Here is a 144,179-nt window from a genome sequence, read left to right on the forward strand (position 1 = left end):
TAGGCTTAGAAGAACCCACCTGCTTCACAAGTGGTGGTGGCGACACATTTGCCCACACGCGCCCCCCAGCATGCATGTTACCCAGGAGAACATCCACCCCAGCCATCGGTAACGCCGTGCGCAACGCCACTTTCACCTCGCCCTGAACCAGACCACACTCGAGATTGAGTTTGTGTATAGGAGAAGGGATTATGGACATGCCCATACCACGGCTCAACATGTCACCCCCAGTAGCAGACTGTGCAGAGAATGGCAGGACAGAGTCAAGCACGTATGTGCCCAGCGCAGCCGTGTCCCGCAGAATTGTCACAGGTATTTTTTCACTGGACCCCACAAGAGAGATAAACCCCCTCTCCACGAATGGTCGATACGCCTCATCTACATCGTCAAGACTCCTCTCGCTCCCATGTAGAGAACTTACCGACCCTGACACAGCTGACACCGGCGCAACAGCCGCTGCCGACTTTACCTCCATTTTCTCTCTCTGTTTCAGTGAATAACAGTCTGCTTTCATGTGACCTTTCTTGCCACAGTAGTGACATGTTCTGTCACCGTCACGGGCAGCCCAACTTTTCCCGTCCTCCATTTTAAAATTTCTATTGAAAGGTGCGCTGCGCCCGTCGTCACAATGGATGGACGCGGTGCTCTCCTCGTGCGTAATTTGGGCGCCCTGCTGTACCCAGTCTCGGTGCGTCAAAACATACTGGTCAGCCAAAGCGGCTGCTTCTGCCACAGTTTGAACCTGCTGTTCGGTAATGTACATTGCTATATGAGGCGGACTGGCATTTTTGAACTGCTCTAACAGCATCAAATCACACAAGCCTTCACAGGTGTTCCCACCTGCAGCCATACGCCACCGGTTAAAGTTAATCACTACTTCCCTTGAAAACTCTAAATATGACTGGCCATCTTCCTTCCATTCCTAAATCTCTGACGGTAACCTTCAGGCACCATCTCGTAAGCTTTAAGAACAGCTGATTTTACCGTGGCATAGCTTACACTGTCGGTCACCGACAAGGCTGAGTATGCCTCCTGCGCTCTCCCAGTCAGAACACATTGTAGCATTACCGTACGATCCTCCTCAGGCCAACCTCTAGACTCTGCCAGTCTCTCAAAAGAAAAAAATGTTTCTGGGTCTTTCTCATTAAATTTAGGCATTAAGCGCAAGCTGCTCACTAAATCAAAAGGGCGCTGTCCATACGCTAAACCTACCTCACCTACCAACAGCTTCTGATCCATCTTCCCTTCCCTTACCAGTTCCAACTTCTCCCTCTGTAAACTAAGTTTTGCCTGCTCGGTTGTATGTGGGTCATTCCAGAATTGGAGGACATTTGGGCTTTCAAATTTTTGAAAAATTAACCTTCTATTTGACACATTTCTGTTATATATTCATCAATAATAGGTACTAAACTATCAAAAGCTTGATTGGCTCAGCTCAGGCATCAAAGATATTTTTTTTATTACATGTTTTATTTATTGTTTGCTATACCTGGCGCAACCCTGTTACCAACACTCAGGAACCTGCAAAAAGTGCATTAATGTATTTTTTTAATATAATTCCTTTACCATTTGGTTAAAGAAGTAACATTCTCTCTGAATAAACATTTGATTTCAGATATGAATTTATTTCAATTAGTTTAAGCAACTTTTGAAATCTATCTTGCACAACTTTTCAATTGTGGCATGTTTCACTTTACTAATTTAAGTATTAATTTTCAAATATTTGCTCTAACCCATTATGCATATAATTACTTAAACTCTTAAAGGACAATAGGTCAAACCCTTATGCGTTGAGAAAGACATTTATGTTAATATTTGATTAAAATGTTAATGGTAACAGGGTTGAAATTACAGTAACAGGGTTGAATAGCTACATTAATTCTGATTATAGATTATTTTCAACGTGACAAATAAATGCTCAAGACCACATAATTAGTCTTTTAATAACTTTTAATAACAGAAAATGAAATATTATTTGAATAACTTTTAATATGTTTCACATGAGGATTGTTGGTAAGTAGTGTGGAAATGGAAAATGGACCAGGATGCAGCAGAGCTGTTCCAGAAAATCAGGGTTTTATTTTGCAAACAGGAGACCTTTTATACCTGATCACCAGCTAACTTGAGGGAAGACTCTAACTAAGTAGTTCCACTTAGACACAGGTGGCATTGATCACACCTCAATTAGACCTAACCTGTCAAGCCTATTAAGTTAAAGGACATAACCATTTACCATAACCATGTGTACAATGCAGACAATAACACATACTGTGTTAATGTTAATAAATTAACAAAGTATTTCCTTCTGTGAAATTAATAATACAACCAGAAAATCAATATAACCAGGAAATCACATGACAACTTAAGGGGGATGAACACTCCTTCTTAAATGGTTATGTCCAGGGATTTAAGTCTGTAGACAAAGAATAGTGAAAGTGAATAGTGAAAACATGAGCAAGAGGAATCCAAACCTTCCCCTTGCAAACATTACACAATCAATGACCTCATACCTGAATATGAATGCGATTACATGTTTGGAATTTTGGGACTGGAGAAATGAGCCTCCATGATGTTTTTCACCCCTTCTCCCTTTGGCTCACACATAACCTTGAAAAATAATAAGGTTTTTCTTGCCACAAAAATGCTTAATAGTGAACTGGTATGGTTGGAGGGCTATAGACTATGCCTGGAGGATGCAGGCATTCTGATGTTGCATCGAGCTAGTGCATCCACCTTAGGGCTCAGTGGTCAGTCAGCAGCTTGAACTCCCTCCCCAGCAAGTAGTAGCGTAGTAGTAGTAGAATGATGACCTCTCCAATCTCGTCCTTGGTACGACTGCCTGGACGCATCCATCACTTGTACAGCCCCTTCAGTCAGATCTCTCTGACAGTCTCCTCTGCTGGAACAATGGTGCTGCAGAACCTCTGTCGATAAGTCTCTTCAGTAGCATTGTATTTGTTTGGTACTGCTGTTTTGATAGCTTCATATGACTCTGACTGTTGTTGTTCATCCATGCCAGCATATGCTTCAAGGGCCCGTCTGGTCAATAAAGTGACAACTGGGGCAACCCATTTTCCCTGCCTCCACCCCCATGCACTCAAACCGCACAGAGAAGCTCTCAGCATCCTCACCTTCTCTGATGTCTGGGATTCTCAGTTCTGAAACATGAGAGGCTGAAGTTCGGTTAGGTGGATTATCAGGTCTCTGATCCAGTGGCATGGGCTGTCGTGATGTCTCTGTGTCCATTGCACCAGCAGCTGTTTGGACTTGGTTACGGCCAGAACAAAATTTATTCAGTCCGTTTAGAACGACACATAAAGTTCCTCATCTCTTCCATGAAGCTAGTATCAACAGGTGGTGCCATTGGTGTACTCACTGTAGCCTCTTTTGGTCGCACCACTGGTCCTTAATCACTTGGTTTGGCGGCTACCAGAGAACAGTCAGATGGATCGGGAACAGAGATGACAACCCCTTTAACTGGAGGCCCCAACTCCATGCTCCCCTCACGCCAAACACTTTCTTGACTCCCCAGTTCAACTGGGTTCAGCCTGGTAGCTCAGCCTCTTCCACGGCCACCTGGCATCATGGTCTACTTCACAGTTGTCAAATTCATAAAGGCATACCATCCCACCACTGCCACCAAACAACTATAACTCATTTGGACTACATGGTTAAAATAAATTGAAGCAATATAGTCTGTAAAATTCAATAATGTTTAAAATACGTAGATTAACCTAAATTATAGTTTAGATTATGTAATGTTTTTAATTTAACCATAAATAATAGTGTTTTAATTCTATTAATGCAACCCTGTTAATGTTGTACAAGCCTGTTACTCTAATCACAGTAACAGGGCTGCAAGTAACAGGATTGCAAATCTATGCTAATGTTAGCTTTTTCTCAGGAATAGAAGCTAGCTGTTTAGATAGCTGTTAGGATTTACCAAGAGGACAAACTCACATAAGTACATAAGTACAGATCTTTTTGTCAAGTATTTATCTTATTCTGGAAATATGCATAACAGGGTTGCGTGAGGTAGGTTGAGACATTCAAGCAAGGCTGACAATGTTATAAAAATATGAATAATAGAAGAGAGGAGATACCTTTGCTCTACCCATGCTGTTAGGAAAGTGTTTGATGATGTCACTTCTAGTGTGTCATGTGACTCACACTTTTCTTCTTCTTTTACCATGCTAAAAAGGTTAAGGTAACAGGGTTGCATGCAAGTTGTGGGACACAGGTTCCTTGCATAATAATACTTATTTAAAATATTATGTTAATTAAAAAATATGTTTGCACATCTACAAGCGACATCTATGAACAAAATAATGCAAAAGAAAGTAGATTTAGATGTCATTTTAACAGTTTTATCTGAGATTCAATTTGGTCACCAAGGGGGTGGGACAAGAGAAAAGTAGCATTTTAGGGGTACTACAGACTTATTTGGTATTTTTTTTAAATATGTTCAAACATTTTTTTCTCTATGTTGATTTAGATTTGGTCTCAGGACAAGTCAAAGTTACACGACAACTGCATTATTTAGTATTTTGTAAATGGATTATTTGACATTTCTTGGGTGGGACGTAAAATGTCCTCCAATTCTGGAATGACCCACGTCTTGCCAGCTCGGTTGTATGTCTTGCCTTTTCCACTTCAATCTGTTGCTTGTTTCTATCCATCTCTAACTGTATCAACATCAGCTCCTTCTGCTCCGCAAAAGAAAGCTGTGTTTGCATCCTTTGGATCGGCAACGGCACCGCAGCACCGCCTCCCTCCCCCGTTTCACCACCCGGTAAAACATCCAAATCCTTTAGGTTAACTATCAATATTGCCTTTAAAGTCTCTGGTTTGCGTCTCTTATCCCCAATGTCTATTTTATAGTATTCTGCAATCTCATAAATTTGTAGTATTCAGGAGCGTCCCCTAACTGCCTAAGTAAATCTTCTCTAACTCAACCCTATCTCTTCATGAGGTAAATTGCGGGGGTATTTATGCACCAAATATACGATGGGGACAACGCAACCCGTTAATAATCACGTTGTCAGCCACGTACCGTGCCCCTTACCGCGTTCACCCCAACACTAGCAAAACAATACAAGAAAAAAACAAATCCACGAAAGTTTAAACACTAACGTGGCTATGCCTCACATGGGACAAACAGCAGCAGCTCCTATATGAATACTAAATCCTAGTACCAGTGTGTCAAGTAACCCATATTCCATTTACATTCAACTATTTCCATGCTTCAACGAAAAAATAACGGGGAATCAAAAAAACATTTAACGGTAACGAAACATTAAACAACTCAAAACACGCACGTCCTGACAAAAAGTTTAATTTTCGCGTCATCATAGCCCAAAAAAGGGAATCCCGAGCCAAGCCCACCAAACCCACGCATCTGATTGGCCTAGCTCTACAGAGACGTCACGGGGAAAACCCCAATTACTTCCACCAGACCGGCTTTTAACACAAGCCTCAGTAGGTGCGCATAAACAATACTGTAACTTTAAATCAAATACTCACTTTTGGAACGAGCCCCCATTTGTCATGGCTGGCTCTTGCCACGACAAATAATAGGGGAGGGAGACCAACGGAAAGTATAACAAAGATATTTATTAACTAATAACCTAACACATAACTGAGAGAAAACATACAAGGAAAGCATAACAATAAAGGAATGAGGTGTGGAGTCAGTAAATCAGTGGTGTAAGTGTGGATGAGTGGAACATGGTGTAGTGCAGGGTGTGTGGATGAAAAGAATAATCAAATAGAACAGAACAAAAGCATGGGGAGCAGCTGAAGAGGACGGCAGTCCTCTCTCCTCTGGATCTCAACATGGACTGATCATGGGCTGGCTTTTATAGACTCCTGGAGGCACCGAGCCCAGGTGCTCTCCAATGAGCCATTAGTAGACACACCCTGTTCATCTAGAAGGGATAGGTTTAGCAGAGCACACTCCCATACTCCATATAAGGGAGTGGGGCATCACAATCCCCATTGGAGGGGAGATAAATTCAGGTGTTTTAATATTCAAGATGTTTATTTATTAAAACTCATACAGAGTAAGATAAAATAAAAACTAGAAAAAGTGCTCCTCGGAGCACAGGTCTCCGCCAGGTCAGGTAGGTTATTGTGGCCTCCCGGTGGCGCTGTAATAGGCCAATGTGAGAAGGGTGGTATTTCTTCCTCGGCCTAGTGGGAATGTGCGTGCAAATTTTCACGGAACGCGCACGCTGCGTTCATGATTTGAGACATTTTGTTCAAAACGGACCAATCCTGCAAACTTTGGAAGCCAACCTTAGCCAGTCAGGATGGAATATGAAATATCAGACAGATCCGCCTTGATCAAATGACTATAAAGATACTGTGTACCGATTTGTGTGGTGTTTGGATAAAATCTGTAGGAGTAATATCCAAAAATCGGTTTCACACAAATCGGCCTCCTGGTGGCACTATAACAGGCCCATGTGAAACATTTGGGGCAGAATTTGCACCAAGGGAGTGTATGTGCACAGTTTCGCAGCGACCGGGCCAGTGGTGCCGGAGATTAGCCGCTCGCAGACAGACGGACGGACGGACGGACAGACGGACAGGGGGTAAAACATACTCTCTCGCCATGCCTTTCGGCCTGGCAGAGACATAAGTAGTAAATAGTCTGTAGATTTATTATAATGGCAACATTATTAGTTAGAATGAAATGCAAGGTAGGCCTACATCTAAGTAATTTGTTCCAAACCAAGATGAAATAATAGATTAGATATATTTAGATAATAGATAGACTGGTCTGCATTTGAGGTGGATCTCTGAATAAGTGAAAATAATTATGTACAGTCTAACAATAAATATAAAATGTACAGTGAATATATACATTTATATATACTGTACAATATAATACGTTGTGAATGAAGTACAGTCTCTGAAGGGTTATGTTTAACAGAAATCTGTCAAAGTTTGCCAATGTAGGCATACATATTGTAATAATGCAATTAAATCATTGCAGGGTTTTTTTTCACGCCGTAGGTAGGGATCGAACCCACGACCATACCTGAACAAGCATACCTGAAATTGACAAAGTCCCAATTTTCATTAATCTATCGTGTATACTTTTGTGTCTGTGATGAGATTACGGCCGGCCTGTGCCCAAAACAAATGGAGAGTTAAGAACAGAACTGACTATGGCTTGAGGTGGTAAACGTGGCCAACGTGAAATCGCGCAAAGACACCAACTCAATATTTTTAGGGCAAAAATAAGAATTAAATATAGCTGCAAGCAGCAATAATACGGGGCCAGTGAATGCAGATAGAAAAAAGAAAGAAGCAATGATAAGTAATATGCACAATAAGCCATAGAAACATAGAAGACTGAACTTGAGAGAAAGGAGACCATGCAATTAACAAATGAGCATTTTAAACCCTCACTAACCCTAACCTCAGTAAAACAACGCCTAAGCCTATCCTCAAGAAACACTATGTGTAAACCTAAGAATGCCAAATTATGATCACCTCAATACATTTTCGGGAACAGGGATCGAACCAGCGACCTATGGACTCACAGGCTGCCTCTCTTCTCATTCCGCTAAAGCTGGGGAACAATAGCCTGGGTGAGGGGGGGAAGAAGAGGAAAAAAGGGGAAGGAGGGGGGAGGAGAAGCTGTGGGGGAGGAGGAAGGGGGAGCTGTGGATCGAAAGGTCACCAGTTCGATTCCCGACCGGAACATCTCTCTAACCCACCCAAAGTCTTACCAAGTGATATGAATCTTTCAAATATCATTTAATTAGTGACACAAAGAGGTCAGTGTCTTATGAGATTGCCATACAGCCAAGTAGTTATATTTTGTATTGTTAAATACTTTACTGTAGTGATATTTTAATTGTATGATGCACAGAGCTGAATTATTATGGACTGATCTTTATATGAAGTGTGTGACATAGATTATACAGTCTTGTGCTACTGTGTGTGTGTGTGTGTGTGTGTGTGTGTGTGTGTGTGTGTGTGTGTGTGTGTGTGTGTGTGTGTGTGTGTGTGTGTGTGTGTGTGTGTGTGTGTGTGTGTGTGTGTGTGTGTGTGTGTGTGTATAACTCAGTCCATAATTATAGTGTATGCATATATATATATATATATGTATATATATATATACACCATATTATAATTATGGACTGAGTTGTATGCAGCGTGTAGCTGACTATCCCTCTCCCGGCACCGCTACAGCTTCGTCCAGGCTGAAGTTGTCTGTTGAAGATCATACATTTTTGCCTTCTGTCATGAACCAAGCCCCTGGCTGAAACTGGTGAAAGTAGCTGATCTACAAGCTCAGAAACACGTTGCTATCTGAAAAGTTGTGAGATTGTAGATCGGCTATTTTCACAATTGTGTCATATATTGCAAAAAATACTCTCTCCAAGAAGCATTTCATGTTACCTTTAACAGTTGCGCATGCATTAATTGATACAGTCATGTTTTGTGCGATACAATTGAGAAGTAGCCAGCAAGAGTTGAGGCTTGAACTGGCGACCTTGGATCCAGAGGCTGATGCTGAAGCGAGACGCCATTGGACCAACAGATCAGAATCAGTGAAAAAAGAATTCACACTAACACTAACACTAAGATCACTCGTTCACAAACCATTTACCAATAGAGAAATTGTAAGTCTCCTCGAAACCGAAACCAGTGAAAGCAGCCGATCTACAAGCTCACAAAACGTTGCTATCTGAAAAGTTGTGAGATTGTAGATCGGCTATTTTCACAATGAAGTACGTCATACATTGAAAAAAGATACTCTCAAATAAGCATTTCATGTTATCTTTACCGTTCGCACATGTATTCATTGATACAGTCATGTTTTTTGCAATTCAACTTAAATGAGTCTGCATCAAGTGAGGCTTGAACCAGCAACCTTGCGGTCGTGAGGCACACGTTTAAGGGAGAAGCCATTGGAGCAACAGACAAGAACCTGTGAAAAAGGAGATCAAACAGATGATACAGTTTCACGCAAATAGCTGAAAAATCCTGGGTTTAAGTGTTTTTCAAACTGCTCAAAATTGCGGACAATCTAAGGGCGGAGCTTACTGGTCAACGTGATACATGTGTTCCTCATGAGTCAAGGCACATGTGTAAGCAGGTTTAATGGCTGTCGGCCAAACGAGGCATGACTTTTGCCTGTTTAAAGTTTGCACTTTCAAAAAATCGCTATAGCGCCCCCCTTTGACCAATTGGAGTAAGATTGGTTTCAGTGTTATTTGGAATGACCCTCAACATTAACGCAAAGTTTCAAAGAAATGTGAGTCTGCATGTATGTGTTAGGGGCAGATGAATAATTGTCATAAAACTGCAATATTCATTGGCTCATTAAAGCTTAATTTTTTCACTTATGGAAAATCTTTTGCACAGGTTTGTCGGCATAGGTCCAAAGTTCATGTGTAAAACGTTTCGTGCAGATTGCTCAAAAATCCCAGGAGGAGATAGATTTTAGCTGCTTTTCATATAATTCAAAATGGTGGGAGATCTAAAGGTCAGAGGTCAAAAGTCAGAGGGTTAAAGTTGTTCATCATGAGTAGACGCATGTGTGTATTGAAGTTTTATGGCTGTAGGTCAAACAGGGCATGAGTTGTACCTGTTCAAAGTTGGCATTTTCAATTGAGTGCTATAGCGCCACCTTTTGACGAAAGATTGTGAGATTTATTTCTTGATAGTTTTTCATGACCATCTACCATATGGCCGAGTTTCGTAAAAAGCGACAGCACGGTTCACCCAGAACTGCGAAAAGTGGCAGAAACAGAAGAATACAGGCAATATTAAAACAGGTCCAGAGCTGAGCTCTGGCCCCGTAATTAAATATAGCATACAGCAATAAGCGGGTTCGAGGGATAAGGCAGAGGCAGGCAGAGAGAGAGAGAGGGAGAGAGAGAGAGAGAGAGAGGCAGAGAGGGAGAGGCAGAGAGAGAGAGGCAGAGAGAGAGAGAGAAATAGAGGCAGAGAGAGAGAGAGAGAGAGAGAGAGAGAGGCAGATAGAGAGAGAGAGAGAGAGAGAGAGAGAGAGAGAGAGAGAGAGAGAGAGAGAGAGAGGAAGAGAGAGAGAGAGAGAGAGAGAGAAAGAGGCAGAGAGAGAGAGAGAGGCAGAGAGAGAGAGAGACAGAGAGAGAGAGAGAGAGAGAGAGAGAGAGAGAGAGAGAGAGAGAGAGAGAGAGAGAGAGAGAGAGACTAATGAGGAGTGAGTGAGGGCAGGTGTGATTATGGATTGAGAGGGAGTGACAGCAGATGAGGTGGGTGGATCCAATCCATGGGAATAGGCCAGGGGGAGTGTTGCACACTAGGATGACTGTTTTCTACAAACAAATACTGTCAATATGCCATTTCATCGTCTTTAAAAAGTGAACATGCATTAACTAACAAAGTCGTGATTTTTGTTGTCAGTAAATTATATTTGGACTAGTTAAATTGGGGTTTGAACAAGGGACCTACAGACTTGCAGGTAGACAGTGTACTGACTGAGCCATTGGATAGACAGAATTGGATTTCATGTGTGGTAAGTTATCATACAGCATGGATTGCTTATTCAATACATACAAGCTCATAACGCGTCACATTGTAGATCGGCTGTATGTGGTTACTGTAGGTGTTGTATTAATAATTACATCTGCAAAGTAACAAGTAACTAAAGCTGTCATATGCTGTAATTGTAGTAGAGTAGAAGTAACACAAATGGAAAGTAAAGTAAAAGTACCTCAAAATTGAACTGTGCATTGTAAGCACTTGTATTGGTACTTGAGTAAATGTACATGTACACTTTTCAGCACCATTGAGGAGCCAATGACTGACAGGCTAGGTATCACCAGGTGCACTGATTGCTAGAGTGCAGAGGGACATGGGTTGATATTAATGTTCTTAACTCGAAATGTATATATTACACAGCTTAGATTTTTTGATTAAATCGGAGAGTGATATAAAAAAAATCTTTAGTGTAAAAGTTGCATGTTCATCGAATGTCAATGTATATCATGTCTTGTGTCTGGGTAGCTCAGTTGGAAGAGCTCTTGACTTTGAACCGCAAGGTCATGGGACCGAATCCTGGCAAAAGCAACACAGCATATGAGTAATCTGGTTTCCTGGTGTATAGAGCATTGTTACAGGTATAGACTCATTTGTTTGTTAATGTTGCTACCCTTTAAATGGCCATGGCCAATGAAAAGTTGTGAGATTGTAGATTGGCTATTTTCACAAGAAAGTATGTCATACATAAATAAAAAAAACTACTCTCAAAAAAGCATTTCATGTTATTTTTAAAAAATTGCTGAATGTCTGAATTAACAGGGTCATGTTTTGTACAATGCAATTTAAATGTAAACTAATATGTGGGGTTTGAATTGGGGACCTTCAGAACATGAAGCTAACACTTTACTGATCGAGCTATTCAATCCACAGCCTTGGTCAGTGAAAAAGGAGAATCCAACAAAACAAAACAAAAGGGGGAATGAAGTACATCATACATTGAAAATAACTACTCTCAAATAAGCGTTTCATGTTACATTTAACAATTGCACATTTATTCATTGATACAGTCATTTTGTGTGCAATGCAATTGAGATGAAGTCTGCATAAGGTGGAACTCGAACCGGCGACCCTGAGGTTTCACAGATGATTAAGCAATCAAGCCATTGGACCAACAGACCTGAAATGGTGAAAAAGGATCTCACACATTTGACACAGTTTCAAGCAAATTGCTCAGAAATCCTGGGTTTCAATGTTTTTCAAACTGCTCAATATGGCGTAAAATCTAAGGGCGGAGCTTACTGGTCAAAGTGATAGATGTGTTCCTCATGAGTCAAGGGACATGTGTAAGCAAGTTTCACGGCTGTCGGCCAAACGAAGCATGACTTTTGCCTGTTTAAAGTTTGCATTTTCAAAAAATTGCTATAGCGCCCCCTTTGACCAATTGGAGTAAGATTGGTTTCAGTGTTATTTGGAATGACCCTCTACATTACTGCAAAGTTTCAAACAAATGTGAGTCTGCATGTATGTGTTAGGGGCAGATGAATAATTGTCATAAAACTGCAATATTCATTGGCTCATAAAAGCTTAACGTTTTCACTTAGAAAAAATCCACTCCCATAAATCTGTTGGTATAGGTCCAAAGTTCATGTGTAAAACGTTTCGTGCAGATTGCTCAAAAATCCCAGGAGGAGTTTGATTTTAACTGCTTTTCATATAATTCAAAATGGTGGGAGATCTAAAGGTCAGAGGTCAAAAGTCAGAGTGTGAAAGTTGTTAGGCATGAGGAGACGCATGTGTGTATCGAAGTTTCATGGCTGTAGGTTAAACAGGGCATGAGTTGTACCTGTTCAAAGTTGGCATTTTCAATTGAGTGCTACAGCGCCACCCTTTGGCCAATGGTTTTGAGTTTCGGTTTCGGGCCTTCGCCGTTTGGCATAGCCCTCTACCATATTGCAGAGTTTCGTAAAAAGTGACCACACGGTTAGGCCAGAACTGCAAAAACGGCGGAAGAAAGCCAAGGAATGCAATAAGGCTTCGAGCCTGATAGGCCTCGAACCCTTAAAAAGAGGAAAGCAAAATAAAATATTATATGATATATTATGATATATCAAATTAAATATACCATAATAATAATAATAATAATAATAATAATAATAATAATAATAATAATAATAATAATGCAAAAATAATACATCTACAGTCATTACTATTCGACATTTGAATAGAACACATTAATTAAAAAAAAACTAAATTAACGACTAAAGTCGTTCATTTATTGTCTTAAAAAGATACTTTGGATAAATAGCCTATATTCAGCCTATATAGCCTATTTAAAGGCAATTAACAGCAAGACAACTGGAACTGTGTTTTAATACCCTTATTAATACCTTCATTAATTCCCTTAATAATGATGACCCTGTGGTTTAGGTCAACAGTGATGCGTTCGTTGCACAAGCCTTGTCCAAAAAAAGAGAACAGATCTACAAGCTCACCATGCGTGGCGATGCCAAGCGTTGTGAGCTTGTGGATCTGTTATTTTTTTTGACCAGCTATCACTCGCGCGATGGGGCGGAGTTAGCCCTGAAACATGACTGTCATATCATGACCGTCATGGATGAACTGCAACCTGGTGTTTGCACTTTTCCCCTTTGTGGTCTGTACATCTACATTAACGTTCAAATTTCAAATATAAAGTGCTTAATTTATGGCCACAAATGTTACAATTGTGCACGGGTCCTTGAAAGTACCCTTATTTTCCGTATTGTTCATTAAAAAGCCTTTAATCCAATTGATGGCCATTTTAATCGTATTTTCACCATAGGCTTTCAACTACTTGACCCTATCGGTTGGGAGATGTATTGCATTCTGATACATATAACTCTATAAGAAAATGGCCAGTGATCGGATTAAAATGCTTTTTGTTGAACAATACGTAATTTTCAGGTACTTTTGAGGACCCTTACATGATTTTAATATCCGTGGCCATGAAGCAAGCACTTTATATTTGAAAATTGAACGTTTATGTAGATGTACGGATCAAAAAGGGGTAAATTGCAAACAGAAAGTTTAAGTTCATCCATGACCGTCGTGTATCGTGGCTAGGGCGGAGTTGACGTGCGCGCAAGTGCAATAGCAAATACGCTTGGCTTTCCCTATAATAATAATAATTCATAGTGGCGAGACCGACGCGGTTATTGGGGGCATTAATCATGATCATGCAGCCGACAACCGTTATAGTGGTGGCGGACAAAACGAGCCTGAAACGGCCGTTCATCTTTTTCAATGGCGTGAATATGGTGAGTATTAGACTATAAATAAATCCAGTACCAGCCTTTACCAGGAGGCCAGCTATCTGACGGGCATCTCTTTGATAACGGTGGAATAATAATGCCTTTTGGACACTTTTAATTTGTCATTTAACCTATTGAGCAGCTCAATTTGAGCATTTAATAATGCCTAGACTGCCTACACATGAAATACATTTATATTCATCGACATCAAGGTGTATCATTGTGATATTATATGTGTATACTACGTTTCCCTACTGCCGTCTACAAGGCAAATAAATAAATAAAAATAAGTATGTGCATCTATACTATGTATTTTCGATGAATTGAATACACAGGACGCCAATAGAAACAAGCCATAGTGCTTTCTTGGGTGTAATCCTTTAGCATCCTTTTGCATGATGATGATAATAATAATAATAATAATAATAATAATAATAATAATCATAATAATAATAATGGTAATAAACTGTATTTATATAGCACCTTTCATGACATAAATGCAGCTCAAAGTGCTTTACAATGCAAAATACATGAAAAATAAAACAATGGCATAAAAAAAAATGGCTAAGACAAAAGGCAGTGAGAGAGTGAGTCAAGCAAAACAGTAAAGACATGAATAACAACACAGAGATTTAGAAGGGGTGCTAAAATCAACTAAAAGCAAGAGTGAAGAAATAAGTCCTGAGCTGTGCTTTAAAACTGTCTACAGAGGCTGCCTGTCTTAGGTGTAATGGGAGTTTATTCCAAGCCGTCAGCCCGTAGAAGCAGAATGCTGCTTCACTGTGTCTTTTATATGGCATAACTGTACTTTCTGTGCTTTTTTTTCGCAAACTGTTAATAAAGTATTCAATCAGTCAATCAATCAATCAATCAATCAATCAATCAATCAATCAAAACCTTCCCATTTTATATGAAAATTAAATGACTTCAATGCACCAAATAGCCTTAGATAAAATGGTTGGTTTTAGTCTATTCAGCCAATGAAATTCAACTACAGGGATGATGGTTTAAAGTAAACCACTGTGTTATTCCCCATTCCATTGCCATGTTATTATCATTATGCCAGGAATAAAGACAGTGGTGGAAAGTAATTAAGTACATGTACTCAACTACTGTACTTAAAACATCGAGGAATTTTTACTTTACTGGAGTTATGGAATATTTTCATTTTTCAATACTTTTACTTCTACTCTACTACATCTCAGAGGCAAATAGTACTTTTACTCCACTATAATTATTTGAAAACTTTAGTTACAAGTTACTTTGTAGATTTTGATTATTATTACAAAACAAACCGCTTCAGCCCTATTAAAATTTTGGCTATTTGAAAATAGCCGATCTACAAGCTTGTAAATCATAACAGGGTATTTCTATATTTCAGTATTGATACTCTTACTTAAAGGGATATTCCACTTTCAAATAAAATAAACATTTAAAAAATATATTAAAAATAAATGAAAAAAGTAATGGAAAAATCACGGCCCCCTCACGCATTAGAGTGTCCTACTAATGTGTGAGGGGGCCGTGATTTTGCCATAACTTCTTTCATTTTTTTTAAATATTTTTTTTTTATGTTTATTTTATTTGAAAGTGAAATATCCCTTTAAGTAAAAAATTTGAGTACTTTTTCCACCACTGGCCAAGAATAAAGAATAGATTAATCAGTTTGATTGTTCCGTTTTAAATGTACTAAAACAGGTCTGCCAGTAGATGGCGATGCTGATCTACTTGCAATATTATATATAATATATTTCAACATAAAGACATGGCTACAGCATTTTAAATGATGGTCTTTGTTATAACATTCTTGTCTAAGAAAACAACAACAATTTACAGAGTAAACCATATATGTTTTAGATACATTGAATTATGATGAGTGAGTAACTAATCTTACAGTGGTGGAAAGTAACTATTTCCAAATTTCAGTACTTTTACTTCTACTTTTGTTACTAGTTACTTTGCAGATATAAATGATTACATTATAAAACATACATTAACCACTTTAGCCCTATTTTATACATTAGTAGAGGCCCTAGGAGGGGTCCACGCGTACCCTCTTATTTTTTTTTCTAGTTTAGATTTTTGGCATCCATAGAACCTCTAATATAGGGATTTTGATGATCCCAAGAAAAAAAGTGGTCCAAAGTGTGTTTTTTTCAATGTTTTATTACCCCTATAAGACCTGCAGGATTACTGGCTGAAATGCCAGCGAGACTGTCTTTCGGAGACTGTGGCACGCTCAAATTTAGACGTAGCCCAAAGATAGAGATACCATTTGATTCTAGACAACCTCAGGTTTCCAATGGGACCAACCTTGTCATGCTACCTTGTCGGGAAGGGGGCTAAATACCTAAGGATTCAAAGTTAGACAACATTTTGTCGAGGGAAAAACGGCCATCACTGTTTTCCAAATGGTCCCCTGAGCTGTCACCTTGATATAAGTGAATTGAAATGGGTTACATGTATACCTACAAGCCTCCCCTGTACATAAATGCCACATGTATGCCAATCTCATGCAGTTTTGGGCAAGAATCATGCAGTTTATTGTATGCAGTACAAATATGTAATTTCCACCTATTGTAAAAAGGAGACCACTTTACTGTATCTATAGCTGTATGAGACCACTGTACTGTATCTATAGCTGTATGAGACCACTGTACTGCATCTATAGCTGTATGAGACCACTGTACTGTATCTATAGCTGTATGAGACCACTGTACTGTATCTATAGCTGTATGAGACCACTGTACTGTATCTATAGCTGTATGAGACCACTGTACTGTATCTATAGCTGTATGAGACCACTGTACTGTATCTATAGCTGTATGAGACCACTGTACTGTATCTATAGCTGCATGCATGAGACCACTGTACTGTATCTAGACCACTGTACTGCATCTCTTTCTATATGAGACCACTGCATCTATAGCTGCATGAGATCATGTACTGCATCTTGACCACTGTACTGCATCTATAGATCACTGTACTGAATCTATAAACCACTGTACTGCGTCTATATACCACTGTACTGTATATATAGAATGCTGTTCTGTATCTATAGACCACTCTAGTGCATCTGTAGACCCCTGTCGTGGTATATAGACCATTGTGGTGCATTTGTAGACCACTCTATTGCATCTGTAGACCACTCTAGTGCATCTGTAGACCACGCCAGTGCCTCTCTAGCCCACTCTAGTGCACCTGTAGACCACTCTATTGCATCTGTAGACCACTGGCGTGATCTGTAGACCACTGCAGTGCATCTGTAGACCACTCTACTGCACCTGTAGACCACTCTAGTGCACCTGTAGACTACTCTAGTGCATCTGTAGACCACTCTAGTGCACCTGTAGACTACTCTAGTGCATCTGTAGACCACTCTAGTGCACCTGTAGACCACTCTATTGCACCTGTAGACCACTCTAGTGCACCTGTTGACCACTCTAGTGCCTCTCTAGCCCACTCTAGTGCATCTGTAGACCACTCTAGTGCCTCTCTAGCCCACTCTAGTGCACCTGTAGACCACTCTATTGCACCTGTAGACCACTCTAGTGCACCTGTAGACCACTCTAGTGCCTCTCTAGCCCACTCTAGTGCATCTGTAGACCACTCTAGTGCCTCTCTAGCCCGCTCTAGTGCCTCTCTAGCCCACTCTAGTGCCTCTCTAGCCCACTCTAGTGCACCTGTAGACCACTCTATTGCATCTGTAGACCACTCTAGTGCATCTGTAGACCACTCTAGTGCCTCCCTAGCCCACTCTAGTGCATCTGTAGACCACTCTAGTGCCTCCCTAGCCCACTCTAGTGCATCTGTAGACCACTCTAGTGCCTCCCTAGCCCACTCTAGTGCATCTGTAGACCACTGTATTGAACCTGTAGACCACTCTATTGCATCTGTAGACCACTCTAGTGCCTCCCTAGCCCACTCTAGTGCATCTGTAGACCACTCTAGTGCCTCTCTAGCCCGCTCTAGTGCCTCTCTAGCCCACTCTAGTGCCTCTCTAGCCCACTCTAGTGCACCTGTAGACCACTCTATTGCATCTGTAGACCACTCTAGTGCATCTGTAGCCCATTCTAGTGCATCTGTAGACCACTGGCGTGATCTGTAGACCACTATAGTGCATCTGTAGACCACTCTAGTGCACATGTAGACCACTCTAGTGCACATGTAGACCACTCTAGTGCATCTGTAGCCCACTCTAGTGCACCTGTAGACCACTCTAGTGCACCTGTAGACCACTCTAGTGCACCTGTAGACCACTCTAGTGCTTCTATAGACACATCTGTAGACCACTGTAGTGCATCTGTGGACCCCCCCCCACCCCCCATTGAGTTGTGTTGAGTTGAGATGCAGTATAGTGGTCTATAGATACAGTACAGTGGTCAATGTATGTGGTCTATAGATGGAGTACAGTAATCTATATATGCAGTACAGCGGTTTAGATTCAGTATAGTGGGATATAGATGCAGACAGTGGTCTCATGCAGCTATAGATACAGTACAGTGGTCTCATGCAGCTATAGATACAGTACAGTGGTCTCATGCAGCTATAGATACAGTACAGTGGTCTCATACAGCTATAGATACAGTACAGTGGTCTCATACAGCTATAGATACAGTACAGTGGTCTCATTCAGCTATAGATACAGTAAAGTGGTCTCATACAGCTATAGATGCAGTACAGTGGTCTCATACAGCTATAGATACAGTAAAGTGGTCTCCCTTTTACAATAGGTGGAAATTACATATTTGTACTGCATGCAATAAACTGCATGATTCTTGCCCAAAACTGCATGAGATTGGCATAAATGTGGCATTTATGTACAGGGGAGGCTTGTAGGTATACATGTAACCCATTTCAATTCACTTATATCAAGGTGACAGCTCAGGGGACCATTTGGAAAACAGTGATGGCCGTTTTTCCCTCGACAAAATGTTGTCTAACTTTGAATCCTTAGGTATTTAGCCCCCTTCCCGACAAGGTAGCATGACAAGGTTGGTCCCATTGGAAACCTGAGGTTGTCTAGAATCAAATGGTATCTCTATCTTTGGGCTACGTCTAAATTTGAGCGTGCCACAGTCTCCGAAAGACAGTCTCGCTGGCGTTTCAGCCAGCAATCCTGCAGGTCTCATAGGGGTAATAAAACATTGAAAAAAACACACTTTGGACCACTTTTTTTCTTGGGATCATCAAAATCCCTATATTAGAGATCCTATGGATACCAAAAATCTAAACTAGAAAAAAAAATAAGAGGGTACGCGTGGACCCCTCCTAGGGCCTCTACTACATAGGCTATTTGAAAATAGCAGATCTACAATTTGACAACATGTCGCATCACGACACGTTGTGAGCTTGTAGATCTGCTATTTTCAAACATTTTAGTACTTTTACTTTTGGTACTTTAAGTCTATTTTGAAACCAATAGTTTTGTACTTTTACTCAAGTAACATTTTGAACACCTTTTACTTGTACAGAGTAGGCCTATTACAGAGTATTTTTATATTGTGGTATTGCTACTTTTACTTTGTAAAATATCGGAGTAATTTTTCCAGCACTGTTTGTCTCCTCAAGGCCTTGAGCTTCATCCTGCTGGCGATAACAGTAGCAGCCCACCGACACCTCTCTGATAATAACAAGGTAAGACTGGATCGTTCCTATAGCTTTGTGTGTTTTTAGTGATTTTTTTTTGTTCTGTTCCCTTTTCATCTCTCTTAGCTCTCCTCTCTTCTCAAACCTGTACATAAAGGGGTCATTGAAGGGGTTCCAGGGGGTCCCCAGCTAAATTTGTAAACACAGTCATGAAAATCAGTTTAACTACTTTAACCCTATATACATCAGCTATTTGAATGCTGATGCTGTGGGTGCTGGGGGTGTGTCCTCTCCTCCACGTCATCAGTGCCCATACCCTAGGTGGGGTTGAAAGGGCCTTTCTGTGTGGAGTTTGCATGTTCTCCTCGTGTCCCCTAGGGTAGGTACCATCACAAAAAACATGCAGTAATCCTGGTCTCTATACTGCCTCCCCCTGGTCAGCCGGGGCGCCTGATGGAGGTGAAAGGAACTGGTTGGAATAACGTGTTCCTTTCATGCGCTACGTCTTGCCGGGGAAACTCCCCTCTGTCAGGTGATAAGAAGCGGCCTGCTCACTCCTCATGCATTGAAGGAAGCATGAGCTCAGTTCGGGGCTCTCCCCAGGCTGGCAGAGGGAGGGTAGCGCCCAGGATTACAGCTTAGGCAATTGGCATTGGGTGAAAAAATAGGTTGTAAAAATCGTGGGATAATAAAGAAAAGAGAACTTGAATATTTTCTTGAAACATTTTAACAACACAAATCTTGCATGGGGGACCATATGGCACAAAATATGTTCAGATGGGGGTCTGTGGCCAAATACAAATTAATTTGGGGGTCCTTGACATGAAAAGGTTTGATAACCACTGACATAAACAACCAACCAGACTTATACTTATTTTCCCCTCAGCTGGAGGAGTTTGGTCTGTCTGGTGTGGTGAAGCTATACGTCCTCGGCACAGCCTGCCTCATTCTCTCTTTCATCGGAGTGTGTGGAGCCCTGAAGGAGAATAGATGGTGTTTGATTGTGGTAAGATCTGTGCTGTGCGTGTGTGTGTGTGTGTGTGTGTGTGTGTGTGTGTGTGTGTGTGTGTGTGTGTGTGTGTGTGTGTGTGTGTGTGTGTGTGTGTGTGTGTGTGTGTGTGTGTGTGTGTGTGTGTGTGTGTGTGTGTGTGTGTGTGAGAGAGTGAGCGAGCGAGCGCGTGCATGCAAGGTTGGCCTTACAAAGTTATACTATGAATTAAATGTGTCTGTAACTGTATTGACTTTTTGATCTTTGCATGTGTGTGTGTGTGTGTGTGTGTGTGTGTGTGTGTGTGTGTGTGTGTGTGTGTGTGTGTGTGTGTGTGTGTGTGTGTGTGCGTGCGTGCGTGCGTGCGTGCGTGCGTGCGTGCGTGCGTGCGTGCGTGCGTGCGTGCGTGCGTGCGTGCGTGCGTGCGTGCGTGCGTGCGTGCGTGCGTGCGTGCGTTCTAGTTTGCATTTGGGATGGCCGCAGCCAGTCAAATGATGATTGTGAACACAGCGATAAAGTACCAACCTGTTTTTGAGGTACGTTGCAATGCTTCTAAGTTCTATACAAAAAACTGTGATCATTATATATATCACAATCCACTATATGTATTCCTATTACAATAAAACTCATTTAAAAGTGCGGTGTTCACTTATTCATGTGTAACTTGAGTGTGTCAAACATGTAAATAATATGTAACTCTGAGGGCTGAGGGCTGAGGGTGGTTAATGTATGTTTTGTAATAATAATCCAAATCTGCAAAGTAACTAGTAACTAAAGTTTTCAAATTATTGTAGTGGAGTAGAAGTACAATATTTGTCTCTGAGATGTAGTGGAGTAGAAGTAAAAGTATTGAAAATTGAAAACACTTGAGTAAAGTAAAAATTCCTCAAAAGTGTACTGAAGTACAGTACTTGAGTAAATGTACTTAGTTACTTTACACCACTGATAATGAGGCATGTGGTTGTGATGTTGGTCCACAGAAGGAGGTCCTGAACAGAGAAGCATCATTCTTGTCCATGATGCCCCTGAGTGGAGCCAGCAACAACAACCGCACCTTAATGGAGGGCATCCAGCTATATGTAAGCAACCGTCACTATACAGTACTTATGTATTTATTATGTATTTATTTTCATGAATAAAACATTATTTGAACCAATCTGTATGCTAGAGGATGTTAATACAATGTAACCATCTGTGGTGGTTGGAGGTCCTCTCCCCATACTCTTCCATTGAGAAATTTAGATCCTGGTGTCAGGTATAGGACACATACTTGTTGACAAGTACTGCCTGAAGCTCATAAGCTCAAATCCCCTGGCCAAGAGCGGATTACCTCTAAATTGTATTCGGTATCATTTCTGTACATGTTGCATTTATCCATTAAGACCGGTAACGCATCTGTGTCATGTTATTTGGCTATTTTTGGAAAAGAATCGTGAAAATGTGTGCGAAACTTTGAATATAATATATATGTTTTTAAAGCGAACATTTGTAACTCAAATCTTTGCTTTTTAAATGTTCGCTTTAAATATATATATGTATTCAAAGATTTGCACACATTTTCACGATAAAAAAAAAATAGCAGATCTACAAGCTCATATATGAGCTTGCTTATATGAGCTTAGATATCTTGCTATTTTTGATTAGCCAAAGAAATTTAAAATGACAGAGATGCGCTCCCGGTCTTAATGGGATAAATCATCTTATATGTCCTTTACTGATGCCATTCAATCAGTGTCACCATTATGTACCCGTCACTGTCCCCATTACCCACATACTAAAATGTCATGTATGTGTTGCCATCTGTTTTTAACTTGAGGGTACATTATCCTTCTATTTTTTTGTCTGCGTGTGTGTGTGTGCGTGTGCGTGCGCGCGTGTGTGTGTGTGCATGAATGCATGCGTGCGTGTTTACAGTACAAGTGCTGTGGTCTAGTGGAAGGCTACACAGACTGGGGCTCGTCCATTCCCGTCTCCTGTGTGTGTGAGCACCCAGGAAGGCATTGCGTGAGTATATTTCGTGCACATTTTTACGCAGCAAGAGCCTGAGTGATAATCTAACTCAAGAGTCTTTGAGTTAAACGACAGAAAGGAACGATAAAGCACGCACATCCACTCACTAAAAAACGAGGTGCTGGGCCGAGGTCAGAATCCATAAAGAAAAATAAGGTCCGCACACTGGATCATACTCCAAAGCTTAAACGTTTTATTTTGGTTTACACAGTGGTGGAAAAAGTACTCACATTTAATACTATAGTAATAATAAGTAAAAGTCCGGAATTCAAAATGCACTTGATTAAAAGTAGGCCTACAAAAGTATAGGCATCAAAATGTACTTAAAGTACCAAAAGTAAAAGTACTTATTATGTAGAATTTCAAGTTCTCAAATGTCCCATTTCGAGTTCTCAAATGTATAAAAACCTTTTGAAAATAACAGATCTACAAGCTCACAATGCGTCTCACCGCGATGCATTGTGAGCTTGTAGATCGGCTATTTTCAAAAGGCCGAAATATATATAGGGCTGAAGTGGGTAATTTGTTTTGTAATAATAATCTAAATCTACAAAGTAACTAACTAAAGTTTTCAAATAATTGTAAGTGTAAAAGTACCATATATTCCTCTGAGATGTAATGGAAATTGTAAATACTCCAGTAAAGTACAAATACCTCAAAATTGTACTTAAGTAAATGTACTTAGTTACTTTCCACCACTGCTTTTACACCATTATTGCACGTGAATTTCTAGCCACCGGCTCTTCATCATAAATGAACACAGGATTATACTTATAATCATTAGACCGCTGGTTCCATGCCATTAGAGCTTGTTTAACATTTATGATGGAAAAACCGGCTTACTTCTGTAGTCATTCATTGCCGTTACATCAGGAAAGACACTTTTGAATGGCATGTCACTTGTACATTTACCTTTATAAATATGAAATGAAACAGGTCATAGATGCTCTGCCATGTAATGTCTTGTCTTTCTTGTCATGTTTTGATTGTGTATTTCTCAAGTCATTTTAGATTTCTCTGGGCTATTAAAAAAAAAGCTCATAGCGCGGCACCGAGTGCCACACTATGAGCTTGTAGATCTGTTTTTTTTTTTTTAATCGTGGAAAGTTTTGCAAATCTTTGAATATATATATATTTTTAAAGCGATTTTTAACTCAAATCTTTGTTTCTGGGGATTCTACAAATGTCTTCTAAATCCTAACAGTTTTTTTGAAAAAACGTATGTCGCTATAATATCAGTGGTTCTCAAACCTTTTTCATGTCAAGGACCCCCAAAATTATATGTATTTGACCGCGGACCTCCATCTCAAAATATTTTGTTCCAGGGACCCCCCAGAAGCAAAGATTTGAGTTACAAATGTTCGCTTTAAAAAATATATATATATTCAAAGATTTGCACACATTTTCACGTTTAAAAAAAAATTAGCAGATCTACAAGCTCGTAGATCTGTACCTTGTAGATCTGCTATTTTTGACTAGCCAAAGAAATCTAAAAATGACATACAGATGCGTCCCCGGTCTTAATGGGTTAAATCTACAGTAGGCTACCACAGTGAATCCAGATAAGAGCAATTCTCTCTGTGTGAACAATAACATTTAAATTCTCCATCCTCAGGCGAGACTTCAGGGGAATTTCACTGTTGGCACATCAAGGAGGAAGAATGAGTTGGTTTATCAAGCGGTAAGACGACATATTGTAGATCAGTGTTTTTTAATGTGGGGGCCACCAGTGCAAAATGTTTGTGTTTGTTGTTGTTTTTCAATTCAAATCTAATTCATGAGATCATAGTGTCAGTTAACCACTTTCAATCAATTCAAGTTTCAGAGGTTTTCTAAAATGTTTGAAAATATCCGATCTACAAGCTCACAGCACATTGTGATGTAATGCCTTGTGAGCAGTGGTGGAAAAAGTACTCAAATGTTTTACTTAAGTAAAAGTATCGATACTGCAATGTAGAAGTACTCTGTCACAAGTAAAAGTCAGGAATTCAAAATTTACTTGAGTAAAAGTACAAAAGTATTGGTATCAAAATGTACTTAAAGTACCAAAAGTAAAAGTTCTAAAATGTTTGAAAATAGCCTAGGTATAAAATAAGGCTAAAGTGGTTAATGTATGGGTTATAATGCAATAATGTATAACTGCAAAGTAACTAGTAACTAAAGTTTTCAAATAATTGCAGTGGAGTAAAAGTACAATATTTGCCTCCGAGATGTAGTGGAGTAGAAGTATAGACAATTGGAAATGCTCCAGTAAAGTAAAAGTACCTCAAAATTGTACAGTACAGTACTTCAGTAAATTTACTTAACACCACTGCTTGTGAGCTTGTAGAATGGCTATTTTTGTCTGGTCAAAAGTCTATGACCATGACCAGCAAATATAAAGTATTATGATAGTTGAGCTAATATGTAATTATAAAATACTTATGTGCGCTTGAATCTGTCGGGAGCCGCGTTGAGAACCTATGCACATTGGCTACAAGTGGGCGTGCCTTCAGATCAGGAAGCAGGCCGCGCTTTACCCAATCAAATGTAGTGGGCGGGATTTACATGTGTGCGGCTCGATTCTCACTGGAAACAAACCGAAACTCATTTAACAATAGCGTCCTCGGAGCTGACAAAACCACGGAAAGTTAGTAACATTTTAACTTCTTCTTTCATCATAGAAACAAGTGGGCTTATAACCAAAACTATCCATGCTCTTTACTTTGGGAGAAATGGTGTTAGTGTTCCGTGGAGAAATATTGTTAGTGGGAATGAAAACATAGGCGCACCACCGGAAGTAGAGGGCTGAAGGCATGTCCAAACCCCGGTTTCCATTGAGCATAGGTCTAGTTAATCCCCCCCCCAAGAGCCAAATGCAAAAGTGAAAAACAGCAGAGGGCGCCGTTTTTCCTTTTTATTTGACGATGGGTTCCCAGATTGGGATGGTACTAGAAAAGAGGTGGGTGAGAAAGCAGGGACAGTTAACTTACTTTGTAACTTAATTATCTAATACCCACCAACTTAACACCCATCATTTTGCTTACAGCCTTGCCTGCCTATCTACATGTCTTCAGTAAAACGTGCGTTCTCAATCGTGACAGCGTTCAAATTTGGAAGTGCCATGTTTTGGGTATGTTTCTGCATTTCATTGTTGTACATACATACACACACACAGATCCTTACATCTGTAAGAAAAAAGTATAACATTATTATTGCGTGTGTGTGTGTGTGTGTGTGTGTGTGTGTGTGTGTGTGTGTGTGTGCGTGTGCGTGTGCGTGTGTGCGTGTGTGCGTGTGTGTGTGTGCAGGCGGTTCTACTCGTTCTGAGCATCAAACTCATGGTTCAGATACAGAAGAAAAAGGCGTTCCTGGAACTTCTGCAGGCTCACACATACTACCCTCCAAGCATGTCTTAAGTGAGCCGTCACACTCGCACTACTAATTGAATATTCCTTGGTTATGCTCAGGTGTTCGGCTTTTGTGTTGGCGCATGTAAAACTAACAGACAAAAACTAACCAAAACACACACGAAAAAAACACCCTGCTGTTTCCCCATAACAACCACCTGGATAAGTTGACGACCCAATTAAGACCCTCCATTAAGATCTTTATGCCAATATAAGCTACAAGGACATGTACAGAATGCAGTTCCTGCGGTATACTGCAGGGTTTGTCGTCTGTTTGTGTGAGCCCCATTAACATGGCAGCAGCGATATGTAACAGGAGCGGTTAGCACTGATTTGTTTATCAGAGAAGTGACTTCTATGCGGTTTCACAATGTAAGAATCTAAAAGGCTCTTGTCAAGTTCTCAGTCATTACCTGAGGATTACACTCATGTAAATGTGTTATGGGGAGGGTGCTTCAACTCCCAAGCAGTCATGATTGCTCCAACTCCCAAAAAGCAGTGGTGGAAAAAGTACACACAAGTAAAAGTATCAATACTGCAATGTAGAAATACTCTGTTACACGTGAAAGTTTGGAATTCAAAATGTACTCGAGTAAAAGTACGAAAGTATTGGCATCAAAATGTACTTGCAGTACCAAAAGTAAAAGTACTCATTATGCAGAATGTCCCATTTCAAGTTTTCAAATTAATAAAATCTTTTGAAAATAGCAGATCTACAAGCTCACAATGCGTCACACCGTGACGCATTGTGAGCTTGTAGATCGGCTATTTTCAAATGGCCAAAATGTATATAGGGCTGAAGTGGTTAATGTATATTTTGTAATATTATACAAAATCTACAAAGTAACTAGTAACTAAAGTTTTCAAATAAATGTAGTGGAGTAAAAGTACAATATTTGGATCTGAGATGTAGTTGAGTAGAAGTAAAAGTATTGTAAATTGTAAATACTCAAGTAAAGTACAAGTACCTAAAAAGTTTACTTAAGTAGAGTACTTAAGTAAATGTACTTAGTTACTTTCCACCACTGCCAAAAAAAACTATAATTATTCCTTCAAGGCCTTTTTAAAATGTGTTCTGAGTGTTGTGAGATCATCACAATTTGAGAGGTCTATGTGTTTTTTTTAATACATTTCTTCTGGCTATGCATTACGTAATCTGTGTCTGCCCGGAATTCCCAGCAATCATGACCTAACCTGTAACACTGTTGCCAACTTGGCCATTATGTGACATAGCAGCTGTTCAACATGAGCTATCTGCTATCGCATGAGCTGTCTCCATGTCCTGATTTCACTCAGGGGTATGTAGGCTACACTGTAAAATCCTCAGTGTTCATTTAACTCAGAGAATGTACAAATGCAGTGGTGGAAAAATTAATCAAATGTTTGACTTTACGACTGGAATTAAAAATTTACTTGAGTAAAAGTACAAAAGTATTGGTGCCAAAATGTACTTAAAGTACCAAAAGTGAAAGTACTAAAATGTTTGAAAATAGCAGATCTGCAAGCTCACAACGCGTCGTGATGCAACGCGTTGTGAGCTTGTAGATCGGCTATTTTCAAATTGCCTAGGTATAAAATAGGGCTAAAGTTGTTATGTATGTTTTATAATGTTATATATTTATATCTGCAAAGTAACTAGTAACTAAAGTTTTGAAATAATTGTAGTATAGTAAAAGTACAATATTTACCTCTGAGATGTAGTGGAGTAGAAGTAAAAGTATAGACAATTGGAAATACTCCGGTAAAGTAAAAGTACCTCAAAATTGTACTTAAGTACAGTAGTTGAGTAAATGTACTTAGTTACTTTACACCACTGTACAAATGTAACCAAATAGACCCATGGGTGACCGTTTGGTTACATTTGTGCACTCTCTTGAGTTACAAACAGTGACGATTTTGCTGTGCATGGTGAAAGCTTTATCCAAATGAATTCAGCCTGACGGAAATGATTTTGCACCCACATCTGCACTTTGATAATTAATTAGGAAGACATACTTGTAAAAAATTATTAACTCTTGTTTTGTGCGTTGCATAATCTCAGTATGTTTCGATTATTTATTTTTGAATTCATGGAATGAACACTTGTTTTTTGAACAAGTAAATAAAAGATAAAAGAAAAACCTTCTCAGCTCCCTCATTCTCTTTTCCTTCTTGGTTACCGGTGATGGACAATGTAAGTGAAAGTTGCACTGTTAAATTTGTACTTGAGTTAAAGTAGGCTACTGGAGTGCTTTTTTGACATTTTCCATATATTTTTTTAGGAATGTTCAAAAAATCTCACTCAAATATAACTAATGTCACTCAAAATAATTACTTAATTAGTAGAAGTAAATGTACTTTGTTACTGACGACCACCAGTTGTTGCCTTGTGCAATTTCCTAATAGCCCTAACAAAATGACACCTGGGCTGTCAAATATATTTCAGGAAAACTCATTTAGACCTTCTGCTTATAAATGTTTAACTTTCTGCCATGCTGTTTGCCTTCGGCTGTGGGTGTTATTGAAGATGACGGTCCATTCCTAATTTGGCCTGAGGATAGAACAGCAAGAGTGAAGTCATCATCACGGAGGACCATGTTGTTCACAAACTGTTTTCGTTCAAACATCAAGAACAGTGAATTCAGCTTGCATGAGTTTGTTAAAGCAGGGTCAGAGGAACCCCAGGGGGGAAGGGGGGTCACTGACAGGCTCCATGATATATTTTACTGTAAATTGATTATAAGTTGTTCCAAACAAGAACGATTATCTTAATAATAGTTTGTTTGTTACTCTCATCACTGTTTCCTCTGCATCTACGGCAAGGCACTGCATCACTAAACCATATCTAACAAATCTTGCCATATGGAGGTTCCTGGGAAAAGATCTTGGGGGCATGCCCAAATGTCTCTATTTGGGGGGCCATTGAGACCGGGAACGCATCTGTGTCATTTTTAGATTTCTTTGGCTATTCAAAAATAGCTCATGTACATACACAAGCTCATAGTGCCGCGCTATGAGCTTGTAGATCTGCTATATTTTTTTTATTGTGAAAATGTGTACAAATCTTTGAATATATATATGAACATTTGTAACTCAAATGTTTGCTTGGGGATTCTACAAATGTTTTAAAACTTATGTTGCTATAGTCAGTGGTTCTCAAACTTTTTCATGTCAAGGACCCCCAAAATGACATGTATTTGGCCGCAGACCCCCATCTGAAAATATGTTGTTCCAGGGACCACCAGAAGCAAAGATTTGAGTTAAAAATACAGCATAGGCCGTTCGAGTCTCACCCACCCTTTGATTAGTCATATTCTTCTCCTCCTGTGTCCTTAGTCCCCCAGCCTATCCCTGTGTTGATTGTCTGTTGAGTTCACCTGTGTCCTGTTATTTCCCTGTCTATTTAAGCCCTGTGTTTGCATTACCTATTTGTTGGTTCTTTGTCTGCTGTTGCGTGTGGCATGTCTTGAGTTTTGTCTTAGTGGAAAACTAAGACAAAAAGTGGAAAACAAACCACAAAATCAGCCTATAGGGTTTCATGCCTCTTTAAATTGCTTAGAAGAAGCAGGGTTATGTGCTGTGCTCTAAAATTAGATTTAGAAGTTGTAAAATAAAGTAAAATCAAAATAATGTAACTATCAAGTCTCCAAAACAAATTATGAAGAATATATTTATATAATAGAATATCACAAAAAAACAATAACAAGACATCACTCCTTTTATTACACACCCATCAGAGTGTGGTGAATTACAAAGTATGTTCACAAATCCAAACCGAAAAACAAGACTAAACAAATTAAAACAAAACAAGACAATATTTGGAAGTCACATATGCTGTAAGATTTGTTTCCCCTTGGTATTTCACCTGCAACGAACATAAAAAATACATTTGATCAAAGCTTCAGCTTGTTTGTAGTATCTACACATTCAAATCAATTGGCCATGGAACTTGGTCACAACATTTTTATCTCTCTGGGAGTATTTGGTTATTATTAATTAGAAACATTTTAATATTTCTGAGATTTGCATCCCATGTATACATAATTACAATATGTACATGCAATTAGGGTAATGGTGTAAAAAGCAGTATCAGATAATGTCATGGTATTTGGTAATTACATGAGTACTGTTGTCAGTGTGAAGGCAACACTGTAGGTAAATTTGTCACAGGATTTGGCTAAATATGTTGTCACCAGTGGTGGAAAGTAACTAAGTACATGTACTCAAGTACTGTACTTAAGTACAATTTTCCAATACTTTTACTTCTACTCCACTACATCTCAGAGGCAAATATAGTACTTTTACTCCACTACAATTATTTGAAAACTTTAGTTACTAGTTACTTTGTAGATTTTGATTATTATTACAAAACATACATTAACCACTTCAGCCCTATATACATTTCAGCCTTTTTGAAAACTTGAAATGGGACATTCTGCATAATGAGTACTTTTACTTTTGGTACTTTAAGTACATTTTGATGCCAATACTTTTGTACTTTCACTCAAGTATATTTTGAGTATTTCTACATTGCAGTATTGATACTTTTACTTTTTTTGAGTACTTTTCCCACCACTGGTAATTAGTGAGTACTGTTGTCACTGTAAAGGCAACACTAGGTACATTTGTCACAGGATTTGGCTAAATAATGTTGTGACAATGGCTTTTAGTCGGGAGCTAAAAAAACATAAATGTAACATTCGGACATTTGTGTGAATGTATGTAAACCTCTTTTTACAGTCATGTCTCCATCAGTGCTTTTTCTTAAAAATATATATCTTCAAAAACAGCTTATTAGAAAGAGAAGTCTAACTCCACAGTCACAATTATTTACTTCCCTCCGACAAGTCTTTATTCCTGCATTTTAACATTTCAATCACAGTGCTATTATTTATTATTAAGTCTTTATATGAATATTTGTCAGTGAGGGGTATATTAAAACCTGACAGCTTAATGAAAAAGACTTGATTTCACAGCTTGGATCCCACTATGGTCTCATATCTGCTGGTCAGGTTCTCAAAGTGGGGTCCTTGGAGGGGGCTCCAGAGGGCAGCAAAATAGCAAAATATCTTAATGTAGCATCACAATCATTTTTGGAGGCCCACTTGCAATACCCTCGCGGCACACCAGCGTGCTCCGGCCCCACCGTTTGGGAACCGCTGACCTGTACAATAATATATCAAACAAATTGTTCTCTGGGGAGTATATTAGGTTTCAAAAATGCCAGACCTTCAACATTAAGTGTGAGGCTCTGTATATATCATTTTCCTCCCATGTCCTTGTTCTGCCCTCCTGCTTCTTCCTCTCTTTGTTTTAGGGTTTTCATCCATAACCACAAAGCTACAAACAGCTGACCTCTACATGTGGCTGGTTGATGGTGCGCTAACCACTTTAAACCATAGAGATAGAAAATAATAGAGAGGTAACGAAAATCCCCGCCCATCCACTTGTATGGAGTTGCTCACCCAGCGAATATTCCCTTTTCACCCCTTCTTCCGGGTTGGGACGGGCGGGGCCTATTTGGGGCCTATGTGTGACCCGTCTTGCATCACTCTGCTCCTCGTCTCCAAGCCCCCAGAACCGAGAGGGAGCAGTGAAGCGCATTGGACATGCTGCAGCTCATTACGGCTGGGGCCTGACAAATGAACGAGCGAAAACGGTTTCGACCAATGGGCTCGACTCACAAGCTTGCACACGAGCTTGTGAGCCCATTGGTCGAAACCGTTTTCGCTCGTTCATGTGTCAGGCCGCAGCCGTAATAATCAGCTGTACCGCTTGGGTGGACATTCTGCCCTCGGACATTGGGTGGACATTTTGAAAAGCTATTCCGTACACAAGCAAATCTTATTCTCTTTCTGCCCATTGCTGTTCTGTACATTATTATTATTATGTTCATCACCATAGGCATTTTTCTAAAGTGAAAAAGAACTAGGCACTTAAAGGTTTGGTTAATTATGACTTTGAAATTAATAGAAGTTTTGAGAAGCTACTCTGTATACAAATTGCTTTTCTCCGACTATGACACCACACTGACCCTAGCCTTCTTCTAAATCTAAAATCACACACGAGCGCGCGCGCGCACAGACACACACACACACACACACACACACACACACAAACATACACATGCACGCAAATGCTCAGGCGTCTGCAGACGATGCGAGTGTGGTGTAATTTCCCGCCTTGGCCTCGATGCTGTAGACCACTGAAGGGACGTCTAGCTTTCTCCTCATCTGGCAGAGGATGGCGATGGCCAGCCCTGTGGACACCACCTAGGGAAGGGAGAGAGACAGTACATAGAGTATGTACAGTGGTGGAAAAAGTATACTCACATTTTTTACTTAAGTAAAAGTATCAATACTGCAATGTAGAAGAACTCTGTTACAAGTGAAAGTACAGAATTCAAAATGTACTTGAGTAAAAGTACGAAAGTATTGACATCAAAACTTAAAGTACCAAAAGTAAAAGCACTCATTATGCAGAATGTCCCATTTCAAGTTCTCAAATGTATGAAAGTTCTCAAATGTATAAAATTTCACAACACACGACACATTGTGAAAATTGGAAATACTCAAGTAAAGTAAAAAAAATCCTCAAAAGTGTACTTAAGTACAGAACTTGAGTAAATGTACTTAGTTACTTTCCACCACTGAGTAATGTATACAGTAGAGCCCATCCATTGTTCTTCACAGTGCTGCCATACATTGTTGTCGTTACATAACCTAGTCACGTCACCAATAAAACATGTTGAAATAAGCAGATTTTCTGAGCCATGGGTTTGAAGGATCATGGGCGTAAAATGACTACAAAGGGGACACAGACGGTTACAACGGGTATTCTGACAACGGGTATATAATAACGGGTATTGCATAACAGGGTGGCCAGGGCATGCATTCCCCAGACCCATAGAGAGAGAGAGTAACGTCACGCTTTGATCTCGCCGCAAAGCGGGCCGCTATGGGCTATAGTTCCAAACAATGGAACTTCCTCATCCATTCTTCTTACAATGGGAGTCAACGCTAGTGTCGTCACTCTCGCATTAGATCACGCTGGCATTCCCTATTTGCATTAGCCTGATTATCAGCCTGAAGCTGCGTGGAGCTTCAGTCTGAAATTGGCTGCGGTGTCGGCGATTACAAGGGGGAGGGGATTCAAATTTCCCTAAACCAATCACAAGAGATCCACGGATCCGCCTACATCTGACGTCATCGCACAGCTAGTTTTAGCAGATATTCGCTGATTGGCTTGTCGTTAGACCCACCCCCACCTCCGACTCTCATTGGACGGTACTTTTTGTACCGAATATATCCATAGGCTCACATTCAACACCAGACCAAGAGGGGCAGTCCACTCGGAGAGTGGGTGGGGTCTATGGTTTGGAACCAGGCTATATTTGCATTTGTATCCCAACTTGCATCCTTCCCGAGTAGGCCAGTGACCTGTCTAGTAATTAGAATAATGCCTAGTAATTAAAATAATAATTATCATAATTTGATTCATAGCATCATACACTAAGTATAGGTTTCTCTTGCAGTTTTTTAACCCATGAAGACCTGAAGGCGATTCTACAAATGTCTTCTAAATCCCAACAGTATTCTGAAAAAACATGTTTCTATATCAGTGGTGCTCAAACGTTTTCATGTCAAGGACCCCCAAAATTATATGTATTTGGCCGCCAACCCCCCCATCTCAAAATATGTTGTTCCAGTGACCCCCAGAAGCCAAGATTTGAGTTAAAAATGTTCGCTTTAAAAGAATAAATATATTCAAAGATTTGCACACATTTTCACGATTTAAAAAAAATAGCAGATCTACAAGCTCGTACGAGCAGCTACGAGCTTGTATATTTTTCAATAGCCAAAGTGTAAAATAATGCTTTTTAGCTCAAATAAAAAAAAATACACAGATGCGTTCCAGGTCTTAATGGGCTAAGCAAAATGTTGTTGTCGGGTAAAGGGAGTGCTTGGATTCCGAAATTAGGACAACAACGGTTTGAGAACGACGACAACATGAGCGTTTGCACAACCTAAACTCGCGACAAAACCGAGAGAGGTGCCAACTCGACAGGCTTTGCCAAACAACGTAATTTTTTTCTGCTGCGTGGTGCAAAGTGTTATATGTCATCATTGGCCTTCCTCCTGGCGAACACACACTCCCATTGTTGTCATTGATTGGCCACTTGACACTTCCCTTTCACATCTGGATGAAGGCTGTCCATTCAGCTGCCTACAGAAGAGCCTTATTCATCTCCCAAAGGGCCGGACAAAATGTATCACCGGCCGAAATAATGCTCAAAATGTCAGCATATGACACTAATAAAACAGAAGTGATACTGTAGACATAAGAGTAGGCCTTTACTATACTTAAAGGGCAAGACCACTTTGGTAGAGGTTTGGGTTGTGTAGTTACCTTGCCATGATGTAACTCCAAAGGTGGGCAAGAAATAAAAAATAATTTCTCCATTGTTTAGAAATTGATAATTCAAAATATGCTCCTCATTGACTTACATTGTACGGTAAAACAGCTCTCAAAGTCACTCTTTTAGCACATAAACAAACGCAAACAAAGTTGATTCAGACAATATAGAACATCACCAAACCCAGTACTGTTTTTTTTTATTATAAAAATGTCAACTTCCTGTTGATTTTGCCATTTTTAATAAGTAGAAAACCTGGACTGGATCCGCGGATCCGGATCCAGATCTTCAAATAGTAAAATCAACAGGAAGTTGACATTTTTATTAAAAAAACAAACAGTACTGGGTTTGGTGATGCTCTATATTGCCTGAATCAGCTATGTTTGGGTTCATTTATGTGCTAAAAGAGACTTTGAGAGCGGTCTGACCGCACAATGTAAGTCAATGAGGAGCATTTTTTGAATTATCAATTTCTAATCAATGGAGCAATTATTTTTGATTTCTTGCCCACCTTTGGGGTTACATCATGGCAAGGTAACTACACAACCCAAACCTCTACCAAAGTGGTCTTACCCTTTAAGTACTTTATATACAACAACGTAATGTTGACTCACACATTACTCTTCATGTGTTCTGATGATGGCCCAGAAGTGTACAATGTCATTTTCTTGTTTGCTTTCTTTTAATCTGTTTCTTGGGTTGTATTTATTTATTTATTTATTTTAATCTCCCTTTAACCTATTTCACTCTGGCATCCCTATTTTCCCCAATAAATATCACTGAAGTATAAAATCATTATTTTTTAACTTACAGTGCAAAGTAATGTATCAGCCAGTTCACTGGATTATGTGTTGGATTTGCTATTATTGTTTGCTTTTAATGTTTTTGGCATAGCACTCCCTGAAGGTCCTTTTGCGGTGTCGCATTTATCGTCTGCAAGGCACAAATCCTTTCTACTAGACTTTATGGACCAAAGAGGACACCATGAAATAGTCAAAAAATAATTAACTAATGTTCTCTGTTCATTCAAGCTTTTTATATGCTATTTAGTTGTTCTGTTCTCTTTCAACTTTTGTAATGTTGTTTGAGCAACCCAAGTTGACATACATAATCTTACTTTGCTGATTAAAACCCATGTCAGTAAGATAAGTACAAACAATAATAATAATATATAATAATATAATATATCTTTATAATGTTATTCTCAACATAGGCTTCTGTGGGACTATCTGTGTGTGTGTGTGTGTGTGTGTGTGTGTGTGTGTGTGTGTGTGTGTGTGTGTGTGTGTGTGTGTGTGTGTGTGTGTGTGTGTGTGTGTGTGTGTGTGTGTGTGTGTGGGGGTGTGTGTGTGCGTGTGTACGCGCGCGAGAGAGAGAGAGAGAGAGAGAGAGGGACTCAAGCCTGATGATAGATGGAGAAAGTCATTTAAACGGTATGTTACATGGACTTATGAAATACTAATGTTACAACACATACTGAAAAACCTTCCCAGTGTGGAGAAACAGGAGAGAGAAAGAGACTAAAATTATGATATTCTAAAAAGACACCAGCACCAACAATTCTTTCTACATATGATTGCACTAGAATATACTATTTGACTCTAAAAAAACACCTTGAATTGAACTGAAATCAGACAGACAGACAGACAGACAGACAGACAGACAGACAGACAGACAGACAGACAGACAGACAGACAGACAGACAGACAGACAGACAGACAGACAGACAGACAGACAGACAGATGTGCAGTAGATATACAGTAGATTAAGACATAATATAAAAAAGAGAGACAGACATAGATTGCATACCCAGAGCAGCATGAGTCCCATTGATATTGCTATAACAATATTAATGGCCAGAATCACGTGGGCGATCACGATGGGAAGGCATGGCTGAAAAAGAAGAGACATTAAAATGGCACTGAAGCCTGACGTATACAGTACTTCTGCTTTTGTTTGACAGTGTCGCATGCTGAAAATACCTGATCCAGAAGCTGTGAGCTTATAGACCAGCTATTTGCGGCCTGTGGCTGTGAGACTGTCATATGACAAAGTAAAAAATATGTGTACTTTTTAGGATGCTGTTTTTAGCCTGAGAAAAGAGAGATAAAGAGGTGGGGATATCCTATAAAAACACTGTTGGGTATTGCGTGGATTTGCAGGAAGACATTAATTATGACACTTCTGCAAGCATTCCAAATGGCATAATATTCTAACAGGGTTGACATTTCACTGACATCTACCACTTAACACGTGTTTATTTACTGTACAACTATAAGTGATCAAATGACACACCCACACTCACACACACACACATACGCACGCACGCACGCACGCACGCACGCACGCACGCACGCACGCACGCACGCACGCACGCACGCACGCACGCACGCACGCACGCACACACGCACGCACGCACACAAAGGAATATTTGTTGTATTTATCTAATGTTATGTCATGTTGTTGCAGTCATAGCAAATTAGAGGAAACAGCAATTTATTGTAATCAGTCCAGTCTGTGTGTTAGCGATATGACTCCAGAGCAGACGGATGGATTTTCATGCACCAGAGATATGATCAGTTAGGCTGCCCCAAAAAAGGGTCAAAAAGGTCAATTTCACAATCAAGATCAGGGTCAAGATTACATAATCGGTCATATGTGACAAAAGTTGAGACGGACATTGGTGCAGGCATGGTTTGGTACTTCAAGAGCGTTTTTTTTAGTTTATTCACATTCCTCCCTTTCCGATCTAGACTTTCGGACTGTGGATTGGAATCAGTTCCAGTTGATCTAACTTGCCCTTGAAACTCCAGCCTAAATTAAGATTTAGACTAAGCCACTAAGCTAGCATGCAGCGGTGGAAAAAGTACTCAAATTCTTTACTTAAGTAAAAGTACCAATACAGCAATATATAAATACTCTGTTACAAGTAAAGTAAAAGTCCAGAATTCAAAAAGTACTAAAGTATTGGTATCAAAATGTTCTTAAAGTACCAAAAATGTTTGAAAATAGCAGATCTGCAAGCTCGATGCGACGCGTTGTGAGCTTGTAGATTGGCTATTTTCTATGTATAAAATAGAGCTAAAGTGGTTAATGCATGTTTCATAATATCATAATTTATATCTGAAAAGTAACTAAAGTTTACAAATAATTGTAGTGGACTAAAAGTAAAATATTTGCCTCTGAGATGTAGTGGAGTAGAAGTAAAAGTATTGGAAATTGGAAATACTCAAGTAAAGTACAAATACCTCAAAATTGGACAGTACTTATACTTTCCACCACTGCTAGCATGTACTGCAGCTTTAAACAAACACAGAAAAACGACTCTCTGCGTGTGTGTGTGTGTGTGTGTGTGTGTGTGTGTGTGTGTGTGTGTGTGTGTGTGTGTGTGTGTGTGTGTGTGTGTGTGTGTGTGTGTGTGTGTGTGTGTGTGTGTGTGTGTGTGTGTGTGTGTGTGTGTGTGTGTGTGTGTGTGTGTGTCACCCACCTCCTTGTAAATCATGATGGGCTCCTCATCTGAGCTCTCCTCAGAAAAACTGCTGTTCCTGGGGACCGCCACCTGCAACAAGCATGGGAATGAAAGAAAGAAAGAAAGAAAGAAAGAAAGAAAGAAAGAAAGAAAGAAAGAAAGAAAGAAAGAAAACCCAACCAGTCAACCTTTATGAGCAGAACAAATAAGTACAACATGATGAGGTGTGATGAAATAGAATGTCTTAGACACTTAAAGGGATAGTTCACCCCCAAAATAACTTCTTTTCTAAAACAAAACAATGTCCATGAATTCAAGTCTCCATGGGGTGTGTAATTGATAGAAAAAAAGTCATTTTGGGGGTTAACTATCCCTTTAAGCCCTGCTTAACCATTTGTCACTGATAGGCTTGTCACAATTATTGCATAATAGTCTAATCGCAATTATTTGAGATAATCGCAATTATTTTTGCATTAACACATTCCACGCCAGAGTTTAATATCATAATGTACTCACCAGTGCCAGCGATTTTTTAATTCTTTTTTTTTTTTCACGTCGCCACAGACCTCGTTAAATACCTTAAGATCGCGCGTTAAACTGTTTGCAGACACACAGGGTAGCTGTGTGAGTCGCCCAGAGAAGACCGTTTCAATCGGCGATCGTCCATTTTGAAGTTGTTGCGGAATATGTTAAACAGCAATCAGCGAGGAGAAACAAAACTCCGAGATAATGGAGGATTAGGGGAAGATTTAGCGAGGGCGGGTGGGAACGAAAATCTCCGGATACGGATATTTCCATATCCGGGTGTGCTACAATGAAATGTGTCACTGCGAATGAGGCCTACAATGAAATGTGAACCTGCGGAGAAAAAAAAGACGACTTCGCGTAGATCTATGCGACTGGCACGCTGCGCAATTATTTAGGTTTGCGTAGATCTACGCGATTGGCACGCAATGTGTTAATTGTCATAATCGTTTCCATGTTGAAAAATGTTCATACATTTTTAAATATAAAAGAATTGCAGAAATATCTGATCTACAAGCTTACAATGTGACGAGTTGTAAGCTTGTAGATCAGATATTTCTGCTATTTTATATAGCATTGTATAAAATGATCAAATATGTCAAACGCAAACAGAAATATGAATGTTATTCATAATGTTCCGATGTTCAATGGCCAAACACACAATTAAATCGTTAATCGCAATTATTTGAGTGACAATTAATCGTCAACTTAAATTCTGGGTTCTGGGGCCTTGAGTTAAACACAGAGCTACTCACACAGTTGCTCAGGTCATCCTCGTGGCAGAGGCAGGACTCAGGGACAACGTCCCCCCAGTCCTCGTAGCCCGTCTCCAGTCCACAGCATTCAAACTGAGAGACACGAGGGCACAGAGCGGAGTATTAGGAGATATATATATACACACACACACCGCACTGGCACATGTGTGGACACGTGCACGCACACATAGACACGCACGCATGTACACGCTCACACACACACGCTCACGCACGCACGCACGTACACGCTCATGCACACACACGCACGCACGCACACATGCACACGCACGCATGTACACGCTCTCGTGCGCACATATACACGTGCGCACACATACACGCATGCATGTGCATGTACAGTACAGTACAATGCACTGTTATCCATGATGTTTCTGCAGAGAAAGGTACAACATAAATGTCTCTGACACACACACACACACACACACACACACACACACACCCCCACACACACACACACACACACACACACACACACACACACACACACACACACACACACACACACACACACACACACACACACACTGTACATCTGTACAGCTGACACATACTCAGTCACAAAGGAAGAACAAGTAGATGACAACCTACATTGTACTGCATGCCGGAGACCAAAGCTTTGGAAGAGTCGCTGGCTTCGCTGAGCGGCATCATGGCCTGATGCTCCCGCCTGATCTCCTCACCGACCTGTGGACAAAAAAACACACTTCTATTCACCAAATCAATGAAGCATTGAGTTTGAGTGAGTGGCTTTTCCTTTGTGTTTTTTTTCCCTCCTTTTTTTCATATACTTGATTATTGATTCGTATGGATTTTTTTTTTCATTTCAAAAGTAACCGTGTGTGTACCTCGTGTCGAGCCGGCAGTGCTCTCATGAGCTCCACGAACAAGATGAAACTGGTCAAGGCCATTCCGACTGTGAACTAAAACACACACACACACACACACACACACAAAGTCACACAAGTACACACGAGCGCACACACACATTTTAACACTTTCATTATAGTTATTTCTAACTTCTCTAAACTTCTTAAATACGTACGTACACACACAAACACTAGAACAAAATATGTACGTGTGTACAATGTACTCATATACTATACACATATTACTGTACATATTACTTTTACATATTACTCCGAAACCAGGTCTCAAAAGAGTGAAGATAAAGATGCAATCCATAACTTCTTTGTGAATCAAACATTATTTTAACCAATCTCTATGTTAGAGATCCTGTAGTCGGGTAGGACCCACTACTGGTTGATAAGAGGTATTGCATAACATTTCAAAGGGAAATGTGAGCTATGGGTTAAAATCCTGTGAAGAACATGAAGGTTATGGATCACAGCAATGAGAAGAGCAGGAACTGGGCTCAAAGCCAGCCCTCTCTTGCATGCCAAAACCAGTGGTGGAAAAAGTACTCACGTTTTTTACTTAAGTAAAAGTATCAATACTGCAATTTAGAAATACTCTGTTACAGGTAAAAGTCCGGAATTCAAAATGTACTTGAGAGATAGTACAAAGGTATTGGCATCAAAATGTACTTGTACAAAAGTAAAAGTACTAATTTTGCAGAATGTACCATTTCAAGTTTTCAAATGTATAAAAATCATTTGAAAATAGCAGATCTACAAGCTTGTAGATCGGCTAATTTCAAATCGCCGAAATGTATATAGGGCTGAAGTGGTTCATGTATGTTTTGTAATAATAATCAAAATCTACAAAGCAACTAGTAATAAATGTAGTGGAGTAAAAGTACAATATTTGGATCCGAGATGTAGTGGAGTAGAAGTAAAAGTATTGGAAATTGGAAATACTCAAGTAAAGTACAAACACCTACAAATTATACTTAAGTACAGTACTAAAGTAAATGTACTTTCCACTTTCCACCACTGGCCAAAACACATCACATTCATGTTATAAATTCATATGGATTGGCGTGACTGGCCTTTTCCGTTTCCATCAATCAACAAATTCCAAGCTGAGGCCAACAGAAGTACACTGAGTCATGGGTTTGTGTTGGCAAATGATAGAAAGTGTTTGTGTTGCCAAATGAGAGAAAGGTTATGTTTGTGAGACTTACTAAGACGAGAGCCCATTTCTTCTCTTTACAGATTCCAAACAGACCGATTATGGCCAACAGCAGGGTGACAATGTCCAGGGCGTAAAGGATGGTTATTCCTGTGATCAGCTCATCCATCTGGAGGAGAGAGACGTCAAATTGGCGCTGTTAGGCAGATTTCAAACATTTTTTTTGTCACTCAATGCCCCGCTTCATCATAGTGTCAAGCAGAGGTAGTGAAAATAGCCTATCTGTAAGCTCACGTTGAGTTTCACTGCTATTTTCACCATTTCTGAATATTTTTGTTCCATTTCCTGAAAAGTCCCAGTTTTGGACATAGCAACACCTGACAGCGACAAAATGTAATGATTACTGGGCTCGAATCCTGAAAGAGAGCCAACTCACATGCCTCCATCCAAGGTTATAATAGTTAACTAAAATGAACCCATTAAGTCCGGGAACGCATCTGTGTCTTTTTTTTTTTTCTTTGGCTATTCAAAAATAGCAGATATACAAGCTCATAGCGCGGCACTTGGTGCCGCACTATGAGCTTTTTTTTTTATCGTGAAAAATGTTGCAAATCTAATATACACATATATCTATATCTATATACATATATATTCTACAAATGTCTTCTAAATCCTAACCGTTTTTTTGAAAAAAACGTATGTTGCTATATCAGTGGTTCTCAAACGTTTTCATGTCAAGGACCCCCAAAATGATACGTATTTGGCCGCGGACCCCCATCTCAAAATAATTTGTTCCAGGGACCCCCAAGAAGCAAAGATTTGAGTTGCAAAAGCTTTAAAAAATACATATATTCAAAGATTATTATTTTTTTAATCACGATTTTTCAAAAATAGCAGATCCACAAGCTCATAGCGCTATGAGCTTGTATATCTGCTATTTTTTTAATAGCCAAAGAAATCTTAAAATGACACAGATGCGTTCCCGGTCTTAATGGGTTAAAGAAATAATGAAAACTAGATTTACAGTTTATAAGATACAGTTTAGTTAACAGAAATAAAAATAAGAAAGAGGCTTTACCGAACATTTTAACAGTATTACACAATATCTTAGTTCCTTAGTTTTTGTCTGTGACGGTTTATTTCATACATAAATAAGCCTTGTACTTTTTGTGGATATGAAATATATCTTTCAAATTGGTAGCTGTGCTTTGAATACATTTTGAATAAAAGACGTTTTAAAATCTCGATCATGACAAATTCCCAAAATTACAATTAAGCCCGACCGTAATACTAAAGCTAAAACGAATAAAAACTTAAAGGACGACTTCACCCATTTCCAACCTATCTTCATATTACTGTTCGTCACTAATAATCATTATAACATGGTACCATTTTTGTCAACTGGGTCTGTGTCTCAGGGGAGGGCTGTGGAAAGTTCAGAAACCCGCCTACCAGTGACATCATCGATGGGGCATCCAAGCTAATAGAACGGCAGGCTTTCTATTTCTGGAAAGTTAGCATGCTGTAATGGAAGTAATTGTTCTCGTGTTAATAAAAAAAATGCAAAACTGCTTAGCGATGATGTCACTGGTAGGCGGGTTGCTGAACTGTCCACAGCCCTCCTATGAGACACAGACCCAGTAGATAGTTATTTTTTTTACCATTTTGTCATGAGCATTAGTGAGGACCAATTATATGAAGACAGGTTGGAAATGGGTGAAGTCGTCCTTTAACAAAAACTAAGACTTTTCAGAAAATTAAAACTAAACCAGTAAACCTTTCTTCCATCTCAACTGGTCTCGCTCAATAAAGAGAAAGCAATGCCATGTGGACTGTGTACCCCCCTTTGTAGGTAAATAAATCAAGTTGTGTGACAGGCGGGGTCGGGTTCAGAGGGCAGAAACATCCCATTGGGACTATGAGGGGTTCAGTTAACCTTTATGTACCATTTTGTTTGACAAGTTGTCTTGAGTGACCCATGTAATGACACACATAGCCTAGGGAAGCCTTTGCAAGTGAAAGTTTGTTTTGACAAATGCTGTGCTATCTAGCTGTTGGCTGAACGTTTTGGCTCGGCCGAGGTCGTTTTGACCTGCAATTCTGAAAAGGAACAACTGACGTGTGCATGAGTTATGTTTCCTCTGTCTTTTTTTTGCAGCCCAAGGTCAAATAGTCAATTGTGGTTATAGTCATCACATCCTTGGGGATTGTTGTGTGCAATACATTGTCAGTTAAGTGTGCAATACATTGTCAGTTTAATGTCTACATATTAGCATGTGATCACTGTTCAGCTCATGATTCTTCTTTATATCTGTCCAGAGTACTGAATGGAGTTTTAAACTTTTGACACATCTTTTGCTTTAGTCGATGGTTTCAAGTTTCACATTTGGGGAAAAGACTGCCGTTAACCCATTAAAACCGGGAACGCATCTGTGTAACCACTTAAACCATTATTTATACTTTGGCTATTCAAAAATAAAATAGCAGATATACAAGCTCATAGCTTGTAGATCTGCTATTTTTTAAGAATCGTGAAAATGTGTGCAAATATTTGAATATATATATTTCTTTAAAGCGAACATTTGTAACTCAAATCTTTGCTTCTGGGGGGTCCCTGGAACAACATATTTTGAGATGGGGTCCATGGCCAAATACATATCATTTTGGGTGGTCCTTGACATGAAAAGGTTTGAGAACCACTGATTATGTAGCAACATACGTTTTTTCAAAATAAAATGTTAGGATTTAGAAGACATTTGTAGGATCCCCAGAAGTAAAGATTTGAGTTAAAATGTTTGCTTTAAAAATAAATATATATATATATATGAACTAATTAAGACTTGTGCACATCTTGTTGGACCCCGACTGGAGGTGCAGGTCAGCGCAAGAGATATGTATAAAGCTAAAAGAAGAAAACCTTCAAAAGAAGGGACCGCACACTCCTCAGGACTGATTTTGCTTTTTTATTTGTTGCACAACGCGTTTCGCTTCTGCTTCCTCAGGTCATAGCACCTGAGGTATATATATCAGTATATATTCAAAGATTTGCAAAAAATAAACCCATGATTTCTTTTTTTTTTACATTTTTTGAATAGCCAAAAAAATCAAAAAATGACACAGATTCTTTCCCGGTCTAAATGGGTTAAATGTGAGAATTAACCAACACCTGCACTCTCTCAGCTGACAGAGTGTCACCCAGGGCGAACTTCCCACAAGTGACTAGTTGGGGGGGATTCGGGGTCTTGCTCCGGGAACCTTCCGCAGGGAACATGCGGAAGTTGGCGGTTAGCGGGGGTTCAAAGCCAGATGTTCCAATCTGGCTCAGATTTCATTCAGCAAACTTAGAATCTATTTCATGCGTCTCATCGTTCCCATTCCAAGAAGATACAGTGAATGAAAGATCTTATAACTGTATGTTCCAGAGTGTGTATCTGATTAGATTTTATTTAAGCAGGGAACTGTGGTTAGATGTGAAACCTGTGTGTCATTTGAACACTGGGACTCTTCTAGGCCATTGGTTCTCAATGTGGGGTCCGGGGACCCCCAGGGGTCCTTGAGGGAGTTCCAGGGGGTCCCCAGCTAAATGATAGATAGTTAGGAACCAAATGGACCCTTATGGGTCTGTAACTCAGAGTTAAATTAACATTGATTTTAAAATATAAGTTGGGGTCCTAGAGATAGAAATGCCATTAAATGGGGGTCCGTAGCCTAATGCATGTCAAACTGAGGGTCCTTGATATTAAAATGGTTGAAAATCTCTGCTAGAGCCTTAAAGATCTTCTCTTATTTGTCCTGCGATGCGTTGTCAGTTTGATATATATGCAGCATGTGTTCTTCTCTGTCTATTGTCTGTCAAGAGTTTTGCATTGTGTTTTAACCCATTCAATCCGGGAACGCATTTGTGTCATGTAATGGAAGTTTTTAGCTGTTACTTAATAAGATTCAGAGTTCAGGAAGATGGACGCAGGACTCATGTTTTTAGGCATCAATCCATTCTTTATTTGTAGTCATCACCATGTTACAGAGCAGCAGCATGCCTGCTGCCCAGGTCCCTTTCTGCCCAAGTGTCTCCTAGCTCTTTTATACCTTCTTGCAGAAGTCCACACAATCAGCTGGTCAACCCTCTCAGCACACCCATAATCGGCACTTTACAAATAGAATAGATTCGTGTGAAATCAGCTGTTGATGGTCAGTCCCAATATATAGGCTCATGAACAAAATGGGTTACACTTTGCCTGGGATACTGTAAATAGTTTGGTGTGTCAACAGCTGTTGTGAGGGAGCTAGGCTCCACGGGAATCACCTGTCTGTCAGAGCCCAAGACATCATACTACTGCAGAGAGTATAGGCTACTACTTCAACTTATACTTTTGTGCATTAAATGAATCCATACCCTAATGATGGTTATGTGAATTTTGGCCACCACAGTTAGATTTCATTGGATATAAAAAATAAGCAGATACACTATAGCTGTGAGCTTGTCTGCTATTTTTGTGAAAATGTGTGCAAATCTTTGAATATATACAGTTTTAACTCAAATCTTCGCTTCTGCATGGGGGTCCCTGGAACAACATATTTTGAGATGGGGGTCCGCAGCCAAATACATATCATTCTGGGTGGTCCTTGACATGAAAAAGTGTGAGAACCACTGATTATATAGCAACATACGTTTGTTTTTTAACTGTAAGAAGACATTTGTAGAATCCCCAGAAGCAAAGATTTGAGTTACAAATGTTTGCACACATTTTCATGATTTAAAAAAATATATAGCAGATCTACAATCTCATAGCACTCTGTGCCACGCAATGAGCGTGTATATCTGCTATATCTTTGAATAGCCAAAGTGTAAAATAATGCTTTTTTAGCTCAAATCAAAAAGAATGACACAGATGCGTTCTCGGTCTTAATGGGTTAAACGTTTGACACATCATTATGCTTTTGTCTATGTGGTTTCAAGTTTTGCATTTGGGGGGAAAAGACTGTCTTTAATGTTGAGAAACCCGACACCTTAGACTTGTCACTCTCAGCTGAACACTGTCATCCAGCCAGGGTGACTTCCCACAAAGTGATCAGGTGGGGGGATTCGGTGTCTTGCTCCGGGAACCCTCCTGACAGCTAGGGACATGCAGAGGTTGTTGTTGGACACACTGTCTGGCTGTTGCACCCATGGGGTCGAAGCCAAGATGCTTCAATCTAGCTCTTATCAGCAGATTTCATTCAGCAACTTGTTGGGTTCATTGCCGAATCATTCCATTCTCTCTACCCCTGACATTCCTCACAATATGATCTGATGCAGCGAAAACACGCTAGAAACCCGTCTGCAACGACCACAAGCTTGATGACGTCGGATCAATTTTAATGGTTTTTAAAACCCATTCGATCCGGGAACGCATCTGTGTCATTTTTTTAAGCGAACATTTCTGTTTCTGGAGGTCCCTGGAACAACATATTTTACAAATGTTCGCTTTGAAAAAATATATAGTCAAAGATTTGCACACATTTTAACTATTTTTCAAAAATAGCCAAAGACATCTAAAATGACAGAGATGCGTTCCTGGTCTTAATGGATTAAAAGCAGTTCAGCTTAGATAACAATTATACTGTATATTGAGAGAGGGGGGAGAGAGAGAGAGAGAGAGAGAGAGAGAGAGAGAGAGAGAGAGAGAGAGAGAGAGAGAGAGAGAGAGAGAGAAATCCAGACAGTTGGTATTACCTCCTCAGCTCCGTGGAGGTATCCATGACTAAACAGAGTTACTGCCAGCAGCAAAGCACTGATGGCCTGCAACGACAATCACAACAACAACAAACTATTTAGTTTCATCCATTTATCTGATGCTCTTAGAGTTATCCTCAATGGCTTGCAATGAGCAAGCAGGTACAACAGTATAAAATCATGTGTTAACTCTATGAGAATGTACAAATGTAACCAGTGGCGGAAGAAGTACTCACGTTTTGTACTCAAGTAAAAGTACAAATACCACAATGTAGAAATACTCTGTTAGAAATAAAAGTCCGGTATTCAAAATGTACTTGAGTAAAAGTACAAAAGTATTCACATTAAAATATGCTTAAGTACTGAACGCAAAAGTACTCATTTTGCAGAATGCCCCATTTCACAAGTTTCTGAATGTATAAGAATGCTTTGAAAATAGCAGATCTACAAGCTCACAGCGCGTCACTTTGCGACGCGTTGTGGGCTTGTAGATCGGCTATTTTCAAATAGCCTAAGTATGCATAGGGCTGAAATCGGTAATGTTTTGTAATAATAATCAAAATCTACAAAGTAACTAGTACCTAAAATATTCAAATAATTCTAGTGGAGTGAAAGTATAACATTTGCCTCTGAGATGTAGTGGAGTAGAAGTAAAAGTATAGACAATTGGAAACACTCCAGTAAAGTAAAGATTCCTCAAAAGTGTACTTAAGTACAGTACTTGAGTAAATGTACTTAGTTACTTTACACCACTGAATGTAACCACGGGTCCATTTGTTACATTGGTTCAGTCTCAGAGTTAAAGACCCATAATTGTCCTTTTGGTTACTAACTACTAACAATTTAGCTGGGGACCCCCTGGACCTCCCTCACAGTAACAAATGATAAATGGACACTACCGTGTAGTGCTGAGTCCAGTGGTGGAAAGTAACTAAGTACATTTACTCAAGTACTCAAATACCTCAAAATTAAGTACAATTTTGAGGTATTTGTACTTTACTGGAGTATTTCCAAATTTCAGTACTTTTACTTCTACTCCACTACATCTCAGAGGCCACTAAATGTATTTGAAAACTTTAGTTACTAGGTACTTTTACAAAACATTATGTTATTATTACAAAACATACATTAACCACTTCAGCCCTATATACATTTCGGCCATTTGAGCTTGTAGATCTGCTATTTACTTTTGTACTTTTTACTCAAGTACATTTTGAAAGATTTGTATACATTTGAAAAATTGAAATAGGACATTCTGCACAATGAGTACTTTTACTTTTGGTACTTTAAGTACATTTTGATACAATACGTTGACTTTTACTCAAGTACATTTTGAATTCCGGGGGCATACCAGTATAATAATGCAGATATGAACCTGTGGCTGTGTCCTTGCAGATACAGCAAGGAACGTTTATTCAATAGCTAGACCATACAATGCCATGATTAAAATATAACAATTGAACGCATGCACAAAATAATTATGTCAGACTCACTCGGGTATCCCCAGCGAGCCTAAATAAAGGATAGGAAAGATTTGATTCATGTTTAATTTAATTGAGAGCAAGGGTTGCAGTGGCTAGCGGGTTGATTTGTCAATATAAGTAAACATTTTTCCTCTATTGTCACAGATATTAAAGGGTTTTAATTTTGGAAAATGTTTTAGAAATGACTGAAAAAAGTTGGGATAGGCTGAGTTGAAGTTGTATGGGCGGTTCCTGGTTGCACAGTTATCAATCAATCAATCAATCAATCAATCAATCAATCAATCAATCAATCAATCAATCAATCATGTATGTATGTAACCCTATACCCAAAATACTCTATAAACAGTAGCCTAAACACTGTAGCCTATTTGACACTATTGGGCTACCATTGGAAGTTCAACAATTCCAAAATGTATTATCATATACTATATAGATATGTTGAGCATTAGTCATCAGTGCTGGAAAATAACTAGAACTAACTACTCAAGTACATTACTTTACTAGAGTATTTCCAAATTTCAATACTTTTACTTCTACTCCACTACATCTCAGAGACAAATATCGTACTTTTTACTCCACTACAATTATTTGAAAACTTCAGTTACTTGTTAGGCTACTTTGTACATTTTGATTACTATTACAAAACATACATTAACCACTTCAGCCCTATACATTGATCGGCCATTTGAAAATAGCCGATCTACAAGCTCACTATGCATAGTGATGCCATGCATTGTGAGCTTGTAGATCTGCAATTTTCAAGAGATTTGAATACATTTATACATAGGATACCTTGTAAAACGGGACATTCTGCATTTATGAGTACTTTTACGTTTGGTACTTTAAGTACATTTTGATGCCAATACTTTTGGTACTTTTACTCAAGTACATTTTGAATTCTGAATCCGGACTTTTACTTGTAACAGAGTAGGCCTATTTCTACATTGCGGTATTGATACTTTTGCCTAAGTAAAACATTTGAGTACTTTTTTCCACCACTGCTAGCCAAGTCATCTACTAATATTAGGCTCTAATTAAAACCACCCGGTCACCGCCCATGTTACAGTATGACTAGAGTCTAGAGGAGCGTCACCAACGTTACTCGGAAAACGGTGGCCTATCGAAACCTGTGACTCGAACAGGTGCGGCGGGCGGAGACTACTGTGTCGAAAAAAAAACAAAAAACAAACATGTTGTTGTTTAAAGTCTAAAGTTTAACTCCTTAATTCGTTCGTTTTGGTTCAAGTTGTTTTAATCCGAACTGAACAAGATCCACATACTGACTCTGTCTGTTTTCAGTGGTGGAAAGTACATTTACTCAAGTACTGTTTTCAAGTATTGTTTTACTTTACTCGAGTATTCCCAATTTTCAGTACTTTTACTTCTACTCCACTACATCTCAGACTGAGGCAAATATTGTACTTTTACTCCACTACAATTATTTGACATTTTCAGTTTCTAGTTACTTTGCAGATATACATTATTACATTATAAAATATACATTAACCACTTTAGCCCCATACCTAGCCAGGTTTTGTTTGATATTTTTCAAACATTTTAATACTTTTACTTTTAGTATTGTTTGATGCCAATTACTTTTGTACTTTTACTCAATTAATATTTTGAACACAGGCCTTTTACTTGTGACAGAGCCATTTTTATATTGTGGTATTGCTACTTTTATTTAAGTAAACAATGTGAGTACTTTTCCCACCACTGTTCTGATGGTGTTTATGTTTACAACGTTCCTCGGTAGTCGTTACAATGTTTCTCTTGTAACATAATGGTGCCCACGCGGCCCCACCCCCTCCAGTCTGTGCAGTGACCGGTGTAACACAGGAATTGGTAACCTATTCAATTCCGTGACTTCCCGTCTTAACTGCGGCGCACAACCTGAGAGCAGTGGTGTAGTATAAGTAGGCCTACATGTATTCAAGACAAGTACTGTATAGAGTAACATTTTGAGTTTTTTTTTTTTACTGGAGTATTTCCAAATTTCTGTACTTTCACTTTTATATTTATAATTATTATAATTATTATAATTATTATAATTATTATAATTATATTATAATTATATAATTATTTGAAAACTTGTAGATCTGCGATTTAAGATTTTTATACATTTTGAACACTTGTGAAATGGGACATATTCTGCATAATGAGTATTTTACTTTTGGTAGCCTACTTTATTTATGCCACAACTTTTGTAGGCTACTTTTACTCGAGTAAATTTTGAATAGCGCCGGACTTTTACTTGTAACAGAGTATTTCTATATAGCAGTATTGATACTTTTACTTAGGTAAAGCATGTGAGTACACTTATCCCACCACTGATTCTCTAGTCTAGACTGATATCATGACTAGTGATTATGAAAGACAAGTCACATAATCCGATAGGTCACCAATGTTGGTGTATCGCCTGCAGGCTCCCGCACCACGCACTGCACGCAGAGACAGTCTGGATGAAATATGATTCCAGAATGAAAGACAGCCTGTGATCGCAACGAAAACAAACGACATGTGTCCGACTCCGACCTGATCTGTTTGTTACATTTTAACCTTGTTATTTAAGGTTTACCTTATTTATTTTTTAGTCAGTTTTGCAGGCTTGAAGCCTGCAAAACTGATCAAAAGAATTAAGGGAAACCTGAGGCTTCACAAGTTCACATTCATAACAAACTATACTTACCCCGAACAAACTGGTCAAGATAATGAAGCCTCTTTTAAGACAGACGTTCACTGTCCCCATGATTTATTCACGGTCAGGAGAAAAAAAAGAAAAAAGAAAAAAACGTTATTATCCTCAGTAAAAAGAGAAGGAGAATCAGAGAAGGTAATGTTCAGAAACAGCCTGTGCTCCCTACTGTCCACAGCACCAGCACCATTGTGCCTCAGCCTTCATGTTATGCTGTTTAAAGAGGGGAGGGACCGTTACTTATTGGCCCCTCTGTATGGAGAAAATGAGAGAGAGAGAGAGAGAGAGAGAGAGAGAGAGAGAGAGGGAGAGAGGGAGGGAGGGGGAGAGAGAGAGAGTGAGGGAGAGAGAGAGAGGGGGAGAGACAGGGAGGAAGGGGGGTAGAGAGAGGGAAGCAGAGAGAGAGAGAGAAAGAGAGGGGGGAGGGAGGGAGAGAGACAGACAGACAGACAGAGAGGGAGAGGGAGACAGAGATAGAGAGAGAGGGGGAGGGAGAAAGGGACGGGGGGAAGGGAGGGAGAGGGAGAGGGAGAGAGAGAGAGGGGGGATAAAAGAGAGGGAGGGAGGGGGAAAAGAGAGGGAAGGAGGGAGAGTTCTTTAAATAATACTTTTTTGCTTGTCTTGTATATGATGCACTACAACTTACACACACACACACACACCTAAACACAACAGTAGGCTATAATGCACACCATGCGCGCACGCACGCACGCACGCACGCACGCACACACACACACACACACACACACACACACACACACACACACACACACACACACACACACACACACACACACACACACACACACACACACACACACACACACACACACACACACACACACACACACACACACACACAGAGAGAGAGAGTACGTTTTTATCTATTAAAATGTATTCACTTGTTTTACTGATGTTGGTGTGATGTGATTCAAGCCTCTAAAGAACAATTGAATTATAAGTTGACTTGAGTGAGATGAGAGGGAGATGGTATCAAATTCAACCGACAAAAGATGTTTGAAAATGAAAGATTCACATTACTGTGCGTGCGCGCACGTGTGTGTGTGTGTGTGTGTGTGTGTGTGTGTGTGTGTGTGTGTGTGTGTGTGTGTGTGTGTGTGTGTGTGTGTGTGTGTGTGTGTGTGTGTGTGTGTGTGTGTGTGTGTGTGTGCTCCTGCGATTCTATGAAGAACTTCAGAAGGCAAGGGTTACATTCAAGTTGGTGTGTGAGTGTGTATATTATTATACCACTTACAGTATGTGTGCTGGCAATTCTTCAATAGCCAACAATGTATTTCTGGTTGATTTTAATGTTTCTACAACAGAATAATGACAACCCTGCTCAAAGATCAGCACAACACAAGTTTTATGTTACATCTCAGGGGAACAACCTGTGTGTGTGTGTGTGTGTGTGTGTGTGTGTGTGTGTGTGTGTGTGTGTGTGTGTGTGTGTGTGTGTGTGTGTGTGTGTGTGTGTGTGTGTGTGTGTGTGTGTGTGTGTGTGAGAGAGAGAGAGAGAGAGAGAGAGAGAGAGAGGAACACCCTGAGATGTGCACACAGAGTTGAGGAGCATTCTAGGCTAATATAAAAGAAGATAAAGTAGCCAATGAGAGACCAAGGACAGGCTGATAGGAAGTCAAAGTAAAAGAGGCCTCAAATGGATTTGAACTCTCTCTCTCTCTCTCTCTCTCTCTCTCTCTCTCTGTGCGTGTGTGTGTGCGTGTGTGTGTGTGTGTGTGTGTGTGTGTGTGTGTGTGTGTGTGTGTGTGTGTGTGTGTGTGTGTGTGTGTGTGTGTGTGTGTGTGTCCGCCCTCATAAAGGCCTTGTTGTGTGCTGTTGTCTTGACAGAACAAAGGATCTCATGGTAGACTAGCATCTTCAACTCCAAATCACGTGACTTCTTATCCTGAGCGAGCGCACACACGCACACACACTGTTTCCTGCCTTCTTGCAACCCTTTGGTCATTTACATGTGCACACACATACTCACTTCACCCTCACTTTTCACATCCATCTTTCTGCGGCTCTAACGCGTGCACGCGCACACGCACACACACACACACACACACACACACACACACACACACAGTGTTTCCCTCAGAGTAAAAAGGGGCCAATTGTTAAAACAGTTCACGAAAAGCATTTCCTGAGTGAAGGAACATCTGGAGAGCATGAATGCACGCACGCACACACACACACACACGCGCATGCACGCACGCACATATACACAGGCGTTCACAGATGCACATTCACTTGTACCTCGCATGCATATATTTCCTCAGGTTGCCAATGCAAATATACGTATCTTAGTTGACTTGACTTCACATGAAGTCACACATACTGTATGTACACACACTAAATCCATGACACATTCACACATACAAGCAGTTACTCAGTTACACATGCACACACACACACACACACACACATCTGGAGGATATGAATGTACATACAGTAGACATTCTCTAGGATGTGGGTGGGAGTCACAAAGCACTGCACACTTCACAGAGACGTGAAGAAGGAGCAGCAGTGAACAGATTCCAGCTAACAGATCTGACAGCTGGAACCACACTCACAAACCTGAGGAGTCTCTGGAACTCATACTTTCTATCATATGTGCTACTGCGTCTAAATCGTCTCTACTCCGGCAATATGGGAGCAGCCCGTGGTGTAAAGTAACTAAGTACATTTACTCAAGTAATGTACTTAAGTAGAATCTTTAGGCACTTTTACTTTACTGGAGTATTTCCAATTGTCTATACTTTTACTTCTACTCCACTACATCTCAGAGGCAAATATTGTACTTTTACTCCACTACAATTATTTGAAAACTTTAGTTACTAGTTACTTTGCAGATATAAATTATTACATAAAACATACATGAATCACTTTAGCTCTATTTTAAAAAATTGCAGATCTACAAGCTCACAACATGTCACGACCTATTGTATATACTGTATATATACACACTGCTCAAAATAATTAAGGGAACACTTTGATCCCTTAATTCTTTTGAGCAGTTTTTGTTAGCAGTATGTACACAGTTCATGAAAACTCAAAATAATTAAGGGATCAAAGTGTTCCCTACATTTCTTTGAACAGCATACATTAGTAGGGTTAGGATAGCAGCTTATGTTCAGTAGGTGAATGAAGTTGCACAGTGTTCAGTGTTGAAGTCACATTATACAGACTGGCTACTTGTGTTAATTTCCTATAGTGGTGACGGTCTACGGCTCATTTGATCAAATGTAAATAGCAATCTGTATACATACTGAAAACAAGAAGTATTGTTTGTGTGACTACAAGATTTGTTTACTAGATTTGCATTAACAATATCATTCTACATGCATAGATTTTATCTCGACAGGATTTGTCCCCTTAAAAATGTATGTGTGTGTGCGTGTGTATACACCTCCCCCCAATCACTCTTTTCATTCTTGTTCCAGCCATCAGAGGATGCATGATAGTGTAGTATGACTGTTGTTGTATGCTAAAACAAGACAACATAAGATCGCTTCTGCTGTATTGATTTATTTCCATTGTGTGGTCCTTTGTGTGTAAACTGAGTGCCATGTACAGTATCAGTTGGGGAGGCAGATTTGGCAGAGATAATTACTACAGAAAGATAAAATAAAATCAATTATAAATACATTTCCAATGTAAAAGAGAACAAAAACATTCAGCATACAGCTCTTATGGATGACTTAAAGTCAACCACAGAGCAAACTTACATAGCATACCGTCTTCTCCAGTCAATACAATGAGCAGGGAGAATGGAGTTTAAGCATAGTGCCCATGTTTGTTATAGGCTAAGTCTCAAGCTGTGATTTGTGAACAGCATTTTCACTTCCCTTGTGAATCTCAGCTCTGCTGTATCAGACTTTCTACTCTCCAGAATTCCATGGGAAGTGTACTTTACTCCTAGGTGGCCCTTGGGGGTTGTAGTCATCGTTTTAACAGCTATTTTACCCAAGGACACAAATAACAGCCGCTCCAGACCAGAAACTTAGGCTTGACATGTATCTGTTTGACTGGCATCTGTAACAATTTTAGCCAGCAGTTTCATTACACTTTACCACTCTTAACACAGGAACCTCTTTAGTTTTGCATAATTACACCCAAAGTGTATTGACTCTGTTTTGCATACACAGTACACCTGCTATTTGAAGTGGCAGCGGTTTAACTTGTCCAGCAGATGGCAGCATAGACACGTAGGACAGCAAAGTTGAGATCCAGTGCTGGATTCAAGCAGGGTGAAGTGACCGCCATTCATGCATGTTTAGCGACTGTCCAGCATGTGAAGGCTTTTGTTCTTGTGGTGGCTAGAGGGACCGTTAATGTTCAGGGTTGTTCGAGTGCCGCGCTATGAGCTTGAAGATCTGCTATTTTTGAAAAATCGTGATGAATTTGTAAAGCAAATATTTTGAACTCAAATCATTGCTTCTTGGGGGTCCCTGGAACATCATATTTTGAGATGGGGGACCACGGCCAAATACATATCATTTTGGGGGTCCTTGACATGAAAAAGTTTGAGAGCCACTGATTATAGCAACACAAGTAAAAAAAATAAAAATAGGATTTAGACATTGGTAGAATCCCCAGAAGCAAAGATTTCGTAAAGATTCGCTTAAAAAATATATATTCAAAGATTTGCACACATTTGTCTACATTTCTTCTTATCAAGTTTAACACGCAACACAGTTTTATACAATGTAGTCTCTCTACATTTGGCCTCTCTGCTTTGTCTCTCCCTTAGCTAACGGATCCTTGGCCAGAAAAACATTGACACTTTTGGTGAAAATAGGATTTTTTGAAAATTGATCTACAAGGTCAAAACACATCACAATGTGACACAGTGTGTAGATCAGCTACTTCTGCTATTCGACGTGTTTGAGATGGTTAAAAAGAAAGTATAGAAAGGGGCATGATTTAAAAAAAACACAACTAATTATTTACAAAGGCTACAACAGAATAAGCAAATACTTAGTAAAGCTCTCAAATTCTATAGCAATGGAGGAAAAATAAGGAAGCGATATCCATCTTTAGTAATAATGTATGACTGTAATAAAAAAAGTACTTCTACTGGAATATCGTACATCCCTTAAACAACATGCAGCCACGTGAATGCTTTATGTTCTTGTGGTAGTTGGAGAGAACGCAAAATCAACATGGCTGTGACAGAGCAGCCTCGGACAGACTAATTGTCTAATGTTCAGCAGTACACATTCATTGTATGTTATGCTGAATTGTATGTTTGTAAATTCTCAGTCCGACAGAAGGTGCACATTCTGCTGTGACTGGAATACTAATATGCTTTTGTTTATCAGATGCTGGGGATGATGGGGAAGCTGCCTTGAAACCTAACTGTGTAGTGGGGTCAGGTGTGGTGCCTGAAGAGCTGATTAATATGGGGAGCATCTTGGGTGGATTGCTACTGCACTGGGGTTGTTTTAATTCGATAGCCAGGGGTGAGGTCTGTAGACTAAAGTGAACAGCTCGGTTTAATGTGGGCTGCCATGGGGAGAGGCTGACACCTTACCTCTCTGTTAACCTGCTTTGTCTTTAGTTATGTTTTCACTTACGTTATCCAGGCCTGGAGCAAAATAAACACCTTAATTGCCACCACTGCCTCTGGGATTCTCCATGCAGCACTTACAGTGTCAGACAACAGGCTGCTGATCAGTGGAGGCTGGAGTTCAATTGGAACTATACAGGATGTTCATGTCTTCAATACAGACACCAACATGTGGACTTCATTAGTCTCATCACCTCTTAGTGCACCTCTGCACGTCATTTGACAATGTATCCTGTACTACTTGAAAGTAATACTGCACTTTATACAAAATTCACAATAGTATACAAATATACATTTCCCTCTAAAACGCTGCCATTTTCATGTTAAAATTGTTTTAGTCTTGACCTTAATAGAAAAACTTTTGCACCTTTTGTACCAGTTTTGTACCTCTGTTCTTGTATTTATAATATATTATGCTCCGTTTCCCCTGTGTAATGTAATGTAATCCACTCCACTGTCTGCCTGTTTGAGTTTTTATGTGTGTTTTTGTGGGGACTGCGGATGTAAATTAACATCTTTGCTAAATCCGGAGTATTTACATTACATTCATATGTACTGTTCATTAATATGAAGTGTCCCGTCTAAATAAACAAATAACGTCAAAGTAAAGGACCAACTAAATCTTGTCCCACTGAAAAGGCACAGCACCGACATCAGAATTGAAGTAACGGCACAGGTCCTCTCTGTGCTGCTTGGCAAGCGTCTTTGCATTGTAGGTGCGCGGCTGAGGGGCCTGTTGTAAGACAGGGTCTCGTCTCCAACTTCCTGGGACGACGACGTGATCCTGGGGTCCTTCCTGGTCGACTACTCCCTCCAAGTACAGGTTACCGCCCTCGGTGCACAGGAAGTTGTGCAGAGCGCAGCAGGCCAAGACGACGGCCTCCGATTTGCCCGTGTCCTGGAGATTAACGGTCGTGAGGAGGACCTGAAAGCGGCTGGCCAGGACGCCAAAGGCGTTCTCCGCCACCCTCCGAGCTCGAGACAACCTGTAATTAGGCCATGTCACAATTATTACATAATCGTCTAATCGAAATTATTTGAGATGGTCGCAATTATTTTTGCATGTTGAAAATGTTTCAAATATTAAAAAAGCACAAATGGCAGATCTACAAGCTTACAACGCGTCACGAAGCTTGTAGATCAGCTATTTCTGCTATTTTTACATGTATAAAATTATTAAAATTGTCAATAATTTCTTTGTATATTTCAGTTATTTGTCGTATCTGCCCCATGTGCTTCATATGTTCAATGCCAAACACACATAAAATCGTTAAAGGAGAATTCCGCCCAACCTTTTTCTTACCTTTTATATGATATTATGATATCCTAGGACGAGCTTTAGAGAGACTTCCGGTGGGGCGCATTCAAGACAATCACGTTGCATAGTGTTCTGTCACTATGAACGTCAGGTCAGATCTCACAACAACAACAAAAAATCACACCCTGTGTGAAGTGGGCGGTGTCTTCCTAGCTAACCACAATACTGAATGGAGTCAACCAATATATATGCTTTGATCTGAAAGAGCCACTTAGTGTCAGCATGTGTCTTGCTAGCTAATCACAATACTGAATGGAGTCGATCAATCATGTACAAAAGATAAATACATTTATCTTTTGTAAAACACACTTTATGATGGACAAAACCATAACTTAAAAAAAACAATAATTTGGTTTTCTTTAAGTTATGGTTGCTTATATAGGGCTATGCACATGTGTCATGTGACACTGGCCAATCACATAGGGCTATGCACATGTGTCATGTGACACTGGCCAATCACAGTCCTGAATAGATTGTGATTGGCCAATCACAGCGCAGGATAATTGTACAAACTTTTAGGGCCGGTTTCACTGCCCAAGATATTTGTACATTTTTCCAAATCTCACTTATAGGGGCGGTTTCACCGCCCAAAAAGCTATTCAAATACGCGATTTAGAGCAAGTCCCATAGTCACGGCTTTTTAGCTGCGGCGGACCCGGGATGGAGTTATGAAATCTTTCTACTGTACCACTCGTCCTAGGATATCATAACATCAAAAGGTATGAAAAACGCCGGGCGCAATTCTCCTTTAATCGCAATTATTTGAGTGACAATTAATCGTCAACTTAAAGACCCTGTAAAAAGGAAGAAGGCCTATAAAACATTAAGTAGGCATATAAGCAGTATTATGTATTCACATTTTGTCAGACCACAGAATAACATGTTACAAACCACCCAGCCAAATTAGAATGATTAAAACAAATTGTTAAGTATATCAAAATTGGTTTCAAAGTCATGAAAAATAAATGTAGTTTTATTTTTGCAGGGCTGTGGGGGAGTGTCCACTGAAGGCAGTGAAATAATTATTATAGCCAGAAGATGGCGATGCACTCTAGGGTATAGCATCAGAAGACTGGTATACCTTCGGTGTACCGTGGCATAATTCCTAACTACACCAGTCTTCTGCCATCAGTGATTCTTCTGATGACATCACTGAAACTCACCTCCCAGAAAAAACTGCTCGCAGCAGGAAATGCCCAAATAAGGCATTTGGGCATTTCCTGTTGACAGGGTCTTTAAAAATGTGTAATCGTGACAGCCCCTACCTGTAATTGAAGACGCGCCGCTCGCCAGTAGTCGTGCGGTTGGGATACGGCGTCATGATGTGCTCCTTCAGGGGAAACGCCTCGTCTGCCACGATGCTGTAAGGAGCCAGCTGGTCGGAAGCAGGCAGTGGCGCGGCGGAGACGGGGATGCTGGATATCCTCCTCTGCAGGGCCTCGTGCAGTGTGCATCCGGCAAACGCGCCGTCGTTTGAAATCGACCCGTTGCACCCGACGTCGACGTGCAAGAATTTGTAACCGCTGTCCACCAGAGCCATTATGGAGTATCTATACTTGTTGTTGTATACCGTTGGTCCACTTTTTGGCGGGGGCCGAATGTTGACGTGTTTCTCGTCCAGAGCACCTAGGCAGTTGGGGAAGTTCCACTTGGCCTGGAATTCATCGGCTACTTGCTGCCACTCTTCCATGGTGTCAGGGCACTTGAAAAAAAAATCAAGAATATACAATAGAATTCGTTTTTTATGATTTAACCCATGAAGACCTGCAGATTCAACAAATGTCTTCTAAATCCTAACAGTTTTCTGAAAAACTATATCAGTGGTGCTCAAAACCTTTTCATGTCAAGGACCCCCAAAATTATATGTATTTAGCCGCCGACCCCCATCTCGAAATATTTTGGTCCAGGGACCCCAGAAGCAAAGATTTGAGTTAAAAATGCTTTAAAAATATATATATATTATTTTATACTTTGGCTATTCAAAAATAGCAGATCTTCAAGCTCATAGCGCGGCACAAAGTGACACGCTATGAGCTTGTATATCTGCCATTTTTGAATAGCTAAAGTATAAAATAATGCTTTTTAGCTCATATCTAAATTGACACAGACACTTGCAACATTCAGCACGGCAACTCGCATGCTTTAGCGCGCTTGGTGGTGCCTCTCGTGACTCAAGTTCGTTTGAGACTGCGCCCCTCCATCGCGGTCACTACCTACTAGTCCGCGGTAGTGTCATCAGCTGGGGGTCGATCCCATGGGGTGTGGGTTGGGAGTCTGGTGATTAACGAGGCAAGCCACTGAGGCTGGTGCTGAGATGGGGTATTCAGTCTGTATTAAGCTGGCTCCAGACCAATCCAAATCGGCCCGACTTTGGGCCGATTTGGCTTCGGGAAGCGTCGGCCAGTCGGTTAGGGGTCCGTCGGCCAGTCGGTTAGGGGTCCGTCGGGACCTTTTCGGCCGACCCAGAGCCGACCGAACATGTTCAGCTTTTTAGCCGACTGGCAGAGCAGTGGCAGTGACAACAAAGGGCTGTCGGTGTTGCCAGATTATGTGAGAGAAACAAGCGACCATGTCTATGAAAACCTACATTCACTGTTTCTCGTTGTTGCTCCCAGAGAGAGAGAGAGAGATTGATTGATTTGACCTAGTTTTGCGCAGTTTTGGTGCGCAACACAACCCTCGTTTAAGTGAATTGCTTTCACCTGCTGCTGCTGTGTGGAGCGCAGTGGTGGAAAAAGTACTCAAATGTTTTACTTAAGTAAAAGTATCAATACTGCAATGTAGAAGTACTCCGTTACAAGTAAAAGTCCCGAATTAAAAATGTACTTGAGTGAAAGTACAAAAGTATTGGTATCAAAATGTACTTAAAGTACCAAAAGTAAAAGTACTCAAATGTTTGAAAATAGCAGATCTACAAGCTCACAACGCGTCGCTTCGCGACGCGTTGTGAGCTTGTAGATCGGCTATTTTCAAATAGCCTAGGTATAAAATAGAGCTAAAGTGGTTACTGTATGTTTTATAATGTAATAATTTATATCTGCAAAGTAACTAATAACTAAAGTTTTCAAATAATTGTAGTGGAGTAAAAGTAGAATATTTTCCTCAGAGATGTATGGAGTAGAAGTAAAAGTACTGAAAATTAGAAATACTCCAGTAAAGTAAAAAATCCTCAAAAGTGTACTTAAGTACAGTACTTGAGTAAATGTACTTAGTTACTTTACACCACTGGCGGAGTGTGCGCTACAGGGCATATCTCCAAGCCAGGGTGACCTACCCAGGCTCATGAAATTCATATGCAGGCATAGTAGCCAATTAGAATGAAATCCGCAAAAACGGACTCATATACTGATACAGAACCATATATTGGCTATTATATTATGGCTGTCGGGTGGAAATCTTGTATGTTCCTTTTTTATTATTATTTAAAAACAATTTAAAATCGTGAAAATAGCCAATCTACAAGCTGTAATTATTAATAATTAAGAAATACTATATTTTAAAGAGTGAAAAATCAACTAAAGTCATTATTAGTGCAAGTTCATTCACATTTCATTTGAATGAAAATAACTTGTGGGTAAAATACATTCTGTGAATCTAATGTGATTAATGTGACCCCTACTTCAGTCAGTGAAGTCCAGGGCTGAATGTGACATATTGAGACCTATATAACTAAATATTGGTCATTTGCCAACACATTATTTTGTGAAATAAATGGGTTATATTTCACAGATAGTTATACTATTCTTATAATATATTAAAATACAATGATCCTTAACCTTCAAGTTAAATGCATTATTTCCGTGGACTTAAAAATCATTTTTGGACTTAAAAATCATTATTATTTTTTTGGATGGCCTTCCTGCCCTGGCAGGAAGACCGGGCAGGGCCTTTGTGCCCTCCAAAAAATTACAACACCAAAGGCCAAGTGGCCTTGCCCCTAAAATGACGAAATTCCAGGCTTGAATGCAATAGATGTACTCTGAGTCTGTTGCAAGTAAAAGTCCGGAATTCAACATTTACTTGAGTAAAAGTACTAAAGTATTGGTATAAAAATGTACTTAAAGTACCAAAAGTAAAAGTACAAAAATGTTTGAAAATAGCAGATCTACAAGCTCAGAACGCGTGCATCGCAACACGTTGTGAGCTTGTAGATCTGCTATTTTCAAATAGCTTATAGGTACAAAATAGGGCTAAAGTGGTTAATGTATGTTTCATAATGATTTATATCTGCAAAGTAACTAGTAACTAAACATTTCAAATAATTGTTGTGGAGTACAAGTATAGACAATTGGAAATACTCCAGTAAAGTAAAAGTACCTCAAAATTGTACTTAAGTACAGTACTTGAGTAAATGTACTAGTTACTTTACACCACTGCACGTCAGTGAAGAAAAAACGCTGGGAACATCCCTAAGTGGCTTTGCAGGGAAACAAGCCCAAAGTCGCTTATAATAAGCAGACCTGGCAACGCTGGCACGCTAAAAGTCAAATTAGCACATGAATGGCCAGTCGGCTGACAGACTTAAATGGTAACTTTTGCCAACCGAATACCAGTCTGTTGCAGTCTGGAGTAGTCTGCAATAGTCTGGACGAGTCTGTTTGGTGCGGAGTTGCCTTTAGAATTTGACAACGTCCACCGTTCCCAACTCTTCTAATGTAAAGCGAAAGAAGCCCTGTGTGTGTCCCAGATGGCCTGGGGGTGTGCGGTGCCGAGTGGGACCAATGGGTCGGACCAATGGTTTCTGAGAACCAAAATAACACAAATACTCTGTATCTGTCTGTCTAACGTCTCAGTCAGAGTTTCGTTTTCCCCAAGTAGACAGAGTAGTAACTTATAACAATAGTTATGCGTAGCCTAGGTTGTGTTTAGATTTATGAATTCTACTTTGTATTTGTTCCTGTGTGTGTGTGTGTGTGTGTGTGTTTGTAGGAAGCTATCAACAGAGGCTCAAATCAGAAGCAAAACAAATGGCATTGCCCACATACCTTTAGGTATTTCTCTTTTAAAACCTCGTAGATTGTGCCACACGTTTCAGGGACAAATTTTCCAACTGTTGATAATCCCATTCGGAACTTGTAGGACAGACACCGGAAGCTCTCCCCTGTAAGCATACAAGCACACACAATTCTGCTGTTAGAATTCACCATCGCAGGTACAAATCATCACCATACATTGTTTGGGATGTAAGCCAGCAGTTTTGATTAGGAAGCCAGATAAATGCCACTTTAACAAGGATATTACCATAGGTAATCAAATATTTATTTTATTTAAGAATAACATGCATAGAATGGTGTAAAATAACTAAGTACAATTTTTTTATTCTTCAGTATTACCAATTTTCAATACTTACTTGTACTCCACTACATATCAAGAGGCAAATATTGTACATTTTGCTGAACTACAATTATTTGAAAACCTTAAGTTACTAGTTACTTTTGACATTTTTTTATCTTTTCTTTACCAGTCTTAGCTACCAGCCCCCCAGATTGCCCTTGAATGTCAGCTCCAAAGCCCGTACTTCTCCAAATATATACAAAATATAAGGTGCTTACCCGCTTGCTCCAAATGTTAACTAGGTGTCCGGCGTGTTTGTGCAATGTATTAGTCCATATTCTTCAATAAATAAGTGTTTTAATCCCGTCTGTGGCCGATTCCGTCGGAAGTTCCCAATGGGCGGTAGTGACGGAGCGCATCCGGTGAAAGCCGGAATTACACTCAATGTAAACAGCAAGTAAACGAGGGGGGGGGAATGGCGTTCGTTTGTAGATGTTTGGAGAAGAATGTCATCAAAATCGATCAAACACATCTACCAGAGTCTTTATCTAGGGCTAGACAGAAGGTAGCCTATGTAGGAAAAAATATCTAATTTGCTCACCTGTCGCCAAGAAGCGCAGGGTAACCATGAGACGTTCCTCCACAGAGATACAGTCTCGGTAGTTGGTGTTCTGCCTGCGGATGACAGGAGAGACCAGCTCGGCCAGCTGTTGGAACTGCGCGGGAAAGAGCTTGGCGAAGTTATTGAAACTCGCGGGCTCATTAGCGAGCTCCTGGCACAGGTGAGGGTCAGAGAAAGGTCCTGCCTGAGCCTGTCGCTCCAGGAGGCGTTTCTTCACCCATCTAGTACGTTTCTTGGTCAGTTGAACTTGTTTCCCTCTATTCTTCTGCTTCTGCTTAATCTGTCTCACGGCCAACAGGCCCAGAAAGGCCAGGGTAAGAGCCCGTCGCACTTTTACACTGGCCAGTACCATTATTCACAAGAGACCAGAGAGTACTAGCGTAAAGAATCATGTAGAAATGCTCCCCCGCTCCGTGACGGTTTGTTTGTTTACGTCAGTGGCCATTTTTTTCCTCCACAACGCTGGTGGGTTGAGCTTCCGGATTTCTCCTGTGTTGCCAGATTTTGCGAGAGAAATAAGCAACCAGGTCTAGGAAAACAAGTCCAAAAAAGCAACAATTGGCCACATGAGCACTTTAAAACAACTGTATATGTTTGTTTGATTGATTGAATACTTTATTAGCAGGTTGCAAAAAAAAGGCACAGGAAAGTACAGTTCAATACAAGGTCTGCTAAGAGGATTTTAAACCCTTGTTTCCATTGGGGTCCTTTGTACTCAATTCATCGAAACATTAATGACAGACAGTCATGGCCCATGGGTCAGGGTACTAAAGTTTAATTTGTTTCAAATAGCCGAGCTACAAGCTCACAACGCGTCACACTGTGAGCTTGTAGATCTGCTATTTTCACTCTTGCAATAAAATGTGGAATATTTGGAGGAAAAAAATTAAACATTCTAACACAAATGCTCCCTGGCATAAAACGTTTTCATGAACATATTTGAGAACCACTGGTTTAAAAAATAATAAAAAATTGGGAAGCAAGCCTAAATAAGAAACTACACATTAGGAACAAGCCCAACCAACTATACATTTTTACAAGCAACTTTACAGAAAAAGAATCCCAAAGTCGCTTATAATAAGCGAACATGGCAACACCAACGCTGGTTGAGCTTCCGGTTTTCTCCAGATTTCTGATGAGACTCCTGCAGACTACTGCCACCTCCTGGCACGGAGAGTTATTCACGTTTATCTCTTAACAGTTTCATGCGATATCCTGGATTCTCTGTGGTGCAGTGGTCAAGGTCAAGGACCACCAATTTGATATGCACTAGGCCACAGACACCCATTTCATACCATTTTCTATCTCTGGGACCCCAAATCTACACCATAAAATCCTAACTCTGAGAGTGTACAAACTGGTTCCATTTGTACACTCTCTGAGTTACAGAACTAGTCCTCAGGACCCCTGGGGGTCGGCAAAATCTGTATTGCTGAATTTGCCTGGCAGGAAATGCATTCCCCAATCCTCGCCCAGTGGTGTAAAGTAACTAAGTACATTTACTCAAGTACTGTACTTAAGTACAATTTTGAGGTACTTTTACTTTACTGGAGTATTTCCAATTTACAGTACTTTTACTTCTACTCCACTACATCTCAGAGGCACATATTGTACTTTTACTCTACTACAATTATTTGAAAACTTTAGTTACTAGTTACTAATTGATTATTATTATTACAAAACATACATTAACCACTTCAGCCCTATATATATTTCGGCCATTTGAAAATAGACCGCCGAAGTCTGACGTCATTTACACATCCTTTGTTTGTCTACCTGGTTCGCAGTTTTCCACCCCCGTTCTGAATCCCATAGACGTATTTAATATCGCGTCAAATAAGAACTGTGTTCCAAAAATAAACAAATGACCACGGCGGGTTGACTCTTATGGATATGAAGCATCAACTGACGGTGAGAAAACGCTAATGTTACTTCCGCCGAATTAGTTACATTTTCGCCAGAAACAGACTGTATCAAATATAAGTGACTGACTATCATAAACAATACAGAACCTCCTCCCTGACAATAACGCCGACACGCTGTGTTTATTTTTGGACCACAATTCTTATATGAGACGATTCTAAGATGACCCAATGTTATTCTCCATAGAGAAATTACTTCCGCAAACCTGGGGATGAACGAGTGACGTCAGGACTTCGGTGCTCTATAGCCGATCTACAATCTTGTAGATCGGCTATTTTCAATTGATTTTAGACATTTTAGACAATGAAATCTTGACATTTGGGACATTCTGCATAATGAGCACTTTATGCTTTTGGTACTTAAAGTACATTTTGATACCAATACTTTTGTACTTTTACTCAAGTAAAATTTTAATTATGGACTCTTACTTGTAACAGAGTACTTCTACATTGCAGTATTGATACTTTTACTTAAGTAAAAAAATTGAGTACGTTTCCCACCACTGCCCCCGTCACCCTTTAATTTAGATTTGTTTTGCTGTCATTGTGTCTTTGGGTCTGTTTAACTCATACATGTAACATTCACCTGGTCTGAGTAGGGGGGGGGGGGACATTTCCTGGCAGGCAAATCATTTGTTTTTTCTGAATGACCTTTACAGACCTCCAGTTGAAAACCTTGTTCTAACACATGATTGAGTTTTTCCCACTACAAGGTACAGTATGTAATGTTCTAGGGCATCTGACCTCAGGTTATCTAACAGAATGCAAGTTGTGACAGTTATCCAGAGAGGGAAGAACAGTTGTGTGGCTTTTTAATAAACCCCTTTAGGGCAATACACGTTAAGTAATATTCTCTCCTCGCCCCTTCTTGTCCTACATTGACGTTTTAATTAACATTTACCTTACTCTGCTGTTGAGTGACTTAATGCAATGTCTCTTTAGGTCATGACATGTTGGCTTTTAGCTATTACAGAGATCAAACTGTTGACCTCACAATTATGGCCTGGTCTCTTCAGCCACCGGGCCAAATCATCCCTATCTCCCAGTATAACACATTACCCTCCTCTCTCTGGTCCTATGTGAAAGAATGTTTATTTGTAACATACATATTTAAACATTTATTGTTGCATACATACATACATACATTCATTGCAACATAAACTTAACAACAACACCAAGGAACTGATCGTGGACTCTGGGATGCAAAGGAGAGAGCACAGCCCTCTCTTCCCCGATTGGCATTGCAGTAGAAATGGCCAGCGAGTTCAAGTTCTTATTAGGCGTGCACATGAAGGAGGAGCTCAAGTGGGACACACGCAACGCGCATGTTTTTAAAAAGGCTCAACGGAGATTATACTGGTCTCGTCGCCTGAAGAAGTTCGGATCGAGCCCCCGCATCGCCAGGCTGTACTACAACAGCTCCATTGAAAGTTGTCTGGCATATGCACAGTTTGACTTTGTTTGTATTTTTATTTCATTGTACCTGTTTATTTTGTGTGTATGTATGTTTCTGTTTGTTTTTGGAATAGGAAAATATGGTCATAATTGTTTGGATTATAACTGTATGTCTTTTATCCTGTGCTTCACAATAAGGATATTTGAAACGACAGTGTTCTGTCAGGTTGTGTCACAGCCTGGTATGGGAAACGCGCCACTCAAGCTCACTCCAGGAGCTGCATGAGAAACGGTGCGTAGTCAAAGCTCACCATATCATCAAGGACAGTCACCACCCCAGCCACAACCCATGTTCATCCCACTTCTCCGTGGCAATATCATAGGCGAGACCACCATATTTCTGAACAGCTTCCAACCGGCTGCCGTCAGACTGTAGAACAAGGCCTGAACACCGCTGTGACCGCTGTCACCAAGCTGGCCTGCCACACTGGAACACTTTACTTTGTTGGCTTACCTCCTTCATGTGGATTAATTGTTACCCCATGAGAACTACTTGTCCTTTGTGGATCTAGCCCCTTTTTTTCTACTCTGTACATATAGTGTTTTATATTTGTGAATCGTGATGATATTGCATTTTTGTTTTATATTTTATATGTTGATTGAATACATAGGACACCAAAGGAAACAAGACCGGAGGGACTTTTTTGGTGTTATCCTTTTAGACCAAGTGTTTGACTGTACTGTTTAGAATTTTTGTCTAATAAAATTTTCAATTAATTAATTAACATGTGGTTTGCCTTACCTTCTGTGGACCTGCCGTTGTGCTGCTACTTTTTGCACCCATGTCTAACCTCATGTACATACCTGCTGCTTATTAGGCTATGTGTGTGTGTGTGTGTGTGTGTGTGTGTGTGTGTGTGTGTGTGTGTGTGTATATATATGATTGATTATTATGCCCACATATGCACATACACCAAGAGGAGATTGTGTCTTCACAGCACAGGAATGTGTTGCAGAGTGGAAGGTCTCAGGAAGTTTTCAAGGTCTGGCCTCCGTTATCTCTGTAACACTGTCTGTTTCCCCCCTCAGTGGTGGACAAAGTACTCAACCCCAGCCCTTTAGTCAAAATATAGGTACTCCTGGTCAAATGTTAACTACAAGTGAAAGTTGCTCTGTCAAATTGGTACTCGAGTTAAAGTACCGGAGTACTTGCATTTAAAAATATTTAAGTATTTAAACATACATGCAGTAAAAAACGCATATTCAAATACAAGTATTCAAAAGTAGAAATTACAAAGTACATCTTCTTCATTTCGACATTTGCGTTAATGTGTTGTAGAACTACTAGAAATTTAGTGGAGTGAAAGTCACAAGTATCCAAAAATACAAATACTCAAGTAAAGTACAGATACCCAAACAATACTCAAGTAAATGTAATACTGTCCATCATTAATGGTCACAAATAGAAAATATAATACACAGATTCTCATTATAGAATATATTTATTTTCTAAGCAAGGACGACCTCCCTTTGTTTATCCATGCCTGTACTAAGGACCACACCAAAATGCCAATGTGCTGAAGCGCAGCGGTGGTTCTTGACCTTGGTTTTGAAGACACATACATACTCCCCCTTGGGTTTTCTGTTCTACTGGGTAGATGATAGCATTCACCTGGTGCCAAGTAACACGATGTATGGGCCCCAAGGAAAGCAACATTTCACCACTTGAAACATTTCCAGTACTCAGATGTTTTGCTTGAGTAAAAGTAGCAATAAAACAATGTAGAAATACTTGAATAAAAGGTCTGTATTCAAAGCTTTACTTGAGTAAAAGTACAAAAATATAGTTGTAACAGAGTACTTCTACATTGCAGTATTGATACTTTTACTTAAGTAAAACATTTGAGTACTTTTTCCACCACTGCATTTGATACTCAACGAGACTCAACAAAGCAATGTTTCGGTCACTGCAACCTTCTTCAGGCTTGAAGAAGGTTGCAGTGACCTAAACGTTGAAGAAAGGCTTGAAGAAGGTCAACAACCGAAACATGTTGCTTCTTTAAGACATTGTGCTCCTGTACCGTGCAGGTTGGCAGTGTGTGGGCGTATTCTTTTTTATTGTTGATGTGCATTTGTTTGCCTACGCACATGCTTTTAAGTTTTACTCTATGTGCGGGAAGGTTTTTTTAAACAGGATTTACAGGAAGGAAATGGAACTTGTCTTTCTGCATTTTTTCCCACATATTTTTTACACACACACACACACACACACACACACACACACACACACACACACACACACACACACACACACACACACACACACGTTAAAGGAGAGCATACAAGGACACAAATATTAAAGGTACAGTTAAGGTTACATTCACAAAATCATGGTACAGTGTGTCTTCATGACAAACACACACACACACACACACACACACACACACACACACACACACACACACACACACACACACACACACACACACACACACACACACACACACAGTCTGCTGCATGTTTGGTTCAGAGACGTGCTAGCTACTTAACCACTCAAACCCTTTATAATTTGTTGTACGTCAAATAGCAAAAATACCATATTTACAAGCTTGTGAGTGTGTAGATATACTATTTTCACCAAATATTTGGCTATTTTTGTCGAATCTTTGCCTATCATGACATGCCCACTTGCCCCTAAGGGTTTGTTTATATAGTTTAGAGAGGAGCATCTGATTGTTGCATAAGCGCACATTGGCAGTTCTGGGAATACACTGTACACATCTACTGTACCCTGACTCAGTACTGTGATCTGATATGGTTATTGACACCTCCATGTCTACAACGGTGGCTGGAGAACATAACACACACGTTTTGTTTTTGATAGCAGATCTTCAAGCTCAAAGTATAATAATACTAATGATAGCCTATATGAGACTAATATTAATATTACCAAAACAATCTCTACGCTCAGCCACACCTCATGTCCTCTGATGGAAGATCGATGCTAAACCTCTGAATATAATTATGTTTGTTTTATGATTGAATTATTCTATTTGTATGGCTGGAAGTGCTGCCTATCTGAAGGTCTTTTGGGCAAATATACTGTATATACAGTACAGTATAGTAGTTTATGCCTAGAGAAGTCCAAGTGTCAGGTCATACGCCTCTCTGTTTCAATATTTGTATTAAACAAAAAGGTAGAAGACACACCACCAGCATGACAACAACACATAAGGCACAACACAACCTCACATGTAATCTGCATAGCCATTATCTGTGTGTGTTGTCTTTTGCAGCCAATGCCTTGGAACCAACCACAAACGTGTTAAGTCCACAGACTACATAACAACCAAAGCCCATGTGTCCTTAAAATGAGAGGTTACATAAAAGCATTCCACCACCACATTCTCGCCTTCAGTAACCTCCAATGAATGGGGAATTACCCACCCCAAGTCAAAACGTGAGTCACTGTGCACTGTTACTGACATTTCGGCTAAGGGCCTATGGCAGCTAAACAACAAACCGGTTTATGTAAGTAAGTTATCTGTGCTCGTGTGGCCACCAGTGACTGTGAGTTGGTCATGCCTCTATTACGAGCGTCCATCTGTTTTCACAGTAGTGTGTCGCAGCACTGCAGTTGGTCCGTCATGCTTTCTATATCATGTTCTATATCATCAGGCGTTTAACATCCCACACATGTACACTTATGCAATTACCAAATGCTTTAGGAACCCTGCAGATACCATTCATAACAAGTCACGTCAAGCCAATTGTATTTATAAAGCACATTTCATACTAAGTAAAGTAAATGTGCTTCACATACAATGTATAAATTATATAAAAAGTACAGTCAAACAGACACACGCACACGCACGCGCACACACACACACACACACACACACACACACACACACACACACACACACACACACACACACACACACACACACACACACACACACACACACACACACACACACACAGACAGAGAGAATACAACTACCCAAATGACTGAGAGGAAAGTAATGCATTAAGCCTGCTTTTAACAGATGACACAGTTAGGGAAGGTCAGGCAGTTTGTTTCAGAGAGTACTCCATCTCCCCAGATTTATATTTTATTCTAGCCAGTGTCTCTTGATCTGAGTGGTCTGATTGTTTCTTTTTTTGGGGTGAGCAGGTCATCTGTGTATTCAGGAGCTAAGCCATTAAGAGCTTTATAAACAATAGCAGCCTCCTACTTTGAAGTAAATCCTGTATTGAATTGAGAGCCAATTAAGTGATTTAAGTATGGGAGCAATGTGTTCCGCTTATCTCGTCCCAGTCAGTACTCTCTGGCTGCAGCATTTGTTTATGAGCGGAGTCTTCTACAACCTTTTTAGGAAGTCCAGCGAAGAGGGCATTACAGTGATCTAAAAAGTTTTCCTTGAGTTTTATATTAAAAGAAAAGTCATCAAGCACACCACTACCTCTTTCAGATTTTTTTTAAGTATAAGGAATTTGATGAGAATATACCTAAATGTGTGAACTTTTCCAACGTTTTGTCTTGTGTCATTACTGGTAATTACTGCAAAGTGGAGAAAAGTTACCACTTGAACCTATGTGGTTGACTGGAGGCCCTCATATCTTCTCTGAAAATAGCAGGTCTACAAGTTCACAATGCCTCGTGTTGCGAAGCATCGTGAGCTTGTAGATCTGCTATTTTCTTTGACGGTTTCTGTGAAGTGATTAATTGATTTTTAATTAGTTAAGTACTTTGAATTAATGTGAGAGTCATCTCATGCAGCTTCATATTCTCTGTCCATGATTAACACAGGCTGTGTTAATCATGGACAGAGAATGAAGCTGTATGAAAATCTTGCAAGCAGCAGATGCAAGCTGCTGTGTTACACAGGATTTTTACTTGAGCATAGATAGACTGTTGTTGTAGAGTAGGCTATGGCTATTTCTACATTGTGGTATACTGTAAGTATAGGCTATTTGATGCCAATACTTTTGTCCTTTTTTTTAAAACTCAAGAGTTTTATTTCTACTTAAAAAGTTAACCCAATGACACAAAGCTCATTTATTTCAAGTATATAAGTCTCAGGTGTGTCGTCATGAGTCTACGTAAAAAAAAAAAGAGAGAAGAAAAAAAAAAAAACAGTAGAGCGCTTGTATTCCGTTCCAGGGTACACCGGTCGAGAGGGTGCAGTGCTTAAAGCCTCTAGCACTTGCAATTCAATTCAAATGAGATTTTTTTTTGGCAAGAGAAAACATACGTTTACATTGCAAAAGAAAGTGTCAAAATATATATTTAAAAAAAAACAGTTTAAGAAAATAGGGAAAGACAGTTGGAGGGGATACAGCATTGTGTAAACTGTAAACACAGCTATGTCACATTGCGTCGTTATATACATGTTATATATACATGGTATGAAGCTTTTTGAAACAAATTGCAGCAATATTTTGCAGTCACTTTGGGACAATTAGCAGCATTTTTTCTCAAAACTATTTAATAATTACTTGCAGGCCCGCCCGCCCGGGCCCACCGCGGAGACACAACGAGCGCTTCCCCCGTGAGTCATCGGCAAATTGACCAGCATGCAACGGTCGGTGGCCAGCGTTGCCATGTCTGCTTATTACAAGCGACTTTGGGCTTGTTTTTCTGTAAAGTTGCTTGTTGCGGGTTGCGGTTTTTTGGGGGCTTGTTTCTAAAGTGTTGGGCTAGCTGTGTAATGTTGTTTAAACCAGTGTTTCTCAAACATTTTCGAGTCAAGGACCCCCCAAACGAATATGTATTTATCTGCTGACCCCCCATCTGAAAATATTTTATGCCAGGGACCCCCATACAAGATTTGTGTTAGCCAATGTATTATGTTTAAAGGGCGAAGTAGGGCTTGCTTCTTTTGGGCTTGTTTTCATGGTTACCGGTCAGGTGAGCACCAAAACCATCTCTGGGCACTAGGGAAATGTGGGCACTAGCCGGGACACGTGGGCACTAGGGACATGTGGCCCACCTGGTCAACTGGGCACTACGGACAACTGGGCATTTATTCGTTTTCATAAACCTGGTTGCAGTGATGGAAAGTAACTAAGTACATTTCTTAAGTACTGTACTTAAGTAAATATTTGAGGTATTTGTACATCTGTATCTCCAATTTCCAATACTTTTACCTCCACTACAGAGACAAATAATGTACTTTTACTCGACTACAATTATTTGAAAACTTTAGTTACTAGTTACTTTCAAGATTTTGATTATTATTACAAAACATTTCAGCCCTATTTACATTTCGGCCATTTAAAAATAGCCAATCTACAAGCTCACAATGCGTCGCGATGCAATGCATTGTGAGCTTGTAGATCTGCTATTTTCAAAAGATGTTCATACATTTGAAAACTTTGAAATGGGACATTCTGCATAATGAGTCATTTTACTTTTGGTAATTCAAGTACATTTTGATGCCTATACTTTTGTACTTTTATACGGTATTTCTACATTGCAGTATTGATACTTGATAAATGTGAGTACTTTTCCCACCACTGCTTGTTTCTCTCACAAAATATGGCAACACTGTCGGGTGACGGTTTTCTTTTTTTTGAGTGGGATTTTCTCTGTGTATGAGACTAGAGAGAGGCGTTGCCTGCTGCCAGAACGCTTTAAACCCCAACACAACCAGCTGGATAAGAATATCTGTCAGACACCGGCAATAGACAAGACACTTCTTTATATCGCGGACAGGACGTGGATATATTTATACGTACAAATATCCATAAAACATTGTTCCACAACAAAATGGCCAACTACATCCACGTCCCCGACGAGGCTCCGGCGGTGCCGAAGATAAACGTGACGATGGACGAGACGGACTACAGACACGGTGCCCTGGCGCTCATCAAGACCCTGAGACCCAACTGGAAACCCTCCGAGGTCAAAATTAAGGTATATCTATCTATTTTACTTTCATATTAATATATATGTTTTTATTTATTTTTTATTATTTAAAATATTTTTTATTTATTTTTTATTTTTTACAAAAAAGAAACGCATACACACATTATTTAATTATGCATTAGATATGTGTGTGTGTGTGTGTGGGTTCATGTGAGGACATGATGTCTCTATTCAACCCCGGGCCTCCCCTATTTTTTTTTGGGGGGGGGGGGGGTTCATTTTCATTTTCAATTTAAAAGATTTTCCAAAACATCCCTATACCTACAAGCTGAGTCGAGCTCTCAACAAGAGCTTTCAGATAGGCTGTTATATGTTCGACATTCGGTCATGCGACGATTGTCGAACATAGCCGATCTACAACAAGCTGACAAGATTGTGAGCTTGTAGATCGGCTATGTTCGATATTCGTCGCATGACTAATAGTACATGGGGATCAAGAGAGAGAGTGAGAGAGAGAGATAGAGAGCTGGTATTCGTTACTAAGCAGTTACATAATGTCTTGAGAGAGCCAAGCAGCGGCTCCTTTTACAATTTGAGCTGCGTCAACTCTGCTGCTTGCTTCGTGACCGACCAGCAGCCAGTGGAATTTCACACAGCGCAGGAGACACACACACACACACACACACACACACACACACACACACACACACACACACACACACACACACACACACACACACACTGCGACCTCCATGAAGCCATATATCAAGTCTCTCTGGTACCAGCAATACCACAATATAAAAAAATACTTACAACTAAAAGGCCCGTGTTCAAAATGTTACTCAAGTAAAAGTACAAAAGCATTGGCATCAAAATGTACTTAAAGTACCAAAAGTAAAAGTGCCAAAATGTTTGAAAATAGCAGATTTACAAGCTCACAACGCATTGGCTTTTTTCAAATAGCCTAGGTATAAAATAGGGCCTAAGTGGTTTATGTATGTTTCATAATATCATAATTTATATCTGCAAAGTAACTAGTAACTTAAGTTTAAAAATGATTGTAGTGGAGTAAAAGTACACTATTTGCCTCTGAGATGTAGTGGAGTAAAAGTACAGAAAATGGGAAATACTCCAGTAAAGTAAAAATTCCTCAAATGTAGTATAGTACTTGAGTAAATATACTTAGTTACTTTACACCACTGGGGTTACACACACACACACACACACACACACACACACACACACACACACACACACACACACACACACACACACACACACACACACACACACACACACACACACACACACACACACACACACACACACACACACAGAGCGACCTCCATCAAGTCATATATCAAGTCTCTGGTACATGTACCACTCTCAGAGTTACACATGGTTAAATTTGACTGTGCAGAGTCTAGACTATAGTGTTCATTCACATTACAACCCAACTTGCTGCGACCTCCTAACCTACAAACGAAGCCTAACATCAGCCCTAAATGGCTGCCAGGTAGCTGCTTTAGTGCTTATCACTCATTTTATTAGGATGTTATTATCCAACCGTATAGATTGGTGTAAAATCATATTTTAATCATTAACCACATGACGCCTAGTGACCCTATTCTGAGGTGAACCTTTAGGCGAAAAAAGCACAAGCTCACAAAACATGAAATACTAGTGTAACCACTAACCAGTATTGAGCCCTGGGGATCCCTGGTCAATTAAGTGTAAAGGGTTAAGTAGTTAATAAGGCAATTAGAGCTGTGATGCTTTAACACTATGGATTTAGCTGTGTATGTGACTTTTCCTGCAGTTCATGCATTGGATGGCGGGGGGGATGAAAGAAGTTGGATCCGAGTGTGAGTGTCATCTGGGGTTGATGTACGCCGTGTCCATGAAATGCATAAATAGCCCAGTAAACCGAGGACGTTTCTCAAGGAAGCGACACACGCACGCACGCACGCACGCACACACACACACACAGTAAACTCAGATAGAGAGACATGAATTTGCATGACGTTTTGCATGAGTCCCATGATCTCCTTCAGGTCATGTGACTTGCTATAGGCGAAACTCAAACTAAACCAACCACGTTGTCGTGTCAGGCAGCAGGCTACAGACGTATGACTCAAAAGACAAGAGTGATGCAGAGTTATTGACATGTCTCGGACGGTGCGGTCATAGGGGTCTGTACGTGGGGGGGGGGGGGGTCGTTGCCCCTCTTCATAAACACGGGGAGGGGGTGTGGAGGGTCACACGCCCTACCCCTTTGCTTGTATTCATCAATAGTCACAATGTGCGAGGTCAGCAAATGCCTGTCGTTGGTTCAATCTTGCAAAATAAAATTCCTGCCATTCCTGTCATCGTTAGTCTTATCCCTAATAGTGCGAACGATTAGGGTCGGAATGTTGGACCGCCCCGCTCCCCCCGAAAATGTTCCCGGTCCCACCATGGGGAACAATTCGGCTTAAATCAACCCAGACAAGCCTTCATTTCCATGGCTACATTCACTCAGCCCCACTTTAGTCCGTTGCCAGAACCCAAATCGTGTCAGAACTTGCACAGAACGATACAATAGAGGCCCTTCGGTTCAGTGATTAAAAGAGGACATCATAGAAGAACGGCCTCCTGTAATAGGCCATAGGCAAACTATTGTAAACATCGGCCCAATTATGCCTTCAACCCGATGGCCCTGTTTGGTCATGTCATTGTACTAGGTGAAAATAGTCAAATATATATATATTTTTAAAAAAAGTAAAAAGGCGGTTGGCGTAACCGTCTGGGCCCCATCTCTCTCTCCCCATTTCTTGTCAGCCTACTGTCCTATCAATAAAGGCATGAAAGCCAAAAAATCAATATTAAAAAAGAAAAAAAATAGCAGACCTACAAGCTCCCAACATGTCACATTGTGAGCTTGTCGATAGGCTATTATTATGTTATTCATCGTAACAATGAAGTGTACATAGGTCTCTCTTGGTGGTTAAATCCTCCCCGTTCTAACCCCCTCTCTTTCTGGTGTAGTTCTTCACAGATGGGATCACCAACAAACTGCTGGGCTGCTACGTCGGAGGAGTCATGAAGGACGTGGTGCTGGTGCGTATCTATGGCAACAAGACGGAGCTGCTGGTGGACCGGGAGAACGAGGTGAAGAGCTTCCGGGTGCTCCAGGCCCACCGCTGTGCCCCGCGCCTCTACTGCACCTTCAACAACGGCCTGTGTTACGAGTTCCTGCAGGGACGGGCCCTGGAGCCCGAGGACATCCGTGGCGAGCCTTTGTTCAGGTTAGAACAGACGAATATGTCGTCCAAGACTAGGGATGGGACGATAATCGTTATTAGCGTTTATCGTGATTTTAAAAAAACCGCTCACAATAATCGTATCGTAGAGATTTTAAATTTATGGTGAAATTGTCCTCCGTCATAAACTGGGATCAATTCACCTTTACCGAGCTGCATATCCGGTACCACTTAAACCCTCTAGAATTGGTAAAACACACGTGTAATGAACGTACTTGATAGTCTTTTTTTTTTCACACTCTAAATCTCTTTGTCAAAAATAGCAGATCTACAAGCTCACAATGCGTCGCGTTGTGAGCTTGTAGATCTGCTATTTTTGGCAAATGTTCCACCCCAGACTATGGATGCTGGGGTTCAAGAAGTGGTTAATAAAAGTGGCATTTTAAGAGTTTTAAACATATTTTGATTATCGAGATAATATCGTAAATCGCAATTATTCACAATAATCGTGACATGAAATCTTCATATCGTCCCATCTCTAGTCCACAAATAGATTGAAATTGTTTAATTTCAAGGTCTCCATAACTATTCAAATGGAACCAAATGGACCCGTAAGGGTCCACTTGGTTCCACATAACCCTTGAGTATTCAAATGGACATGTGTAGTGGTTCTCAAACTTTAATTTCAAGGTCTCCATAACTATTCAAGTATTCAAATGGACTCATAAGGGTCCATTTGGTTCCATTTGAATACCCTTAGAGTTACAGACCTGTAACCTTCAAGACAGCATTTTGAGAACCACTAAAGGTTTTTACGCATCGGGGAGCATGAGGACTAAATAATACGAAAATCACCAGCAAGTATTTTGCATGAAATAAATTCATATAATGCATTTACAATATATGTTTTTTCAGGCGAATTATTTGCATAAAGAAATGCTCCCAGTGTTTAAGGACAAATATTGGAATACCAACTTATTACATAATGATGCCTACACATTGCAAGAAGGAAACAAAAATATGAATTAGTTACTATTATTATTATTATTATTGAATTAATCATTTGTAGATTTAATAGGTATGGTACATAATGCAATGTGGCCAAGCAGTTTTCTCCTTCATCATTTAATGTTTCAACCAGGATTTGTAAGGGAACTGAGCTTCTGATGTTGTCTGAAAACTCTGAGGCCATCCATACTGTACATGCATACTCACACACGGGTGTCACACCCAGACACATGACTACACGCACACACACACACTTACATAAGTATGCACACCGGCTCTAATGCCTGATTTATATTTGGTTGTGACTTGAGCTGGTGTTGCGCACCGATTGCGTGCCAGTGTCTACTACAAGCTCACGACGCGTCAAGCTTGTAGAACGGCTCTATTGCGTGTCATGCACTGAAAATGTTCAACAAAGTATAAATGACCATTCACCATGTCAGCTGCTCCTTCCCATTTCCTTTTGCACTCAATTAAATCTTCTTGTTGCCAATTCCTCCTCCTCCTCTCCGTAGGCTCATAGCAAGGCAGCTGGCAAAGTACCACGCCATTCATGCCCACAATGGCTGGGTTCCCCGGTCTGACCTCTGGCTGAAGATGGGCAAGTACTTCGCCCTCATCCCCAAGCACTTCCAGGACCCGGAGAAGAACACGAGGTAAGAACACACTGAGTAGCAAAACTGGAACAACCAGTAATTGGCAAGTTATCATTTTGGCTTGAAATCTCACAGTCTCAGACAGTTTGTTATTTGCCCCTTTTGAGATGGTCAATGATTTTTATAGCCGGGAATGCATCTGTGTGCAACCACTTTAACCACTATTTTGTACTTTTGGCTATTCAAAAATAGAAGATCTACAAGCTCATACTGTAGAGCTTGTAGATCTGCTATTTTCCTTTTTTCAATCATGAAAATGTGTGCAAATCTTTGAATGTATATATACTTTTGAAGCAAACATTTTTTTTACTCAAATCTTTGCTTCTGGGGGGTCCCTGGAACAACATTTTGGGGGGTCCTTGACATGAAAAACGTTTGACAACCACTGATATTATAGCAACATAATAAAAAATAAAAAAACTGTTAGGATTTAGAAGTCATTTGTTGAATCCCCCAGAAGGAAAGATTTGAGTTAAAGATGTTCACTTTAAAAAAATCTATATATTCAAAGATTTGCACACATTTCTGCACGATTTTTCAAAAATAGTAGATCTACAAGCTCATAGCGCGGCACCGTGCCGCGCTATGAGCTTGTATATCTGCTATTTTTGAATAGCCCAAAGAAATCTTAAAATGGCACAGATGCGTCCCCGATCTGAACGGTTTAACGCAAGCTTCGAAATTTCGTAACTTAGCAACGTCATGGAACAATGAATGGATGTTTTCCCCCATTTTCTTTTTTCGAGCTTCCGCAATAAACTTCATTAAGGAAACACCAGAGCAACAAGAAGCTCTGATTACATTAGTCAACAGGCTTTGGCCTGCGAAACATTGTATGTTAATGTGCCGAGTGACCTTTCACACAATGAGTAACTATAACATTGATGTTCCTTATCGATGACTCACACATCCACGTCCATATGTTACAACACAGCACTGTTTACTGCTAGTCGATGCGCACATGTTTAAAGGATGCAGTGGGGAGTTCCAATCATAAATACAGTAGGTGTGCTCAATGATTTTATTGGCCACCTATCGACAAGGCCTCTGTGTGTATCTTGAGTCAGAATGCTGTCAGCAGCATACTCCCAAGTGTGAGTCAAACTTCGGCTTGCGGAAACGAACAAAGTTCTCTGAGGACAAACTGTTTGATACTCGACGAGTTCTGAACGTTTTACCTCTCCCACTGTATACTTACTATCAGTGGTGTAAAGTAACCAAATGCATTTACTCAAATACTCAATACTGTACTTAAGTACAATTCTGAGGTATTTTTACTTTTTTTTACTTTGCTATTCATACAACATGAGATTAATCTGTCCATAAACACAAACAAACGTCCTTGCTCTCCGTTAAGATTAATTACAACCCTCACCCCCATCCCCATCCCTCAAAACCGATTCATCCCCATCTCATCCTCCGTTTGTTCACTCTTCTTGTTTCCCTTCGCTTACCTCCCCACCTTCACCGTCGCCCCCACTACCTCTCCTCCTCGCTCCCGTCCCTTCCTGCAGGTTGAGCATGGAGGTGCCGAGTCGGCAGCGTCTCACAGAGGAGCTGGTGTGGCTCCAGCAGAGCCTGTCGATGATGGGCTCCCCCGTGGTTCTCTGCCACAATGACCTGCTCTGCAAGAATATCATTTCCAACCAGCTCTCAGGTGAGTATCAGCAAAACTGTAGAGTATAGAAAACTGTGCAAGACATAACTGAACTAGATACATGTATCACTGCATTGTGTTGTAATGTAGACTGCATTGGCCCCTTGACAAAGGTAGGAATGCGTTTCTACCGCACGTCGTCCTCCTTAGTTACCATGCTTACTGCATGCCAAGTTATTGTCATACAATTTGAACAGATGGAACAGATATTTATTGATTTTAAATCAATGCACACTGGCTGTCGCCACAGGCAGCTGCCATTTGTTCCTGAGGTTCGCAAAAAAGCACCAAAAGTTGCTATAAGAGGCTATTTGCTGCAGATCAGTGTATTTGTTCTAAATGAAAAATGAAGACATCATAAAATTGTAACATGTTCTGTTGTTCAATTTAATTGAAAATAATGCCTTCCTGCTAAAATGCGGGATGTCGTCTGTTCTATTGTTCAAAGTTTGTGATCACCAACTTGAGTGTTGAGTCTGTTGACCACTGCCCATCGCAACGCAGCCAAGCCATTACAACAGTTCCACTAAGCAAGGGAATTAATTGCAACATTGGGTTTCCCTGAAAGTACTTGTTTTTCTTGTTGATGTTGTGGAATGCCATTCATAGCACTGACATTCTTTCCAAACTGCAGTTAAAGGCTCCAACAAGTTGAACTTAAGTCACTCCGACAGACACTGCTAGTCTCGTACCTCAGTCTGTGTAGGAGCAAGCGGGAGGGATTTCCTTCAGGTAGCACGGGCAGGTTATATAACCTGGCCGGGGATGTTTTGGGGAGGGTGTTTAGAGAGCTGTCGATCCCCCCTCGTCCAATCGCGATGAGGGGAGGGGCCATTCTCATAGCTGCTTTTGTCCAGCTTTTCTCTCCTAGGAGTGACAGCCGAGGCATTGGCTGACCAGCCCTACCCTGGTTCGGGTGACAAAGGGAGACGCACGGCATACACAGTCGCCTCTGAGGGCCCTCGTGTAGTCTGCTCAAGCTTATCGGGATGAGCTCTTGGCAGCAGTAGGACCATGTACCTCTCATGTATTCCTCTCTGATTCAGCTCTGTCACCACAGTGCCCTTTTGATTTTAGGCTACCGGCAATGATGGTGATGAAACACGTTCTTCAACACTGCATTTAGCCTTGCTGGGTATAGCACCAGCTGAATGCTTAAAATGTAAATGCACACTACTCTTCCGTTTGTCTCCTTCTCTGCAGTGCATTGCTAGAGAATGTTTTGGACTAGCCCATAGTGATCATAGATCACTGCGTAGGATGTATGTCATCCCCACTAGGACCAAAAAAAAAGCAGAAGAGATCAGGAGATCGTATCCTGTCTGCAGAGACATTAATTTGAACAGAGACCTAGTTCTTGAGTTTTCCTCATGTCATTTATCGTCTTCCAACACTCGACACAATACACAAAAGCGGGCCACACCTACACATGACTGAAAGACACCACAATGGAATGGACGCCACAATGTCCGAGCCATACTTATTCCATTCATTCCAGAGTATGTGGATCGGAGCCATATGAACGAACACACAGGGACGGCTTCACCCCAGTTGACCGACCAGCACCCCACCGCCGCCCACACATACACCCTTTAGACACCTTGCTCTTCAACAAAGTATGGCTCAGCTGTTGTTGCTGAGTTTACAAACCACTTGTCTGTTAGCACGAGATGAGAAGCCACAGTTTCCTGTCTCAACAAAACCACATAGGAAGTAGAGGGAGATAAATACTGACATACTGAGAGAAAATTCTGTCAACTGTCGTTTTTATTAGATTTCGTTTTCAGTTAAAGCTAGAACCGCAACTATCAATTATCTTCGTGATTATTCCATCAATTGCTGTTTTGATTAATTTAATAATCAAGTTTTTTGATGAAATGCCTATGAGCTTATGATTTGTCTTAAGTAAGTTGTTTGTTCCTCACTAATGTTTAGTCACGCTGATCACCCTGAACGTGTAGGTGCATCTTTTTTACTTTCTTGCCACGCATTAGCCAATGCAATAAAGGTTTTTTATTTTTTTCACAAGAGTGCCTCGATCGCTTTTCTTTGTGAAAATAAATGTGATTTTATTAAAAAATTATAAAAAATCTATTATTCGGATGAATAATTGATACATTTATGCTGTTTAAAGACATGTACAAACAACACAGGTGTCTTTTAAGTACTCTAGCCAAGAAATAATAAATAATAATCAGACTTAAAACCTAAAACCTGACTTCACAGAAGTTAACAAAACAGGGAGTGTGTTTTCTCTCTCTCTCCCCCGCGCTCTTTCTCTCAGCCTCGCTCACAAGCTGGTTTTGTTTATCTTCCTGATTGAAGCCAGATGATGATTAAAACCGAAAATAAAACCAAAACACATTCTGTTCACCCGTTTGTCCAAGGCCGTGAAGCCTGCAGTTCAGTCACAGGCAGGAAGCCCCTGTCAATTTGCATAAAACCAGGAGAACGTGTCACGCTATTGGGCTCAATGTTGACCAATGAGAATGGGCCACTGGAGGGGGTGTGTTGTGAAAAGGGGAAGTGTGTGTGTGTGGGAGTGCACAAAGGGATAGGAAAGTAAAGAGGTTGGCAGCTGTGCCTGATGTTGCAACACTGTGTGTGAGAGAACAAATGTATGAAGGAAAGATGTGTCGCCAGTGGTGTAAAGTAACTTAAGTACATTTACTCAAGTTTAAGTACACTTTTGAGGATTTTTTACTTTACTGGAGTATTTCCCATTTTCTGTACTTTTACTTCTACCACACTACATCTCAAATAGGCAAATATTGTACTTTTCCTCCACTACAATTATTTGAAAACTTTAGTTACTTTTCAGATATAAATTATGATATTATAAAACATACATTAGCCACTTTAGCCCTATTTTATACATAGGCTATTTGAAAATAGCTGATCTACAAGCTCACAAACATTTTAGTACTTTTACTCAAGTAAATTTTGAATTCCGGACTTTGACTTGTAACTGAGTACTTCTACATTGCAATATTGATACTTTTACTTAAGTAAACTATTTGAGTACTTTTTCCACCACTGGATGTGTGTGTCACAGAGTGCGAGAGAGTGAGCTTGTGTATGTGTGCCACATGTGTTTGCCCAACCTTTTCGTCTGCCTGCACAGGGGGGCAATAGCCACTGACCTGGAGGTGTTGAATTGTGTCCCGCTAGGACCTACAAGCCGGCTGGTAACCCACCTCAAAGTGTCTTTTTTTTTAAATACTACAGCACCATTTGAAAAACAAGAGAAGCAAAACAACCACTCTGTTCCATAATGCTACTGTACAAACTTATGGAAAAAACTACATTTTCATAGAGAACAGAAGTTGAATTGGGGGAGTGTATGGGAGTGTATCTGGTGCTTCAAAAGTTCAAATGTCTAATATGAATGCCTCTGGTAGCTACAATGCCCGATTTATACTCTCACTTAGTGACAACGCAGCGACAAATAGGCTCTATGCACAGCAGCCATATTGTGAAGACATTCACAGTCGTTGCCAATGATACTAATGAAGGCTCTGTTCCATTCTGGTCAAACAGAGTCAGGGTGCTGATGGTGTGCATGTTGGCTCACTGGAAACACTCTGCTACACCAGTGGGTCTAAAATTGGGGTCCAGGGACCCTCATGGTTCCTTGAGGGGGTTCCAAATGTCCCCTTACGGGTGTGCAACTCTTGAGAGTGTACAAATGGAACCAAATGGACCCTTACGGACCATTTGGTTCCATTTGTACACTCAGAGTTATGGGGGTCGTGGAAATGAAAGGGTCTGAGAACTACACTGTGCTACACTAAATGGAACAGAGCCTTCATTAGTATCATTGGTAACACCTGTGAAGGAAGTGATAATATGGCTGCTGTGCATAGAGCCGATTGACAATAGCCATCTACAAGCTCACGAAGCGTTGTACACTTTGTGAGCTTGTAGAGTTTGTTATTTCTGTTGCGTGATGCTGCCGCACAACCCGGGTATAAATCGGGCTTTAAAGTTTGTTCTGCATGAGTAAGGCTTTGTATTTTGAGAACATCTTTTCGCTCCATTACAGCACATCACTTCACTCTGCTTTTCATTGATATAGTCAGATATACAGTCGGTCCCAGTGAGCTCCATGCATCACGACGAATCGGGTTTCATTCATTGATATATTCCCTCCAGACTATACGTTTTAGATCGTCGGCCAGGCCAGGCATTCGTCGTTGCCCCGAGCTTATCCAACCGAGGGCTGGTGGTGTGTCAGACCAAGCCGTCGCCTGTAGGCAGGTAGTGCCTGAAGTTGGATAACAAGATCAACCCACGAATGCTGTGTCATAAAAGTATTATCACATACCCACAGCTTTATTTGTTGACGACAAACACTGAGAAAATAGCATTTGATCTTACCCTTGCACATGACATCCCACTAGGATTAGTAATCCCACTAGGATTTCCGCAACAGTGTGGAGAGGAAGTTGTGCTCAAAACACCTTTTCACCTTTTACGCAGCCGTTCTGTTGAAAGGTGGCTATTTTCCCCTCTGTGTTTTGGTCAGTGGTGGAAAAAGTACTCAAGTGTTTTGCTTACGTAAAAGCAGCAATACCACAATATAAAAATACTCTGTTACAAGTAAAAGGCTTGTGTTCTAAATGTTAAGCACAAAAGTATTGGCAACAAAAATAACAGACGCGTTGTGAGCTTTTAGATCGGCTATTTTCAAATAGCCTAGGTATAAAATAGGGCTAAAGTAGTCTATGTATGTTTTATAATGTGTAATAATTTATATCTCCAAAGTAACTAAAGTTTTCAAATAATTGTAGTGGAGTAAAAGTACAATATTTGCCTCTGAGATGTAGTGGAGTATAAGTATTGAATATTGGAAATACTCCAGTAAAGTAAAAATACCTCAAGTGTACTTAAGTACAATACTTGAGTAAATATACTTTCCACCACTGTTTTTTGGTTCCTTTGCTCACAGATACTCTAGTTCCTCCTCAGCCATGAATTCTACCGTACCATTCGCAGCAACTGTGTTTGGCAGGGGAATTTCCATGTTTGGTCCCGTGAATTCCTACAGCGGCGTGGTTGCTTGCGATTGGTCAGCTAATAACTTTAGCTTGCGCAAGCTTACCACCGTCCGTCCCTTTTTTCCCTCTTCCCCTCTCCCATGTCGGTTAAATCAAATCTGGCTATGTGATAACATTAGATATACATGTTAATATGAGAGTAAAGTGCACATTGTAGCATTCTATCAAGTCAAGTTAGGCAACAGCTGAAATAAAGCTGCAGCTTTATTTTCCCTCGGTAACGCCATATCCATGTGTTTGTGCAGTATATGCAAATGTTAACATTATATGCACAAAGTTTGCTGTTTTGAGCATAGACATGAATAGGTTGACGCCTCGTTCAACACTACCCCTATACTACCCCCATATTATATATTATTTATAGCTTGCTCATAACTCCACTGTAGAAAACATGCCTGAGACACAAACGTATCTGTTTTATAAACATTACTGTTACTATCCATGTAAGATATGCTGATTTGGTATTCGTAGCTACGTTCACCCCGTATAATTCCCTTCTCCGTAGAGCTCAATAGGGAGATTAAGATCATAGACTGGAGGTAAAATATCAAACAATGTTTTTGCGCAAATATTTTTGGAGCTCATTGTGCTATCAAGTATCTCTCAATATCACCGTCTTCCCTCCTCATTCCCTTTTCCCTTAATTTTTTTCCACCTCTTCCACACAATGTTATCCTTAGTCAAATGGCATGACCACACTGACCTCCTTCCTTTTTTAAAGGTCCGAGCGAAACCAAAGCAAACATCATTGTCTCCCTTTTCCCACCCCACGATATATACTTCTTTCTTTTTCATGCTTTGCACAGTCTCCCCTGAATAAGCTTGTTTATTCAGACTTCCCATGGGGTGGTTCCCTGGAAGACGAGTTAGTCACGCAATCTTCTTTATCTCACACCAATTTGGTTTTATGTCTCACAATGGAAAAGACTGCAATGCTTCAATATTCTTTATTTTTATGCATAATATTTGTCACCCTCCAATTTTGGCTGCTCACTGACTAGTATTTTGAAAGACCTTTTCCGCTACCTGCTCTAAAAATACACTTTTATATATATATCTTGGATCAAATGACAAAGACAAATTATATCAGTATTTGTCATGCACCATTTCCTATTTGCAAACATCAGGTTGTGCATAAATATAATAGCAGATCTACAAGCTACGAGTGCCGCGCTACGAGCTTGTAGATCTGCGATTTTTGAAAAATCTAATCTTTGAAGTGTCTGCCTAGTAATACAATGAAGCAAAACATTAAAAGAGAGCATGCAAGTGGTATTCCAATCATTGACCTGTTAACAAAAGCTTCCACTCTAAATGTTGGATATGATGTTGGGCATCTTAACTGCACGGTTGTGTGTGTGTGTGCGTCTGTCACCATCAAGGCCCATCTTTGTGCATGTCGACAAGTCGAAAGTTACATTTATTTTGGTGCCTCTTCATGCAAAAAACTGTCTCGTCTTATTTCTCCTTTCCGTGTCACTACTGCACTCTGCAGTCCCATTTCCCCTCAAAATGCAAACGCTTACTTATGTAGAATAAGGCTAAATAGATAGTCATATAAGGCTAAACTAAACGGGGCTAAACTAAACAGCCATAAGGTTAAAGGTTTAATGACATTCACTTTTACACCACATTCAAAGTCTTTGTCCTGGTCCTTCAAAAGTGTACACAAAGTTTTAAGTGAAAATTCCATTCCAGTGATCCATGGCAGGTGTTTTCTCTCACATTTCTAAAGCCTTTTCAACTGCAATGAAAAAAGAAATCTTTGCCTGCGGGTGTCGCTGGTGAGGGATTTTGCCTGTCAATCATCGCCTCTGCTCCGCCCCCCCCAAAGGAAAGGATAGGGGAGGGGAGGGGCGAGGAGGAGAGTGGGCGGGATTAATCGACTGTGACCTCACTGTCGAAGGGCCAAGCTCAGATTACTTTTCAGCCTATTTATTCAGAAAACCCCAGACCACAGAAAATCCACTGAATGTTCTAAGTTCAGGTTTTTTGGGTGTAATTGAGGTCATAAAACCCCAAATAAAACATTGAAAATAAAAAAAGTGAAAATGAATGTCATGATACCTTTAACTAGACAGCCACATTAGGCTAACTAGACACTACTACACTGCCATTCCATCAGTCAGTCAGATGTCAGTTAGACGTCAGATGACAGATCTAGAGATTGAGTTATCTAAGCGATAACGCCAACATAAATCATTTTTCACTTCCTCTTCCTGTGTCTCCTTCTAAACAAAGCTCCCTCTCTTTCCAGGCAATGTAAAGTTCATTGACTACGAGTATGCGGGCTACAATTACCAAGCCTATGACATTGGGAACCATTTCAACGAGTTTGCTGGTAAGTTGGTGATAACGTGTGGCCAGTAACATATATTACACTATATGATATTAACCCATTAAGACCGGGAACACATCTGCGTAACAACCATTATTTTATACTTTGGCTATTCAAAAATAGCAGATCTACAAGCTCATAGCGCAGCACCGAGTGCCGCGCTCTGATCTTGTAGATCTAGTATTTTTGAAAAATCTTGAAAATGTGTGCAAATCTTTTGAATATGCATGTATATTTGTTTTAAAGCGAACATTTTTAACTAAAATCTTTGCTGCTGGGGGTCCCTGGAGCAACATATTTTGAGATGGGGGTCCACGTCCAAATGCATATCATTTTGGGGGCCCTTGACATGAAAAAGTCTGAGTACCACTGATATTATAGCAACATTTAGAAGACATTTGTAGAATCCCCCAGAAGCAAATATTTGAGTTAAAAATGTTCAGTTTAAAAAAATATATATATTCAAAGATTTGCAAACATTTTCATGATTTAAAAAATAATTATGGCAGATCTACAAGCTCATAGCGTGGCACTGAGTGCTGCCCTATGAGCTTGTATATCTGCAATTTTTTAATAGCCAAAGTATAAGATGATGGTTAAAGTGGCTTTCCTGGTCTTAATGGGTTGATCCTTAGACTTCATCCCAGAACACATTTCCCTGCTCATTTACTAGCCGCATGCGCAGCAGCAGCAGTTAAGCGGAATGGGGTACCTGCAAGCCTTAAGTCTGTTAGCTCTAATGTTGTCTTTAAGTCCTTCATAAAGAGCTGACTGAATAGCAGCTGGACCGAATTATAACCAATGTTTAGTTAGAGTTGCAGAAGGTTCCATTTCTCCAGTTTTGTCTGTTTTAGTTAATATTTACACAAACACGCACGTGCACAGGCACACGCACACACACACACCATCCAATAATTTACGCACTCATTTACACAATGGGACCACAAGAAGCACTCAAGATTTTTAGTTTATCATTTTGATTAAAGTGTGTTTGCGCATTTGGTCTGTGTCAATAAAGAAGTCAATCAACCACTCAATCAATCAATCAATCAGTTGACAATCGGAACCATCAACTGTAAGCAATGGGGATTCTTTTTCAACTGGGGTGACGCTATTTTGATGACGTCAACTACACGCATGCACACGCCCGGATGTGCACACACACTCTGACCAGCAGTTTACATAAGTAATTTAAGTTAGAAATGTAAATCTTTTTTGTTTAGTTTTTGTATGTTTTCCAAGGAATGCCTTGCTTAGAAAGAAAGGTAGGATAATAGAATGCATAGGCTAATAGAGGTGATGGTGGAACATTTAAAACAAAGATGGTTTTATATGCAATTCTAGTTAGTTTTGCATTGTTATTTTGAGTGTGTGTCAGTGATTTAGCTGATCAGATTAGGCTATCCCGACTATGGCTTCTGAAACGCGTTTGATCTTTCACAAACAAAAAAAAAGATTATTAAACTCACTTTTTAGCTGTATTTTGTTGTTGTAGCTACTGCTGGCTATTGTTTCCATAAGTAGCTACCCTACCAACAACTAATCTGCGTGCTAGGCTACGACAGCGCTACAGGAACGCATGCCTGCGGGCACGCAAGTGCATGTGCGATTGTGCGAGTGTGCGTGATCCTGCAAAAATAAACTACTGGTGGACAATTCACCCCTGACTGTAAGCAACTTAACACTGCTGGCTTCAGTCAGTGGTTTTATGGTGCCTCCTAACCCTTTACTGTGTGTGTGTGTGTGTGTGTGTGTGTGTGTGTGCACCTTTTCCAGGCTTGAATGAGGTTGACTACAGCCACTACCCAGAGCGGGCCTTCCAGCTGGAGTGGCTCCGGTCCTACCTGGAGGCCTACAAGGAGCACAAGGGCCAGGGCAGCGAGGTCACCGACAGAGAGGTCGAGGTCCTCTACGTTCAAGTCAACCATTTTGCCCTGGTGAGCATCAGTAATGCTACAATGAGCTATGTTACATAATGGGCCTCATTCACCAAACGTGAGTGGATCAGATCGAACACTGCAGGTGGGAAGCTATTAGCTACTGTACGCACCCGACAAAGTACTAAATGAAATATATAGTATGCCTGTTTATTCCCAGACCTGAAATCGGTAGCCTAGCCTATTAATGCTAACCAAGTCATGTTTTGTGTAATCTTATTCATCTACATAACTATACTACTAACTGGGCATCTGACTGTGCCGTCTCGCCAATTATTGCACCAAATACCATGACAGTTCCACTCCACCTGTGGTTCATTGGAAACGTGATGTCTTATACATAGTGGCGCTGACCCAGAAGAACAAGTATTAGGCTGGAATAGGTATACTGGCAGCAGCATAGGCTTTCTCTTTAGTACATGCTTTATTGATGTCATCACAATTGTCAGCATTTCTTCCCATTTAGTATTTGTATATCGGTTGTGGTATATTGGTTTACCACTCCAGGTTCATTGATAAAGTCTAAGATAGTGCTGCACTAAAGATTATCTTCTAAGCGATTATTCTGGATCATTTCCAGATGTCTTGTGCACACTGCCAGTAGGCCACACAAGCACCTCTTTTAAATATTTTTACACATATATTTTAATACTTTTTAGTAACTTTAAATGAGGAAGTCAATGGGGCTCAGGCAAAATTCTTGATATATTCTTTTGATGAAAAAACTGCTGAAAACATTCTCAAGGCTTGTAATTCTTGTCAAACCTCTTTTTTTCTCTCCCCTTTTGGGGAGCGTTAACATTCAAATTCTAATGTAAATCTTTGATATTACCGGTAAGTATACCACTTTGAGCAGATTATATGTAAGGGCTGGGCAGTATATCAATATTATACTGATCTAAAACCGAAGGTTGAAGAGATTCATATAATAATAATAAAAAGCTGGTCGACGGGTCCACACAGGTCCATCCAAGACCCGTGGCAATTGGAACTGACGACCCGTGCCCGAGGGACAAGTCCATATTTTGGCCCCGGCTCGTTTTTTTTTCAAATTCCAATGTAAATCTTTGATATTAAGTATACCACTTTGAGCAGATTATATTTAAGGGCTGGTCAGTATATCAATATTATACTGATCTACAAGCTCATATGTCATCGCGTTGCAATGCATTTTTTGCAGCTATTTGACGTATAGCGATTTCAGCGGTCATATTTCAGGGCTTGTGTATTTTGATGTCTGCAGAATGTGAATCTGTGACGTCACTGTTCCAGAGAACCAGTAGAACATTTTCCCTTGCCACTCTGACGCACATCCTCAGGGCACTGTGCTTTGTGTGTACGAACATCATGGTTCCCCATACAGGCTGAATTTTGCCTGAATAAACATTCCCTCGACATGCGTCTGCGTTGGTGACACTTTACTAAACAGAAACTGTTCCGAAAATTAAAGTACTTATTGAATCTAGAGAGATTTGTGGAAAAATACATCAGGTTAGTTAACCTGGTTCTGTAAACCACTGTATGTCATATGCTTCGTCACAAATCTGAAATGGGAAATTGAATCAAATAGAAAATCTAATTCAGAAGTTGAATTGGGTAATAAAGACTAACTCTTGAGGCCATTTATTCCCAGGTACTCTATCTAGTTAGTCAATGTAGTTTACCTATTCAAATGAATCTCCTGTCCACTGGATAGTTCTTGGTTCCAATTAAAACGGCAGCCAAATAAAGAACAAAATGTCCTTTCAGGAAGCTGAATCCTTTCAAAGTATTGGCCTAGAATATTGCCAGGTGACAGGCATGGGCTCTGTGCTGTCTTTCTATGCATGTCTGAATAGTCCAAAAAAAGGACAACATATTTAGAAACTTCTGAGGTGTTGAAAATATATGAAATCGAGTAAAACCAAGTAGAACAATATGGGAGAAAATCATTTTTTTCCCCCCAATTTTTTTTTGGCACAAATGCGCTACTATGTTGCATAAAACACCATCCAAGTTTCCTTTTTATGTAGACATTGTCTTTTTTAATAAGACAATATTTCATCCTGTGGGTTAATGATTAATCAGTTCGAGAGGGGGACTCGCATAGCGAGTGTGGTTCGTTCAATTGCGTTTCAAATCGTATCCTTTGATCTGCTGGTGATATAACTTAACTCAACTGACACAAGGTATTTATAAACGTACTTGTGTGGATACATTTGAATGAGATCTTGATCAGGGACGTGCGCTGTGCACTTCTGTTGCAGTGTTGACAAACACATTTCTTTGTGTTTGTCTGTCAAACATTTGGTGCACGGCCCCGACCTGAGCGGCAGAAGGTCCTCGCTCCGAGTTCGCTCCTATCTTTTTATAAACCCGCTCCCCACTACGTTAAAAATCGCTCCGCTCCAGCTCCACTCACATGCTCTGGTGCTGTGCTGCTGCACTGTCACTGTCAAATATTTTGTCCCAGTCCAGCCTTGCTGAAAGACAGTCAGCCCCTGACAACACTGTCCACGTTACAAATTGTTTCAAAACCTGTATATCCACTAATGATGTACACATGCATGTTAAAATCATGGATGTGTTTTGGGGCGAGTGTTTTAGTATTCGTTAACAGCAGTGCAGTGTGCTTGAGATTGGCTGCGTTTCAATCGGCTGTTAACATTAAACTATGCGACAATATGGATTTGGGAGCGTAATTACAACGCATAGGTCTCATTTTAAAACCGAAGGTTGAAGAGATTCATATAATAATAATAATAATAAAAAGCTGGTCCTCACGGGTCCACACGGGTCCATCCATTTCAAATGGATCCGACCGAGACCCGTGGCATTTGGAACTGACGACCCGTGCCCGAGGGACAAGTCAATATTTTGGCCCCGGCTCAGTTCTCGATTCGGGGCTCGGGCCTTCGGTTCTGGGCGGACCCGTGCTACCCTCTAGCATCAGCCCTAACAAATCAGTCAGCATATACAGTATGGCCATAAACAGGACAGCTGGAGATCTCCATATATATCCATATCAGTTGGTTCACTGGTGCAACATAGCTGTGAGGGCCGCAAAGCGGCCAGATCTCTAGATGCGAGGGCCGCCCGAACCTCTAACATAATCAGTGACTACTGCCTGGTGTTAGTTGGCTGCCTGAGTGTTTCTCTTTTCTCTTTCTCTTTTTTTTCTCTCTTTTATTTCTTCCCCCTCTTCTATTTTTGTTTTTGTTTCACAGATGTTTGTACAGTATTTAATTTGGTTGCCAGCTATTGATTAGCTGCTGTATCTGGCTCACTCACTGTTGTGCCAAACCAACCTCATTAAAAATGTTTTCCTGGTTGACAACTCTCTTTTATTAAAACATTTGGAACAAGCATTTAGCATTTAACTATCCAATCGTCCCTATTGGACTAGTTGTGGATACAGTTAATGTTTTCCCTGCTGGAGTCTGTTTTTGTTTCACAGCTAGTCTTAAATAATGATTGGGTTCCTTGTTTCCAATGAGTACCTAAGGAATTAACAATTTCCTCTGTCCACAGGAGCACCAAATTTAGCCTTTCTACGATCTCGGTTGTTTTTGTTTACACAAGGTTTCTACGCACGATTACTTCCAGCCTAGTGGCCTACTTATGCACATTTCACGTTCTCACTGATCCATAGAACCTTAGAGGTGTCTCGTGAAGGTGACCCACTTGCTTGTGACGCGTAGACTAGGTCCCCGCTTACAGGCCTATAATTGTTCCAGAGGACAATGGGCTACGGAGTCCCAGAGGGCTCGTTGTTGTCATGTGTTGAATGTGTTGGCTCAACAAACACACAGCCTTGCTGGAGGTGCCAGGTAACCTGTGTTACCTGTTCCGCATGTGGGAGACATGGGTTTTGCATCCGCCTGGGAGGCACAGCCCGTGTGATAGGGACGGCTATTAAGTCATTCAAACCGGGAACGCATCTCTTGTTATTTTTAGATTTCTTTGTGCTATTCAAAAATAGCAGATATACAAGCTCATAGCGCGGCACGAGTGCCACGCTATGAGCTTGTAGATCTGCAATTTTTGGGGGAAAATCTTGGAAAATGTGTGCAAATCTTTGAATATATATATATATATATATATATATATATATATATATATATATATATATATATATTTATTATTATTATTTTTACATTTGTAACTCAAATCTACAAATGTCTTCTAAATCCTAAGTTTAAAAAAACACCTATGTTGCTATAATATCAGTGGTTCTCAAAAATGATATGTATTTGGCCGTGGACCCCCATTTCAAAATATTTTGTTCCAGGGACCCCCAGAAGTTGTAACGTGAGTTAAAAATGTTTGCTTTAAAAAAATATATATATATTCAAAGATTTGCACACATTTTCATGATTTTTGCAAAAGAAATTGCAGATCTACAAGTTCATAGCACGGCACTCGGTGCCGCGCTATGAACTTGTAGGTCTGCTATTTTTGAATAGCCCAAAGAAATCTTAAAATGACACAGATGCGTTCCCGGTCTTAAAGGGTTAATGTCGAGAAGGCAAACCATGCGAGCGTCTCCCGTGAGCCTCGCTCACCCTTGTTTACAATTGCGAATAAAGTAAGGGCTGGGGTGGAGGACAGGGCGGAGGGATGGCACCATGCATTTTCTGCTGCGGTTTCTGTTCTAAGGGCGTATTGCCGGCCTTGTCCCCGCTCGAGTGCTCTGTGTTGGGTAATTAGAAACAACATTAAGGTTGAGCGAGTACTTGTAATGTGCTAATGTCCCTGTCTCTCTCTCTCTCTCTCTCTCTCCCCCTTTGTCTACATGTCTGTCTCTCTCTCTCCATCTTTCTTTTAGGCATCTCACTTCTTCTGGGGTCTCTGGGCTCTGATTCAGGCCAAGAACTCTACCATCGACTTCGACTTTTTGGGGTAGGTTGGCCCTCTTGAACCACAAAGTAAACCACAAGTTGTAGAATCTTATTCATACATTGTTATTAGTTTAACCCATTAACAGGGACCGGGAACACATCCGTGTCACTTTAGATTTCTTTGGCTATTCAAAAATAGCAGACTTACAAGCTCACAACGTGTCACCATTGTGACATGTTGTGAGCTTGCAGATGTGCTATTTTAGAAGAAAAAAAATAATATTAAAATGTTTTAATAATTATTTTTAACAGTCACCAATCTTTTATGGGGGCCCCTGGCACAAAATCCTTTCAGATGGGGGTCCAGCCAAATACATTTCAATTAGGGGGTCCTTGACATGATGAACCACTGATCTATGATATTATTATCATGCCTCAGAACTAGTGTTGATTTTGACAGCAAAGTTTGATTTAGTTTTAGTCATAGTCTTTTGAATCAAATTCTATTTAGTTTGTCATATTTTAGTCACCTGAAATGTTTTAGTTTTTGTCTAGTTTTAGTCGACTAAATATAAGATTATAGTCGACTAAATCTACAGTTGATTTAGTGGACTAAAATGTATTTTGGCGGTGCCTTGATGGCGTCGTAATGGCTGATTTTACACTTGGTTGCGCTCTGAAAATAGCAGATCTACAAGCTCACAACACGTCGCAGCGCGATGCGTTGTGAGCTTGTAGATCTGCTATCAAACATAAAATGACTTGTCTTTTAGTTCTACTGGATCTCTTCTCCACTAGTCTCAAACATTTTAGTCTAATTTTTATTTGTTGACAAAATTGTCAATATATTTAGTCTTAGTTTTAGTCATCATAGCTTAGTTTTTATTTAGTTTTCGTCAGTGAAAAAAGGTAGTCAACGAACATTTTTCGTCATAGTTTTCGTTGACGAAATCAACACTACTCAGAACAAAGATTTTGCCGTGTGTGTGAAACTCGTTGCATGCAACAACAACAGTGACACATTTGTACACATTTGGAATATCCGTAGTTGATGTAACCCTAATCTGCATTCCTTATCTCTGCTCACTCCATTGCTGACACTGTTGTCTCTCCTCTCAGATACGCAGTCCTCCGTTTCAATCAGTACTTCAAGATGAAACCTGAGGCAGCCGCGCTCCACTTTCCACAATAAAATCTCCCACCTGCGTGCTGCCACACCCCCACCCCCAGCATCTTCCCACTCCACCGCCTCCCCACCCCGCCTGTGCTGCTCGTCAGGCAGTGACCGCAGGGCGCCCTCTAGGGGAATGCCTAGGGAAGAGCAAGAGTGAGAGTCAGCCCAGCTCGGTGCATCTCCATCAACCTCTCATCTCTAAGAACTGATTGACCCGGATTGTACACACAGCGTCTTGTGTGCTCAAACCTCAATCAGATGGCGGGTGTGTGACCTCCAAACGCACTTTTGGGAAGCTCACTACTACTACTACTACTTGGTCTTCTTCTAAGAAAAACAGACCTATCTCTGAAAAAATACTGTCAATATTGATCAAAACATTAATTTAATATTAATGGGTTGTGTTTGCGAGAGTGTTTTGAGGTGATGTATCACTCCTTATTAACTGATATGACAGCCACCTGACTCGTGGGCAACCAGCTGTAGAGAGCCCAAACCCCACGATCAAATTATCTATGTAACAAATGCTCTTATTCATGAGTTCATGAGGCCACCCCCCCCCCCCCCCCGCCCCGAAATGCCTAGCTGATGACCAAATACATACATGCTTTTGTCTTCTGTGGAACCAAGCTGACAAAGCCATGCCCCTGGATGGAAAAAATGTGTTTCTTGGCTCGCCATGAAAGGCCAGTGCCGTCCTATATCTGCTTACATCTCCGAAATCCCACCCACCCACTGTGGCCTACCTTGTGACTCTTGTTTCCCCCTGTGGTGTGCTGAAATATCCATATATAACCTTTTTTATTAACGAGGTTGTCACTTTATGCTTTCCAATGTAAAGGTAGCAATGCGTTTGGACAGAAGTGCATCGATCGATGTTTACATCTAGACTTCCCCCTCCTGAGTCAAACCGACTTTTACTGTACATACGATTGGGACTGTTGTTGGTCTATTTAGGGAGATTTCTCATAACACACACCATCTCACTGTAAAAAAAAAAAAGTAGGTCCTGTGTGTTTCTGAAAGCAGGCTGTTGTGTTGATCCTGATCAGAATCCGAATGTATTCGGAACATTCCATGTTCATTGTGTCGTGTTTAGAGCCAGCGGGTCACCCGTACGTTGTAAGGTAGCGAGGTGGCATGTTTAAGAAGTGACTAGTTCACGCGTTGTGGCGTTGACAGTGCTGCACCGGGCAAGACTTGTCTTGCCTGGCGAATCATGTGGCGACCCACAGGTTGAGAACCACTGATCTAACACGTGCGGGTGCCATTGTTGTCGGGATTGCGTAAAGCTCAGTTTGTTTGGCTGTAGAGGAGTTCTGTCGGGTAAACGAATCGCAGGTGTTAAGGGACAAAGTAAACTAACTTCTGGTCCATGCAACAGCCTGCTGTCTGTCTGTCTGTCTGAATGGAGGACCAAGTCTCTTATAGGTTGAGGTTGATGTCTGTGTCCGACACCATTTTTCCATCCCAACCATGGACTCCCTTCAGTACTTACCTTTTTTTTTTATTCAGTACTTAATGCTTTTGTTTTTTTTTAAGGAGGTATAGGAGATTCTTTGCATTAGTTGAGTTCATCTGTGTTCTCAACAAGCCTATACACCAAAGTGCTTGTTTCTGCTTGTACATAATGCATATTGTATTTCTTTGTACCACTTAGAAAATGGAAATGAAATTAGAATGTCTATACAGCTTTTTTTATATACTTATTTAAGAGAAAGTGTTTTTTTGGGAGAAGGTCTTGGAGGGTGCGTGGGTGTGTTGAATAATGCAGTAAGTAATGCGAGACTCTTGGGCAAAAATCGATAAAAAAAAAAATACACTCCTTACAAAATAACTTTGTCCGAGGGCTCTGCTGTAGCAACACTGTGTCCATATGAAGAGACCATTGACAAGGAGTGTTCTCTCCTGTCACGTTACATCTACTGTAGCAGAGGAACGGCCATGCTGAAGTTGTACACGGTAAAAATCTTCAGTGTTCATTTAACTCTTTAGAGGGTACAAATGTAACGCATGGATAAATGAACACTGAGGATTTTACAGTGTAGACTTTGTGTCGGTATGCCTGTGAGATCTTTGAGTTTGACCCGTCTTGTCCCTCTTTGTTGAGAGTCTATGATGATTTAGGATGCAGGGAGGACATAGTAATGGTTACATTTGGGCCTAATCCTGATTTTCTTTTTAAAAATGGTACAGCTCTCACCATCAGCGGAAATCCTCTGTACACTTTTTTTTTTTAAAGGTAAATGGCCTTGATTCATGCTTCCGTTTGGAGCTGTGTTTTTTTGTTTTTTTTGCACACGTCAAGCTTGAATCGGGTCCCTGGGAGATTAATGTAGTTTTGGTTTCCTGTCAGCAGATTGTCAGGCCATGTTTACACACACACACACACACACACACACACACACACACACACACACACACACACACACACACACACACACACGTGTACAGTGTTTACACAGCTTGTCAAATTCTACTGCCACATAATGGTGTCAGTTAGGATATTCTAAAGCATTCTGATGAAGTCTCATTTTCATGGAGGCTGTAGGCTGGTGTCATCTATCTTCTCCCTGTCTATTTTTAAAACGGAGAAATGAATGCAAAACCACTGTAACCGCGTCTCATTGCTGCTTAGAACTTTAATCTCCACCATGCTTCAGATCTCTTCGCGTGTGTATTTAACATTGTAAAGAAAATGTGCTCTTAAATATGTGCTTAAATTTCTCTTCCCCCACTGTAGCATATGTTTATATGTACATTTAAAACATGAAATGTAATATCTTTGCTTGTGTCAAATGTGAATGAATGTACATAGAGGGATTTTCCTTTTCTAAACGTTGCATTAAAGTGAATAGTTACCTAAGGCAAGCTGTGAAATATTGTAACATTTCAATACTGTAAAATGCTTTGAAAGAAGAATAAAGTCTATTTACCCTTAGTAATGCGGGTGCTTTCTCTAAGGCTCTGATATTGTCTTTCTTGAACCTATGTTAATTAGTGATAGACTGATTATATATCGGTTTGATTTACATTTTGGGCATATCTGTGCAATTTGTACCGTAATGGATGCCAATATTCTTCGGTCACCCAGGGCTCTTAACTTGGCCCCCTCCTTTTCTCCCTCTACACCAAATCTCTTCACTGAAAATCAGTGGTGGAAAGTAACTAAGCACATTTACTCAAGTACTGTACTTTTTGAGGAATTTGAGGCTTTTTTACTTTACCGGAGTATTTCCATTTTTCTATACTTTTTCTTCTCCACTACATCTCGGAGGCAAATGCTGTACTTTTTACTCCTCTACAATTATTGCTTCAAAAGATTTGTATACATTTTAAAACGTTTTGTTACATTCTGCATAATGAGTACTTTCTACTTTTGGTACTTTGGTACATTTTGATGCCAATACCTTTGTACTTGTACTCAAGTAAATGTTTTTATTTTTTATTCCGGACTTTTACTTGTAACAGAGTATTTCTACATTGCAGTATTGATACTTTTACATATGTACAAGATTTGAGTACTTTTTTCCACCACTGCTGAAAATAGCTGTAGAGTTCAGACTCGGAGCTAACTACAGAGTTCACTATACATTAATTATGGATATCAGAATCTTTGAGAGATGGAAAACAAGTCGGTTGATATTGGCCTTAATGTTCCCCAAATTAGAAGCTGTATCGGCTTTGAAAAAATCCGTATCTGATCACCTCTAATCTTAATGAGTTTAAGAGATGTCTCTATTATCTCGAATGTTCATTTAGGCAAATCGGTTTTCAATTGATGACTTTGGCAATGGGTCAACAGAATGTCAGAGGGTAGTGAACATCTCTACTGAGCATCTAAGACTAACACACCAGTCAGCAGCCATACTGTGTCATCATATTGCTAACAATAATGGTTGATAAAGGTCAAAATATTAAATAGACCTTATGTTGGTGATTAGGTGTAATGGAATAGTGGACACCGAACAATGGCCAAGTGGCTAAGGTGCATATCACATGGGCTTTGATGGCTGACAGCGTGGCCTGGGCTGGGTTCGATTCCAGAGCTGGATTTTCTGCATGTCACTCTGTCACTGCCTCTCCCTGTTTCCTGTCCTCTCATTATTTTTAAAACAATAATTATTGTTCTATTTTCTCTTTGGTTGAATATTTTTGTACACCTTTCCATTGCCCAATTAGTGTTGTTTTAGCAACACAGATGACCTAGCAATATGCCTTTAAAAAAAATAAAAATAAGTTACCATAATAAAGTTACAGTGTATACTGCCATAAGACAGAACTCTAAGATCAAAACGACAAAGTCAGAGACCAACTAGGTTTTTGCCAAGATATTATTTGCAGGCAGTACTTGAAAGATGATATGACATTATTGTACCACAAGATGGCAGCATAACCCATGAAACCACTACATTCCTTTTAAGCATTAATTTTCATTTATTGATTGAATACTTAACAGTTTACAAACAGTACATTGGTACGATTATACAATGGTGCTAAAAGGATAACACAAAAAGCCCTGAGGGCTTGTTTCCATCGTGGTCCTGTGTATTCAATTCATAGAGACATTTAAAGACATACAACAATTTTTTTTGTGAATTATTGAACCTTTTTTTGTGAATTATGTTCCACTGTATGACCAGTGATGCTAATATAATATGCCGTTAATATGCCTTTTAATTAGCAAATGTTTTTTTGCTAAAATTTCTGCTATTACCTTGACAAAGGAAATGACCGTATAATAAGTGAAATACAAATAGTTTTTGCACTCTCTGGAGGACCTTTGGAGGACCTTTTGTTTTGCAGACAAGATAGTGTTTATTTCAGCTGATTGTGTGCTGTAAAATGTAATTAATTACTATTTATGATTCCTCTTAGAATCCACTGGGGGAGGGTCAACTTTTGTTGTTTTCAAATGTGCTTAACTATGATTGATTGGTGTGTGACTGTGCATGTATATTTTTCATGGAAAGAAACCAACAAACAAACAAAGAAACAAAGAACATCTAAAAGAACGTATTTCCAAATCAGCACAGCATTGAAAATGGCGGCACCAGAAACCAAAAACAGTATGTCTACAATGTGTTGCACACACAACAAATGCACACACACAAACTGTATGCATTTGTTCCACCAAAGTGATTTGATGTGTGTGCCATCCCACGGGTTAAATTAGAAAACCATTCACGCCTCACACACCCCAAAAGCAAACATGTAATTCCTTGTGTTTCTCTTGAAGAGCAGGCAGCCAGCGCATCAGGCCTGCCTCTCGTCGCCCTATAATGTGAGCAGCATCTTAGACAGTCAAACAATTACAACAGTGCGTTATCCAACTCGCTCACTGTAATTCAATTAACTTCCTTCCTTCTCCCCCCCCGAGCTCCATCCACCCGGATAATACACACATTAATTAGCAACGGAATCCAATATTGGCTGTTCGCGCCTCCACTTATTTTCATTTAGCCATCAAAAGGTCATAGCAGCCACTTTCCAGCCAAGCAAGAACTGGAGTAAGTGTGTGGTAATGGATTACAGTTATGAAGCATTTGGGCCTGGAAGTGCTATAAAAGGCCCACAGTCACACTCACCTGTGATAACACGAGATCTCCCTGTGTAACTACTACAACGGGGACCCCTAGAGGGGGTCTGGTAAATACACCACTAGTAAATACAACGCGAGAATGTACAACAATTGCTATTTTGATTAGAATTAAACTGTCATCCCTATACGTACAGTGGCCTATACTACATAAATAGTAAAGGAATTCTGGACCAGTTGAAATTATGTCTAACAGCTAAAAGGTTCTTAGACTGGGGTCCCACCCAGAGGGGTCCCGTGGCCTAATGCATTTCAAACTGGGGGTTCTTGACATTAAAATGACTGAGAATCACTGTACTACACTGAGTGTTAACTTAAGAGAGTGTCCAAATGGACCCATTCGGTTCCATTTGTACACTCAGAGTTACAAGGGTCTATTTGGTAACATTTGTACACTGTCAGTTGAAATGAATAGCCTACAGATCTTTATAGCATCCTAGGGATGTTCGATATTGACTTTTTGCCGATATCCGATATTCCGATATTGTCCAACTCCTAAGTTCCGATACTGATATCAACCGATACCGATATATGCAGGCTTTTTCACCAAAAGCAAAAAAAATATATATAGTACACATTTCATATCACACACACCATACAGTAAGAACTCCTGTAACTTTTTTTCCTTAAAAAAACGATACAGATATTTTCCGATATTAAATTTGTATGCTAATATTGTCCGATGATATCGGACATCCCTACAGTATACTGTAGCGATCAAGCTCAATGTTGTTGGGACCAACAAAACTGAACAGCAGTCATGCAGACATATCTAAACACGCACAAACGCACACACACACACACACACACACACACACACACACACACACACACACACACACGCACAGTCGCACACGCACAGTCGCACACGCACAAAAACATCGGAAACAACAGAAGAGAGCATTATAGCAGAACAATGGCCATAGGGTGGGGGGGAATGGGGTCAGGGTGCTCTTGTTCTGCATTGGACGTGCCAACCTAATTACGAGCAGAGAGGGAAACAGTAATTAGCACCGAGTCTCACCTCGTTAATCACGAAAGGCTCCTTCACTCTATTTATATCTGATTAATGGCTTGCTTAAGCACACAGAGATATTTATGTTTCTGTTAATTGTGCTCAGCTTGCATTCGCTCCATGCGCTCCAGTTTGCCTTGCACCCACAGTCGACCCCCCCACAAACACATGCACGCACGCACGCATGCGCACACACACAAGAATGTTTGCATGCGTATTCTCACACACACATTCATGCACGCATGCACACACACACACACACACACACACACATACACGCACACATACACACACGCACACGCACACACATACACAGTCACACACACACACACACACACACGCACACGCACGTAAATACGCATACATGCATTAATACATAAACACAGACGTTATCCGCAGAACTCATTATCCTACTTATTGTTTTTCTCCAACAGTCAAAGGTGTTAATGGGCCATAATGTGAATCCCGTCTCATACGTTTCTTAGTCATAATTGGCCTGTTAGAGCCTTAATCTAGTCTGTCTCACAGGCAAGTAGGCCTGGATGTGGATTCACCCAGTAGCAAACATATGGCATTTAATTAACACCATTTAGTGAGTGATGCTACATCAGCTATACAGTATAGTACCATCAGTCCAAGTTGACTGTCAGAAGCAGTGGTGGAAAGTAACATTTATGTGTACCATTTCATTTTGAGGTACTTTTTTGAGTGTTTCAATTTCTTTTACTTTTTTCGTACACTACTGAGGCAAATATTGTAGCCTACACACACACACACACACACACACACACACACACACACACACACACACACACACACACACACACACACACACACACACACACACACACACACACACACACACACATTGAAACTGCTGCAGTGAGCCTACTATTGGCTTACTCTGTTAACAGATGTTGCTTATTCAAGTTCCACTTTTGTCTTCCAACTTCAGCTAATTCCCATCAGGGGTCGCCACAGCGGATCATCTGTTTCCTGCATCTTCCTCGGTCACCTCAGCCACCTGCATGTCCTCTTTCACCGCATCCATAAAGTTGCCTGTGCCACCTAGGTTGAGGTCATGTCATACCATGTAACTTTTTCAGTTAATTGCTAATTACATTATTTCATTATATTTGTATTTTCATTATTATTATTATTACCCTTATTATTATTATTGTTATTTTGTATAGAACTATTGGCCTCATTATGATAACAGCACATCCCATTGAAACAAAGTTACAGCTATCTATCGACAAGTTTCCTAGGGAATTATGGGCATCACTTCCTGTCGATTTGATCTCTGATACCTGATCAAATCGACAGGAAGTGATGCCCATAATTCCCTTGGAAACTTGTGAATAAGGTAATAATAGAAAATAAATAGGAAAACCAACTTTTCCATTGACGTGCCTATAGTGTGATATTTTGTCTGTTCTCTTTGTTTAGTGGCCTACAATTAAATACACATTATACAAATTCAAACGAAGTATTTCTCATAGTTGTTATGTATCAATCTAAAGTATGCTTGCATCAGCAACATCCAAAAGGACAATATAGTACCAAAAAGCAAAACAGGCGAGCAAATTGAGACACAAAATGGTGTCAGATACTCCCTAGAAAGTAGACACTCTGTGAATGCTGGTTATTGGTAGACACTCCCTAAGCAGGCTTCAGGGCGGGCCCTTTAAAATCCTCCGGGGTTTCCCCACGCCCCTCCCCCCCACACCTGCGCGAGACAGCGCATGGTGTAGAGACACAAGTGCTGTTATTATTTGGAAGTAAAAGGATGAAATAAACAACTTTTAATGTAACGTTCAACCTTGTGGAAGTTGAATAGAGTTGACAGTATTGTCAGCCTGACATCACTCTCCACATGTGTGTGTGAAAGTTCAGTTGAAACGGACTTAATCATCTTCATGACAAACTGCTTTTCTTCCCACATATGAGTTTGTTCTCCAGGTGAGTTGTGTCGTGTGCATGGGTGCTATTAGTAAAATGGACCTGAGTTGCAACTGTACTGGGACCGCTTTTTCCCATCTACACCAAATCTCTTTGCCAAAAATAGCATTAGACTTGTAGCCTACAAGCTCGGCTAATTTTGTGGTTCACATGGTAAATAAATACACAATGCTTTGTAGGGGTGTCAACAGCACCAAATATCCTTGTATGAAACCTCATACTTAATTGTTTACAGATGGTTGTTTAAGTGTTGTCTAATTAGAACATCTAGATTTCTATTTTCTATTCTCATTTTATTTCAAGGAATACACAAATTGTCACATTTCTAGGTGTAGCTCTTTTATAGTGTGCATGTTTAAAAATACCACCAGATAGTGAAGCAAAATAAATATGTCTAGGGGAGAGAAACATGTTTACTATTAAACTATTTATTTGTTTGAAGAAATGAAAGCATGAGTGATTTTTTTCAAGGTCTGCTGCAAATGATGACACAAAGAAGGGCTTGATTTTAACAATGTTTCTGAGCTGAGACTGTGTAGGTCACTTGACCATTGAAGGAAAAGTCGTATACCTAGGTAATGTATGTATCTAGGCTACATATCATGTCTGTATAACAAGTATGTACTCAATCTAGACATTATCATTTTCTTTTGTAAGTTTAGATCTACCTTTATGGCAGTAACTATTACACAATTTACAGTAATAAAAAAACATAAAATGTAAAAATACTATACGGTTAATGTAAAATATTCAAAATCGTTTATGATAAATCTAAAGGGTATGCTCACATACACCCCCCCTGCACAGTGTAGAGTTTGTTGTGGGTCAAACATATCTCATTTGGTTTAGAGGCAATTGAAAATATAAATTACAAAATAAAGTCGAGTACTTTCCACAGTACAGTCCTAAGTAGCTCTGTGGTTGAATATCTGTCAACTATCTAATATAAAACTAACTTTCTTTCTTTACTTCTTTCAGACGCCAAGGCTTATGGTGTCCCTCCAGACCTAGACTCCGAACCATAGGAGCCATGTGTGCACGGGTACAATAGTCAAGGTGATGACCGCAACAGTGAGGAGTTTAACATCCTGGCAGGGGTGTTGAAGGGGGACACCGTCGCTTGCATGGAGGGCTCTGAATGGCATGGCTAGTGAGTGGAAGTCCAACTCTTATCAACCATATCAAACTCAACTTCTTTTCAGTCCTATTAGTCCGTTCTCCTATAGAGCTGTGAATGCTGGACCCTGACGCCTGCCCTACAGAAGTCCCCGGCCACTGTGCTACACCAGAACGCTGTGTGCAATACTAAACATCAACCAGGATGAACGTGTTGCCAACAAGCATCTGTAGGTGATGCCAGGGAACCAGTGAGAAGATGGCAGCCAGGAGAACGAGGCTGGGCGGCCTTTGACACCAGACGCTGCTGGAGGGCTCATCCAGGGAGGAACTACTATCTCTCTATCCATGGGTTCCAAAGTTTGACCCCTGGAATCACTTACGCAGCTGATGATGTCAAGTAGAAGACGGCTCAAGGTAGGAACCTTGTTTTTTATTTTTATTTGCTGCTGCTGCTGCTTGTATGATTCAAGGTATTGTACTGTTGTTGTCATTTTGGGACCCAATGATGACTGGGTGGCAATGAAACATGTTCAGTGGCTGTTTCTGGCTGTGGACTTGAATGCTGATGTGAATCTACAGTTTCTGCTGTTGAAGGTGGTGAGTTGTGACAGGGTACAGTATATGTGTATGTGGCTCTTGGTCACTTCAATGATCCTATGTGAGAGTTGGATCTTTTCCTTTTTAGTTCAAGCTAGAGGTTTTGGGCTTTGACATAACAGCCATCAGTGGTGGCTGTATTGGTTCATGACTGGCTTGGTGGCAAAACCTATGCCTTTTTCTGGCTTTGGGATTGAAGGATGATGTGAATCTAGTTTGTGTTGTGTTGTTTCTGCTGTTGAAGGTAGGCCTAGTTAATTGTAACAGTCAGTATTATGTGTATGTAGCTCTTGGTCGCTTCAATTATTAGGCAATATGTGAGGTAGCTCCGACGGAACCTCTCCCTCCGCTGTATAGCTCCGAGATGAGGTTCCTCGTTTGTTTCTGCCGTTTGCGGTAGACATTGTCGCACATTTTCCACTTTACATGTTTCTTACCCCTTTCTGCACATCGTATCCAAAAAGTAAAGCATTTCCGCCACTCTCTCAGATGTTTTAAGTTCTAGCGCACCATAAAAGCTATCCAACGAGTTGAAGAAAGTATTTAATTTGCCTCGGTTTTCATCCGGTTACATGTTTTTAAGACATTGCGCAAGAGTTGCGCCCGTAGAGATACAGTAACATTACTGATTCCCCTACTGGTCAAATGTTGATTTGCATCTTCTAATGCAAAATATTATGGAACCGGATGAAGACCGAGGCAAATTAAATACTTTCTTCAACTCGTTGGATAGCTTTTATGGTGCGCTAGAACTTAAAACATCTGAGAGAGTGGCGGAAATGCTTTACTTTTTGGATACGATGTGCAGAAAGGGGTAAGAAACACGTAAAGTGGAAAATGTGCGACAATGTCTACCGCAAACGGCAGAAACAAACAAGGAACCTCATCTCGGAGCTACATAGCGGAGGGAGAGGTTCCGTAGGGGCTATGTGTGAGGTTGCTATGCAGTATTTAATTTCAAGTTCAGGTTTTTGGCTCTGACATAACGGCCACCAAATGTTCATTTCAACAAACACCTCTGTCTATGTAGGCCTTTTCCTAAGACCTGTTGTACCGTGGTATGTTACTATCTCTATCCTTTATCACCCTAACCTGTTGCACATCATTCCCAGCTCTGTCCCTCTGTCTACTCTAGCACAGTGGTTCTCGACCTGTGGGTCAGCTATTTTCACCATATTTATCTGTGGAACCCATGCAGTCAAACAAAATGTAATGCCTCGACTCCTACAAATCCAGGGTGGGGGTCCCCAGTTCTAATATGATTATTTTGGGGGGTCCCCAGTTCAAATAGGATTATTTTGGGGGGGTCCCCAGTTCAAATAGGATTATTTTGGGGGGTCACGGCCTGAAAAGGTTGAGAACCACTGCTCTAGCCAATCGATACAGGTCCTTTTATATTTCCTTGGTGTCCAAACTCTCATACAACTCTTCTTACCGCTTTTCCTTATCCCTCTCTTCGCCTTACCCCACATCTCCCTTGTACGTCTCCTGCCTACTTTCTTCGTCTTCTTCTGTAGGCTTTCCTGTACTACCTCGTTTCACCACCAGGTCTCCTTGTCTTCCTTCCTCTGTCCTCAAGATACCCCCATGTACTTTCTTAGCTGTCTCCCATGGGTCTCCCATGGGAGACAGTTAACACAGCTGGCAGTACAAAAGCTCCCCTTTTACAGTACTGTACTGTATGGATTTTAAAACTCATCATGCAACAGCATTCAAGAGAAAGCACTGTGGTTCAGAGGATTAAAACTAAAGATCGCTTGATGTCCCTAAAGTTATCTGTTCACCCCATTCCACTTATGTTTCAAAACTAGCTTTGAAAGCCCATTTCTGGACCAAAGATTTTGTGTCAAACTTATATCGTTATGTATCATGTGAAACTGTGTGGTGTGATGGATCCTGGGTTCAACGTCAAACCCATAGATGATCTGACTATCACACACCCTCATCTCTGCTCTTAAATTCATTTTGAAAGCTGCCATGCAGAGGAGAGAGTGAGATCACCATAACTTGTATGGTAACACTGTAACTGAATAACTTAATGTCTCAAGAGAGACTGAGACATACAGGTTGTATATTTGATTCTCAGTCTTTGAAAGCTGACATCCAGAGAACCATAGAAAAGAAAGCTGCATGGAGTCTGTTCTCTAACAAAGGCTTGATGATTAAAGTCCATGCTTGAAGATAATGTGGATGTGAGATGAAATCTTGTCTCTGCTCTCAACTTTTGAAAGCTAAGATCCTACTGAAGTGTTTGTAGCCAAGACTATAGTATATTTTAAGAGCTTGATGTTCACATTGTGTCTCAGCTCTTGCATGTTTGGAAAATTGAACAGCCAAAAGACTAATCAGAACTGAGAATTGCCTTGTAGTCAGTATGTTACAGGGTGAATGGAGAACCAGGGTGATTGAAGAAGGCTCGCTCGTTTTTACCACCCACCCAGCAATTCTGTAGAAGCAACACTAGACACTAGAGGGAGCCACAAGCCAGGCTTGTGCACAAGCATATATGGCCGCTACCACACACACACACACAGTCACACACACACACGCGCGTGCGCGCACGCACACGCGCACATGCTTTCAATGGACTGTTAAGATACTTTTATTGTGTTCTGCTGGCTTTTGTTTTAGTTTCTCCCTGACACACACACACACACACACACACACACACACACACACACACACACACACACACACACACAGTGATCCATGAAAAGAACTATTCTGTCCCTATCGGTTTACAAATCAAACGGCGCTGAGTCGACTAGTGGAGCGTCGGCCGGTCAGTGCGGGCACTCGCGCCCGGAGGCGCGAGGGCGCACTTCCTCGGCCTCAAGCTCCACTAAGTCGGCGCGCCGTGCGTGTGAACGCGTGTTCAGCGTTCCCCTCATAGATATTATGGTTGCTATGTGGGGGGGAACAACAACTCTATGCTATGCTATCTATGCTATGTGGGGGGGAACTCTCCGTCGGCGCATCAAAGCCCCGCCTCTCCGCGCTCTCCTTCTCCTCCTCCTCCTCGGAGGAGAAGGAGAGAAGGAGAGGACGGGACGGTTTAAAACGCGAGGAGGAGGAGGAGGAGGAGGAGGCTCCTCTTCCTCGCGAGCCTCGCGTAATAACCCCCCGCATCGCAGCGCCGTCCTCCTCCTCCTCCTCACGAGCCTCGCTAATAAACCCTGTCTCGAAAAGCCCCGCATCGCCCCGAAGCCCCGTGCCTAAAAACAAGCGCTCTGTCTTCAATCACCCTGGCTCTCCAAACACCCTGTGACAAGTATATTCACTGTGGCTTGGTCAGGACTACATGCAGGAAGACTTTGTCTTGATGGTTAAGATTCATGCTTAGATATTGATATTGATGTTGTGGTTTCAAGTCTCATCTCAACATGCATGTTTTGAGAGCGAACATGCATACGAATAATGAAATCCCTTTAAAACTTCTCAAACTGGAGCCAGGTGCGCGTCCTCTGCTTGTCTTTGGGCGTGGGTGCTCAGCTGATAAAGTTGACTCCAAAATAAGGGTTTGCCAGACACTTACCAGTGTCAGTCAGTTACCATTTTCTTTATTTCCGACGCGTTTCGGTTTACAAACAACTAAACTTTCTCCGATGAAGGGAACGCCGAAACGTGCCAGAAATAAAGAAAATGTTAACTGACTGACAGTGTCTTGCAAACCACCCTTATTTTGGAGTGCCGCTTCCATCCACCACAGTGGATTTCACCACGAAAAATCTAACTGATTTGGAAATATAAAGTGTGAATCCCCCCAACACTGAGATGTACTGACTGGATCAGTAGGATATGAGTTTGATTCTGAGTTTGATTAGTTGTGAGTTCAAACCTTACTGTTACTAGAATGAAAACTGCCTGGCTCAAGGTGTGACTTGGTCTTTGTGGATTATTGGCTTGAATGGCAGGCAATAACAAAGGAAATGTTTTTTTAGGACAGGAAAATGACAATTTCTACAAAATGTACACGTTAATAATGGTACACAGCCCTATAATAACCCAAGTACCTATCATGTGATTCTCTGCCTTTGAAATCAAAGACAAGTGTATACCTCACATACAGTACTCATGTGATTCATGACGTCATTCTGAAGTCACTAATATCTCACATGTTCCACTAAACTAAAGCTACAAGGGCACGCTGGTTAGGGCCCTTGATGTAGGGCCTTCATTGAATAACGCAGGGTTGTGTTTGAGAGGTGTTTCTCAATGGGAACCAATCTCTCCGTCTCTCTCTGTCCGAATGTGACGGGTATAAAAGCTCATTAGAGAGAGACACACACAGACACACACACACACACACACACACACACACACACACACAAACGAGAGAGAGGCAGACAACAAGAGGCAGACACCGAAAGGTACACACACAGGGAAAAAAACTGTAAATAGATAGGCCTCTGATGGCTGTGTGTGTGTGAGTGTGTATTTCTTCTCTCCCTCAAGCTATCCATCCAACATTCCGCCACAGCTCTGCCAAGCACTGTCATTTGGTGCGATGGGGAAGGCAATAGATGGGAGAGGATCAAAGAGCTAAACGAGAGGCTAAAGATACTGAAGCAGATTAAGCAGCGCTTCCCACAATGCCGACAGCTGCTCATAACTGCGCGAGGGGGCTAAAGATATTGTTTCAGATTAGCGGCAAAGCGCTACAATAGCCCAGGCAGCTGCAGTCTGCTTGCCTATAATACAATAGCAGAGGGCGGATCAGCGCGCCGCGCTGAAAAACATGTGTTATCATCACAAAGGGATTGTCAGCTTCAAACGCCTTACAAACCCTCCGCCATCCCTCAGGATCAAACAGGGCTCTCTTTGCTTGGCAGTCATCACAGAACTCTCTCACACTCTTTCTCTCTCTCTCTCTCTCTCTAGTAGCCTAGTTACATCTTTATCCCGTTCAATCCCGGAACACATCTGTGTGTCATTTTAGATTTTTTTTAGCTATAACCATTATTTTATACTATGCCTATTCAAAAATAGAAGATTTACAAGCTCATAGGGCGGCACTGAGTGCTGCGCTACGAGCTTGTAGATCTGCTATTTTTGAAAAATCTTGAAAAATTGTGCAAATATTTCAATATATATATATGTTTAAAGCAAACATTTGTAATTCAAATCTTTGCTTCTGGGGGTCCCTGGAACAAAATATTTTGAAATGGGGGTCCATGGCCAAATACATATAATTTTGGGTGGTCCTTGACATGAAAAAGTTTGAGAAGCACTGATTATAGCAACATAAGAAAAAAAATATATTTAGAAGACATTTGTAGAACCCCCAGAAGCAAAGATTTTAGTAAAAAATGTTACGCTTTAAATAATTTACATATTCAAAGATTTTCACGATTTTTCAAAAATAGCAGATCTACAAGCTCATAGCGCGGCACTCGGTGCCGCGCTATGAGCTTGTAGATCGGCTATTTTTGAATACCCCAAAGAAATCTAAAAAAATAACACAGACGCGTTCTCGGTCTAAATGGGTTATTCTTCTCCACTCTTCTCTCTTTGTCTCTCTCTCTTTCTCTCCTTTCTTTGTTCACTTGTTATGCTGCCTCTCTGTAATTCTTCATCCTCCTTCTCCGCGACTCTTTATTCTCTCTCTCTCGTTTTCTCTCCCTTTCCCCCTTCTCCCCTCTCAGCAGGCCCAGGGCCTATAATCTCAATCACTTGTTATCCACTCAGAAAGAGGGCCTGAACACTGGTGGTGACGCAAAAAAATTATCAAAACAATCCTCTTTTCCCCCTCTCTCTCTCTCTCTTGTCTGGTGGTTCGTCTGCCTTTGCTCTCTCTTCTTTGCCGTCTTGTCTCTCTTTTCATTCTCTCTCCATCACTATCTGCTGGGAATCAATGGACAGCATGGGGTGATATTGTGATTGTTGAACTAAGCAATATTGTATGCCTGAATTGACTGAATGACAATGGGGATTGACAGAAGTACTCAATCCTGTTATGTAAGTGTCTGAGAGAAACCACAGACTGCGCTGCGACCGTTTTGTTAATGTGAATTGACTGAACTGGTTGGTTTAACCATCTGATTGCGTGTGGGGGGAACATTTTGGTGAAAATAGACAATCTATAAGCTCATGACGCGCTGTGAGCTTGAAGGCTGTTTTCGAAGATCTGGTGTTGAGGGGAAAAAAAGTTGCGGAGACTAATATACTGTGTAGAGCGTTGGTCCGCAAAGTGGGGTCCGGGGACCCCCCAGGGGTCCTTGGGGGGGCACAACGGGGTCCCCAGCTAAATTAGTTAATATAGCGTCACGATAATTTTAACCACTTTAACCTTTTATACTTTGGCCATTCAAAAATAGCAGATCTACAAGCTCATAGCGCGGCACTCGGTGCCGCGCTATGAGCTTGTAGATCTGCTATTTTTGAAAAATTGTGAAAATGTGTGCAAACCTTTTGAATGTATATATTTTTTAAGCGAACATGTGTAACTCAAATCTTTGCTTCTGGGGGGTCCCTGGAACCAAATATTTTGAGATGGGGGGGTCCGCGGCCGAATACATATCATTTTGGGGGTCCTAGACGTGAAAAAGTTTGAGAACCACTGCTGTAGAGCCCTGGGGGACCCCGGTCAGCTACGTGTATATATAGGGTTTAAGGGGTAAGCCCTGAGCTGTCTGCCTGTGTGAATGCATCATATTATGAGGGCAGAAAACAATTACAAGAATTAGATACACAAGTAGCTGGGTGAAACACTGTAATCACATTGTTTTTTTCACACGATGCTGCCTGTTATAGCCTCGACCCCCGCCCACCCCCACCCCCACCCTTGCTTCCTAATTGTTTTTGCCTCTCCTCTTTCGGCGCTCATTTCCCTCGCTGCACGTGTGCGCGTAATACTTGCACGTGCTCAATTACGCCGGCAGGTATATGACACGCGTCGCGCACGAATACACCTGCACTTTGCCTTGTAAATGAAGACACACACACACACGCACACGCGCGCACACGCACGCACACTTGTTCTGGTACATTCTACACACCATTCTACCATTCTACCATTCTCACCATTCTACGCACCGAGTGCCGCGCTATGAGCTTGTAGATCTGCTATTTTTGAAAAATTGTGAAAATGTGTGCAAACCTTTTGAATGTATATATTTTTTAAGCGAACATGTGTAACTCAAATCTTTGCTTCTGGGGCGTCCCTGGAACCAAATATTTTGAGATGGGGGGTCCGCGGCCGAATACATATCATTTTGGGGGTCCTAGACGTGAAAAAGTTTGAGAACCACTGCTGTAGAGCCCTGGGGGACCCCGGTCAGCTACGTGTATATATAGGGTTTAAGGGGTTAACCACTTTCAACCTGGTGTCTCTATTTTGAGCATGTCGAGAAAGAAAATGTAAGGAAATGTTCTAGAATAGCAGATTTACAAGCTCACAACACGTGAGCTTGCAGCTCGACTAAGTATTAAAACTATTTCGAGTCTCCATTAGCATTTCATGAGGTGTGTAACTGATAGAAAATAAGTTTGTTTGTGTAAGCCCTGAGCTGTCTGCCTGTGTGAATGCATCATATTATGAGGGCAGAAAACAATTACAAGAATTAGATACACAAGTAGCTGGGTGAAACACTGTAATCACATTGTTTTTTTCACACGATGCTGCCTGTTATAGCCTCGACCCCCGCCCACCCCCACCCCCACCCTTGCTTCCTAATTGTTTTTGCCTCTCCTCTTTCGGCGCTCATTTCCCTCGCTGCACGTGTGCGCGTAATACTTGCACGTGCTCAATTACGCCGGCAGGTATATGACACGCGTCGCGCACGAATACACCTGCACTTTGCCTTGTAAATGAAGACACACACACGCACACGCGCGCACACGCACGCACACTTGTTCTGGTACATTCTACACATGGGGTGCAATCAGTCAGCAATCTTCCAGTAGGGATGGACAGGAGAAAACACAGTAATCATGACTTAACAGGTGTGGTAGAAATAAGAAATGCACTGATGCCCCTCGAAATCTTGAGTGTTATTTAACTTTTAGAACAAAAAGAGTCTATGCACTCTCCTTCTTCTCCCCGTATTGCCTCTGGTAATTATTTCCCACAAAATAGTTTTGGAAATAAACATGCCATCTCTCTGACACAGAATTAATAAGTCCTCCACCACCTACAGTTTGACCAGACATTTAAAAATAAATGACAAAATAAATAAATAAAAGCCGTCAGAATGCTGGATATCTCATTTTGTATTTATTTTCCAGTCTTAGTGAATCTGTCAGCAGGACAGGTTTGACTAAAATATCAACTGACTGAAACAAAAAGCATCATCATAACATTTAACTAAGTCTATGTTTATGCTCAAAGGTGCTGTAAGTGATATTGTTGGTCAAAACAAAAAATGTTTTAGTTGAAAGGTTAAAGCTCTGTGTTCTGATAGTAATCGTCCTATAGAGAGTCTCTGAGTGAGTCTCCCCATCTCTCCATCTCTTTAAGCAGTAAATCCATTTTCAGGTGGGTGACTCACTAATTTCTTCTCCAATCAGAAGAGATAACCCATTAATCACCTTCAATCGTATGGTTTTCCAGTTCCAATTTTTTTTTGCTCATTTCACTTGCTTATTCTGTATCCTGTATGAGTTCTCTCTCCTGATTGGAGGAGATTGGTATCCTGTCCTGAAAATGCATTTTCTGTTTTCCAAAGAGCTGAACAGAGAACAGTCTATAACAGTAGCAAAGACTACTATGGGAATATAATGTTATTTAAACAAAATGTTTAAAGGAAAAACATATTATTACACCTTGTTTTATAGTCTCTCTATTCTGGGGGCGAACATTTGGCCCAAATAACAGATCTACAAGCTCATGTGTTGTAGATTTGCTATTTTCAGCGAAGAGATTTGGTATTGAGGGACAAAAGGAGCAGACCTAGAGAACCCTGGGGGACCCCAATCAACCAAGTAGGCCTACAATATATAGGGCTTAAGCTTCTTCTTCAGTTTGCCAACAGGAAGAAAATGTACAGTAGTTGACTGAGTTGATGCTTTATTTTACACGTTGGATTACATCTGCACACATCTGGAAGCTGATGGAAGCTGTGTAGAATTATGTCGTTAGTAGCACCATTCAGCTTTTACCTTTTCCTCCAAAAAGCTCCTTAATTAGAATCTTTATAGCATTTAAATAGCAACTGGCCTACCATGTCCTTAAACTGTTATGTTATGTAAACTAAACTAAACACGGCAAAGAGACTAATCTCACTATACAGGCACTTGGGTGACTAAGGTTTTAAACACTTAAGCCATACTGAAAATACCTGATCCACAAACTCACAATGCAATTCGTAGATCGTCTATTTATCGACAATTTATTCATTTTTTAAATGTATGAAAAAAACCTGCCCAAAATATGGAGTTCTTTAATTATGTTGTTTGTTAGCCTATAATAAGTGATTTGCTTGGTTAGGGTGTTGGTGGTGTACTGTGTTTACTTATAGCTGGGAGCAAAATACTTTCTCTGTGCTGTCAAACATTTCTATTGGGTTCCATTCAATCCATCTAATAATGAATTGCATTTTTATAACGTTTTTTTTATTACAGTCCATCTAGGCCAGTGGTTCTCAACCAGTGGTCCGGGGACCACCAGTGGTCTTTGGGGGGGGGGGGTACCAGGGGGTCCCCAGCGACATTAGTTAACATAGTCACAATCTTTTTTAACCACTTAGCTTTGGCTATTCAAAAATAGCAGATATACAAGCTCATAGCGCGGCACTCGTTGCCACGCTATGAGCTTGTAGATCTGCTATTTTTGAATTCATCTTGAAAATGTGTGCATGTCTTTGAATATATATATATTTTTAAAGCGAACATTTTAAACTCAAATCTTTACTTCTGGGGGTCCCTGGCACGAAACATTTTCAGATAGGGGTCCGCGGCCAAATGTATATCAATTTAGGGGTCCTTGGCATGGATAAAGGATGAAAACCAGTGATCTAGGCTAAATAAGCTGGTTAAAGTCAGGGGATGCTTGTTTTCAATATGCCTGCAGTTCTGCTTTAGTCCAGTAGATGCCAGCAGTGAGCCATTTAAAACGCCTTCTCCTATCTATTTTGAGGCTTTTGCGCTGCTGCAGCTTCTAAAGACTTGGGGAGTTGGAGATGGTACAGATGGCTGGCCCGAACGCAACACTTATTCAGACATTTTCACTGTTCGCAGAACGATATCAAAGTCATCTCAAAATGGAGGCTATGCCATCGACTTGAAACAAAATTTCTAACACTTCCAACGGAATTGCATTGTGAGTAAAGTTGGCGCGGACTTGGTCAGCGTTCAGCACAGATGTCTGCCTGTGTTTTTGTGTTAAAACAGGCTGCGACTAGCGCTCACATCCTCTTAAAATTCAGCTGTGGATTTTCAGGGGATAAACGCTCACAATTATAACGTTTTAATCCAGACGGGGTTCAGACCCTTTCATTTATTTCAAAGCATTTAGAGTTTAAAATCGTGCACAGAAATGTGTGAAATGCAAAAATAATTACCTGAAAGCAACAATATTAATTAGATTTTTGTTTTATACATCTACATACACTCACACACGCACACGCACGCACAGGTCTGACATTCTTACACTGGCAAAAATAGAAGTAAAAATAATACTTTTTTTTTTTTTACATTACTTAGAGCCAGATTGAGGATCATCATGAACAGAATATGATAGATATAATAGTTTGTGTGTGAATATGAATATGAAAACCTCCACCTCCCTTTCTCTCTCTCACTTCTCTGGTTTCTATTATGATGTATTATAGTTTACTCTGATCCATTAGGTTTCATAACAACAGAGGTTGATACTAAGGTCTCAGAGGCCCTTGCCCTTCGGGCAAGTACAGGTCAAGTTCACCTTCCCAAAGGTCATGCCCACTTGCCGGAAAAGTAAATCAAATTAATGTTAAATCCAATCGATAGCTGTCGAGTGGCGACAGTCACTTTGAAAATATGAATGAGCACAACTGCTACTTGTAAAAAGGTAACATTATTTGTTCCTCGTGAATAACCAATCATATTTAATGAAGACGGTTGCTTCGCCATTCAAACGCACTTGCCCGTCGGGCAACCTGAAAGCAAACTCCACTTGCCCGAATGTTTTATTTACTTGCCACATGGGCAGTCGGGCAACCATTAATGTCAACCCCTGTTAACATAACATTTGAGGTTAAATAGACATAAAAAACATATCACATTATCTATTGCTCTACTGCTTTTGGCAAGACAATGTTTATGAGTTTGAGTTTTTGGCTGTGTGCGTGTGTGTGTGTGTGCGCGCGTGCGTGTGCTGTTAGTGGTCCTACAATAGGTCATCTGTGCTTATTCCTGTAGGGTGGAGCCCTGCAGACCTCACTGTTTGAGGACTTTACTTTCAAGGGTGCAGTTTTGCTGGATTTTTCCACTTCCAATTAAATGTGGAATGCATTGCGCTTGTGCGTGCGTGTTTGTCTCTGTACCTCTGTCATTTTTTTAAAAAACACACAGGTCATATTCATGAAGATGAAGATGGCCTCCTTATTTTAGGCCCCCCCAATCAGACAGGAAGCATTTTTGCAGGCCACAAAACCCTGTGCTGGTGCACTGACTACTGTTCCGTTTTTGTGCATTCTACAACTTGTGGGGGATTCCAGCTAAATAGGTTAATATAGCATCACAATAATTTTAACCACTTTAACCTTTTATACTTTGGCTCTTCAAAAATAGCAGATCTACGAGCTTGTAGATTTGCTATTTTTGAAAAATCGTGAAAATGTGTGCAAACCTTTGAATATATAGTTTGTTTTTATTTGTAACTCAAATCTTTGCTTCTGGGGGTCCCTGGAACAAAATATTTGAGATGGGGGTCCGCGGCCAAAGTTTAAGAACCACTGGTCTACAATGCAGAGAAGCAACCTTTTTCCCTTTTATAGCTTTGAATAAAAAACAAATGGAACGTTTCTGACCCCTCATTGATGCAACTCTTTTATCTCAACGGCTCTGGAATTGTATACATGGCTTGCATGGATCCAGACCATACACTGCTTCAATATTCATCCTGATATCAGGCTAATACATGTTTAATTTCATCAACGTCTGACGAGCTTCTACATTATCTGTCTCAGACATTTCATCATTTCTTTTTTTTAAATGTATTTTTGGGGCTTTTTATGCCTTTATTTGATAGGACAATATAGGCTGACAGGAAACGGGGCGAGAGATTGGGAGTGACATAACGCAGCAAAGGCCGTCGGGATCAGTGGTGGAAAAAGTACTAAAATGTTTTACTTAAGTATCAATACTGCAATGTAGAAGTCTGGAAAAGTCTGGAATTAAAAATGTACTTGAGTAAAAGTACAAAAGTATTGGTATCAAAATGTACTAAAAGTACCAAAAGTAAAAGTCATAAAATGTTTGAAAATAGCAGATCTACAAGCTCGCGACGCGTTGTGAGCTTGTAGATCGGCTATTTTCATATTGCCCATGTATAAAATGGGGCTAAAGTGGTTAATGTATGCTTTATAATGTAATAATTTATATCTGCAAAGTAACTAGTAACTAAAGTTTTCAAATAATTGTAGTAGAGTAAAAGTACCATATTTGCGTCTGCGATATAGCTAGGTAGAAGTAAAAGTATAGACAACTGGAAATACTCCAGTAAAAGTAACTCAAAATTGCACTCAAGTACAGTACTTGAGTAAATGTACTTAGTTACTTTACACCACTGGTCGGGATCGGGACTCGAACCCGCGACATTTATTAGCCCACGGACCTGGGACCCCCATTTGAAACGATATGCCCAGGACCCCCATAAGAGAAGATTTTTACGGCTCTAGCAGTGATTTTCAACCATTTTAATTTCAAGGACCCCCAGTTTGACGTGCATTAGGCTACAGACCCACATGTAATGGCATTTTTATCTCGGGACCCCAATTTATATTGTAAAATCAATGTTAATTTAACTCTGAGAGTGTACAAATGGAACCAAATGGACCCTAACGGGTCCATTTGGTTCCATTTGTACACTCTCAGAGTTACAGACCCATAAGGGTCCATTTGTTTCCTAACTTTTTATTATTTAGCTGGGGACCCCCTGGAACTCCCTCAAGGACCCCTGGGGGTCCCCGGACCCCACCGTGAGGAACCAATGTGCTAGAGTAGTGTCCAGGGTTTCCGATAGGGAAATTGGACCGGCCACCATGACCGACCAGATTTAATTTTCCCGGACAAATAATAAATTAATGTGCTGTATTATAATTAACGTCTGTTTATCATGACACCCGAGCGAACCAATATGTACTCAGCGCTGAACAGGAGGAGAGAAACGCAGCTGTGTGTAAAGCTTGACGGTGTTCCGCGTCGAACATAGCAGACATACAGTACAAGCTCACAACGCGACGCATTGCGAGGCGTTGTGAGCTTGTAGGTCTGATATTTAACGTGCAACACCATCGTACGACGAATAGGCTGATATGTCGGATAACTAAAGCGCAAAGTTCAGGCCTTCGGAAATTAACCCACATTATTCAGTATTGCAATATTGTGTTACTTTATCCAAATAATGATATCAATATTTAGGCTTAAATGATGAAATAGCCTAATAACAGCATTTCACCAGTCGGCCACAGTGGCCGGTGATGTTTATAATTAACGGTCAATTTAAAAAAGTATTAGTCAATGGCCAGTATATACAGGTTAAAGGGATGGTTCACCCAAAAAAAATGTTTTTTTTCTATTGATTAGTCACCCCATGGAGACTTGAATTCATGAATACTTTTTGTTTTTGTCGCATTCCTAAGCCAATAATTTGATGACCAACGGACTGGTAGGCAGCGGTATAGGAGACACAAAGGAGACTCTTTGTGTCTCCTACCGGAACCGCTGCCGGTCATCAAATTATTGGCTTAGGAATGCGACAAAAAAAAAAAAATGAATTCAAGTCTCCATGGGGTGACTAATCGATCATTTTGGGGGTGAACTATCCCTTTAACAGGGGGGGAGAACCGTCCTGAGTTCCCGACACATCTAGCATGATTGCTGTGCAGTTAAAAAAAAAAAGATATCAGATAGAATTTATTGTCCTAGAGGGATTTTTTTAAAAGTCGTTTTCTTCTTGGATATAAGCCTACAGGTTTTTAGCTTTAAGTGGGTTTCTCTTGGTCTAACGGCAGCACCAGCAGTGTATTTAACATCAGATGCTGTTTATATGAAATTGTCTTCTCCATGGTGAGATCAGAACATCCCAGATGATAAAGACACACCCACCCAAACGCCCTCAATCAGACAAACAAACAACTCCTGCTCCAGAAACAACGACAAAAAGATACACACACACACACACACACACACACACACACACACACACACACACACACACACACACACGCACACACACACGGCACAGAATCTATTTATTTATTTTTTATCATTTATCCTTTAAGACGTCTATTTTTTTTTTTTTTGTGTCCGTATAATTCCTTTATTCTTCACACCCCAATCAAGTGCCTCTGTGCCACAGCAGATAAATAGGAATTCCAAACTCCAATGGTTCATTTGTCATGGTGTGAATTCCAACAGTGCTATCTAGAAATAGCTTGAGTGTTCATGCTCGCTTGTTGCCTGGGGCTCGGTGGCATGTAGGAGGCTTTGGTGATATTTGCTTTTTGCATATTTTTCTACTAGGATTTTTTCCCTTATTTTTTTTTATTTTTTTGGAAGGAAGATTTTATTTTACTTTTTTCCCATTGCGAAACATTACCCCCCCCCCCCCCCCCCAAAAAAAAGAGAGAAAGAAAATATTTTTTTGTGTGTGTGTTCTGAGCTGTGCGTTTGTAAGGGAGGCTATGCCCATTATTTTGGTTTGACATTACAGTTTTAATTGAATTGCAATGCAATTTATTCTTAAGAAAAACTTTTAATGAAGTGCCATATGGACAGATAGTGGAGTAGTGGCCTCCGTGACGTTCCCTTGGGGACATGTGCAGCATAATTAAGAATATGAACTGTAATGACACAAGTGAGATTTAATGGAAACTTGCAGTCTAAACAGGCGACGTAGAAAAGCCATTATTATCCAACCAGAGAAGACTTTGTAGAGCCTCTCCAGGGACAAGTTGTCTCCTCAGAGAGGAACCCTGGGACAGGAAACTCCAAGGAAGCTAGGAAGGAAGGTAGGAAACAACCAGTGGTGAAAAAAGTACTCAAATGTTTTACTTAAGAGTATCAATACTGCAATGTAGAAGTACTCTGTTACAAGTAAAAGTCCGGAATAAAACATTTACTTGAGTAAAAGTACAAAAGTATTGCTATCAAAGTGTACTTAAAGTACCAAAAGTAAAAGTACTAAAATGTTTGAAAATAGCAGATCTACAAGCTCACGACGCGTCGTGAGCTTGTAGATCGGCTATTTTCAAATAGCCTAGGTATAAAATAGGGCTAAAGTGGTTAATGTATGTTTTATAATTTATATCTGCAAAGTAACTAGTAACTAAAGTTTCAAATAATTGTAGTGGAGTAAAAGTACAATATTTGCCTCTGAGGTAGTGGAGTAGAAGTAAAAGTATAGACAATTGGAAATACTCCAGTAAAGTAAAAGTACCTCAAAATCGTACTTAAGTACAGTACTTGAGTAAATGTACTTGAAAGGAAGGAAGGAAAGTAGAAAATCACAGGAGAAAAGTGAAGGAAAAGCGGTGAGGGAGAGGGAGAGAGGGGGGTGCGAAGGAAGGGGCATTAAAGTTAGGAAGGAAGAAATTCAAGTTGTTTACTTCTCTGTCTGCAGAAAAGAGAAGTTTTCTGATAGTTAAAATATTTTCCTTTCAAAGTTTGTGCAAGTTGCAACAGAAAGTTGTTGTTTTTTTTCCATGAGGAAAATCTCCATACCAGTTTTTAAAACTTCAGCTGAAATGAAATGCATGCTATTACACATTTTACCATAACCATGTTTAACATTTTTAACCCATTAAGACCGGGAACGCATCTGTGTCATTTTTTAGATTTCTTTGGCTATTCAAAAATAGCAGATACACAAGCTCGTAGCGCGGCACCAGGTGCAGCGCTATGAGCTTGTGTATCTGCAATTTTAAAAAAAAAATCTTGAAAATGTGTGCAAATATTTGAATATATATATATAGTGTATATCTTTTAAAGCGAACATTTGTATCTGAAATCTTTACTTCTGGGGGTCCCTGAAACTAAATATTTTGATATGGGGGTCCGCAGCCAAATACATATCATTTTGGGGGTCCTTGACATGAAAAAGTTTGAGAACCACTGATTATAGCAATATACAGTTTAAAAAAACTAAAACTGTTAGGATTTAGAAGACATTTGTAGAATCCCCAGAAGCAAAGATTTGAGTTACAAATGTTCGCAAAGATTTGCACACAACTTTTCACGATTTTTCAAAAAATAACAGATCTACAAGCTCGTAGCGCGGCACTCGCTGCCGCGCTATGAAGTTGTAGATCTGCTATTTTTTAATAAATAGCCAAAGAAATCTAAAAATTGCACAATCGCTTTCCCCAGTCTCAAGGGGTTAAAGTAATACAAAATATATATATATAAACAAAAAATAAGGAACTGATATTATACTGACATCCAAGAGATTCACACAGGGTATCAGAGTGGATGAATGGTGGTGAAATATGAATTGACAACAGTTATTGAATAATGAGGTTTTTCGGATGGCCTTCTCTGAGTGAAGAATGGCTTCATGTAATGGAGAATGCCTTCTCCTATCATGGCGATATGGCACTCAACAGAAAACATTATTTCAAAAGCTTCTCTTCTCCCTTTCTTCATTTGAGATCATCTCCGCGGATCACTGGAAGAACTCGTCTCCTCTCGGCCGTCCTCCGCGAGCATTGTCAACGATAAGTAAGTGCTCTTAATGGACCGACAGTACATGAAATCTTAGACAGAATCATTTTATTTATGTCGCTTTAACAAATGCATCACTGTGTCTTTCTCCGTGTGGTCAAAGGCAAAGTATAACACTTTTGAAACTACAGAAAGTGACTTATCACCCCGTAAAGAAAAGTACCTCCTTCGCCCATCGTTCTCGTTTACTCACACGAGCAGACTCCTGGAGGTCAGAGAGAGAGGTCAGAGAGAGAGAGGAAACATCCGCAACAGCCTCCATTCTGAACCAAACTGTACAATGAAACAAGTCTCGAGCTGTATTCAGCCATCTTGGTGGGTGGGGGAGAGGCTTGCTGTTGGAACACTAATGACTGTTATGAGGGCGATGCCGCAGAATGGAGGTTACGGGAGTCAAGGTGAACTATTTACCGTGTGGAACAGTATATACAGCGAAACAAGGAAAATGTCCGCCGTTGTGAGCACTCAATGACCAGAGTGGAGGGAAGGAATATGAAAGGCGGCCACACAAAAGAAAGGTGGAATAGAGAGAGAGGGAGGAAAAATAAAGAGGGAGAGAGAGAGGAGGCGGCCAGAGAGACAAAAGCGAGGAGAGCGGATATAGAGGCCAGATTACACGAAAAACAAAAGCACCGGAAGAAGAAAAAACAGAATGTGTGTGATGAAGAGAAATAGTAGAGAGAGATAGAGAGATAGAGAGAGAGTGCGTGCGTGTGTCAGAGAGGAGAATAAAAGACAGGAAAGTACACAGCTAAAGCTTTGCCCGTAAGAACATAAGAACAAACTCATTTCCAAGGCGGTGCCAGACTTGAAATCAATTATCTGCTCTATCTCCGTATTGCCTCTTCTCTGTTGGCGGCCGCGGCTGGAGCTCCTCCGCTTTGCTTTGGCTCTTTGTTTTTTTTTCTCAAGGACATATTCATTATTTCAGATGAGACCCATTTGAGTCTAAATAAAGATGTTCAGCTCCTTTCTGTCTGTGATGTTGCATCTAAGGAGAGACGTGAGAACGGGTGTTTTTTCTTTTTTTTTTTAAAGGACGGTCTGATGAAAGCTTTTCCTGCGCCCGCTAATGCATGTCCGTTAACTCTTTGAGACTGGGAACGCATCTGTGTCGGTTTAAGGTTTCTTTTGGCTATTTTTTTTTTGATCGCGAAAATGTGTGCAAATCTTTGAATATGTATCTTTATCAAAGCGAACATTTTGAACTCAAATCTTTGCTTCTGGGGATTCTACAAATGTCTTCTAAATCCTACCTTTAAAAAAAAAAATTATGTTGCTATATATCAGTGGTTCTCAAACATGTCAAGGACCCTGAAAATGATATGTATTTGTCCGCGGACCCCCCCTTCCCATCTCAAAATATTTTGTTCCAGGGACCCCCAGAAGCAAAAATTTGAGTTAAAAATGTGTTATATATATATATATATATATATATTCAAAGATTTGTACAAATGTTCACAATTTGTCAAAAATAGCAGATCTACAAGCTCGTAGCGCGGCACTCAGTGCCACGCTATGAGCTTGTATATCTGGTATTTTTTAATAGCCAAATAAATCTAAAAGTGACACGCAGATGCGTTCCCAGTCTCAATGGGTTAAGTTTGAATTTTCTTTCTGTTTCCACCCCTCCCTTATCTCTTTCTGAGTCCGGGGTGGCTAATAATTAGCGTACCGTTTTGTGTTGTCGTGCATTGTACAATTAAGTTTTGTGCAGAAAAAAAACTGACATTCAACAGCGGGGCGAACGGACTGACAAACAGCGTTTTCCCGGCGCTGCTTTGCTTCAAAAGAACCTTTTATAAAGCCGCCGGTGTATTCTCCTGTACATGTGTATAGGAAAAGAAAAAGCCAGCCCATTGATCACAACAACTGGCCGAAAAAACATCTCTGACGAACAGCAAATGGAAGAGAGCCTTTTATGACTAGACTAGCATCCAAGACGCACGCACACACACACACACACACACACACACACACACACACACACACACACACACACACACACACACACACACACACACACAGACACACGTTGTGAGCTTGTAGATCAGCTATTTTGGCGTGTGACAACTTTGTACAACTGAGCATGAATTAAGCATTAGCAGCTATAGGGCCATCTTTGTAATTATCAACAAAAACAAAGTGTCCTCGTCACCTTTAGCCCATTCAGTCCATGGACGCATCTGTGTCATTTTAAGATTCCTTTGGCTATTCAAAAATAGCAGATATACAAGCTCATGAGCTGCTATTTTTGAAAAATCGTGAAAATATGTGCACATCTTTGAATATAAGTATAATTTTTTTTTTACTAAAAGCTTCTGGGGGGGTCCCTGGAACAAAATATTTTGAGATGGGGGGGGGGGGGTCCGCGGATAAATACATATATTTTGGGGGTCCTTGACATGAAAAAGTTTGAGAACCACTGATATTATAGCAACAAAAAAGCAAAATAATGGTTTAAGTGGTCCCACAGATGCGTTCCCTTGCGTTTTAATGGGTTAAGCAACGTTTTTCAGGCCAAGCAGCCCTTAGCTGAGAGACCTTTTTTTTAAAAATAGCAGATCTACAAGCTCATACGCGCTGATTGGTCTAGCAGTTTGCAAGATTAGCTACGGACGGACAGACAGACAGACAGACAGACAGACAGACAGACAGACGCTCACCCACACCCTCTCAGACCCTCTCATAGAAAAAAACAAAACAAACTATAGTCCATGTGGAAAAGAGTGCTGCTGTTCCCTGCGCCCCATCTGCTGGCTGTGAGATGTTAACCCAATCAGACCGGGAACGCATCTGTAACCACTGTATCCATATTTCATACTTTGGCTATTCAAAAATAGCAGATATACAAGCTCATAGCACGGCACTCGGTACCGTGCTATGGGCTTGTAGATCTGCTATTTTTGAAAAGTGCAAATATTTGAATATATATATATTTTTAAAGCCAACATTTGTAACTCAAATCTTTCTGGGGGGGTCCCTGGAACAACATATTTTGAGATGGGGGTCCACGGCCAAATACATATCATTTTGGGTGGTCCTTGACATGGAAAAAGTTTGAGCACCACTGATATTAAAGCAACATACTGTATGTTTTTTTCAAAAATAGCAGATCTACAAGCTCATAGCGCGGCACTCGGTGCCACGCTATGAGCTTGTACATCTGCTATTTTCGAATAGCCAAAGAAATCTAAAAATGACACAGATGCGTACCCGGTCTTAATGGATTAACTTCATGGTGGTGTAGAGGGAGCCGGGGATGAGTTGATTTCCCTGTTTTCACTGGTTGAGCATTTGAAGGGCCCTAAAGCGTAAACAAAGTGTTTTTCTCTCTTCTAACCAGAGAGTCTTGGCTCGAGCTGCTTGGACGCGGCCACTCTGTGAGCGTGCGTGAGTGCATGTGCGCCCACCCCCCCACCCCTGTGTGTGTGTGTGTGCGCGTGCCCTCGCGCGTGTGCACATGTGTTTACAAATTTGCTGTTCACTCAGCCTCACTCTAAAAGGCCCTCAATACAAACACCCTACAACCAGCAGCCTACAGGTGATCAACACACACACACACACACACACACACACACACACACACACACACACACACACACACACACACACTGAGACTCGTGCAGACACGTAACACACATGTATGGATGGACGGACACTCACTCACACACACACACACATACATGAGGCATGTAAGAATTCCCAGTCAGCCATCGTCGGCCCCCATTGAATGTCACTGCATTAAACGCTATCTCTCCGGATTGGAAGGAAAGCATGAATAGATTGGAGAGGTTATAGGGTCAGATCGTTTTTCTGGGATATTTCAGTTCTTCCGCCCATCTGCTGCTGACACAAACACACACACACGCAAACGCACGCACGCATGCACACATACACACACACCCTCCCCCGCCTCACACGCCTATTGAAGAAATATCAGGTTTTTATATCAGTCACATAATTGAGTCAATCTATGTCACATGAAAACATGTCTGTCCTATCGTTGCAGCCACCATTCTTCCTGATATCAGCAAGAGGATACGGCTATTATAGCAAGAATTGAGCTGGTTGGATGATCGACTGAGGGGAGCCTCGTGGCCTCGACCTGTTCCTCTAAGCTCTTGAAAAAAGGGGAGCGTTTGAAGAAGAACAGACAAAGCGTTTATTTGAGACGGCCTCAAATATTTCAGTTGACAAAAGTATAATTCATTTAATTCATCGACAAAAGAAAGGGGGGGGGGGGGGCGGGCGGGCAATGGAGAACGACAAAGATATCGTTGCTGTCAGGCAGAAACCTTCTATCTCCATATTTCAATGTTTTTTTCCTAAATTAATATCCTACTAAATCATACAAAAAGGGTTGCACAAAAGTAGGGGAAATAGCAGATCTACAAGCTTGTAGATCGGCTGTTTTTACTATTTTAATAAATACAATAAATTAATAATGATTATTTATTATTAATTATTAATAATTATTAATTATACAATGAACCGTTCGGGACATTCAAGGTTTCCACCCGACAGAAACGATATTTATGAGACTGTGTGAGATAGATGTGAAGGAGAGAGAGAAACAAAGAGAGACGGAGAGACGGTCGGAGATGTTCAGAAGGGATGAATTAGTCGGCCACACCGGCTTCGGATGCTGCCAATGCGCTGAATGGGACATTATTTTTAATCAGACTATCGATTGGTGAGATACTGACCTACCCGGGGGGCAAACGCTCACCCCAAAACATGATTTACCATTCTTTTTTTATCTTAAATTTTGTATCCCACAATTTTGTAACCCCATTTTTTTCACCCAGTGCCAATTGCCTATGTGATTCTGGGCGCTACACTCCCTCTGCTAGCCTAGGGAGAGCCCAGAACTGAGCTCATGCCTCCTTCAATGCACGAGGAGCTAGCAAGCCGCTTCTTATCACCTGACGGGGGGGAGTTTCCCTGGTAGGACGTAGCGTGTGGAAGGAACACGGTATTCCAACCCGTTCCTTTCCCCTCCACCAGGGGGAGGCAGTATAGAGACCAGGATTACTGCATGTTTTTGTGAGGGTACTCTATAGGGGACACAGGGAGAACATGCAAACTGGCCACACACACACACACGTGATTTACGATTCTGTGCCTATCGGTCCATAACTCGGACGGCGCTGAGTATAGTTTCGCAGTGTTCGGCACGGCAACTCGCTCGCTTTAGCTCACTCGGTGGTGCCTCTCGTGGCTCAAGTTCGCTTGAGACGGCGCGCCTCCGCCATCTACAAATAACAGTATTCTGAAAAACTGTATCAGTGGTTTTCAAACTTTTTCATGTCAAGTACCCCCAAAATGATATGTATTTGGCCGCCGACCCTCACCTCAAAATATTTTGTTCCAGGGACCCCCAGAAGCAAAGATTTGAGTTAAAAATGTATATATTCAAAGATTTGCACACATTTTCACGATTTTTCAAAAATAGCAGATCTACAAGCTCATAGCGCGGCACTCGGTGCCGCGCCATGAGCTTGTAGATCTGCTATTTTTGAATAGCTAAAGTGTAAAATAATGCTTTTGAGCTCAAATAAAAAATTTGACACAGATGCGTTCCAGGTCTTAATGGGTTAAACATGGGTAGGTCAGTATCTCGCCTACTTAGACCAATCAATAGTCTGATTAAACGTGATAATGTCCCATTGCATGCGCACAATCACATGTTAATCACTTCATGTACTTGTCTCAATCTCTCCACGGCTATAATTAACCAGAAGCTGTAGTGTGTGTTTCGGTTCATTCATTTCCTTGAAACACATTCATCAGATCAAGTATCGTGGTGACGGATTTGGTCTCAACGGCCACGGTCCCCCATGCTGTGGTCGTCGGGGAGCACGATGTGCCGGTGCCGTGGTGCACTAACGATGAGCACCACATACAGCAAATAATACCTTTGCACATTATCAGTGGTGTAAAGTAGCTAAGTACATTTAGTAGGGGGTACTAAGCACAAAAAATGGCCAAATCGTTACGCGGCGGATAAAAGCATGAAATTTGATACAGATGTCCCTTGGGTCATCTTAAAACATCCTAGAAGGGGTGCCCAAAAAAATCTCAAACAGGAAGTGAGTTATGGACAAAATTCAAAATGGCCACCTAAACTGTTGACCGTTGACTCAAAAGACACCAAAAGAATCTCCAAAAAGCATAACATTTGGCACATATGTCCCTTGGGTCATCCTAAGACATCCTAGAAGGGGTGCCCAAAGGAATCTGAAACAGGAAGTGAGTTATGGACTAAATTGAAAATGGCCGCCTAGTGTTGTCGATTGACTCAAAAGACAACTAAAGAATCTCATAAAAGCATACAATTTGGCACACATGTCCTTTTGGTCATCCTAAGACATCCTAGAAGGGGTGCCCCAAAAAATCTTAAGCAGGAACTGAGTTATTGACAAAATTGAAAATGGCCGCCTACAGTGTTATCCATTGACTCAAAAGACAACTAAAGAATCTCATAAAAGCATACAATTTGGCATACATGTCCCTTGGGTCATCCCAAGACATCCCAGAAGGGGTGCCCAGAAAAATCTTAAACAGGAAGTGAGTCATTGACAAAATTGAAAATGACCGTCTACAGTGTTGTCGATTGACTCAAAAGACAACTAAAGAATCTCATAAAAGCATACAATTTGGCATACATGTCCCTTGGGTCATCCTAAGACATCCTAGAAGGGGTGCCTGAAATTATCTGAAACAGGAAGTGAGTTATTGACTAAATTGAAAATGGCCGTGTACAGTGTTGACAGACGATGCAAAAGACACTCATAAAAAATAATCTCATATAAAAGCATGAAATTTGGTACAAATGTCCCTTGGGTGATCTGAATGCATCCTAAGGGGTGCCAAAAAAAGTTTTAATAGTCTCTCAATGGAAAACACTCCTCCCACACGGGCTGCACTGCTACGATATTCAAATCGAGCAGCCAATCTGGCATTTGGTCCAGAAGCCTGAAAGCTATGCAATCTCTACCATCTCCTGACAAATATGGATGGATTAAAGTCGCTGATTCGTGGACACCTTTATGGACACTCTTGCCAGAGGCTGCTTAAGTTTGTAGAGAACTCAAGTGTGGCGGCAAAGCTGAGCCCTTCTGTTCAAGAAAGTGTAGATGCCGGGATGCTGGGTTACCTTGCAGAGCATTATGCCAATGTGCTGGTAATTGCGAAATGGCACACATGAATACATGTACTAGAACTAAACACTAATCACAAAAAAACAGTAATGATCAAGAAGAAAATACATGAGAAGATAGAGCGTAAAACAAGCAAGAAGATGTAGAGTGCAAAATAAATAAGATGCAGAGAGTAAAATAAGAATATGCAGAGTAAGATAAGATGCAGAGTAAAATAAATAAGAATATGCAGAGAGTTAGATAAATAAAGAAGATTCAAAGAGTACAATAAAAAAAAGAATGCAGAAAGTAAAATGAATAAGTGATGTAGAAATGAAAACAGAAGGTAGACTACAAAATACGGCAGGTTATGCACTGCATAACCTGTCGTATTGAGTCTGCATAATATGCAGACTGCCATGGTCAACTGTTTAAAAAGCCATTTAGAATTTCTTCAACATGGTCCCTTCCTAAAAAGTTTAATAAACAAGCAGATAAATAACCTCTTCTAGGATATATTAAGAAGCACTCAATGTACGTACCAAATTATACACTTTTATGACGTCCCTTTATGTTTTCTTTTGTGTCAACTGCTTTAGGCGGTCACTTCCTGTTTAAAACCTTTTTGGGCACCCCTTGTAGGATGCGTTCAGATCACCCAAGGGACATTTGTACCACATTTCATGCTTTTATGAGATTCTTTAGGTATCTTGCATCATCTTTCAACACTGTAGGCGGCCATTTTCAATTTAGTCAATAACTCACTTCCTGTTTCAGATTATTTTGGGCACCCCTTCTAGGATGTGTTAGGATGACCCAAGGGACATATGTGCCAAATTGTATGCTTTTTGGAGATTCTATAGGCTTTTTGAGTCAATCGCCAGCACTGTAGGCGGCCATTTTCAATTTAGTCAATAACTCACTTCCTGTTGAAGACTTTTTTGGGCACCCCTTCTAGGATGTCTTAGGATGACCCAAGGGACATGTGTGACACATTTTATACTTTTTGGAGATTCTTTAGTTGTCTTTTGAGTCAATCGACAACACTAGGCGGCCATTTTCAATTTGGTCAATAACTCACTTCCTGTTTCAGAATTTTTTGGGCACCCCTTCTAGGATGTCTTAGGATGACCCAAGGGACATGTGTGCCACATTTTATGCTTTTTGGAGATTATTTTGGTGTCTTTTGAGTCAACGGTCAACAGTTTAGGTGGCCATTTTGGATTTTGTCCATAACTCACTTCCTGTTTAAGATTTTTTTGGGCACCCCTTCTAGGATGTTTTAGGATGACCCAAGGGACATCTGTATCAAATTTCATGCTTTTATCCGCCGCGTAACGATTTTTCACTTAGTACCCCCTACTAATTTACTCAAATACTGTACTTAAGTACAATTTTGAGGTACTTTTACCTTACCGGAGTATTTTCAATTGTCTATACTTTTACTTCTACTCCACTACAATTATTTGAAAACTTTAGTTACTAGTTACTTTGCAGATATAAATTATTACGTTATAAAACATACATTAACCACTTTAGCCCTGTTTTATACCTAGACTATTTAAAAAAAATGTAGTACTTTTACTTTTGGTACCTTAAGTACATTTTTAATTCCGGACTTTTACTTGCAACAGAGTACTTCTACATTGCAGTATTGATACTTTTACTTTTGTACTAGTACTAGTAAAACATTTTGAGTACCTTTTCCACCACTGCATGTTACCTTCAGCCACACACTAGTGAGCTGCAGTACACGGCTACATTAGTATTCCCCTTTCACACTGTTAACGGCGGCTTCTGTGTTGAGAGAAGCATTCCAAACTCAAACCCCTGAAAATATGCTTGGTCACCTTCAACTTTCTCTCAAGAGAGTCAAGACCGTCTGAATGGACTGACCGAAATTACAATTGAGTACAAAAATTCCTCGCAAATTGGATTACTCCTGATTATTGCAGAGTTTGCTGTAGTCAAGTGAGTCAATCAAGTGTGTTTGTGTGCGGGCGTCTGTGCGTGCGTGTGTCACTGATCTGCAGCATCTCGATGATGCCGAATTTAAAGAGGTGGTGCCATGGTTTTGCACTTTTTCTGTTTTTCATGTGTCTATGAGGTTGATAGAACTTTATTAAGCCCCCTGGTGGTGTTTTTATGGTGTTTTATGTCTTCTCTGACTATTTTGAGTTTCTTCCTGGAGGCTGAAACCTTGAGGGTCAAACGTGCCAATAAAAAAACTGTCATTTAATGACACAGTAAAAATATACCCTCCCCCTCATTATCATAACACAACAGGTGTGGGCATGAGGAGGACGAGGGACTAGGACAGGTGGGTGGTGCTAAGGTGGTGGAGGAGGTGCTAAGGTGAGAACCAGGTATACTTAATGAACTGGAGGCGTGCCCACATAAAAACTTAATTTTAACAATTATTGGCTTAGGAATACGACATATTTTTTGAAATATTTAACTTGATGATATAATGAAAGTCAATGGGTCACACATACGTCATAGATTTGTCACATGCGTCACAGATGACTGACGCCACGTGAAGCCATGCTATATTCTCATGTGGATCTCGAGATCCACATGATGATTTTTTTGCACACATCTTCAAGATTAAAAAAAAATAGCGGATCTACAAGCTCATAGCGCGGCACTCTGTGCCGTGCTATGAGCTTGTATATCTGCTATTATGAGCTTGTATATCTGCTATTTTTGTGTAGCCCAAAATAAATCTTAAAATGACACAGATGCGTTCAAGGTCTTAATGGGTTAAATAGTTTTCAAACTAAAGGTTTGAGAAAGCTGGCTTCAAGGTTTTCTACGAGGACTTTAAATTAAGACCTGGAACGCATCTGTGTCACTTTAGAGTTCTTTGGCTATTCAAAAATAGCAGATATACAAGCTCATAGCGCGGCACCGAGTGCCGCGCTATGAGCTTGTAGATCTGCTATTTTTGAAAAATCTTGATATTTTTAATTTTTGATTTTTTTCAAAAAAGAAATAGGATTTAGATTTTTTTAAAGAATCGCCTCAGGTCTTAATGGGTTAATTCTCTCTCAGCTCCGTTTTTGGAAATCTATGTATTTTAAATATAAAGTTGGGTTCATATAAAGTGGGCGGCTCTGTATGCTGTACCTGTATGTCCTCACACACATTTCACTGTCTCTGTGCAACTGTTACACACAGACTGTAATGGAGATATTTGGAGAGAACCTTTCCGAAAATATCCAAAGTATAAAATATGGCTCAAGTGATGAACCCATTAGGACCGGGAAAGTCATCTGTCATTTGACATTTTAACCACTTTAATCATTATCTTACACTTATAGCAGATCTGCAAGCTCATAGCGCCGCACAGAGTCATCATGAAAATTTGCGCAAATCTTTGAATATATATTTTTTAAAGCAAACATTTGTATGTAAAATTTTTGCTTCTGGGGGGTTCTACAAATGTCTAAATCCTAACAGTTTGAAAACATATATATGTTGCTATAATATCATATAATATCAGTGGTGCTCAAACTTTTTCATGTCAAGGACCCCCCAAAATTATATGTATTTGGCCACGGACCCCCATCTCAAAATATCTTGTTCCAGTGTTGTTCCAGGGACCCTCCCCCAGAAGCAAAGATTTCAGTTAAAAATGTTCGCTTTAAGAAATATATATATATATTAAATTAAAAAAAATAGCAGATCTACAAGCTCGTAGATCTCTATGAGCTTGTAGATCTGCTATTTTTGAATAGCCAAAGAAAATCTACAAATGACACGGATGCGTTCCCGGTCTTTAATAATGGGTTAATCCTGAAAAATCCAAGCACCACAAACGACAAACTCTTCAACAAAAAAAAAAAAACGGCTAAAACAGAAACAAAGTGTGGGACAGATTTTGACGCTGATGACATTACCACATGAACACACACTTGGCTATTGTCCTGGTCCCCCCGGGCTGATTCCAGGATGAGTTGTGGGTCATGCCGGGCAGGCCTCGGGGCCCTCGGCCCTCCTCCGGGGAGGTGTTCGGGGGACCGGGGAGCATCCTGCGGCCCAGTTTAGCCTCTCGTTCTGGGTCAGGGCACCTTGGTGACTGCTGCCTTAACCGCTCCCTGGAGGCCATAGACAGAGCCAGGGCCCACTGCCAGCTGTTTGTTTCACCAACATCCTGAAAAAGGTTCTCACAGCACGCATGGCAGATTTTTAACCACTTCATCTGTCTATATATATGTGTGTGTGTGTGTGTATATATATTAGTGATGGGACTATATGAACATTTCATGACACGATTACTGTGAGTGTGACCAAAATAATTGCGATTTACGATATCGCGAAATCAAAATATACTTAAAACTCTTTAAAATGGCACTTTTATTTGTTAACCACTTGAACCCCAGTATCCATAGTCTGGGGTGGAACATTTGCCAAAAATAGCAGATCTGCAAGCTCACAAATGCGACGCGTTGCGAGCTTGTAGATCGGCAATTTTTGGCAAAGAGATTTAGAGAGTGAAAAAAAAGACTGTAGCAAGTACGTTCTTTACAGGTGCGTTTTACCAATTCTACAGGGTTTAAGTGGTACCGTACCGGATAATATGCAGCTCAGCAAAGCTGAATTGATCCCAGTGGAGGACAATTTCATGATAAATTCAAATCTCCGCGATACGATTATTGTGAGCGTTTTTTTATCACGATAAACGATAATAACGATTATCGTCCCATCCCTAATAACTATATATATATATATATACACACACACACACACACACACACACACACACACAGACACACAGACACACACACAGCGACACCGTCCTGCAAATATAAATCACACAAGCAGGGAATTGTACAACTCAGGACCTATACGGCTGCTCACCATACATGCAGAACGTATACAGATAGGCACATATTCAGCGGACACAAACATGCATTCAAACACAGCATGCGCGTATGTACACAGATGGGTGTGCACGCACAACACGACACACACACACACACACACACACACACACACACACACACACACACACGCACACACCTCTTTCCTCGCGTCTCATTGGCAGCGCCGTTTCCCATCTGCTCTCCAGTGTCGGAAGACGTAGGCATATAGTTTTCACCGCAAAAAAACGTCTTCTCAGACAGAAAACACAACTATACCGCCACCACCCAGTGTTGCCAGATTCTGCGAGAGAAACAAGCAACCAGGTCTAGGAAAACCAGCCCAAAAGAAGCGACTATGAGCCACATGAGCACTTTAACATAATACATCAGCTATTTGAAAACAGCTCACAACGCGTCGCATCGCGACGCGTTGTGAGCTTGTAGATCGGCTATTTTCAAGTAAAATCTTGCGGGGAAATTATAATAAGCAGATCTGGCAACCCTGCCACCACCCCCACCCCCATGCGCCGCCTTCAACCCCACCACCACGCCACTCCCTTTCAAGCTATACTCCTGCAAGTCCAGCCACATTCTTCCCCACTAATTGACTGTCATAACGGCTGGAGAGATTAGCTCCCCCCCCCCCCCCCCCGTCAGATGAAGACGTGGGGGCCAACATGGGGGCTGCTATAGGATGGAGGAGGGAGCTAATACCATCACATCCCCCTATTTGTTATTGATATTTACTGGCTGTCTTGCGCTCCCCTCCCCCCCCCCCCCCCACCCTACCAATACCAGTGCCCTCGTCTCGTCACCCACAAGGATTAGTGTTAATGGCAGGCTTACGGAGCCAGCGAGCCCCCCCCCCCCCGTCAGGCCTGTGGCCCCCCCTTCATTCCTTCCTTCCTTCTTGCCATCTCCGAGATTAGCCCAGCCGCTTCGTGACGAGGGCCCCCGCCGCCCGCACAAGGAAAGAAGAGGGAATGACGACGGACGGGGGCCGCCGGAACTTTTGTGGAAATTTCAGTTCTTTCAAAGTGGAGAGAGAGAGAGAGAGAGAGAGGGTCGTGCGACACCCCCCCCCCCCCCCCCCGTTGCCTGAGAGGAGATAATGAAGCCACTGACGTGGTATTAGCCTATGTCGGTCGCACGTTTGAACACTGTATTTACCACGCAAAAAAAGTGGATTTATAATTTCAAAGTTTTTTTTTTCAGTGGTGGAAAAGTACTCACAATTTCTACTTAAGTAAAAGTATCAATACTGCAATGTAGGAATGCTCTGTTACAAGTATAAAAGGCCCTTGTTCAAAATGTTGCTTGAGTTAAAAGTGCAAAAGTATTTTCATGAAAATATACTGAAAGTACCAAAAGTAAAAGTACTAAAAGGTTTGAAAATAGCAAATCTACAAGCTCACAACGGGTCGCGGTGCGACGCGTTGTGAGCTTGTAGAGCGGCTATTTTCAATTAGCCTATATATAAAACAGGGCTTACGTGGTTAATATATGTTTTATGATATAATAATTTATATCTGCAAAGTAAGTAGCAACTAAAGGTTTCAAATAATAGTTGTGGAGTAAAAGTACAATATTTGCGTCTGAGATGTAATGGAGTAGAAGTAAAAGTATTGAACATTGGAAATACGCCATTACAGTAAAAGTACCTCAAAATTTTACTTAAATACAGTACTTGAGGAAATGTACTTATTTACACCACTGGTAGAAACGCTAAAATCTGTGACCGTATTGACCAAGAATGTTACATAATTACATCATTTAAAAAGTACAGTATACTGGAGTATCACTGTTTTTTCCTGTAGATATAATTTTTGGGGAGAAAATGACAACAGATGGACAGATAAAAACATTAAACTAGCACTGACTATCTAATTACAGTATGTAACTGACTCACAAATCGTTTTTGTTGGAAGACTTGTGCTTAGTTTGACGGTGCCAACGTTTTCGGACTGGATTGTGTGACTTCTGGCTGATTAATGCAGTATTGTCTAACACTATCTTGCCCAGCATTCCTTCTTTTCACTGTGATTCTATATGCCCTTCATTTTCATTTAGTGTTTAACATCTCTGTCATTTTAGATTTCTTTGGCTATTCAAAAAATAGCAGATATACAAGCTCATAGCGCGGCACCGAGTGCCGCGCTATGAGCTTGTAGATCTGCTATTTTAGAAAAATTGTGCAAATCCTTGAATAGATATATTTTTTAAAGCACACATTTGTAATGTTTTGTTCCAGGGACCCCCAGAAGCAAAGATTTGAGTTGTTCACTTGAAAAAATATTTATTCACAGATTTGCACAAATGTTCACGATTCTTCAAAAAAATTGTAGATCTACAAGCTCATTGTATATCTGCTATTTTGGAATAGCCAAAGGAATCTTCAAATGACACAGATGCGTTCCCGGTCTCAAAGGGTTAACCGTGTGCCAGCTTATATACAGCCCCTGTAACAGTTAACTTCACGCTGGCAACACAGAGACACCCCCAAACGAAACACAACCCGCTATATTAACATTATTAACTTCAGACGTGTTTACCTGTGTACAAATGTCTGCTGTGAACAGGGTCCACAGACAGTTGTTCTCCTCTCCTCTCACACCTAACCTCTCCTCTCCTCTCCTCCCTTTCCCTGCCTCATCATCTGCCTTGCTGTTCCTCTCCTCTCCTCTCCTCTCCTCTCCTCTCCTCTCCTCTCCTCTCCTCTCCTCTCCTCTCCTCTCCTCTCCTCTGGCTGACAGCCGTGTACTCTTGTGGTTTCTGCCTGCTGCTCCCCAGCTTGTCCGTGTGTGATCAGCGCTTCTCCAGCTCTCCTCCGCACTTTATCTCCTCTCCTTTAGTGCTCCCTGTTTTTTGTGTGTGTGCGTGTGTGTGTGTGTGTGTGTGTTTTGTTCCACAGACCGCCGCTCGGCTGCTTGCCTGCCTGCCAACTCGCTGTCGCTGTTAACTCACATACCATCTTATGTATTGCCAAAACAGATTGTGTTTGGAGGGCAAGCAATTAAAGGGGGAGGCAAGCGCAAAAAAAAAAAAACTAATGTAATTTTGGCTGCTATATTTATGGGGAAGAAGAAGAAAAAAGAAGAAGGAGAAGAAAGAGGAGGAGGAGGGAGTGAGGAAAGGAGAAAAAAAAAAGTGACAAGAAGGGCTTATGCGGAGCGGACGCCGAGGAGTCAACACCGCGGAGAATAATGATGGCGAGCCGAGATTTAGCGGGACGGAATCTGGCACTTTCCTAATTACGAGAGGCCAAATGTCAAGCCTGCTCGCTGTCAGCTTGGTGGCGAGGCACCGTTCGCTTTCTCTCTGTGTCTCTCTTGCTCTCGCTCTCTCTCTCTCTCTCTCTCTCTCTTTCTCACTCCCTTTTTCTGCAAGTTTCGGCATGTTTTATGAATCTCATTAAAAGTCATTAAAAGTGTGGTGAGATTTTCACAGCTTCCACTCCGTGGCCCTGTAGGCCCCCTCTCTCTATCAGTTAAACATCAGAGAGAGAGAGAGAGGGAGAGAGAGATAAACACCACCAGAGTTGCATTAAGATAGATGCTTATAAAAGGTAACGAGGGGGCATTACACGAAAACGGAAAGCAGCGCAACAGAGGTAGGAAGAGCGACTCAGATCTCTCACGTGTGTTGAAGCACATTATGTGGCGAGCATCTCAGAGGAAGGTGTGATTGTTGTGCCGAAATTAGCCGATCTAGATTGATCTAAGTTCACAACTCACCGTGCTGCTCACGCGCGCGCACACACACACACACACACACACACACACACACACACACACACACACACACACAAAAACTCTGACTGCACTCAAACATTCAGTAGCGACAAGCAACAATTTGACCCCTGTTTGGCACCAACACCTTTCAGAGGGGGCTCCTTTCATCAAATGCATTGTGTGTGTTTAGGCCTCCATTTGGATGCGCGTGTGCGTGTGTGTGCGTGTGCGTGTGTGTGGCGGTCACAGTCAAGGTCTCTCCATACTTTAGATCCCACTCACAAAGAGCCGTCACTCTTCCTTGGTCAGGGAAGGTCGGGTCAAGGGGAGAGTTCCTTACCCTTACACACACACACACACACACACACACACACACACACACACACACACACACACACACACACACACACACACACACACACACACACACACACACACACACACACTGTAGGCGTATTTGTTGGTGAATGGAAAGCATGGATGGATAGATGGATGGCAGTGAAAGCAGTTTGAGGTCTTACATATAGAGCTCAGACTGTCGGTCGTGCTCCCAATTACACTGACTCAATAGATGGACCCCCTTCTCTCCTGCTGCTGTCTATACTGAGACACACACACACACACACACACACACACACACACACACACACACACACACACACACACACACACACACACACAGTAGTATGATAGCACATCACATTATTGAATGATGAACATATCATCAACACACATGCGCGCACATATACACACTACAAGTAGCAGTGTAGTGCATGTAGAGTACAGGCTGCACTGTGTGTGTGTGTGTGTGTGTGTGTGTGTAAGTACATGTGTAAGGTTGGTGAAGGCAGTGCTCGGTAGTTGTGTAACAGCAAGGTGACTTGGCTGCCAGTATCGTCGTGTCGAGACTCCACAGATGGCTTGGTGCTGCCGAGGTGGTGACAAGGGTGCTATATGGTGGCTGGTGTGTGTGTGTGTGTGTGTGTGTGTGTGCGCGTGTGTGTGTGTGTGTGGAGACGGAGCGTCCTGGAGCCTCGGGCATCAGCAGGGGCCCCTGTGAGTTGGCGTAGCGATGCGAGCGAGGAAGAGGCTCACGTGGGCGGGAGCCAGGAGAGGTACGAAACGATTCGGAGGGATGGGGGGGGTCGGCCCAGAGACATCAAGGGCAGGGGGAGTGAGGTGGGTGGGTGGGGGCGCGTCGGGAAAGAGCTGTGTGTGTGTCTGTGTGTCTGTGTGTACATTATGGGGTGGGAATGCGGGCAAGAATTACAATCACGTTCACCAAACAAAGTAAATGAAGTCATCTTGACACACAGTGGTGGAAAGTAACTAAATACATACTTAAGTACAATGTTGAGGTATTTGTACTTTACTTGAGTATTCCCAAATTCCAATACTTAAACTTATACTCAACTACATCGCGGATCCAAATATTGTACTTTTACTCCACTGCAATTATTTGAAAACTTTAGTTACTAGTTACTTTGCAGATATAAATATATTACATAATAGAACACACATTAACCACTAGAGCCCTATTTTATACCTAGGCTATTTGAAAATAGATGACCTACAAGCTCACAACGCGTTGCATCGCGACGCGTTGTGAGCTTGTAGGTCGTCTATTTTCAAATAGCGTGAGCTGCTATTTTCAACATTTCAACATTTCAACAATTCATATTTTCAACATTTTAGTACTTTTACTTTTGGTACTTTAAGTACATTTTGATACCAATACTTTTTTTGATACCAATACTTTTGTACTTTTACTCAAGTAATTTTTTGAATTCCGGACTTTGACTTGTAACAGAGAACTTCTACATTGATTGCAGTATTGATACTTTTACTTAAGTAAAATATTTGAGTACTTTTTTCACCACTCCCAGAGACTGCTGGCATGGAATAGTTCGGGAACCCCTGAAACAGACATTAGACCACCATACCATTTATAGGTACAAAAAATGAGGGCTGGATTTGGGGATGAGCTGAAGGTACACGAGACAGAAGAAGAGGAAAGATGTACCGCACTAAAACACTTTGGCTGGAATTTATCCATTTGTGGCAGATTTATGCAGTCAAGCTTTAAGATGACTCTGAACTCGGGGAAATAATGACAGACATTATTTTCGCAAAGTCATTAATTCATAGCCAAGTGTTTTTTTGGCCATGTCCACCGCAGGGTCAACAAACTTCCTGACTCCTGGCCAATCGGATCGCACGTGACCAAATATGGTGCTTATGTGGCATGTGGTTATTGGTGGGATTCCGGAGGGTGTGACGAGAAAGATGCTCCAGTGGAATGTTTGAAAAGGCATGCCGCTATTATTTCCCCCCCTTTTTATTTTCCAGCTCCACGCTCTTAAAAATAAAATTATAGTAATCCCTAGATCTGTGAGATAAAATATTAGTTGTATGTATATAATACTTCATAATGTTAAGGAACTAGCTCAGTCGATTATGACAGTCGAGGTAGCCTACTTGTTCCCGCACAATTCCAAGAATGCTCCCCCGCTGGATTAGAAAGCCATATTTGTCTTCTAGAAGACTTCTATTTTCGACCCAGTTCAACTGAAGAAGAACTAGTAAACTAGGTGCCTTTTCAGCAGAAGGAGCAAGACTCCAGGACCGGTTAAAGCAACGTGGGCAATATAAGATAATCTCTACATCAAGAATATATTGAAGGTGAACACTCTGGGCTCGACTTGTAAAGACATCAAAAGTTTAGGATGGCAATTCTATGAATGCCATTTGTAAACTTTTTTTGGGCAATTTTTAAACCTAACCTAAAGCCAACCTATAATAGTAGCTCACACTGTGATTTTTGTTATCATTTTTTTTTTATCCCATGATTTTGTAACCCATTTGTTCACCCGGTACCAATTGCCTATGTAATCCTGGGCGCTACTTTCCCTCTGCCAGCCTAGGGAGCTTCAATGTATGAGGAGTGAGCAGGCCGCTTCTTATCACCTGGAAGTTTCCCCGGTAGGACGTAGCGCGTGTTCCAACCAGTTCCTTTCCCCTCCATCAGGCGCCCCGGCTGACCAGGGGGAGGCAGTATAGAGACCAGGATTACTGCATGTTTTTTTGTGAGGGTACCTACCCTAGGGGACACGGGGTGAACATGCAAACTCCACACAGAAAGGCCCTTTGGCCAACCCCACCGAACACATGTGATCTTGTAGATCAGGTATTTTCGGTGTGCCACACCGGCGTGCAACTATAAGTATCACTCGGGAATAACTACAACCTAACGGCTAAACCTAAATGTCTAATCCTAACCTAACCGAATGTTTTCCTCATTGTAAACCTAACACCACAAGTCTTTTTAAACTATAAAACAACCATTTATCTTTTGAGGACCAGGAGAATTGTCTTGACAATGTCTATTTGGCTAATTCTATTAATAATTATAATTTGTACAGTGGTACAAAAAGTGGTACAAAAAGTACTCACATTTGTTACTTAAGTAAAAGTATCAACACTGCAATGTAGAAATACTCTGTTACAAGTAAAAGTCTTGAATTCAAAATTTACTTGAGTAGAAGTACACAAGTATTGGTATCAAAATGTACTTAAAGTACCAAAAGTAAAAGTACTCATTGTTCAGAATGTCCTATTTTTGTATAAAAAAATATTTTGAAAATAGCCTATATACAAGCTCACAATGCGACGCATTGTGAGCTTGTACAGTAGATCTGCTATTTTCAAATGGCCAAAATGTATATAAGGCTGAAGTGGTTAATGTATGTTTTGTACTAATATTCAAAATCTACAAAGTAACTAGTAACTAAAGTTTTCAAATAATTGTAGTGGAGTAAAAGTAAAAGTATTGGAAATTCAAAATACTCCAGTAAAGTAAAAATTCCTCAAAAGTGTACATAAGTACAGGACTTGAGTAATTGTACTTGTATATAGTAGTAACACAAACACACACGCACACACGCACACACCTACCTTTGACACTAAGCTTACAGAAACAGTAACAGAGTGGCAGGTGAGGCTAAGCACGCTCTCTTTTCCACAACCTCTCTCTGTCTCTCTGTCTTTCCCTTTCTCCGGTGGAACTCCTCCGTCAGGATCAAAAAGGTAGACAGAGTGACGGTAGACTCCTGTTTTAGCTAGACAGCCTGCGCAGATCAAAATTCTGTCTCTCTCTCCTTCTCTCACACACACACACACACACACACACACACACACACACACACACACACACACACACACACACAGACACAGACACAGACACAGACACACACACACACACACACACACTGAATACAGTGCATACAGGCACATGCATGTGCACAGGTACACCTACAGTATGCTCTCACACAAGCACACGCACGCACACACACACACACACACACACACACACACACACACACACACACACACACACACACAGTCTTCTATATTTTAGTATTGATACTTTCATCCCTTATAGCCGGGAACACATCTTTTTAGATTTCTTTGGCTATTCAAAAATAGCAGATCTACAAGCTCAGCGCGGCTATGAGCTTGTAGATCTGCTATTTTTGAAAATGTGTGCAAATCTTTGTATATACTGTACACTTTAAACTACAATCTTTGCTTCTGGGGGGGTCCCCGGAACAAAACATTTTGAGATGGGGGTCCACGGCCAAATACATATAATTTTGGATGGTCCTTGACATGAAAAAGTTTCAGAACCACTGATATATATATAGCAACATAAGTTTAACATTTTTAAACTGTTAGGATTTAGAAGACATTTTGTAGAATCCCCCAGAAGCAAATATTTGAGTTAAAAATCTTTGCTCTGCATTTAAAAAAATATATATATTCAAAGATTTGAATATATATTTATAATACATTAGAATACATGAATTTCATTATTTATTCATTTTTACACTTAAACCCTCTAGACTAGAGTAAACTGTACCTAAGATGGCTCTGTACTTGTACTGCTTTTTTCCCGTGTATTATGTCGATAATCGATAAGTTAAGAAAGTAATAACTTTGTAAAATAATTATGCAATTCTGTTGCACTGTTGATCCAAAAAGTAATCAATAGAATAATCTCTAGGAAAATAATGTATATTTGCAGCCCTACTTGTTCATCAGCTATTTTCAGTATCTGTTGTACAATAAAGGGCTAAAGTGGTTTAACTTCCTGACTTTGGAGTTGAGGTTTTAACAAGTTGACAGATTAAATGTTTTAACTGCCCACTTGACCAATTAAACGGCATTTAATTATTCACATTCATGGGCAACACACTGTTTCATGTCACAATTGTTTGTTCTCACTCTCTTTCTGTGTGTATTTCTCTCCTCCTCCCTTTCTCTATCTCACACGTGCGCGAGCACGCACGCACGCACGCACACACACACACACACACACACACACACACACACACACACACACACACACACACACACACACACACACACACACACACACACACACACACACACACACACACACACACACACACACACACACAGACAGACAGACCCCAGACGGGTATAATTGGTGTGTGTGGGGCCAGTTGTGACAAATAACTGTAATTAGGAGAAATGACTTGTTATACAT

General features: G+C 40.7%; 3 protein-coding genes across 4 annotated transcripts; 1 reads left to right on the forward strand and 2 right to left on the reverse strand.

The window, feature by feature from the left end:
- Positions 1-31,505: 31,505 nt before the first annotated feature.
- Positions 31,506-51,031, reverse strand: LOC308079688 (tetraspanin-8-like). 2 transcript variants are annotated; one of them, XR_013932618.1, is made up of 10 exons: positions 50,834-51,031; positions 46,661-46,726; positions 41,000-41,116; positions 39,762-39,836; positions 39,505-39,600; positions 38,899-38,991; positions 37,637-37,708; positions 35,959-36,042; positions 31,824-32,005; positions 31,506-31,785 (listed from the first exon to the last, which is right to left on the reverse strand). XR_013932618.1 is itself a non-coding variant. In XM_080421249.1 (9 exons), the coding sequence occupies exons 1-9, from the start codon at positions 50,891-50,893 to the stop codon at positions 31,874-31,876; spliced, it is 795 nt and encodes a 264-aa protein (XP_080277375.1). In that variant the 5' UTR covers positions 50,894-51,031; the 3' UTR covers positions 31,506-31,873. The 2 variants fall into 2 exon arrangements, 1 of the variants encoding a protein (XP_080277375.1); XM_080421249.1 differs by having other exon boundaries at positions 31,506-32,005.
- A 4,736-nt stretch (positions 51,032-55,767) lies between these two features.
- Positions 55,768-64,065, reverse strand: LOC308079742 (uncharacterized protein). Its single transcript, XM_080421331.1, has 4 exons — positions 63,608-64,065; positions 62,718-62,833; positions 58,998-59,434; positions 55,768-57,400 (listed from the first exon to the last, which is right to left on the reverse strand). Exons 1-4 carry the CDS (start codon positions 63,978-63,980, stop codon positions 57,031-57,033), a joined length of 1,296 nt encoding a protein of 431 aa, XP_080277457.1. The 5' UTR covers positions 63,981-64,065; the 3' UTR covers positions 55,768-57,030.
- A 9,515-nt stretch (positions 64,066-73,580) lies between these two features.
- etnk1 (ethanolamine kinase 1) lies at positions 73,581-96,056 on the forward strand. Its single transcript, XM_080421697.1, has 8 exons — positions 73,581-73,867; positions 76,847-77,106; positions 78,585-78,725; positions 80,240-80,382; positions 87,700-87,783; positions 89,557-89,717; positions 94,525-94,598; positions 95,657-96,056. Exons 1-8 carry the CDS (start codon positions 73,721-73,723, stop codon positions 95,727-95,729), a joined length of 1,083 nt encoding a protein of 360 aa, XP_080277823.1. The 5' UTR covers positions 73,581-73,720; the 3' UTR covers positions 95,730-96,056.
- The last annotated feature ends 48,123 nt before the right edge of the window (positions 96,057-144,179 follow it).

This window comes from Gymnoscopelus braueri, assembly GCF_963280865.1.
Source record: "Gymnoscopelus braueri genome assembly, chromosome: 23".
NCBI lineage: Eukaryota > Metazoa > Chordata > Actinopteri > Myctophiformes > Myctophidae > Gymnoscopelus > Gymnoscopelus braueri.

Excerpts from the sequence above, each read along its gene's own strand:
- LOC308079688 (XM_080421249.1), bottom strand. The coding sequence starts at position 50,893 with ATGGGGACAGTGAACGTCTGTCTTAAAAGAGGCTTCATTATCTTGACC. Across the intron at positions 46,727-50,833 it reads TCTTGACCAGTTTGTTCGGG|GCCATCAGTGCTTTGCTGCT; the intron begins GTAAGTATAGTT and ends TTGTCGTTGCAG. Across the intron at positions 37,709-38,898 it reads AGGATGACCTGAGCAACTGT|GTGGCGGTCCCCAGGAACAG; the intron begins GTGAGTAGCTCT and ends TGCTTGTTGCAG.
- LOC308079742 (XM_080421331.1), bottom strand. The coding sequence starts at position 63,980 with ATGGTACTGGCCAGTGTAAAAGTGCGACGGGCTCTTACCCTGGCCTTT. Across the intron at positions 59,435-62,717 it reads TAAAAGAGAAATACCTAAAG|TGCCCTGACACCATGGAAGA; the intron begins GTATGTGGGCAA and ends TTTTTTTTCAAG. Across the intron at positions 57,401-58,997 it reads CGGCGCGTCTTCAATTACAG|GTTGTCTCGAGCTCGGAGGG; the intron begins GTAGGGGCTGTC and ends GCCTAATTACAG.
- etnk1 (XM_080421697.1), top strand. The coding sequence starts at position 73,721 with ATGGCCAACTACATCCACGTCCCCGACGAGGCTCCGGCGGTGCCGAAG. Across the intron at positions 73,868-76,846 it reads CCTCCGAGGTCAAAATTAAG|TTCTTCACAGATGGGATCAC; the intron begins GTATATCTATCT and ends TTTCTGGTGTAG. Across the intron at positions 94,599-95,656 it reads ATCGACTTCGACTTTTTGGG|ATACGCAGTCCTCCGTTTCA; the intron begins GTAGGTTGGCCC and ends CTCTCCTCTCAG.